General features: G+C 37.1%; 2 protein-coding genes and 1 long non-coding RNA gene across 5 annotated transcripts; 2 read left to right on the top strand and 1 right to left on the bottom strand.

The window, feature by feature from the left end:
- Positions 1-1879: 1879 nt before the first annotated feature.
- On the top strand, positions 1880-16382 carry LOC123946792 (killer cell lectin-like receptor 2). 2 transcript variants are annotated; one of them, XM_046012543.1, is made up of 8 exons: positions 1880-1978; positions 3326-3442; positions 5294-5383; positions 6662-6874; positions 8521-8663; positions 10259-10365; positions 13303-13461; positions 16120-16382. In XM_046012543.1, the coding sequence occupies exons 1-8, from the start codon at positions 1882-1884 to the stop codon at positions 16238-16240; spliced, it is 1047 nt and encodes a 348-aa protein (XP_045868499.1). In that variant the 5' UTR covers positions 1880-1881; the 3' UTR covers positions 16241-16382. The 2 variants fall into 2 exon arrangements, with proteins under 2 accessions (XP_045868499.1, XP_045868500.1); XM_046012544.1 differs by lacking the exon at positions 16120-16382 and adding an exon at positions 15946-15983 and having other exon boundaries at positions 1882-1978.
- A 5746-nt stretch (positions 16383-22128) lies between these two features.
- Positions 22129-47819, bottom strand: LOC123947354. Its single transcript, XR_006819744.1, has 3 exons — positions 47695-47819; positions 44542-44635; positions 22129-22268 (listed from the first exon to the last, which is right to left on the bottom strand). It is a non-coding gene; the product is annotated as an uncharacterized LOC123947354 (long non-coding RNA).
- A 12019-nt stretch (positions 47820-59838) lies between these two features.
- Positions 59839-75210, top strand: LOC123947021 (C-type lectin domain family 9 member A-like). 2 transcript variants are annotated; one of them, XM_046012960.1, is made up of 7 exons: positions 59839-59961; positions 62171-62294; positions 62585-62668; positions 66644-66751; positions 68283-68434; positions 72369-72475; positions 75065-75210. In XM_046012960.1, the coding sequence occupies exons 2-7, from the start codon at positions 62204-62206 to the stop codon at positions 75189-75191; spliced, it is 669 nt and encodes a 222-aa protein (XP_045868916.1). In that variant the 5' UTR covers positions 59839-59961; positions 62171-62203; the 3' UTR covers positions 75192-75210. The 2 variants fall into 2 exon arrangements, with proteins under 2 accessions (XP_045868916.1, XP_045868917.1); XM_046012961.1 differs by lacking the exon at positions 66644-66751.
- The last annotated feature ends 46686 nt before the right edge of the window (positions 75211-121896 follow it).

Here is a 121896-nt window from a genome sequence, read left to right as displayed (position 1 = left end):
CTTAAAAAAAAAAGTTGCTTTGGGGAACGAAGGGCATCAACTGAGGGCCAAACCACAGTAGGGTAAACTAGCCTGTTCCTAGTGGTCAGAACACTCAGTAGGTGTGTTTGTAAAGTGGTTTGTAAGAGAGGGGGGATGCATGAGCAAACTGAAGAATGGGAAATCCATCCAAAGTATGATGGTTTAGTTGCGGCTGGAGGATGGTAAGGAAAGAAAAGAAAGTGAGCTTGGTCAGAGTCTGGTGAAGTAAGGGTGAGCTGTCTCTGCATGACCAATTTCTGTTTCTCGTCCTGCCTCTTTCCTCTTATGCTGTAGTCCATATTAACCATAATCATCTCCTTCGAAGAGCAGCTTTAGTTGATTTCATAGAGCTGTATGTCAGAAGACTGACAAGCCGTATTAAATGAAAATGAACTCAGGTTGCTCATAGAAACAGAGTTACAGAAGCGCATTTCTTTTAGCTGGAAGTTTGTAGGTCTTCATGAAGTAAGATTCATGTACAAAACTCAAGGAATAATTCAGCAGCATCTCTTTTGAAAAAAATCAAATGTGAGCATTTTCACATACCACTGATGGTATATAAATGGGAGCAGCTTCTCTGGAAGGCGCTGGGCAGTGTGAGTCAAAGTGCTTTCATGTATTGATCCCCTAATTTCATATATAAACATTTTTCCTCAGCATTATTTGTGAGTGATATTCCTGTAATGTAAGGACAAATATTTTTTATACTAGGAATAAATTGGAAAACAACCCAAATGTTCAATAGTAGAGGATGGCTTAAATAAATTGTGGCACAATCTATATGGGTAATGACTATATATGGGTTTTTCAATCACATTTTTGATATTTTTTAAGTGAGGAAACATTTATTAAAAATAATAAAAAAGATTATGTATGGAATAACGCCAATTTTCATAGTAATCATAGTGTGTGGATAAAAAAACAGGAAGAATATACACCAAAATGTTTATAGTGGAATTATGGATGTTGTAAACTAATTTCTTTCTTTAAAAAAAAAGATTTTATTTATTTGTTTGACAGAGAGAGAGATCACAAGTAGGTAGAGAAGCAGGCAAAGAGAGAGAGGGGGAAGCAGGCTCCCTGCTGAGCAGAGAGCCAATCCCAGGACCCTGAGATCATGATCTGAGCTGGAGGCAGAGGCGTAACCCACTGAGCCACCCAGGCACCCCTGTAAAATTATTTCTAAAATAAATTTATTTGTAGTTCACATAAATGGGGAAAAAAAAACCCCCTTTTTTTTTCAAATAACAGCATGTAAGAGAAAGTTTCTTTTTTTTAAGACTTTTATTTATTCATTTGACAGACAGAGATCACAAGTAGGCAGAGCAGCAGGCAGAGAGAGAGGAGGAAGCAGGCTCCCTGCAGAGCAGAGAACCGATGCGGGGCTTGATCCCAGGGGTTTGATCCCAGGACACTGAGACCATGACCTGAGCTGAAGGCAGAGGCTTAACTCACTGAGCCACCTAGGCGCCCCAAGAGAAAGTTTCTAACAGACTCTTTAAGAGTTCAAGAATTTAGTTATGCTATTTCTTAGGTATATGGATACTTATACATATTCATTTTAATATTTTGTTTTGCTAGTAGTTTCTTTTAAATATGTGAGTTTTTTGGACGATATTAGTTCTTATTTTTTCCAAAGCTGTGTTTGTTTATATTTTCAGTCCTCAAATATGATTTTGAACGTTATTTTGCAAAGCGTATGAAGTGGTTGGTTAGCTGAAATGGAGGAAGATGCACCTCAACAGCAGCCTTTGCATACAGTTTCCTTTCAGCACTTTGGTCAAGAGGAGGGGCAGTAAATTTCTGAGTAGGAGTACCCTTCAGAGATGATCATTTCTGCCTTCTGTCTTACAGCCCCTCATGCGTGCAAGGGATCCAGGGTCGGAGAGGCCAACTTTTTCCATGTCTTTTCTGGATCAGCTTTCTCCGCCTCCATCCCTGCATGGCATAGACACAGGTAATGTCTGCTCTTCCCCCCGATCTTTGTTATCTGAGTGTCCTACTAGTGCCACTGATAAAGAAGAGATACTGTGGAAAGAAAGATTCTAGGAAGGTAACATTTTATTATAAATGGCTTGGCGTGAATATGGGACTGATTGCATTAGACCTGCATTAACACTTAAGCATGTGAAAACTGTAGTGCAACATTCATGGGAGGTTATTTTCTTTTTCTCGATACACTGTGACTTTTGCTTTGTGTCTGAATGTTGTACATATTATCCTCCCTAAAGACTGTGTAATAGAAAAGGCTCTTTTCCTTACAAAATTAGGGAAAATGTGATTAAGTTTAGGACATTTTGTAAATTAACAAATTTAAAGAGAATATAGTTACATGTGCAATTTGTTTTCCGTATTTTCTGTCTCTTTTCACACCGACTCATAAAAGAACCAAGGTAAATTTTAAAGGTTTACTATTTAATAATTTCTTTTTATATTGATATCCATTTAAGAGATTGAATCCTTTATGGATATTAAGCAATGACTGCCTGCTGACAATTTTATTTTCACAGAGGCTTCTCTTGCAACATCTTACACTAGAAAATTATGTCTAAAGTTCAAATACAGACGGAATCTTTTGAGATTAAAAATACGGGCAACTGGGCTTCAACTGAGAGATTTTTCTCAGCACATCTTGCACAGGGCACTGGAGTCTGGATTGTTGACCAATCTGTGATGTTAACCTTTAATAATTATTTTGCAGATGGTGTATGGATTGTACGTTGAGAAACGCTCTGGTAGACTCATGTCATAATTGAAAAGAATGCAAGAACTTTTAAATATTTATATGTAGATGTGAACATGTGTATTAAGGCCTTCTTAAGGCAAGATATTTACATTTTTTCAGAATTCCAAAAACAGAATTTTCATTTTTTGAATTGATAGTTTTAAAGTGTCTCAGTAATTTATACTGGTGGCAATTTTGCCCAACATTTTTATATGTATGTTAAACATTTTGAGCTAAATTGGCTGGGTGAATAGGACCCAACCTATTCAATCTATTGGGAGATTAAAAAAAGAAAATTCTTTCTGCATATTCTAATAATTTTGGCAGTAATCACTAGGAGTATAAATGATTTTAACAGAAATATTAAGAGGTTTTCCATTTCTTATATAATTCAGGCTCAGTCCACGTGCTTTATGCACTTGAAGGAGTTAAACACACATTCACACATACACATACACACACAGACCTCTAGGTATGTCTCCGGTATATTTCTGCAGCCCGACATTTTAATTGTTCTTTTGACAGAAATCATCCTTTTGTGAGGTTTTAATGCAAAACATAGTTCCCTTCTTATTGTAGATATGAGCAATCAGCAAGTGATTTATTCCACCCTGAAATTTCTTCAGTCTCCTTCAGAGTCACCAAATAGATTGAGGCCAGGTGGGAATCAAAAGTCTGGGAACACTGATGGCAAAGGTATGTCTTAAGCATCTCTTACAGATTGTCAAACTTTGACATTTGAAAAAAAGTTTCTGTCTGTCCTTCAGGTTGTCAAATGGTAATAAGAAACCATAATGGTGTAGAGCAGCAGAACAAGTCTTTTTTTTTTTTTTTAAGTTTGTGAGAATGGAGAAATTAACAAATTGTTCCAAATTTGCAAAGCTAATTAAGTTTTTTTTTCATTTAATTTATTTTTTCAGTGTAACAGTATTCATTCTTTTTGCACAAAACCCAGTGCTCCATGCAAAACGTGCCCTCCCCATTACCCACCACCTGTTCCCCCAACCTCCCACCCCTGACCCTTCAAAACCCTCAGGTTGCCCCAACCTCCCACCCCTGACCCTTCAAAACCCTCAGGTTGTTTTTCAGAGTACATAGTCTCTTATGGTTCGCCAAGGAACTCGTGAGGGCTTTAAAACGTAAAGGACAAATTAGAGTCTCAAGAGAACACTGCATTTCCTAGAGAAATAAAACTCTTAGAGAATGTTTGAGAAATTAAAATATTTGTTAGAAACAATGTTTTTATTCAGACAAAAATTTTTAGGTGTCTTAAATATTTACCAATCTTATTTTTTTCTTTTTATTTTAAAGTTTTTTTTTTTTTTTTCAGATTTTATTTATATATTTGTCAGGGAAAGAGTGAGGGAGAGAGAAAAAAAGAAGAGAGAGAGAGCGCGCGCAGAAGCAGGGGAGCGGCAGGGAGAGGAAGAAGCAAGCTCACCAGTGAGCAAGAGGCCTGATGCAGAACTCAGTCCCAGGACCCTGGGATCATGATCTGAGCTGAAAGCAGATGCTTAACTGACTGATCTACCCAGGTGTCCCAATATTTACCAATCCTTAATTAGCAATGGAGAAACAGAAAATTATTCCAAAGGAGCATTTACTTTTTGCTGTTGTCTTTATTATTTATTTATTTATTTATTTGACACAGAGAGCACACAAGCAGGGGAGCTGCAGGCAGAGGGAGAGGGAGAAGCAGGCTCCCCGCTGAGCAGAGAGCCCGATGTGGGGCTCCTTCCTGGGACCCTGGGATCATGAACTGAGCTGAAGGCAGACTCTTAACTAACAGAGCAAACCAGGCACCTTTTCTGTTCTTTTTTCTGTTCTTACCTTCTACCTTCAAATATTGTCACAGACTCTAAATTGAGAATAATTTTTACTGTCTTAATTTAGTGACAGAGATAGAATTCTCAGACACAGGGCCTCAAAAGTAGGAAGATAAAGGTAATATTGTCTAGGGAAAAATAGAATTGATGAAAAAGAAAGGACAGTTGATTTCTAGAAACTCTTTTAAGAGTGGACCCTGATCACATTTCCAGCCTCATAATATACTCTGTTGGCTACCAATTCCTCAAGAAAAATGACTGCTTTTTCCTTCTTTTTCATCATTCGTTGTGGTCATAGGAAGGAGTATACATGTCAGTATGGATTCTTACAAATTTTTATTATATTTGTTGCCCTCTACTTTTTTCTTAAATTTTTTTTGTAATTTTTTAATTGAGTTATAGTTGACATACAATGTTTGTGAGTTTCGGGTGTACAGCATAGTGATTGGACAACTCTGTATGTTATGCCATTTATAGGGGAAGTGCTTTTAAGATCCTAGAGGACTGTTCTTGTGTGTAGGATTTATACAATGGGTGTATATCATCAGAAATCTGAGACCTTAAAAACTGTAGTTCCTAGGTCAAAAATTAAATCAATTTGTATGATACGTTTTTCTAAAATTTTTAGGAAGATTGTCTCTTTGTTTCAGATAGTACCCCACGTTAAGGTTAGCAGTGAGCAAGACGCTTCCTGATAATTATCTTTCTTCTTTATTTAAAGGGTTTTCAGTGCCCTGGTATCTCATTGCAGTAATTCTTGGGATCCTGTGTTTACTACTATTGGCAACAGTTGCTGTGTTGGGGACAAAGAGTGAGTAATTAAAATACATGCTTCGAGTTTGAGTAATAGTGACCACTATTTGCACAAATATTAAGTGTGCTTCATTAATTGTTCCCTGGCTATCATCAGAGAATGTCCCACATATGTCACAGTGTCATTTTCATTGTGCTTAGCTATTCCAGTGGCTGTGTAGGTTAATGAGCTGTATGATATATCACATTCCTTCAGATACAGGACTTCATCATATCATGCCTTCTGAGTTTAACCATTGTGAATCTTAGACACACATTCCCATAAAACAACTGTTGCAAATAAAGTATGACTTTCTCTTCGTTTTTTCCCATTATGTAATGAGGATATAGTTTAGTAAAAATACTGATTTTTTATGTGGATATTAGATGATCTTGAGTTCAAATATTATCTTTTATTTGGATTTCTTGACATCTTTAGAGAAAATCACTAACATGTGACACTCAGATAAATGTACATATTTACGTCTTTCTCTCTTTTCTCCTGTGGATATTCGATCTACTCCAGTAATAATGGTGCTGTTACTTTACGTTTCTTAGTGCAGATTTTCATGCTCAGGTAATGTGTTGCTAAGTGTTGTCTGACTGGATTTTACTCTGGTACCTATTTAAAATTAAAATAAATAAAATCTTTTTATTTTTTATTTTTATTTATTTTTTTTATTTTATTTATTTTTTCAGCGTAACAGTATTCATTCTTTTTGCACAACACCCAGTGCTCCATGCAAAACGTGCCCTCCCCATTACCCACCACCTGTTCCCCCAACCTCCCACCCCTGACCCTTCAAAACCCTCAGGTTGTTTTTCAGAGTCCATAGTCTCTTATGGTTCGCCTCCCCTCCCCAATGTCCATAGCCCGCTCCCCCTCTCCCAATCCCACCTCCCCCCAGCAACCCCCAGTTTGTTTTGTGAGATTAAGAGTCATTTATGGTTTGTCTCCCTCCCAATCCCATCTTGTTTCATTTATTCTTTAAAAAAATAAAATAAAATTATGTGCTGACTGTTAAAAAGAAACTGAACTGAATGGTGAGGTGTTACCATCATGATTTTATTCAGATATCTTATTTTATTTATTCTATGCGGAAGTTACTAATAACAGGAAGTTTGATGTTTCCATTTGTATGGTCAGTTTATTGAGGTGTTACTTTCTAAATATCACATTAACCATTTAAAGTAATGAAATGGGTGGTTGTCAAAGTGAGATCTTTTCTTTTGTTTTAAATTTTAATATTCAGGCGTTATGAGTACTTCTGTATTATATCTATGCTATTAATTTTAGTTTTTCAGTATACTCAAGAAAACCGTCGGCAGAGGGAAATGATAGAAAACCTGACTCGAGAGCACCAAATTTTGCAAAATGACAGCTACTTAAAGGAGAAACTTTTGACATATAAGACTTTAGAATATAACATTCTCAAAAATGAATTGCTTCAGCAAAAAAAGAAACAGGATTTACTCTTTACAAATAGGACATATCAGAGAGAAAATAAAGGTATGAAGGGCATCTTGAATGAAAGATTGCATGATTTGCCATTATTTCTTCCCCTTCCAGAAGCTTTGAGGCCTAATAGGCAGGCTTACTGGATGCCTTTTCATTTGTACCTCAAGCTGTAATATGACTGTTTGGATTTGCCTGTGTAACATGTGAGACTGAGGACCCAGGAGTTGTGTTGGGATTAATAGAGTTCTGTATCTCCCCAAACTCAGTGGAAGTTCCTACATTCCTATTGGATTTCACCTGGAAGGTGAAATAACATGTCAGCTTCCATGAAAATGTGGATCATTTTGGACCTGGGGGCAAATTAGACACTCCACTTTGTGGTTGACATAAAAAATGGAGGCTATTACTAAAAATATACTTAGGTTAAAATGGGCGCAAGGCCTTTTATTTGGATGCTCTCATAAAGGTAATTGTGTGTGTGTTTCCATTCTGCTTTGACCTCACATGTTTGGTACACTCTCTGTAGTACTTCAAGTTTTGCCAAGGTGTTGGTGTTTGTATAACTGTGTGATAACACCCTTAAAAACATCCAACAGATAAGAATATTAAATCTCATATAATACAATCTGTTATGTAAATGATGGAACAAATTGACCTGGTTAATCAATAAGTATTAAATATTTGTTTAGGATTTGGAGTTTGCAAAACAATTTTGCTTACTTAATATCTTTTAGACATGGTAGCAGGAATTTATATTATCTGTTATTAAAGAAATAATAGTATTTTAAAAATTTGGTACATTATAAAATATGTGAGGAAAAGAAAAAATTCCAAAGAATTGTGTTTCTTTTATTTACAAGGCATCCCAGAGTCTTTTTAAAAATTTACTTTTATTATTTAAAAAACAGTTCTATTTAGGTATTATGTATGTGTGAAAAATTGCTCATATCTAGTGTATATAATTTGACAAGTTTGGACATATGCGTGTATCTATAAAAGCATCCACAATTAGGGTAGTAGACATGTCCAATACCTCCAAAAGTTTTCCCATCTCACTTTTTCTTGGGGAGTGGTTAAGAGCACTTAACATGGGATCTACCCTTTTAACAAGTTTTTAAGTTACAATTAGTATTGTTAACCATAGGCACTATATTGTACACCAGACTTTAGAACTTACTCATTTTGCATAACTGAAGCTATATACCCATTGAACAAAAGCTCCTTATTTCCACCTCCCCTAGCCACTGGCAACCACCTTTCACTCTCTGTTTTTCTGAATTTGACAATTTTTTGTGTCTCATATAAGTGGAGTCTCCCAGTATTTGTCCTTCTGTGATTGGCTTATTTCACTTATTTCACTAATTTCACAGGATATTATAATATCCTCAAGGTTAATCCATGCTGTTACACATGACAAGATTTCCTTCTTTATAAGGATGAATAGTATTTGTATGTATATACCACATTTTCTTTATCCACTCATCCATCAATGGATTCTTGGGTTGTTTCCATATCTTAGCTGTTGTGAATGATGCTGCAATGAGTATAAAAGATATCACTTGGCATTCTAGAATCTTGGTGAACCTGATATTATCATTATTGATAGCTATTAAGATTTTATTTAATTATGGAGGGCTGATAAGTATATTACATTATTTAACAGAATACCAAATAATGTTTCACCTTATATGTTGTAGGCAAATTCTCTGGAAACTGCTGGTCCTGCTATGGAATAAAGTGTTATTATTTTATTCCTGAAAGTAAAAACTGGAACAGATGTAAACAGATTTGCCAAAGTTATAATTCATCACTTTTGAAGATAAATGATAAAGACGAACTGGTATCATGGACTGTTACATCCACTTTTATTTTCCTAACTGTGTCTCCCATGCTTGGGTCCAAGATACTGAGGATGGGGGAAGTCCAGAAAGAGGGACCTTCAGTTAGTCTCTGTGTTGTGTCTGTTGAGTGAGCAAAAATTATGTAGGTGGGAAAGGTAAGGGTTCTAGAAAACCCTTCCTACTGATAAGCATAGATAATCTTGCTACTTTCTAAGCATTCAGTATATATTATTTATCATGATGACCATTATTTTTTCTAAAATGGAAACTCCCTTGAAGATTCATTTTGGGTCTTTGCATTCATTTCCTTTTGTAAGGTGTGTGCAGGACAACAACTCACTGAAAAGTATGCCTCTCCTTCCGATGGAGCCCTTAACCCTTTAGTATTTATAGCCTGGAGGCAGTTGTTACTTACCCTAGCAGGGTGGCAACTAAGAACCTGGAGGAACCTAATCCACTAGGTGCTGTTAGGAATCAGGAGCCAGATTGCCTGGGATCCTGCAAATCCGGTTCTGCCACCTATTACCTGGGTGACCTTGGGTGAATTACTTAACCTCTGGATCTCAGTTTTTCCATCTGCAAAAAGGAGATAATAATGAGGAATATAAAAGTGATAACAGTTTTACAAATTAGCCTCATGGTGATTTTCATGGCATTTACAGGTAACATTTTCTATAATATTTTCAATATTCTAATATATTGTATAGTGATGTATATCTTTCAAAAGGAATTGTAAAAGAAAATAGACAACAGTATCAAAATTATCTTTTAAATTTACTACTACTAAAAACTATCCACACACACAAAATGATTTTTACGAGAAATATTTTCAAAGATCAGCCTATACCTCTAATAATCTCTTAGGAAAACAGCACATTTATATGCAAATCTAATAGATGTTTTATCATCATAACATAAAAAATTTATAGTATCAAGTCATAAAATAATGTTTATTGCAGTAAAATTCACTTATTTTAAACCTATATTTTAAAATATATTCAGTCATTTAATCAGACATTATGTAAAATGTTACTTTGCCATATTACATTTTTTGACATAGGAAATATTTCCAAATACTGTCCCTTTTCCTTTCACCCCTTCCAACTACTAAACTATAGCAAGCCTTTCTCCTATGAGGCTGAGGGTTTTGGTGCACAACTTCCCACATATAGTTATTATTTTAATAAATTTGTTGTGAAGATTACTATTTTCATTAATAATAAGTAATCATCACTTTCCATACCATTAAATATTTTTCTAGAGCATGATTTTGGGTAGTTTTATAGTGACAGACATTATTTAACAAATCTAATGTTAGATATTTAGATTTAAAATTTTTTCATGTTTTAAATAATCCATGAGAGTGCAGGCATTTTTAGCATTAAGTAAATAATCTTTGAGGAAAAACTTGCTTCGGAAAATAAAGGCACGAGGATGGTGGAGGGGAGGGAGGGTTTTCTAGGAAGTAGAGATGAAGGGCGGTGTGGTGTGTAGCAGAGTACTGTCCCAAGAAACAGCTGGGACCTTCACCTTCCTCCTTTTCATTCATCTAACAGATGGGGCTAGTCACATGATATGTTTTGTTTCCTTATAGGCCTATATTCAATCCCAAATATATAGGAATAACTACTGGATTGGATTATCATATGATGATAGAGAACAACAATGGAAATGGATTAACACTGGCCCACCTTTTGGGATGTAAGTCTCTGGAATGCATTCAAGCTCCAAACGTTGGTGCTGGGGTTGGGAGGACTGTATCTAAAAAGAATCTCTTCTATCACATGGTTTTCACACAGAGGTCATTGGTAAGAATAAGTAGAATGATGAAGAAAATGTTTTAGGAAGTATAATGAAAAAGAGAGAGAAATGTACAAATTATGAACAAAATTTTGATGCTAAACATGCTCAGAAGTATGCATTATGAGGTACACAAACCAAACCCAAATCATAAAGTGATATGACGGTACTGGACCATCCTGGCTCAGCTATAGTGATCCCTCCCACAGTCACAAATTAAGAACTTAGGATCCCTAAAGTTCATTTGAAACTTCTTTATAGATGGTCCCTGACTAACAATGGCTTGACTTACAATTTTTCTAATTTACAATGGTGAAGTCAGTATGCATTCAGTAGAAACTGTACTTTGAATCTTTAATTTGATCGTTCCCTGGGCTGGTGATGTGCGGTATGATCTTCTGTTGTGATGCTGGGTGGTGGCAGCTGGAGCTCACCGTGAGCCACATGATCATGAGGATCAGCAGCCCAGTACACTTAAAACCATCCTATACCCATTCAGCCATTCTGGTTTTCACTTTCAGTGTAGTATTCAATAAACCACATGAGATGCTCTGTACATTATTATAAAATGGGCTTTGTGTGAGATGATTTTGCCTAACTATAGGCTAACACAAGTGTTCTGATCATATTTAAGGTACACTAGGCTAAGCTAGTAGGGTGGGTTTATTACATGCGTTTTTGACTTATGGTATTTTTAATTTGTTTGGGGTTTATCAGGGCATAACACCATCGTACAATCTGTATACTACTAGTTTATATTATTTATAAATATAAATATAAGTGTATATATACACACACACACATACATATGCCTTCACTATAGTTTTTTTTTGTTTGTTTTGTGGTTTGTTTCTTTGTTTGTTTAACTAATCACAACACCCAGTGTGGGGCTCAAAGTTATGACCTAGAGATCAAGAGTCACCTGCTGTCCAACTGAGCCATCCAGGCATCCCCATAGTTTTATTCGGAAGTGCAGCATTTTGTAAACTCTTGGGTTTCGATTTAGTTATAATATTCTGTTAGAGTGTTCAATGATTTTTTTTTTTAAGATTTTATTCATTTATTTGACAGACAAAGATCACAAGCAGGCAGAGAAGCAGGCAGAGAGAGAGGGGGAAGCAGGCTCCCCGCCAAGCAGAGAGCCCAATGCGGGGCTCGATCTCAGGACCCTGAGATCATGACCTGAGCTGAAGGCAGAGGCTTTAACCACTGAGCCACCCAGGCGCCCCGATTTTTAAAAAATCATAACATATTTTTTATTTCTAGGGATTCTGGTTTAAGTTTTTAAATCTTGCTAGTTACATTTTCAAGGTGTCTTTTATTTCTTGAAAGATATCAAACATACTTATTTTAAATTTAGTATCTAATAATTCTAATCTTTGAAGTTTTGTGGGTCTGCTCTATGGTTTCTGCTGGCTTTTGTTCCTGGTGTCATTTTATTTGTAGTGTTTAGGGATTTTTTTCTTTTTGAGCTGCTGTAGGAATTATTTGAGGACTGAGATGAAGGTAGCAGCAAACTTACAAGAGATGTCATGCAGGAAGTTATCTTGATGCAGTCCTGGCCTGTGAGTCACTCTAGGCAAACAGCTCAGAGGCCCAGAACAGAAACGCCAGGCCAAATTAAGACGCTCAAATTATATAGTTAATTAAATCAACTTAGAACAAGTAGCCTGATGCAAGAGGAAAGAAATGGGATAGCTTATCAGAATGGGTTGGGATAGCATCAATCATCACACTCAGGATAAGGAGCAAATGGGTGAAAAGATCACCTGAATTCTAGGTACATAATCTTCGGATGGCCTGACTCTTCTGCATCCCCCTTTCCTGATAGTGGTGTGGTTTCTAGGCTATCACTTGAGTTTTGAGTAATGGGGTTCAACAATCAGAAGGTTCTGTGACTAGCATGCATATTTGCTCTAGTAGGGAGATGGCAGGAGAGTGTAAGGGTGGGGACAGCTGCAGCTTTTCAGTGATCCTGATGAGCAAGCTAAGGGTTTTATTCGAGTTTGTTAGGCAGAGGGCCAGTATGAGCGTCCCCAGTAGGAGGTGAAGTAAGACCTCTTGGATGTTTCTATGTGCATAATGTGTATTTTGAGTGAGACATGTAGTGCTACTTGGTTCTTTCTTCTTTTCCTGTGTTCAGCAGGCACATGCTCTCCTTACAGTATCTATACGTGACACGTCTCACTTCCTCATCTGTACATATTGAACACATCTCCTGCCTATGCCTCCCAAGATACTTAGTTTCATTTATCTTATCTATCTATCTATCTATCTCTCTATCATCTATCTATCTATTTATTTCTGTAGGAGATTTGGATATTCAAATAATATAGCAAATACAAATTGCATGTGGGATCGTTGGTAATTTTGGATTCTTAGGTGGGATTATTCATTTTCTCTTCGTTTAAGTCCAAGGTTCGAGACTTTTCAAGGGTAGTGTATGTTGAAGATACATTTTTCAGGGTCTCAACTCTTTGTAGGTTGTCTTCCATATGGAAACCTGAGTGGAATTCATATTTAATCTAGTGTATAAATGAAGGGAAAAAATGACTTCAGTCCTTCACTTACACTTTTGGGTTCCCATCTTTACTTAACCTCAGCCTGAGCATTAATTTGCTTCTTGCCAGCTCATAAATTTATTCAAGAAGGTTTTAGTTTTTTTAGAGATTTTATTTGGAGATAGAGCAAGAGTGAGTGAGAGAGGGAGAAAGAGAGAGAAGCAGGCTATCCACTGAGCAGGGAACCTATCACACCTGAGCCGAGGGCACATGCTTAACTGACTGAGCCACCCAGACATCCCTAAACAGCTGACCATGTGTGTTTTCTATTCTACAGTAACTATGCCTTCATGAGTTCTTCTGGAAGAGGACAATGTGCATTTTTAAGCTCAACAAGAACAGCAACTATTGAGTGCTCTAAGACCTACAATTGTATCTGTGAGGAGAGAATTGATGATGTTTTCTCTGCCTACTTCAATAGGTACAAGGAGAAAAGGTGCAGTGGAACCTGTCATTTGTTTGTTTGTCTGTTTGTTCCTGTGATAATTTGTGAATACTTACAAACTAATGTTTTTGCTAGTAAGACTTAGTTTACTGGGGAAACAGAGATGAATAGGAAAAGAAGGAAATGTTCTTTTGGACTATGATTTAAGAGATTCGATGCCATCTGTCTTCTTGAGGGAGAGTGCATGCTTTTATCTTTGGAGAGGTTTCCCCTCTCTTTAATGACCCTGAGAAATTCCCTTTCTTTTTCCCTAAACCACCCATAGAACCACTTAGACAACTCTGGTAGCCTGTTCTTTTTCTTATTAATAGCCTGGGTCTTTTCCTTATTAATAGGATAAATTGGATAAATAATTTCAGTAGCCTCCAGGTTGAGAGATAGCACAATTAATAATTAAAAAATAGTTATTTTTGCCTCCCTTCCCCCATCTAGATAATCATCTTGCATTAAAATGTTTTTACTTTGCTATAATTTCATTCCTCCTTAATAGTTGAAACAATAGTATAAAAACTCTCATATAACCTTTGTACATAGTTACCATTTGTTAATATTTTGTTCTTTCTTTGCTTTACAGTTCTCTCTCCCCTACTCCCTTGCTGTTCCATTTGATAATTAATTGTGAATTTTATGTTCCTTTGTCTAAATATTTTATAAGAACAAATACTTTGTCTTGTATAACCATGGTGGAATTATCAAAATCAGGATATTGGGCGCCTGGGTGGCTCAGTGGGTTAAGCCTCTGTTTTCGGCTCAGGTCATGATCTCAGGGTCCTGGGATCAAGTCCGCATCAGGCTCTCTGCTCGGCAGGGAGCCTGCTTCCTCCTCTCTCTCTCTGCCTGCCTCTCTCCTACTTGTGATCTCTCTCTGTCAAATAAATAAATAAAAAAATCTTTAAAAAAATCAGGATATTTAGCATTGATAGAGTACTGTGATTTTTTTAAAAGATTTTATTTATTTATTTGACAGAGACAGAGATCACAATAGCATTGATAGAGTACTGTGATTAATTTTTAAAAAGATTTTATTTATTTGACAGAGACAGAGATCACAAGCTGGCAGAGAGGCAGGCAGAGAGAGAGAGGGAGAAGATGTGGGGCTCGATCCCAGGACCCTGAGATCATGACCTGAGCCAAAGGCAGAGGCTTAACCCACTGAGCCACCCAGGCGCCCCAAGTACTGTGATTTTGTCTATAACCCGTATTCAGATTTTGTCAACTGTCCTGATAATGTGCACGATCATGGGATACATTTAGTTGTGATGTCACTTCCGTCTATTTTAATCTCGGAGAATTCCTCAGGTTTCTTTGTCTTCTTGACCTTGACATTTTGTTTCATTTTACTTTATAAGTATTTATTTATTTATTTATTTAGAGAACGAAAGTGTGAGAGGTGGGAGGGGCAGAGGTTGAGGAGAGAGAATCTCAACCAGACTCCATGCTGAGTGCAGAACCCTACCCAGGGCTCCATCTCAGGATACTGAGCCAAAACCAAGAGTTGGTCACTTAATGGGCTGAGCCACCCAGGTGCCTCCTAACCTTGACATTTTAAAAATCAACTTTATTTAGTAATTCTTTTATGCAATAAAACACATTTTAAGTCATGAGGTCCGTGGGTTTTTAGCAAATGTATACATTTCTGAAACACCATCAGGTCAAGATATAGAACATTTCTATTGCCTATAAAAGCTCCTTTCTTCCCCCTCACTATCCACCTGGCCCCAGACAACCAGTGTTACACTTTCTGTCACTATGTATTAGTTTTGCCTCTTCTGGAATTTCGTAATCATGGACTTTTTTGTATCTGACTTCTTTTGCTCAGCATGTTTTTGAAATTAATCTGTATTCTTTCATGTGCCAGTAGTTTGTTCCTTATGTTGCTGAGTTGTATCCCATTGTACTGATATACCACAATTTGTTCATCCACCTATGGACATTTCATGTCTTTCCTATTTTTGGCTATTGTGAAAAAACCTGTCATCAGTACTTACGTGTAGGTTTCTATGTGGACATGTGTTTTCATTTATTTTTGTTTATTAAATTCCTAGGAATTTGATAGTTGAGTCCTAAAGTAAGTGCGTATTTAATTTGATAAGAAACTTTTAGTTTGGGGCGCCTGGGTGGCTCAGTGGGTTAAACCTTCTGCCTTCGGCTCAGGTCATGATCTCAGGGTCCTGGGATCAAGCCCCGCATAGGGCTCTCTGCTCAGCGGGGAGCCTGCTTCCTCCTCTCTCTCTGCCTGCCTCTCTGCCTACTTGTGATTTCTCTCTCTGCCAAATAAATAAATAAAATCTTTAAAAAAAAAAAAAAAGAAAGAAGCTTCTAGTTTGTTTTCTAGAGCGGTTGCAACATTTTGATTCCCCGTAGCAACATATGAGAGTTTTAGTTGCTCTATATCATTGCCAGTACTTGATATTGTCTGTTTATTAAAACTTAGCCATTATGGTGCATGTGTAATGGTATCTCATTGTTTTTCAGGTTTGCATTTTCCTGAAAAGTAATAACATTGAGCACCTTCGCATGTGTTTATTGGCCATTTGTGTATCTTCTTTTGAGAAGTGTTTGTTTAGTTTTTTTGCCCATTGAAGTGTCCATTCAGTGTTTTTTACTTGTTATTTTATTTTTTTAAAGAAGATTTTATATATTTGACAGAGATAGAAAGAGCAAGAGAGCACAAGCGGGGGAGCAGCAGAAGCAGGCTCCCCACCGAGCAGGGAGTCTGACACAGGCTCGAATCCAGGACTCCAGGACCCGGGATCTTGACCTGAGCTGAAGGAAGATGCTTAACCAGCTGAGCCACCCAGGCACCCCTGTTCAATCTTTTCTAAACTTGGTTTGTCTGTCTTCTTATGGAGTTGTAAGTGGTCCCAAATAGATAAATAAATAAATAAATGAAATCTTAAAAAGAAAAGATATAGAAAGATTTACTTCCTTTCCTTCATTTTTTCCTCTTGCTTTATTGTACTGCTTAGGGCCTCTGGTACAATGTTGAAGAGAGTGATAGGAGTCATCCTTGCCTTGTTTCCCATGTTACAAAAAAAGGGTATTTAGTTTTTCACTCATAGGTGAGGTCTGCTGCAGGTTTTTGGAGATCTATCATGTTGAGGAAATTCCCTTCTATTCCTATTGATTGAGACTTTTACCATGAGTGAAAATTAAATTTTGTTATATAAATTTTCTGTATCTCTTGAGACATTTATATAGATATTCTCTTATATTCATTAATATGATAGATGGCGTTATGATATTTCATTGTTAAACAAAACATGTACTCCTTTGGTAATTCCCATGTGATCATGTTGTATTTATTATCATTTTTTATAAGTTGATAGATTTGCTTCTGTAATATTTTGTTAAAATTGTGTAGTAATGTTCATGGTGGATATTTTATTTATTTGTTTTTTAAAAATTATTTATTTATGAGAGAGAGCACATGTGAGTTGGGGGAGGGGCAGAGGGAGAGGATAATGGACAGAGACAGAGTTCCTGCTGAGCCAGCCGCCCAAGGCAGGGCCCCATCTCATGATTCAGAGATCATGTCCTGAGCTGAAATCATAAGTTGGATGCTTAGCTGAGCCACCCAGGTGCCCCTAATTTGTTTAAGTATCTTTTTCTGTTTATGTTATTGGAGAAATACTGGCTTTATGTATTCATTTGGGATCTTTCTGAATATCTGTCTATTTTGTGGGGTAGCATTTGAATTTTCACTCCTGAAATATTTCCTCAAATGTACTAGAGAAAGAATTTGTGTCTGAAGTTATCTTTGGGAGAGTCTGTTTCATTAGGGTTACCATTTCTTTAATAGAGGCTCTTTAGACATTCTGTTTCTTGTCATTTTTGATTATCTTTCGAGGAATTTGTTGATTTTGCCTAAATTGTCAAAGGCATAGTGTTAGTGTTTTTCACAGTTGTATTAATTTCCTAGGGTTGCCATAACAAAGTACCACAAATTCACCAGCTTAAAGCCATCACAATTTATTCTCTCACTGTTTCTGAAGACAGAAGTCCAAACCAAGGTGTCAGTATGCTTCCTCAGACTTGGTGGAATCTTTCTTTGCTTCTCCCTGACTTTTCACTTTGGCCATTGCTTCATGGCATTACTTGACTTGCAGTTGCTTATCTAACTTTTTGCCTCTGTTATCACCCGGCATCCTTTGTGTGTGTATCATATAGTTTCCTCTTCATATAAGGATGCCAGCCATATTGGATTAGAGCTCACCTCTAATGGCCTCATTTCAACTTGACTGCATCTACGGAGACCTTATTTCTAAAAGGGTCATATTCATAGGTGCAGGGGTTAGGACTTAGCATATCTTTTTAGAGGGTATAATTGAACCCATAATAATATTCTCCTATTATCTGTTTACTGTTTATAGGATCTTTAACTCTGTAATTTTTTTCCGTGATATTGTTTGTGTTTCTGATGTTGTTGTATTTGTGTTCTTCTGTTTTGATGAGTCTAGTTAGAGATTATCAATTTTATTTATCTTTTTTTTAATCAATTTTATTTATCTTGTCAAGAACCGGGTTTTTGCTTCATTGATTTGTTTATGTTTGTCCATTTTTCATCTTACTTATTTCATCTTTTATCTTTTTTATTGTGTTATGTTTGTCTTTACCTCTTCTCTTTATTATTTTCTCTCTTCTACTTATTTTGAGCATGACTGCTTTTATTTTCTTGCCTTCTTCAGTGAAAGTGATTTTATTTATTTACTTATTTGAGAGAAAGAAAGAGAGCACGAATGGGGGCGGGGCAGAGGGAGAGAGAGAAGCAGATTCTCTGCTTAGAGCAGATCTTGACATAGGACTCCACCCCAGGACCCTGCATTCATGACCTGAGCCAAAGTCAGAGAATTAACTGATTGAGCCATCCAGGTACCCCTTAAGTGAAAGCTTTTAATCCTGTTGTCACGCATAGATATTTACCTATATGAAACCTAAAAAGTTTGTGAAGGCCAAGTTAAGATGCTTTGTCACTGATCATTGTCTGAAGCTAAGGGGCTAAGTCTCACAAATGACCTCCTAAACATTACCTAGTACAAAGGTCATAAGATGGAGGAATTATACAGAGATGGGACAGCTGTAATGGGGATGTCTCTCAGTGCAGCTGAGTGCTAACTCCTTAGTGCACCTCACATACAGCCTCAGCTGTAGGTGATCATTGCAGGGACAGCGGTGCAAGACCAGGGGTTAACACCCCAAGAGATGTGTGAAGCTGAGGCTGAGATTCTGAGAAGGTACATAACATGTACCTTTTTTGCAAAACCAGGCTCTGGGATTTAATGTGGGTATTGTCTATAGGAGACAGGGATAGAAAGCTGGAGGATGGGAGAGAGGGAGAAGGCAGGGTACTTTTAAGCCCCGTGGACTTGAGGTTGCACCTCTAGCAACAGCTACCTTACTTCTATATTCCTGCCTCCTATGGGACGCCTCTTCTGTGCTTCTAGATTCTGCAAAGGTGGCTCAGGGAAACCACCTCCTTTCCTCCCTAGCATAGGATAGGGGCTTCCCAGTGTTAAACTCTGAGTGTCTGTCCTTATTGATTCCTGGTTGGTTTCTGAGCATTTTCTCACCTCATCGAATTCCTTAGATTTAATTCCCTTTGTTTTAAATACTCCGAGACATCTCTATTTTCCTTGTGGACACTTATTAATACACATGTATCTTCTCACTTTACCACTATAACCATCCCGTGAGATAATACATCATCCTCATTTTATAGATGAGGAAACTGAAGCTTAGTAAGATCAGTCAATTAATTAACCATGGTTTTGGGGTTTGAGCCCTGGCTGCTTGCCTCTCCTCTGACAATGATATAGCTCTGATCTTCAGCTTTAGCTCGGATATCTCTGCATCATCTTAATAGGTCAAGAATAATGATTGATGGGGCGCCTGGGTGGCTCAGTGGATTAAGCTGCTGCCTTCGGCTCGGGTCATGATCTCAGGGTCCTGGGATCGAGCCCCGCATCGGGCTCTCTGCCTGCTTCCTCCTCTCTCTCTGTCTGCCTCTCTGCCTACTTGTGATCTCTCTCTCTGTCAAATAAATAAATAAAATCTTTAAAAAAAAGAATAATGATTGATAATAATAATTATTGATAATAATGGATATGTTCCTGGGTACCAAGGCAGATGTATATGTTCTCATAGGCATTTAAAAACGGTAGGTGCAATACTTCCATGCAAATTATATGCTAATTACTGACAATAGGCCTTTCATCTATTACAGGAGCAGTAAGACCAGGTGTAGATACAAATTGAATGTGATAAAAGAAACAAAACAAAACATGAGAAAACAAAACCAGCAGTTGAACCTGATACAAAGTTCCCTGGGCAGAGATGTCTACTCATGATGTAAAAAGAGGATACAGCAGATCAACTGTGGCAGAGAGCTGTTTTCAGTTTTCTCCTTTTGACTTTATCGGCCATGTCCGTGTTCACATCTCCAAGTAGAATCTAGGTTTTTAAAATTTTTTAAAATTAACATAAAATATATTACTAGCCCCAGGGATACAGGTCTGTGAATCATCAGGCTTACACACTTCCCAGCACTCACCATAGCACATACCTTCCCCAATGTCCATAACCCAACCACTGTCTCCCTTCCCCCCTCTCCCCAACAACCCTCAGTTTGTTTTATGAGATTAAGAGTCTCTTATGGTTTGTCTCCCTCCCGATTCCATCTTGTTTCATTTTTTCCTTCCCTACCCCCCAAACTCCTCACTTTGTCTCTCAAATTCCTCATATCAGGGAGATCATATGAAATTGTCTTTCTCTGATTGAGTTATTTTGCTCAGTGTAATACCCTCTAGTTCCATCTACATCATTGCAAATGGCAAGATTTCATTTCTTTTGGTGACTGCATATCATTCCATTGTGTATATATACCACATCTTCTTTATCCATTCATCTGTTGATGGACATCTAGGTTCTTTCCATAGTTTGGCTATTGTGGACATTGCTGCTATAAACATTCAGATGCATGTGCCCCTTTGGATCACTACGTTTGTATCTTTAGGGTAAATATCCTTAAAAACCCTAAAGTTTGTATCTTTAGGGTAAATACCCAGTAGTGTGATTGCTGGGTCATAGGGTAGCTCTATTTTCAACTTTTTGAGGAACCTCCATATTGTTTTCCAGAATGTCTGCACCAGCTTGCATTCCCACCAAAAATGTAGGAGGGTCCCCCTTTCTCCTCATCCTCGCTAGCCATCATTTCCTGACAAATCTAGGTATTTTACACCAAAATCCCTAATGTAATTCATTCTCTATGCTACATGCTGGTCGTTTCACCCTTACGTGCTCTAGCATGAATTTCCTTTGGCCGACTGTGCTTTTTCCTTTTTAGCTTCTCTGGGTCGTCAGCTCACATGGGACCTTTGTCCCGTTGCTGAGACTCCAGCCCCGTCAGCATTAACTGTCACTTTTCCGCTCTGTGAAACTCCTTTGTCTCTTCTTCTGTCACTTCGGATCACATTAAGTAAATGTTTGTTCATACAAATTGCATTGGGAAGTATTTTTAAACCTTCTTTTGTAATTTATGTTAATTTAAAACAGGTTTTCCTGTTTATTTCCTTACTTAGTAGCAGTTTGCTTTTGTTATTGAAGTAATACAAAAACAGAACATCAGTGGCTTTTATAGCGATATCTTAAAAGAGCAGTGAGCATTTAAAAAAAGAAGAAATTTCTTTGGTTGACTATGAAGAAAATTATTTTCCAGTGGTGAAAATTATAAGCAGAAGATTGGTAGCTCTAAGTTCCTTTGAAAAATTCTTTCAGAATATTTATTATGATAAAACAGTCGGAGGACATAGGGCTCTAGAGAGTGTGTACTTGGTGTCAGGTATCCAAAATGTACTTCAAAGGTTAAAAAAAGACATTTTTAGGGTTTGTTTTTATTCAAGAAATATTAATCAAACTACTGTGTATAGGAAACTATGGTAAGTATAAGCTATTTAAAGTTAATATGCACATACATCACTGCCTAATCTAGACTGAATGGCAAAGTGATTATTAATTAACAAACAAATATCCACAATAGGAAATAACTTATTAATGAGAAATGAATATTATAACTAGGGAGAGGTACAGAATGTAAATAACATCAAATACAGGGCTGCTAAAGCTTATATTTTCTTTTACTTTTTACACACTAACCCACTTGATTACTAAATGTGGTAAAGATGCAGATTTATACACTGAAAATCAGAGACAAAAATAATGAGAAGCAACTCTTCACAGAAACATGTTTAGGGACCGGTGTAAATGTTACATTAATGTAGGATTTATTCCTATTTTGCATAATGTATAGCTAATGAGGAACAACACAGTGGCCATATCATGTAATGTCATGTTTTGAAATGAAAGCAGCAAACCCTTATTCTTTAACTTTGTTTATGTTTCCAGATGTGGTGGCAATGCTGTACATATAATATAAAACATATCTTATAATGTAAATATTGGACCATTATTCTTTTATTCTTTCATTGAAGGAAAAGAAAGTTTTGCTGTTTTCTATCCAATAATTGAACAAAGTTAAAATATAAGAACAGTTACCAAATGACAATATTTCATGATTTATAATCTTTCCTCTGGCTAATTAAGAAATAATTTTTCTACCTCTCCATATTCCCACAGTTTGAATTTGTAATATTCTCTGAGCAGAGAATTCTCTTGTGCATTTTCTTCTGTAACTCTGTCTGCCCTGATGTGGGAGGTGCTGTCAGACAGAATACTCTTGTATCCTCTTAGTTCTTCTTGGATTCCTCTGCCATCATGCAAACAATCAGGGAAAGATGAGAGCTCTGTATGGAAACTACATGCAAACTGATTACAGAGATTCCTAGCTAAGTAGACACAATTTTGACCAGATTATTTTCCATTTCCCTGTCTTTTCTTTTTTTCCTCTTTCCTTTCTTTCTTTCCTTCCTTGCTTTCATTGTCTCGTCATCTACATTATTATTTTTTTCCTCCAGTTTTGAGTCAAAAATATTTATTCGTAGATACTTGTTTTTGACTCTATGCCCTGGGTAAAGAGAGGAGCAAGAGTCTTTTAAGAAAAATATAAACATGGGGCACCTGGGTCGCTCAGTTGATTAAGTGTCTGTCTTTGGCTCAGGTCATGATCTTTGAGTCCCAGGATCAAACCCCATGTTGGGCTTCCTGCTTAGCAGGGAGTCTGCTTCTCCCTCTGCCTCTGCCCCTCCCCTCACTCCTGCTCTGTCTGGCTCTCTCTCTCTCTCAAATAAATAAATAAATCTTAAAAAAAAAAGAAAAATGTAAACATATGTAAAAATTAGGAACTTTCAGAGTGTTTCTGAAAGGTCAAGATCCCCTGTCCTACTCCTGGGAATATTCAGTTGTTCTGCACATCAGATCTTTTCTTTCTTTTCAGCCTGTATTAGGGAAAGTGAACCCAATCACCTCTATTTCTGACGAAACTGTGTGTGGCCCTTTCTGATAAGGTCAAAGATGTGATCAGCTACTGTTTCTAGAGATTTTATTAACATCCTTAATTCTGTCTGATGGGAATTGATATTTGAAATTCAAGAAGAGGAGAAGAAACTCAGAACAATAGAACTTTAGAGAAGAGGAGTAAACCTCCTAGATGACAATATTTTTAAGTAGAATCCTATTAAATTAAGAGGATATCATTAAGTAGAAGAATTTGTATTCTGGTGATGGAATAATGCTGGGTCCTCTAGAGTTTCTTTCCTTTGGAAGTGCATTTCAAAGACCAAGAAGAGCGAAGATGCACGTTTACCTTTGTCCTTTAGAAGTAGTATTTTCATGAATGCTTTGTATCATCCTTTCTAGTTGGCCTTTATTCTTAATTATAAAGTATCATGCAGACAGGGAATGTTTTATTCTCTAGAGGCATACAGATAAACAATTCTGTGAGATTTCTTTTTTCCTTATAAGTTGAAAAATTGCTGAAGATGAGTACTTTGTATATTAGCTGAGACAAACCCATTTAAGGGAATCAAGTTGTTCTTTTTTAGATACTTTAAAAACTAATGGCTCCTTCTTTTTAGTTTATAATCATCTTCCTCAAAAAGAACATTCATTTGTTCCTTTATTCACTTATTCAAGAGTTGTTTAACACTATGTGTAAGGCATGATACTTAGTACGAAATGATACTGCAATTAAATCCCAGAGCTCAAACCTTGGCACTATGTGAAAGCATATGTGATTGGGTCATAATGAAGGTGACCTGAGAACCCATAGGAAGGTTGGAATTAACTCTGCTCAGGCACAGGGAGGACTTTTTCAAAGAAATGTGGTGGGTATTAAGGAGGGCACGTATTGCATGGAGCACTGGGTGTTATACGTAAACAACGAATCTTGGAACACTATATCAAAAACCAATGATGTACAGTTATGGTGACTAACATAGCATAAAAAAAAGAAATCCACTCAGTTGTATTTACAGGATGAGTATGTGTTTTGCCAGTTGGACAAGACAGAAGAATGAATTTCACTCAGAGCAATTATAGGCCAAGCGTGTAACTCTCCACAGACCGTTGCGCTGCTGGAAGGTGGGATATGGGACATTGCTGGAGGAGCTGTGACTAGGGACAAACCAGCATGGTGTTCAGTCAGAGCAGACAAATACAGAGTAGTTATATAAAGAACAGATGTGAGAATGGATAATGTAGAAAGATCAAAATGTATCTGAAGATTTCTACGGAGGCCCAAACTGTTTCTTTTTTCTTCTTTGACTCAGGTCCAGTAACTTATCCCTCTTTCCTTTTCTATTAAAGGTTTTCCTTCCTGTGCTATTCTCTAGCATCACCACTCCCCTGGACACAAACCTCAGGTGGGATCCTTCTAACTGCATTGTGTTTATATCCTCAAAGGCTATGATTTAGATTCTTTTGCTTTTAAGGTTTGTCTTTTATTCATTCATTTATTTTTATTTTTACTGATGATTGCTATAGATAAACTAGCAGAGGATAATGATACCAAATAAGTAACAAAGTAGAAGGTTTTTTTTACTCTCTGTATTCTCTGGTATATAGTTTCTAGTTTCTTTTCTGTAAAGTAAAAAATACCCTGTGGACCAATTACTTCTACATTATTTTGGGAGATAAGTAATAAGGAAATAAAAATGTGTTGATGCCTGGTTAAATCTTGTGTTAGCCTTAGTCTAGCGTGGCAGACTATTGGCCAATCCATGAGACGTTTCTTTCAAAAAATTTTTTTTACTGAATATTTTATTTATGTATTTGACAGAGAGAGAGAGACAGTGAGAGAGGAATCACAAGCAGCGGGAGTGGGAGAAAGAGAAGCAGGCTTCCCACTGAGTAGGGAGCCCGGGGCTCTATTTCAGGACCCTGAGATCATGACCTGAGCCGAAGACAGATGCTTAACAACTGAGCCACCCAGGTGTCCCTATGAGCCTTTCCAATCACCTTTTCTCCTGCCATTCCCACAAGTTATTCCCTTTCCTGGCTTCCCTTGCAGTGAGAGTGGCCACCCAGCCTACCTTTGGCCATTGAAATGTAAGACAAATTTTGCTACAAGATTTCTAGAATGGCTTTCATTGCCTTTATTCTTTATTCTCTTTTTGTTTTCCTGAATACTGACAGTAACCTGGAGCTGTAGCAGCTGTTTTATGGCAGTGAGGTTGTCAACATGCCCAAGGACAGATTAGGAAGATTTTTGAGAGTTAATGGCATTGATGATGTTTTGAGCTGTTGGACCAGTGCTTAGTCTCTGAGTTTCTTTGATATCTATGTTCAGATATATGTCCAAGATCTACCTCCTGTGGTTGTCCATTTCAGCTGGTTCCTTTTCTCACAGAAGAGGGAGCACACAGTAAATTAAAAACATAAACTAGGTAATTTGACAAGTGGGAAAAACAGGATGGAGAAATCAGAAGAATTTTGTATTTACTATTATTAGAGCTATAAACTGTGTTCTTATAATCTGATACAGAGGATGTGCTATGCTATAAAACAAGATAGTTTAAGATTAAAAACAAACCAGGGCAACACAAATGGAATACCTTGTGATTTGTGGCTTAGGAATAAAAGGGCTTTCAAGCTCTCAGGCAGCCAAAGCCACAGATTCTCCCCCTGCTTATATTCTCTGACAGCTCTGCTCTTATGTATTTTAGTTCCTGGCCTGTTAATTTTTTTTTTCTTCTGCTTCTGATTATAGATCACACTTTGTCTTAACACCTAATGGTTTCACTCTCCTTGGAATTAAACTATTTCTCCATCTATGACTGACACAGCAGTATCCCTTGGATTTATAGACGATCACAAATGGGAAATCCCAATGTAAGCTTTACTTAGAAAGACCCTTCAAGGGAACTTTCATGCAAAAGGAAGAAAATCTACTCTTATATTATTTTTTATTGACTGCTAAACCCATATGTCATTTGGGATGTAGGAATTGTTTGTAATGATTTTTTTTTTTCTGGAGCCATTATGGAGGAAGTTCTTTCCCCATATTTTATCTCAATATGTTTCTCTACTCTCCAGAAATGACTGAGAAGGATATTTACACCAGGAGAAATCTCATAACAAAAGTAAGAAAATACAATCCAGATCTTCTTTTTTTTAAATTTTAATTTATTTTTAAAATTTCTTTTCAGTGTTCCAGCATTCATTGTTTATGCACCACACCCAGTGCTCCATGCAATACTTACCCTACACAATACCCACCACCAGTCTCACTCAACATTCCACCCCCCTCCCCTCCAAAACCCTCAGTTAGTTCCTCAGAGTCCACAGTCTCCCATGGTTTGTCTTCCCCTCCAGTTTCCCCCAATTCCCTTCTCTTCTCCATCTCCGCATGTCCTCCGTATTATTCCTTATGCTCCACAAATAAGCAAAACCATATGATAATTGACTCTCTCTGCTTGACTTATTTCACTCAGCAAAATCTCTTCCAGTCCTGTCCATGTTGATACAAAAGTTGGGTATTCATCCTTTCTGATGGAGGCATAATACTCCATTGTATATATGTACCACATCTTCCTTATCCATTCATAGGTTGAAGGGCATCTTGGTTCTTTCCACAGTTTGGCGACCGTAGCCATTGCTGCTATGAACACTGGGGTACAGATGGCCCTTCTTTTCACTACATCTGTATCTTTGGGGTAAATGCCCAGTAGTGTAATTACAGGGTCATAGGGAAGCTCTATTTCTAATTTCTTAAGGAATCTCCACACTGTTTTCCAAAGTGACTGCACCCACTTGCATTCCCACCAACAGTGTAAGAGGGTTCTCCTTTCTCCACATCCTCTCCAACACTTGTTATTTACTGTCTTGTTAATTTTGGCCATTCTAACTGGTGTAAGGTGGTATCTCAATGTAGTTTTAATTTGAATCTCCCAGATGTCTAGTGATGATGAACATTTTTTCATGTGTCTGACAGCCATTTGTATGTCTTCATTGGAGAAGTATCTGTTCATGTCTTCTGTCCATTTTTTTTTCTTGTACATATTTTTTTATTGATTTTTTTTCCATTTTATTTATTTTTTCAGCGTAACAGTATTCATTGTTTTTGCACAACACCCAGTGCTCCATGCAATACGTGCCCTCCCTATTACCCACCACCTGTTCCCCCAACCTCCCACCCCTGACCCTTCAAAACCCTCAGGTTGTTTTTCAGAGTCCATAGTCTCTTATGGTTCACCTCCCCTTCCAAATTTTTTTTTTTAAATAAACATATAATGTATTTTTATCCCCAGGGGTACAGGTCTGTGAATCGCCAGGTTTACACACTTCACAGCACTCACGATAGCACATACCCTCCCCAATGTCCATAGCCCGCTCCCCCTCTCCCAATCCCACCTCCCCCCAGCAACCCCCAGTTTGTTTTGTGAGATTAAGAGTCATTTATGGTTTGTCCTCCTCTTTGGTTTCATCTTGTTTCATTTTTTCCTCTCTTCCCCTATGATCCTCTGTCTTATTTCTCAATTTCCTTGTATCATTGAGATCATATGATAATTGTCTTTCTCTGATTAATTTTTTTTACTTAGCCTAATACACTCTAGTGCCATCCATGTCATTGCAAATGGCAGGAGGTTTTTTTTTGTTTTGTTTTTATTTGTCAGAGAGAGAGCACGAGAGAGCACAAGCAGGCAGAGTGGCAGGCAGAGCAGAGGGAGAAACAGCCTCCCTCCCGAGAAAGGAGCCTGATGTGGGACTCAATCCCAGGACCCTGGGATCATGACCTGAGCCAAAGGCAGCCGCTTAACCGACTGAGCCACCCAGGCATCCCAGGAGTTCGTTTTTTTTTTTTTTTTGATGGTTGCATAATATTCCATTGTGTATATATACCACATCATTCTAATCCATTCATCTGTTGATAAACATCTAGTCTCTTTCCATAGTTTGGCTATTGTGGACATTGCTGCTATAAACATTTGGGTGCACATGCCCCTTCAGATCACTACATTAGTATCTTTGGGGTAAATAGAGTAGTGCAATTTCTGGGTCATAGAGTAGCTCTATTTTCAACTTTCTGAGGAACCTCCATACTGTTTTCGAGTGGCTGCACCAGCTTGCATTCCCACCAACAGTGAAGGAGAGTTCCCCTTTCTCTGCATCCTCACCAGCATCTGTCATTTCCTGGCTTGTTAATTTTAGCCAATCTGACTGGTGTGAGGTGGTATCTCACTGTGGTTTTGATTTGTATTTCCCTGATGCTGAGTGATGCTGAACACTTTTTCATATGTCTCTTGGCCATTTGGATGTCTTCTTTGCAGAAATGTCTGTTTGTGTCTTCTATCCATTTCTTGATTGGATTATTTATTATTTGGGTGTCGAGTTTCATAAATTCTTTATAGATTTTGGATACTAGGCCTTTATCTCTTATGTCACTTGCAAATATGTTCTCCCATTCTGTTGATTGTCTTTTGGTTTTGTTGACTGTTTCCTTTGCTGTGCAAAGGCTTTTAATCTTGATGAAGTCCCAATAGTTCATTTTGCCCTTGCTTCCCTTACCTTTGGTGATGTTTCTAGGAAGAAGTTGCTGTGGCTGAGGTTGAAGAGGTTGATGCCTGTGTTCTCCTCAAGGATTTTGATGGATTCCTGTTTCACACTGAGGTCTTTCATCCATTTTGAGTCTATTTTTGTGTGTGGTGTCAGGAAATGGCCCAGTTTCATTCTTCTGCCTATAGCTGTCCAATTTTCCCGACACCATTTGTTGAAGAGACTGTCTTTTTTCCATTGGAGATTCATTGCTGCTTTGTCGAAGATTAGTTGACTGTAGAGTTGAGGGGCCTTTTTTGGGCTCTCTATTCTGTTCCATTGATCTATGTGTCTGTTTTTGTGCTAGTACCATGCTGTCTTGATGATGACAGCTTTTTAATAAAGCTTAAAGTCTGGAATTGTGGTGCCACGAACTTTGGTTTTCTTTTTCAACATTCCTCTGGCTATTCGGGGTCTTTTCTTGTTCCATATAAATTTTAGGATTATTCTTTGAATAATCTCTTTGAAGATTTCTTTGAAATCTTCTTTGAAAGACATTTCTTTGAAAATTTCTTTGAAAAACATTGCTGGTATTTTGATAGGGACTGCATTAAATGTGTAGATTGCTGTAGGTACCATAGACATTTTCACAATATTTGTTCTTCCAATCCATGAGCATGGGACATTTTTCCATTTCATTGTGTCTTCCTCAACTTCTTTCATGAGTATTCTATAGTTTTCTGAGTACAGATTCTTTGCCTCTTTGTTTAAATTTATTCCTAGGTGTCTTATTGTTTTGGGTGCAATTGTAAATGGGATCAACTCCTTAATTTCTCTTTCTTTTGTCTTGTTGTTGGTGTATAGAAATGCGACTAATTACTGTGCATTGATTTTATACCCTAAAACTTAATTCCTGTATGAGTTCTAGCGGTTTTGGGATGGAGTCTTTTGGGTTTTTCCGATAAAGAATCATATCATCTGCAAAGAGTGAGAGTCTGACTTCTTCTTTGCTGATTCAGATGCCTTTTATTTCTTTTTGTTGTCTGATTGCCGAGAATAGGGATTCTAGTACTGTGTTGAATAGCAGTGGTGATAGTGGACAGCCCTGTCATGTTCTTGACCTTAGGGGCAAAGTTCTCAGTTTCTCCCCATTGAGAACTGTTGGGCTTTTCATAGATGGCTTTTAGGATATTGATGTGTGTACCCTCTATCCCTACGCTGTGAATAGTTTTGATCAAGAAAGGATGCTGTACTTTGTCAAATGCTTTTTCTGCATCTATTGAGAGTATCATATGGTTCTTGTTCTTGTTAATGTATTGTATCACATTGATTGATTTGTGGATATTAAACAAAACTTGCAGCCTAGGAATAATTTCCACTTGGTTGTGATTAGCAATCCTTTTAATGTACTGTTGGATCCTATTGGCTAGTATTTTGGTGAGAATTTTTGCACCCATATTCATCAGGGATATTAGTTTGTAATTCTCCTGTTTGATGAGTTCTTTGTCTCATTTTGTGATCAAGATAATTCTGACCCCATAGAATGACTTTGGAAGTTTTACTCTCATTTCTATTTTTTTTGGAACAGTTTCAGGAGAATAGGTATTAGTTCTTCTTTAAATGTTTGGTAGAATTCTCCTGGGAAGCCATCTGGCCCTGGGCTCTTGTTTGTTGGGAGATTTTTGGTTACTTCTTCAATTTCCTTGCTGTTTATGGGTCTGTTCAGGTTTTCTATTTCTTCCTGGCTCAGTTTTGATAGTTTATATGACTCTAGGAATGCATCCATTTCTTCCAGATTGTCTCATTTGCTGGCATATAGTTGATCATAATATGTTCTTATAATTGTATTTCTTTGGTGTTGATTGTGATCTTTTGTTCACAATTTTATTAATTTGGGTCCTTTCACTTTTCTTTTTGGTAAGTCTGGCTGGGGGTTTATCAATCTTATTAATTCTTTCAAAGAACCAGCTCCTAGTTTCATTGATCTGTTCTACTGTTCTTTTGGTTTCTATTTCATTGATTTCTCCTCTGATCTTTATTATCTCTCCCCCTGCTGGGTTTAGGCTTTCTTTGCTGTTCTTTCTCCAGCTCTTTTAGGTGTAGGGTTAGGTTGTGTATTTGAGAACTTTCTTTTTTCTTGAGAAAGGCTTGTATTGCTCTATACTTTCCTCTCAGGACTGCCTTTGGTGTGTCCCAAAGATTTTGAACAGTTTTGTTTTCATTTTCATTTGTTTCCGTGAATTTTTTTCAATTCTTATTGACTCTCCTGGTTGACCCATTCACTCTTTAGTAGTATACTCTTTAGCCTCCATGTATTTGAGTTCTTTCCAGCTTTCCTCTTGTGATTGAGTTCTAGCTTCAGAGAATTGTGGTCGGAAAATATGTAGGGAATGATCCCAATCTTTTGGTACTGGGACCTGATTTGTGACCCAGGATGTGATCTAGTCTGGGGAATGTTCCCTGTGCACTAGAGAAGAATGTGTATTGTGTTGCTTTGGGATAGGATATTCTGAACATATCTGTGAAGTCCCTTTGGTCCGGTGTGTCATTTAAAGACTTTATTTCCTTGTTCTTTTGCTTAGATGATGTGCCCATTTCAGTGAGGGGGTGTTAAAGTCCCCTACTATTATTGTATTATTGTTGATATTTTTCCTTGATTTTGTTATTAATTGATTTATATAATTGACTTCTCCCATGTTAGGGGCATAGATATTTAAAATTGTTAGATCTTCCTGTTGAATAGGACCTTTAAGTATGATAAAGTGTCCTTCCTCCTCTCTTATTATAGTCTTTGGTTTAAAATCTAATTTATCTGATATAAGGATTGCTACCCCAGCTTTCTTTTGATGTCCATTAGCATGGTAAATTGTTTTCCACCCCCTCACTTTAAATCTGGAGGTGTCTTTAGGTCTAAAATGAGTCTCCTGTAGACAGCATATTGATGGGTCTTGTTTTTTTTTTTTTTTTTTAAATCCATTCTGATACCCTGTGTCTTTTGATTGGGGGTTATAGCATATATACGTTGAGGGTAGCTATTGAAAGATATGAATTTAGTGCCGTTGTGTTGCCTGTAAGGTTACTATTACTCTGTTCCTTTCTGGTGTATGTCACTTCTAGGCTCTCTCTTTGCTTAGAGGACCCCTTTCAATATTTCCTGTAGGGCTGGTTTGGTATTTACAAATTCTTTAAGTTTTTGTTTGTCCTGGAATTTTTTTTTTTTTTTTTTTAATCTCTACTTCTATTTTCAATGACAGCCTAGCTGGATATAGTATTCTTGGCTGCATATTTTTCTTATTTAGTGCTCTGAATATATCATGCTCTTGCTTTCTGGTCTTCTAGGTCTCTGTGGATACGTCTACTGCCAGTCTAATATTTCTTCCTTTGTAGGTTATAGACCTCTTGTCCTGGGCTGTTTTCAGGATTTTCTCTTTGTCTCTGAGACTTGAAGCTTTTACTATTAGATAGTGGGGTGTTGGCCTGTTTTTATTGATTTTGAGAGGGGTTCTCTGTGCCTCGTGGATTTTGAGGCTTGTTCCCTTTGCCAAATTAGGGAAATTCTCTGCCATAATTTGCTCCAATATACCTTCTGCCCCTCTGTCTTTCTTCTTCTTCTGGGATCCCAATTATTCTAATATTGTTTCATCTTATGGTGTCAGTTATCTCTCGAATTCTCCCCTTGCAGTACAGTAGTTGTTTCTCTCTGTTTTTCTCAGTTTCTGTATTCTCCATCTTTTGGCATTCTGTATCACTAATTCTCTCTTCTACCTCATTTATGCTAACAGTAAGAATTTCCATTTTTTATTGCACCTCATTAATAGCCTTTTTAAACTTCATTTGGTTAGATTTTACTTCTTTTATTTCTCCAGAAAGGATTCTCTAGTATCTTCTATGTTTTTTCAAGCCCAGCTAGAATCTTTATAGTTGTCATTCGGAACTCTAGTTTTGACATCTTACTAATGTATATATTGATTAGGTCTCTGGCAGTTGGTACTGCCTCTTGTTCTTTTTTTTGAAGCGAGTTTCCATTTTGTCATTTTGTCCAGAGAAGAATAGATTAAAGAGAGGACAAAATGCTAAAATGTTAGCAAAACCACAGAAAAAATATACACTAACCAAATTGGAAGAGACCTGAAACTGAATGGAAAAGAAAGGGAGGAGGAAAAAAGAGAGAAGAAAGAAAAAAGAAAGAGAGGAAAAAGAATATGGTCAGGCTGGTGAATAGAACAGTACCACACCCTAGATTTGGGATCTATTTTGGTCAGTTAGATGAAACTGCCTCCCAAAATTTTAAAGAAAGAAAAACTTTATACACACACGTGCACACACACACACACACACACACACACACAAATAAGTGTAAATATGATGAAGGGATGGAAGATGACTATAAAGATGAAATTTAAAAAAGTCTAAAAAAGGACTTGGTAAGAAGTTTGTTGAAAAAAAGAGAGGAATAAAATTTAAAAAAAAAGAGAGAGAGAATGTGATCAGGCAGAAGACTAGAACAATGCCATACACTAGATTTTGGTTATATTTTAGTCTGTTAGAAGGAACTGTATCACAAAATTTTAAAGAAAGAGAAACATATATATATATATATATATATAATAAGGTTAAATAAAATGAAGGGATAGAATATGATGTTAAAATGAAAATTAAAAAAGATTTTAAAAAAGGAATTGATAAGGTGTCGATTGAAAAAGGAAAGGAAAAAAATTAAAAAATAATAAAAAAGAAAGAAAATTAGAAAAAAATTAATTTCAAAAGTCTAAAGAAGCATGGGAAAGAAGCCATGAATTCTATATGCTGTATTCCTGTAGCTCTGAAGTTTTGCAATTCTCATTGATCAGAGAGCTTTGTCTTGGCTGGATGTTTTGCTGATCTTCTAGGGAAAGGGCCTGTTGCAGTGATTCTCAAGGCAGAATTGCACTGCCCTTTCCAGGGGCCAGGCTAAGTAACCTGCTTGGGCGCTTTTGTTCCCTGAAGCTTTCCATACCGCTTTGGAGGACAGGAATCAAAATGGTGGGCTCCCAATTTCTGGCCCTGTGGGAGCTGAGAGCTCATGGCCTCACTCCTCAGTGTGCCCTCAGAGAAAAGCAGTCAATCCCTCCTGTCTCCCTGTCCCCAGCCGTGCTCTGTGCTCACCCGGCCTGTGACCGAGCATTTCTATCTCTGGTGCATGGACCCATTTGGAGTCTCCAAACCCAGCAGATTCCTGTTAGATTCAGTTAGATTCCTGTGATTCAGTTAGATCACAGTGGGAAAAGCAAGCAGGTCCCAAACTCTGACTAAACATCAGTTGTTTGACAAAACAGTTCCTGAAATATTTTGCCTTTTGGTGTAAGGATATCACTGTAAGCCCAGGAAGGTACAAAGGATGTAGTAAGACAACAATAGGAATGTACAATTATAGCCTTAGAGAAGTATAAAAAAATTATAGGGCTAACAAGCAAAATGAAGGTTAAAAACTACTCTTATGTTTTAAGTTGAGTTTAAGTATAGAATAGCAATAAATTTTGAAGTAATCTTATTTCCTATGTTTGCTGCTTTAAGCATTTGGGGTGTTCAAAAGACATTCTCTGATCACATTTTAAATTTTGTATAGGACTTGAGCAATTTAGTTGAAATTAATGTTGAAATGTTTAAGCAGGCTTCAGATTCCCTTTATTAGTGAATTAGCTATTTCTTTGTAATGAATTACCCTACAGCTGATCTCACAGTTTTTGTGCCTCAGCAGCTAGGCATGGCTCCCCTGGGTTGCTCTGATTCATGATTTCTCACAAAGCTGCCTTCAGGGCATGGGCCACAGTTGGGGGCCTCAACTCCAAGCTTCAGGAGGAAGGATCTGCTTCAGAGCTTATTCACTGTGGCTGTTGGCTGGCCCCAGGACCTCACTGGCTATTGCCCCAGACTTCAATTTCTTGCTCCATAGGGCTTCACATCATAGCTGTTTGTTTCTTATGGGGGTGGAGGAAGATGGTAGAGAGATATAGAAACCAGTTCACACTTCCAAGAAAAGGTTTAAGCAATGGCACGAACACCAGGAGGTATGGGAGATAATTGGAGGCCATTTTCAACAATTCAAATTACAAATATTCGCAAATACTATTTTCCATTTGCAAAAGTCCGTGGTCAAGTTTGTGATGGTCAGTTTGTTTCCTGATTTGTAAATTGATTAAACTATCAACTCCTCAAGGTCGTGCACTGTGACTCACCTCTTCTTCAGCGCTTGATATAGTAGCCACCATGTGAGAAGTGCTCCAGAAATTCAGGCTGGATTTTATTTAAGTTATTTGGTTACTGATCATCTAAATTAAATTATAACTTAATGATTACAATAACAATAATTAAAAAATCTGAATAACAAGAGTGCTTTCTGAAAACTTATAAGACCTGTGATATCTGCTGCCACTTTATAAATTTAATTCAGCTTACTACACACTACTCAAAGGATATTTTTCATTTCTGATGTTGTAATTTTGCATAATGACCACTAGATGGCACCACCACACAGACAAAGCTCTAAAATCAAGGCACCTAAATTTAGAAAAGTCTTGCATCTACGATTAAAGTAACATCTGTTCTCATAAACTGCCATTGGGAATGTTAGTAGACCATTACTGCAAATAAACTTAACAAAATATATTTTATTTTATTTTTTATTTTATTTAATTTCAAAGATTTTATTTATTTATTTGACAGAGACACCGGGAGAGAGAAGGAACGCAAGCAGGGGGAGTGGGAGAGGGTGGAGGAGGCTCCCTGCTGAGTAGAGCGCCCAGTATGGGACTTGATCCCACCTGAGCCAAAGGCAGATGCTTAACGACTGAGCCACCCAGGTGTCCCAGCAAAATACAGTTTAGTATTAAAACATGGTACTACTTTTTGAGCTGATGATTCTACTTCTAGAAATCTGTCTTCAGAAAATAATATATGCGAACCAAATGCTACACACTTAGATTTTTACCCCAGCATTATTTGAATTGCCAAATACCAGGGAAAAATCTCATGTCCAGCAATAGGGGAAGGGTTGATGTATATGATACAACCTTCCAATTGAAAAATACGAAAACCTTAAAATTATTTTTATGAAGTATTCAATGATATGGCAAATGCTTTGGACATAATAGTAATTGAAAAAATTGGATTGCAAAATACTGTGTGATCCCTATCATGTATAAGATATACATAGAAAATATGGAAAGGAAATGTATCAAAATATACATTATCTGGGGCACCTAGGTGGCTCAGTGGATTTAGCCTCTGCCTTTGGCTCAGGTCATGATCTCAGCGTCCTGGGATCATGCCCCGCATTGGGCTCCCTACTAAGCAGAGAGCCTGCTTCTCTCTCTCCCTCTGCCTGTCGCTCTGCCTACTTGTGATCTGTGTCAAATAAAAAAAATATATATGTATATATATATTATCAGACAATTTTAAGGTTTTTTCCTTCATATTTTCCTTATTGCCCCAATTTTTAACAATGACTAGCTTGAAATAATATTACATATTATCAAGAAGAAGAAGTCAAGTGTGAGGACAACAAAACAATGGAATGGAAGTTTTTTTCACTTATCATAACTTAAAATTCTTTGTCCTCTACTATGTTAAGACATAAAAATATTTACTTGTTCAGTAATTATCTGGTGTTTTTATATGCCAGATATTGTACCGTGTGCTGGTTATACAGAAGTGAGTAAATCACAATTTCTGCCTTTAGTGAACATATGGTCAACGCAGAGAGAGAGAGAGAAGCAGATATTTTGTAAGGTGACAGATGCAAAAAAACTAATAATGATGTATTTTTCATAGTTTCAATTCTCCCAAATTGAACTGTCAAATGTTCTATTTATGAATGTGACATAGTGAACTTTGTACTAAAGTTCGACTAAAGATTTCCAAGAGCAGACATGAGTGAATAATACTTGCAAGTATTTATCTGCTGGAAAAGATATTAACTACCTGTGAGAAAGAGATTATTGGCACTGTTATTCAGGTAGATTACAGTACAGAACACCGTTACTAAAAATTCTTGGTTTGAGTTTACCAGCATTTGGATTGTGGGACTGTACTCAGTTTCTTTAATGCAGATTTCCACAAGATTGAAAGGAGACCAAAAATACAACAAGGTAAAAACAAGTTCTGGGCGCAAACACTACATTTTAAAGCATCAGACACTTTAATACAATAATCAGATTCTTATATGGATGTTTGTTACTGACCATACTGGAAGAATCCATACCCAAGAAATCAAATTTTAAAGTTAGCAAAGGATTTAAAGGTAAATCTTGAATCGATGTTATTTTAAAAATCTACCTTTTGCCTTGTTTTTGGACCTTGCATGAAAATGAGGAAAGAGAGGAGGTCCTTGTCAGGGTCACCACACACTGAAACCTTTTTGTACCGGGCCCTGTGGTACACAGTGAACATCTTGAGTTTGAGACTTCCTGTGTGGTTTTAGCTCAAATAACTGAGGTAGCCCCAGCTGCTGGGCTAGATATGTTGATAATCTCTCAGGAAGTATCTGAGTCTATTTTTATGTTTTATTTTCATAGAGTATTGTATAGTGCCTTTTATAATGGGCTTTCATCTGTCCTTACAATGGTGGAGGGCTGAGTTGGCAGAGACAAGTAGCAGGTGATCGAAAACTCACTTATGGGTTAATTATATTTTATATTTTACTATTGGGTTGAATACACTTTGACAAAGCAATATCAAATGATGATATTTCTGAGCCTTAACACTTTGGTAATTAGTGAAGTAGGCCAAGAAGAGCGAGGTGCTGGTAGGAAACCAGGTGAGCATGAAAAAATGCAAATGTCAATCCACTCAGTGGATAAGTCTTTGGGATGTGATACTGAGTGGTGAGTTCAGAGCTGCTTCTCTTTAGGCTGTGAACTGAACGCCTCCTGGCACAGTGCTTGCTCTTGGTGTATTACCACTAAGTGAGGGAGGATTCTCTGTTAGCTTGGACCTGGAGGTGACCTTTTTTGGTTGTCAAAATTTGGGCATGGAGGCAGAAGCATAATTGAGACTGGTTGTTAATTTATAAAAATACAATGAGATGCCACATAGATCATTCAACATATTCCCATTTTGTACTAAGTTAAGAATGAATTTTATGTTCAGGGACATCTTTACTTTCAGACTACAGTCAACCTCTTTGACTTTTTAGTTTCTCTTTGTTATTTATCCCACTCATGGGTTTAAGGTTAGGGACTTTTCACAGCTATGATTCACTTGCTTCTGATGTCAGTACCAGTAGATTTCAAACTTTAGTTTGCCTCAGAATCATCTGGAGAGCTTGTTAAAATACAGATCATTGGGCCCCCCTCAGTTCCTGGTTCATTGATTCAGAAGTGGGGCTCAAGAATGCATTTAAATAGTGGAGCAGGGAGCCTGATGCGGGGCTCGATCCCAGAACCCTGGGATCATGACCTGAGCTGAAGGCAGATGCTTAACCAACTGAGCCACTCAGGCATCCCTGCTCTTATTTTTTTTTTTAAATTATTTTAAACTGCTGTTCATTTCTTCAGAAAAATGTCTCAATTACCTTTCCATTTCAGAGCCATATTTTCTGATTAAATGCTATTTCCCCAGCTACAGAAGGAAGGAGTGAACTTTAGTAAGGTTTAAAAAAAAAATGTAAACCTTCATTCTGAGAGCAGATTCTATTGGGGAAATAGTATTTAATCAGAAAATATGGCTCTGAAATGGAAAGGCAAATTGAGACTTTTTTTTTGAAGCAATGAATAGCAGTTTCTCTTGTAGAGGAAGCAATTCCAAGGAAGGAATTCAGAGACTAACCATAGGGTATTGGTAAATATAATTAAGGCTTAAACCTCATTAAAGTTCACTCCTTCCTTCTGTAGCTGCCTTGTTCTCAAGAGAATCCCATTTGTGAACAAGTTCAGTGCCATCTCGTTCAAGGGTCAAAATTACCCCTCTGTGGTTCCAGCCCACTTATGTGATGTCCAAGTTCCCTACCTTCTCTGGAGGAGAACTTAGAAGTGTCTAGAACTGTTGAGATATGAAATCACCCAAAGACAACAGTTAGGTGGTAGAAAATGCATGCCCCAGGCCAGCTGGGTTATTTCCTGCTTTCTTTTCCTTTATGTTCAAAAGTTCTCTTGTTGGAATTCATCTCCACATCATCTTGTACTCTGCTTTCCCATCTCCAGTGCCTGGGGGAAAACATCAGGTTCAACAAGCACACTTCTACTTTAGTCTCTTAGAGTACTTTCCTCATATATTAGTTTCATTTTTGTCCTGGGCTGGGTGAGAAAGTGTGTCTTTCAGGGTACGAGTGAGAGGGAGAGAAGAACTCAGAGAACAAGAAAAACAGCTAGGGAAATCTTGTAACTCTGTCTCTCTGTATTTATGTATTCACTTATACATTAGTTCATTTATATATTTTTTTCATTTAGCAAATGGGTCCTGTGTGCCTTCAGTTAATATTACCCACTACTTATGGTTTGTCTCCCTCCCAATCCCATCCTGTTTCATTTATTCTTCTCCTATCTCCTACCCCCCCATGTTGCTTCTCCATGTCCTCATATCAGGGAGATCATATGATAGTTGTCTTTCTCCGATTGACTTATTTCACTAAGCATGATACGCTCTAGTTCCATCCACGTCGTCGCAAATGGCAAGATTTCATTTCTTTTGATGGCTGCATAGTATTCCATTGTGTATATATACCACATCTTCTTTATCCATTCATCTGTTGATGGACATCTAGGTTCTTTCCATAGTCTGGCTATTGTAGACATTGCTGCTATAAACATTCGGGTACACGTGCCCCTTCGGATCACTATGTTTGTATCTTTAGGGTAAATACCCAGTAGTACAATTGCTGGGTCATAGGGTAGTTCTATTTTCAACATTTTGAGGAACCTCCATGCTGTTTTCCAGAGTGGTTGCACCAGCTTGCATTCCCACCAACAGTGGAGGAGGGTTCCCCTTTCTCCACATCCTCTCCAGCATCTGTCATTTCCTGACTTGTTCATTTTAGCCATTCTGACTGGTGTGAGGTGATATCTCATTGTGGTTTTGATTTGTATTTCCCTGATGCCGAGTGACGTGGAGCACTTTTTCATGTGTCTGTTGGCCATCTGGATGTCTTCTTTGCAGAAATGTCTGTTCATGTCCTCTGCCCATTTCTTGATTGGATTGTTTGTTCTTTGGGTGTTGAGTTTGCTAAGTTCCTTATAGATTTTGGATACTAGCCCTTTATCTGATATGTCGTTTGCAAATATCTTCTCCCATTCTGTCAGTTGTCTTTTGGTTTTGTGAACTGTTTCCTTTGCTGTGCAAAAGCTTTTGATCTTGATGAAATCCCAACAGTTCATTTTTGCCCTTGCTTCCCTTGCCTTTGCCGTTGTTCCTAGGAAGATGTTGCTACGGCTGAGGTCGAAGAGGTTGCTGCCTGCATTCTCCTCAAGGATTTTGATGGATTCCTTTCTCACATTGAGGTCCTTCATCCATTTGGAGTCTATTTTTGTGTGTGGTGTAAGGAAGTGGTCCAATTTCATTTTTCTGCATGTGGCTGTCCAATTTTCCCAGCACCATTTATTGAAGAGGCTGTCTTTTTTCCATTGGACATTCTTTCCTGCTTTGTCGAAGATTAGTTGACCATAGAGTTGAGGGTCGATTTCTGGGCTCTCTATTCTGTTCCACTGGTCTATGTGTCTGTTTTTGTGCCAGTACCATGCTGTCTTGATGATGACAGCTTTGTAATAGAGCTTGAAGTCCGGAATTGTGATGCCACCAACTTTGGCTTTGTTCTTCAATATTCCTTTGGCTATTCGAGGTCTTTTCTGGTTCCATATAAATTTTAGGATTATTTGTTCCATTTCTTTGAAAAAAATGGATGGTATTTTGATAGGGATTGCATTAAATGTGTAGATTGCTTTAGGTAGCATAGACATTTTCACAATATTTATTCTTCCAATCCAGGAGCATGGAACATTTTTCCATTTTTTTGTGTCTTCCTCAATTTCTTTCATGAGTACTTTATAATTTTCTGTGTATAGATTCTTAGTCTCTTTGGTTAGGTTTATTCCTAGGTATCTTATAGTTTTGGGTACAATTGTAAATGGGATTGACTCCTTAATTTCTCTTTCTTCAGTCTTGTTGTTGGTGTACAGAAATGCAACTGATTTCTGTGCATTGATTTTATATCCTGACACTTTACTGAATTCCTGCACAAGTTCTAGCAGTTTTGGAGTGGAGTCTTTTGGGTTTTCCACATATAGTATCATATCATCTGCGAAGAGTGATAGTTTGACTTCTTCTTTACCAATTTGGATGCCTTTAATTTCTTTTTGTTGTCTGATTGCTGAGGCTAGGACTTCTAGTACTATGTTGAATAGCAGTGGTGATAATGGACATCCCTGCCGTGTTCCTGACCTTAACGGAAAAGCTTTCAGTTTTTCTCCATTGAGAATGATATTTGCGGTGGGTTTTTCATAGATGGCTTTGATAATATTGAGGTATGTGCCCTCTATCCCCACACTTTGAAGAGTTTTGATCAGGAAGGGATGCTGTACTTTGTCAAATGCTTTTTCAGCATCTATTGAGAGTATCATATGGTTCTTGTTCTTTCTTTTATTAATGTGTTCTATCACATTGATTGATTTGCGGATGTTGAACCAACCCTGCAGCCCTGGAATAAATCCCACTTGATCGTGGTGAATAATCCTTTTAATGTACTGTTGAATCCTATTGGCTAGTATTTTGGCGAGAATTTTTGCGTCTGTGTTCATCAAGGATATTGGTCTGTAGTTCTCTTTTTTGGTGGGATCCTTGTCTGGTTTTGGGATCAAGGTGATGCTGGCCTCATAAAATGAGTTTGGAAGTTTTCCTTCCATTTCTATTTTTTGGAACAGTTTCAGGAGAATAGGAATGAGTTCTTCTTTAAATGTTTGGTAGAATTCCCCTGGGAAGCCGTCTGGCCCTGGGCTTTTGTTTGTTTGGAGATTTTTGATGACTGTTTCAATCTCCTTACTGGTTATGGGCCTGTTCAGGTTTTCTATTTCTTCCTGGTTCAGTTGTGGTAGTTTATATGTCTCTAGGAATGCATCCATTTCTTCCAGATTGTCCAATTTGTTGGCGTAAAGTTGCTCATAGTATGTTCTTATAATTGTCTGTATTTCTTTGGTGTTAGTTGTGATCTCTCCTCTTTCATTCATGATTTTATTGATTTGGGTCCTTTCTCTTTTCTTTTTGATGAGTCTGGCCAGGGGTTTATCAAACAAACTGGGGGTTGCTGCGGGGAGGTGGGATTGGGGGAGGGGGAGCGGGCTATGGACATTGGGGAGGGGAAGCGAACCATAAGAGACTATGGACTCTGAAAAACAACCTGAGGGTTTTGAAGGGTCAGGGGTGGGAGGTTGGGGCAACCTGAGGGTTTTGAAGGGTCAGGGGTGGGAGGTTGGGGGAACAGGTGGTGGGTAATGGGGAGGGCACGTTTTGCATGGAGCACTGGGTGTTGTGCAAAAAGAATGAATACTGTTACGCTGAAAAAATAAATAAAATGAGAAAATGAAAAAAAAAAAAAAGCAAAGAAAAAAAAATATTACCCACTACTTTTAAAAAAAATTAACATAAAATGTATTATTTATCCCAGGGCTAAATAATCATCTGTGATTATTATCTGCGAATCATCAGGCTTACACATTTCACAGCACTCACCACTTTTCACACTTTTTAAGAGACTACTTTCCTTCCCCATATATCATTTTCTAACTAAATTAAAATGGTATATAATTAAAAATATGTTAAATGTGTATATGCAATTTTTTCAAGATTTTCTTTATTTATTTGAGAGAGAGAATGAGAGATAGCATAAGAGGGGAGAAGGTCAGAGGGAGAAGCAGACTCCCCATGGAGCTGAGAGCCCGATGCGGGACTTGATCCCAGGACTCTGGGATCATGACCCCAGCTGAAGGCAGTCGCCTAACCAACTGAGCCACCCAAGTGCCCGTGTATATGCAATTGAAATATACATTTAAATGTATAATTTTTAACATATGTCTATCAAGTGTGTTAACGCATATGTGTCACGGTCTTTATTTTTAAGCTCTAATTAAAGGTACAGAATTGATGATCTATGGTACAAATGTACATTTCTTTATCTCCTAACCACCAAGAGTCAAAATATATTTTTTCTGCTTTAAAGTGCTATATTTATTTATTTAATTAAAAAATTTTTTTCTCACCATAGCACATACCCTCTCCATTGTCCATCACCCAACCACTCCATCCCTCCCACCATCCTCCCTTCCAACAACTCTCAGTTTGTTTCCTGAGATTAAGAAACTTTTATGGTTTGTCTCCCTCTTTGGTTTCATCTTGTTTCATTTTTCTCTCCCTTCCCTTATGATTCTCTTTCTCATTTCTCAAATTCCTCATATCAGTGAGATCATATAATAATTGTCCTTCTCTGATTGACTTCTTTCGCTTAGCATAATACCCTCTAGTTCCATCCATGACATTGCAAAAGGCAAGATTTCATCCTTTTGCTGGCTGGGTATATTCCATTATACACACACACACACACACACACACACACACCCCACATCTTTATCTGTTCATCTGTTGATGAACATCTAGGCTTTTTCCATAGTTTGGCTATTGTGGACATTGCTGCTATGAACAATTGGGTGCATGTGCCCCTTCAGATCACTACGTTTGTATCTTTGGGTTAAAAACCCAGTAGTGAAATTGCTGGGTTGTAGGGTAGCTCTATTTTCAACTTTTTGAGGAACCTCCATACTGTTTTCCAGAGTGGCTCCACCAGCTTGCATTCCCACAAACAGTGTAGGAGGGTTCCCCTTTCCCTTCATCCTCACCAACATCTGTCATTTCCTGACTGGTTAATTTTAGCCAGTCTGACTGGTGTGAGGTGGTATCTCACTGTAGTTTTGATTTCTGTTTCCTTGATGTCGAGTGATGTTGAGCACTTTTTCATATGTCTGTTGGCCATTTGGATGTCTTCTTTGCAGAAACGTCTGTTCATGCCCATTTCTTGATTGGATTATTTATTCTTTGGGTGTTGAGTTTAATAAGTTCTTTGTAGATTTTGGATATTAGCCTTTTATCTGGTATTTTATTTGCAAATATCTTCCCTCAATCTCTCAGTTGTCTTTTGGTTTTGTTGACTGTTTGTCGACACTTCTAAAATGTATCTATTCAGTGCTCGCTTTGGCAGCACGTATAATAAAATGTATCTGTTCAAATCACTTTTACTGACCCACAATCAGAAGATATTTATTAGTTGATAACAACATGTGTGCACATGCACAATTTTCTCACTGGAGCTTCACTAAAGTCCCCACATTAGGAATAGCCACAGCTATTACACAGAAGGAAATATAATCACAAACATCTATTGAAGAATGCTAATCAAGTGTTATTTCTTGAAATGTCCTCAAATGAATCAGTAGTGAAATCAGGAGATTCACAATTGTTTCCAAACAAATTGAGAAGAAATCATTTTCACACTCGACTCAGTTATGAACGAATGATGATAGGACTCAAACTAATTTTCTGTAATATATAACTAAGGATATTTGTTTTTCAACACTGCTTTATCATGTAGATGATAAGACATGGAATAAGCAACTTAATGAACCTGGGAAAGCTGACTCTTATTTGGAACAGTGACTTCTATTTTAAGTTGCTGGAATCATTTACACAGAGGTTAAGTAATTGGAGGAAAGTATGCTAGGTGTTCTACATCAACATTATTTTTTTCTATAGATGATAGAATTTTTGTTGTCTTTGTCTGATTGGTGTTTGAAGTATGTGTTTTCACATCTGAGTAAACTGGATGATCTTTTATCTCTGAAGATTAAAGGAGAGATGGGTTAGTGTTTCTTTTTCATACTATTTCTGAGAAAGCATGTAAGTTATTCATGTGCATGAAGAGAGTTGGCAGGATAGGATTTTCCCAAATATCAGAGATCCATGGAATTGTTTTCTGCTTGGTAAAGTCCAAGTAAATCTCTCAAATGACAGAATCTTGAAAATAAGTTAGACATAATAGGTCCTGTGCTAAATTATAATGAAATTCTTTAGAAAAAATATTTAACAAGGAACAGAAAATAACATCAGGATTCAGTGAGAATTGGGGAAAATACTCACTTTCTTTTTGCATCTGCTTCTTGGAAGGAAGATGTTTGACCTCTGTATGTGTTCTATGTTTTCAATCATCTTGAAGAAATTTTAATATACAATTCTAGAAGTCAGAGAAAGTGACAGTTTTTATTTTTAAAACTAAGTTTTGAGTTTCAGTCCTTCCTGGGTTTTCTGTATACAACTGAAACTAGTATTTCATGCCATTAAACTACCAAAATATGATTTTACCCTTGCAATTTATTTCCAACAAAGATTTTGCCTCAGATTATTTTCTCTTATCAGTGATCAGCATATCTCTTTACTTGCTGAGGTATTGTCATTCACTTACCTCTGGAGTTTTCCAGATGTGGTCTTAAATTGATTTCAAAAGAGCAGCAGTCTTATGATCTATGAAATATTTAAACTACACTTAAAAATTATTCCTATCCAGAACGATGTCAAACAATTTGTATGTCATTTGTATTGTAAAGATAAATATGTCACCTAACAGATTATTCTAAAATTTTCCCCTCATGACTTTTCCTGATACATTGTTTTTCATTTTCTTTTCTGTTTCTTTCTCATGACTTAATGACAGTTTTTTCCCCCATAATCTCCTAAAGGATCATTGTCACCTCTTCCAACATGATGTGCTGTGAAGTGTGTAAACCTGGCAATTCACAGACCTGTATCCCTGGGGATAAAAATACATTATATGTTTATTAAAAAAAAAAATTGGAGGGGGAGGCGAACCATAAGAGACTATGGACTCTGAAAAACAACCTGAGGGTTTTGAAGGGTCGGGGGTGGGAGGTGGGGGGAACAGGTGGTGGGTAATAGGGAGGGCACGTATTGCATGGAGCACTGGGTGTTGTGCAAAAACAATGAATACTGTTATGCTGAAAAAATAAATAAATTTAAATACTGAAACATTCAAAAAAAAATTTAAAAAAAATGAATCCCTAGGGGCTCCTGGGCGGCTTAGTCATTAAGCATCTACCTTAGGCCTCAGGTGGTGATCCCAGGGTCCTATGATTGAGCCCCACATAGGGCTCCCTGCTTGGCAAGAAGTCTGCTTCTTCCTCTCCCATCCCTCCCCCCTGCTCGTGCTCCTTCTCTCACTGTCTCTGTCAAATAAATAAATAAAATCTTGAAAAAAAAGTGAATGCCCTATGATTAGGACCAATTTCATTTAGCTGTGCTTCTGGGGGATGTGTTGTATTATTCCTATAATATTTTTTTCCAGTGTTAGTTTTCTTTTTTTTTTACACGTTTTTCCTTTTTTCCCCCCATAACATTTGAAGGCATAGCCTAAAAACAACCAGTTCTCCCTACAAATTTTTGAGGAGTTAATTTGTTTCAAGTATTTTAAATATTTTAAAATCAAACTGTGGAGGCCGAGAAAATTAAGGCCATCCCACCTCAGGTTTAGCTTTAGCATAAATACAGCCATCTTGGCAAAGCAAAAGCTGGCACCTTGCACCCCCTCTCCACTCACTCCCCTCCCCTCGGTAGTATGTGTGACATTCCTCAGCCGCCCCTGGCTGCCCTGGAAGAAAAGCAAATAGTTAACCGGCAAAGATCACAGTCCTGCAAGCAGGAGTCTCCCTTGGTTTACAAATGTCCTAGAGACTTACAACAAAGAAGCTATCTTAACAATAGCACAATTTCCAGAGGCGAATAACTCAGTTCCTCAAGCCCTAAATAAAGTTAAATTTCTCCTAACCTAAATCTCACTAACAAGGACACTTGATAGAAGAAATGTGAAACTTTATCTCTAAACCTCCAAGATAGTGTCAGCGATCATTCCCAAGCATATGGTCATATACATGTATACATTGTATACATCATATAGATGATATACATCTAAAGGGTCTCACGAGAAGATTTTTATTATTGGTAATGAATAACCTTTTCCCCAGACAACAGCTAGCCCCTCAAGGTCCTGGAGACCTGCTTCCAAAATTCCTTAGAGACTTAAGATCATCCATAACCCCCTTTATCCTCACCCACCGCCGAGTCCACCCCTACTCTGCCTTTAAAAACTCTGACTATAATCTGGTTCGGGGTCCAAGTCCCTACTCCGCTGCATCGGGTATACTTGGACCCAAGCTTAAGCATGTCACCTCGGGGTCCAAGTCCCTACTCTGCTATGTCGGGTATACTTGGGCCCAAGCTTAAGCTTGTCAAATAAACCCTCGTGTGATTGCATCGGTGCTTGGCTCCTTGGTGGTCTCTCAGACGCGAAAACTCGGGCACAACAAAACAAGGAAATTTATTTTTTATTTTTGTACTAAAGATTTTATTTATTTGGTGGAGAGTCCAAGCAGGCAAGGGAGAGGGAGAAGCAGGCTCCCTACTGAGCAGAGAGCCAGATGTGGGGATTGAACCCAGGTTCCTGAGGTCATGACCTGAGCCAAAAGCAGACACTTAAGGAACTGAGTCACCCAGGTGCCCCAAACAAAGAAATTTATATGAAATAGAATTCTTATTCTACAAAAAATTGAAAAATCTTATGCTCACTAGTTTGCCAGTGTACCATCAAATTAAACATTTTATATATTTTAATATTTTCAGGGGTTATGCTCTCTTGTTAGCTTTTATAATATAATTAGAACTATATAAGCCTCTATGTGCATAATATTTATTTATGATATTTAATAATTTCCCACAAAGTAATTTCTCTTAAGAAAACTTGATGGTCCATAAAAAATTCATAATGCCTTTAAAAGTTGTTTGCCAAGTCTGTAATATATCACAACGTGGAAGCTATGTCATATAAACAAGCAAAGTATTGATGTGGATGTGAAATAGAAAAACAGTTTATTATATAGACAAGAAAAAATAATCATCGATTAAATAATTAATTACTCATATTCTTCCTTCATTTATGTGACCATTTGCTCTGTTAACTCATGTAGTTAATCCAGGGGATCCAAGAAATATTTGCTAACAGAACCATCAGTTATATTCAGTGGTAAACCATGAAAAATTACAGGAAGTAATTCACCTTGTAAGTAATTGTTAAATCAGAATTCATTAGCCTGTCTGCCTGCAAGGCTAATTTGACTGGATTGTATTTAAAAATCTCTATTCTTTGTGTTCTGTATACACAATCAAGCAGCACTAGTACCAGTGAGATGGGCTGAGAGCAAGAGTTGCAGATAGAGTTGGTGATACCTGGTCCGTGGGCTGCAGCTTCTGCGGGCTCTGTCTGATCCAAACAGAAGAGGGGAGCCCCAGCATGTGGATGGAATAGACGTGGGAACTGGGACCCAGGATGACTCTTCTGGGCTTTATATGCCATCTGCTCTTGTAACCCAAGAGGCTTTCGTATTTTTAGGCTACATGTAAAAATGTGAGAAAGCAGCTCATACTGCGTTTCTGGTTTCTTATCTGCATCTTTTCTTACAGAAGTGGGCAGGGTTTTTTGTTTTTTGCTTTTTTTTTTTTTTTTTTTTTTTTAACAGAGAAGATGAAAGGGCACAATAACTTCAAGGGCCATGTCCATTTTGCACAGAATCCAACACAGCTTATTAAAAAAACAAAAAAAAGGACCATTAACATCACTATGACCTTCACCACCAAATACAAAGATTTGAGATATAATTATTATAAGAGACACTCATGTTTGGGGTTCTAAATGGAAACTTTAATGAGATATTTAAATCCATCTTCTAAACTAGTATAGTATCAGTTAACTGAAACTCCATGAACCCTATTTGTTTTTCCTTAGAATTATCTGAAAGAGATTTTGAATAATAAATTCTTCAATCTTAAGGTTTATTATATTGAGAGCCATACAGTCTCTAGTTCCTTTAAAATACATCTGAATTCAGTTGCTTTATCTTTTGAAACATTTTACCCCCATAACATAATCTCTTTGCAGTCTGCTTTTCAGCTCATTCTAGCATAAATATAGAGTATTACTGAAACTGTATTTCAAGTCTTGATGATTTTTGGTGTCTTTCCCCTGCAGTCTGTAATTATAAAGGACAGAAATATGTTAGGTTCCTTCTCTGTAGTCTGAGGAAGCAGTGCCTGTGGGATCATACGTAGATGGTCACAATGCAGGTGGAATATATGCATTCCAGCTCACTAGAAGAAGATTAAAATAGCTTTATCTCTTTTCACATTTAATAATCATTGAAAAACACAGTAAAGGGTTATATTTCAATTGTGGATTTCATGCACACAGACAAACATTTGGGAGTGGCACATTTGCAGACATCTTCCGTCTAGTTCTAGTCTGGAGAAATGATGTAATGGGAAATCCGTTTTCATATTAGAAACAAGGGTTTACAGATACGTTCAAACAGGAAGAGTGCAACCAAAGGATAACCATAGGCAGCCTGTGAAACAGTAATCCTATTTCTGTTCTGGCTTTACTTCTTGGTTTTCTATCAGCCATTTCTCATTTGTGCCCCGCTCTCTCCAACTGCTAAAGACTTCACCACAACAACCGTCTGGCAAGCTCAGCATTCAACACTGATGTGATGGGAATAATAGACCCTGAAATTATTTGCTTAGGCCTCAGCGTCTTACATTTGTTAAGTCCGTCAAGTTGTTCTGTTGCAGAACCTGGACTGGATCCTGGAGGTAGAACCAAGTGGCACTCAGAGACTTTGGAGGATCAGAGATTTATTTAACATTGGTCGGTTCAGACGAGGTTGTTCTCCGAAGGTCTGAGCCCCAAGCACAAGCAGGGAGGGGGATTTATACACGTTTACTTCCGCATACTGGGTACTTTGGGCTTGCATGGGGAAGGGGGTAGGAAAGAAGAACCCCAAAGGGCTTTGAGACAGGGACTGGAATTCCCTTGCTGGCTTGGTCAGTCATCTTAGAGTATGGTTTTTCCCTATTTCCATTCTTCTTAATTATTACTTTCCTCTACTTAATCAAAAGCCAATTCTCTGCCGCACTTCTTGACCGTTTCCTTTTCACCATTACACCTTTTTATAGCACTTCATCTTTTTAAACAAATGATAGGCTATAATATTTTAATCATACAACACATGTGCCCCATTATTTCTAAATATTTCACTAATTCTTTAATCTTTCCTATTCAACACGGTTCTATCAGTTCACTCTGATTATGTTTCACCTTACAGTGTCCTCAAATTTTTAGATACGAATTCACCAAGTTTACTGAACCCTTTATAAGAAGTCAGAACAGTACTAAGCACTTTGCAGGTGTTATTTCACTTAGACCTGAAATAATTTCAAATTTCTAAAAAATAAATATCAAATTTTTTATTAGTAGGTGATAATACAACTGTGAGGCATTGTTAGCCCTTTGTTGGTTTTTCTTTCTGTCTGCAAGCATAAGCACATGTTGATAAACACAATACCATCCCAAACTCACAGTCCTCTTAAGAACCTGCTGTCATGAAAGCCTCAAGTAGCTTTTGTTTGGCATCAAGATCCCAAATAAAAAGTTTAAATAACTCAACATTTGAAATATGGAAAATAGGAGAGTGTTCAGGAAATGTTAACATGGGAACACAATGTTTATCATTTATGAAGTATACTTACCCAGTTGGTGCTACATTTTACAAACTATTCTTTGTGCTTAATTTCTCTGATTACAAAAATTAGGAATCAGAAATAATCAGTTTTGTATTTCTGACTGCACTTATACACTAAATATAGTACAGGTTTATTTTAATTTCTCTCTCATTTGGTATTTGAATATGAGCTAAATGGTTACAACCATTAGCAACAAATATTTTGCTTTTAGAAGAAAGAAATACTTTTACTATGTAAGTAGGATGAAAACAAAATTTTAGCAAGACAATAACCACTCAATAAAACATTTAAATATTGGGCAACAGAAAGATCTTTGTCATGATTTTTTGCACAATTAGTGACAGATTTTATATCTTCTGTTTTCTTCCAATGAATAATAGGGCTAAGTGTTACATGTTGTTTCACAGGAACATTTTTTAAATGTAATTAAAAAAAAAATAAATTATTTATTTTAGAACAAATTTAGCTTTACAGAAAAGTGGCAGATGTAATACAGAGTTTACTTATAGTGCTTATCTCATTTCCTTTAATGTAATTCTCTTGTTTCCACAATCAGAACTACAGAGCATTGATACATTACATTGTGATAAAGAATCTCCAGATTGTATTAAATTTCATCACTTCTCCATTCCTCTTTTCTGCCTTCCCTTCCACTCCCTTTCCTTCCATTTTCTTTATTAAGTTTCAGTTCGGATGCAATGACATTAATCATTGCCTTTCCTTTGTTCTGTGACACTTGCTGGCTTTTCTCGTGGTCCATTTTTATGTAAAATGCCTCCCAATTTTCATTCCTTTCACATTTTTCTCAGGCTTGGACTGGAGTTACAGGTTTCTAGAAAAGCTGCTACAAAGGTGAATTACCCTAATCATCAAACCTCATCAGGGATACATGTTCTCCACATGACATTACTGGGATATTAACTTTATCACTTGGTTAATTTAGTGTTTTCCAGCCATGCTCACTATAAAGTTACCATTTTCTGCTTTCCATTCTGTGCTCTTTGTACAAAGTCATCAAATCCTGACCACTCTACGTGGCATTAAACCTCCTGGAAAGGGAGTAGTTGTAATTTTTCTGTAAAGAGTTGTCTTTCCCTCTCCCATTTATTTCCCTCCAGTTATTAAATCATTTATAATATAATAGGCTCCTGGATATTAATTTTATACTTCAGTTATGATCAAATACTGCTTTGTTTATTTTCTTGTAAATTGTTCCAGTTTTGGCCATTGGGAGGTTTTTCAGGTTAGCTGCTGGGTGCCTTTGACGTGCCCCAATCTTATATTTTTTGAGCTCTTTTTTAACTATGTAGCCTCATAAGATGGTCTGAGCTTACTTACTCTGTATTTTCTCTGCCTTCATCCTTAGCATCAGGGTTCCTCCTGGAGCTCTAGTTCTTTCTCCAAGGAGCTCCAGTTCCTCTCACTGGTGAACAATATTTAGAAGCCACTATCTGGAACTGGGTCTGTGCCCCACTTGTGGGGTTTCATTGCTTCTATGTTGTTTAAGTGAACAGAGCTACATGATATACTAACCCATGCATACACACACATATGCATATTTGTTTATGTGTCAATTGTTTTTACGTATACTAAGCAAAACACGAGTACATACTGATGGCTCTGATTCTGAGCTAGTGGCCAGGATTCACTCTCACCTTCCTTTGTTGCTTACCAGTAACTTGCTTCTGAAAAGGGGGAGCTTGTTTTCTACCAGCCACCACTTTAATATTTTTTTTCTATGCTTGAGTGGGTCAGCAGTTTGTTTTTTGCTTATTTGTTATTCCAACTTTTTATCTACATTTGAGTGAGTTAACATAGTGTAGTATTAGTTTCAGGAATACAATTTAGTGTTTCATCACTTACATATAACACCCAGTGCTCAATACAAGTCCTCTCCTTAATATCCATCACCTATCTGACCCATCCCCCTGACACCTTCCCCTTGGTAAACATCAGTTTTTTCTCTATTATTGAGAGTCTGTTCTTGATTTGCTTCTCTTTTTGCTCCCATGATGTTCATTTGTTTTGTTTCATAAATTCCACTGTGAGTGAAAACATACGGTGTTTCACTTTCTCTGACTTATATCTTAGTCTGATACTCTCTAGCTCCACTGCATATGGCAAGATTTCAAACTATTTTATGGCTGAGTTATGTTCTAGTGTTTGTGATGTGTGTGTGTATGTGTGTGTGTGTGTTACATGTTTATTTATTCATCAGTCAATGGTCAATCTGGGCTTTTACCACAATTTGGCCATTGTTTATACAGCTGCTATAAACACTGGGTTACATATATCCCTTCAAATTAGTATTTTTATATTCTTTAAGTAAACACCTAGTAGTGCGATTGCTGGATCATAAGGTTGTTCTATTTTTAACCTTTTGAGAAATCTCCATACTGTTTTCCAGAGTGGCTGCACCAGTTTGCTTTCCCACCAAGAGTATAAGAGGGTATCCCTTTCTCTCGCAATATCTGTGCTCCCTGTGTTGCTCATTTTAGCCATTGCGACTGGTGTGAGGGAATATCTCATTGTAGTTTTGATTTGTGTTTCCCCGAATGAGTGATGTTGAACATCTTTTCATGTGTCTGTTGGCCATCTTTATATCTTCTGTGGAAAAAATGTCTATTCATGGCTTCTGTTCATTTTTAAGTGGATTAATTTTTTTTTTTTTTGGTGTTGAGTTTTAGGAGTTCTTTATATATTTTGGATACTAACCCTTTATCAGATATGTCATTTTAAAAATATCTTCTCATATTCTGTAGGTTGCCTGTTAGTTTTGTTGACTGTTTCCTTTGCTATGCAGAAGGTTTTATTTTGATAAAATTCCAAGAGTTTATTTTTCTTTGGTCCATTGCCTCAGGAGACATATCTAGTAAAAAGTTGCTATGGCCCATGTCAAGGAGGTCGCTGCCTGTGTTCTTCTCTAGGATTTTGATGGTTTCCTGTGTCACAATAAGTTCTTTCATCTGTTTTGGATACAATTTTGGTGTATGATGTAAGAAAGTGATCCAGTATTATTCTTTTTCATGTTGTTGTCTAGTTTTCCCAGCAATATTATTGAAGAAACTGTCTTTTTTCCATTGGATATTCTTTCGTGCTATGTCAATGATTAATTGACTGTATAGTTGTGTATTCATTTCTGGGTTTTCACTTTTAATTCATTGATCTATTAGTCTATTGTGTGCCAGTACCATATTGTATTCATGACTACAACATGTAATATAACTTGAAGTCTGGAATTGTGATGCCTCCAGCTTTGTTTTTCTTTTTCATGGTTGCTTTGGCCATTTAGGTCTTTTGTGGTCCCATAAAAATTTAGGATTTCTTGTTCTAGTTCTGTGAAAAATGTCATTGGTATTATAGTAGGATTGCATTAAATGTGTAGATTGCTTTGGGAAATATAGATATTTTAACAACATTTGTTCTTTTAATCATTGAGCATGAAATGTCTTTCCATTTCTTTGTGTCATTTTCAATGTCTTTCATCAGTGTTTTATTGTTTTCAGAGTACAGATCTTGTACCTCTTTGGTTAAGTTTATTTCTAGGTGTCTTTTGGATTTTGGTACAATTGTAAATGAGATTGATTCCTTGATTTCTCTTTTTGTTTCTTCATTATTTGTGTACTGCAATACAAAGTATTTCTGTGTGTTGATTTTGTATTCTGCAATTTTACTGAATTTATTTATCAATTTGAGCTCCTGTCAAAATCTAGGAATTTTTTAGTGGAGTCTTTCAGGTTTTCTGTATAGAGTACCATGTCATCTGCAAAGAGTGAAAGTTTGAATTCTTTCTTGCCAATTTGGATATCTTTTCTTTTTTGTTGTCCAGTGGCTGTGGCTAGGATTTCCAGCGCTATGTTAGGTAACAGTGGTGAGAGTGGACATCCCTGTCTTTTTCATGACCATAGAGGAAAATCTCTCAGTTTCACTCTTTGAAGATGATATTAGCTGTGGGTCTTTCATATGTGGCCTTCATGATGTTGAGTTATGTTCCCTCTATCCTCATTTTGTTCGGAGTTTTTATCATGAATAGATATTATATTTTGTCAAATGCTCTTTCTGCATCTGTTGAAAGGATCATATGGTTCTTACCCTTTCTTTTATTAATATGAATCATCCTTGCAGCCCAGGAATAAATTCCACGTGATTGTGGTGAGTCATTCTTATAATGTACTGTTGGATTCAATTTGCCATGTATTTTATTGAGAATTTTGCATCCCTGTTCATCAGGGATATTGTTGTGGAGTTCTATATTTTAGTGGAGCCTTTGTCTGGTTTGTAATCAGGGTAATGCTGGCTTTATTGAATGAATTTGGACATTTTCCTTCCACTTGTAGTTTTCAGAATAGTTGGAAGAATGAGGATTAAGTCATTTTTTTAAATGTTTGGTAGAATTCACCTGGGAAGACATTTGGCCCTGGACGTTATTTTGTTGGGAGATTTTTGATTACTGAATCAGCTTCTTTGCTGAGTATCCATCTGCTCATGTTTTCTACTTCATCCTGTTTTGTCCAGTTTGTTGGCATGTTGTTTTCTGTAACATTCTCTTATAATTGTTTTTTTGTGGCGTTGATGTTCTCCTCTCTTACTTGTTGACTATTTTTTGGTTCTTTCTCTTTTCTTTTTCATAAGTCTGGCTACAGGTTTACCAATTTTATTAGTTTTTTCAAAGAGCCAATTCCTGGTTTCAGTATTCTGTTCTATTATTTTAGTCTTCATATCATTTATTTCTGCTCTAATCTTTATTATTTTACTTCCTTATTTTAATTCTTTCATCACTGCAGTAAGGGCCTTCCTACAGTCTTCTAGTCTTTTCTCAAACCCAGCAAGTATCCTCACGATTATTTAAATTCTCCATTAGGCATGCTACTTATATCTATTTCACTTAGATATCTGGCCTGACCTTATTGTGCCATTTCATTTGGGATGAATTCCTTCATCTTGGAATTAATTTTTTTCTAAGTCTCTCTCTTCTGTGTTTAGGAAAGCCTGTTATGTTTCCTGCTCCTGAGAGGAAAGAATAGGCTCTTCTTGGTTGTGGACAGTGTTTGGTCCTTGGCCACAGTCTGGGGAGTTGTAAGTAGGTGTGTTCTTTTGAGTTTGTTAAATGAGACCGGGTGATACTTCCACTAGAACTGAAGCTATGCAGAACTCTCTGGTTGGGAGATATGGTTTGGACACTGATTTGGGACTGGGGCAAACTAGGCCAATAAGGACTTTAATGCAGGAGTGTGGGATATGTGTAAGCTGGCTGGGCAGTGTTGGAGCTGTGCTGCTTACTGTAGGTATTTTTGTGCTTATGCCGAAGGGCAGATGTTGGCAATGATGCCAGTTAGCTCCTTTGTCCCTGGAGAAGGGTCTCCATGCTTGCTGCACTCAGGGAAGCACTCTGAGCAGAATGAATAAATTCCTCCTGTGTGCCTCAGGCATTTTTCAGATCATAGTTTTGAAACTGTTTTTCTCCTGATTCTTTGCCTGTCTTCTCTCTGGGAGGAACGCAGTGCCCTCTGGGCTCTATCCCAGCAAAGGCTGCTGAGGTTTAAAACTGTAGGATTTTGTGGTCTGATGTGTGAAGTGGCCTGTGCTGGTCTTCTGGGAGTGAGTCTTCCAGTGCTGGGACTGAGGGAGGTTTGACTGAGAAGGACAGTTGTACCTGAGCACAGTGGAGAAGGACTTGGAAAAAACAGGATAGGCAGTCAGGGTAGGGGTGAGCCACCCTAAGCAGCTGTCCTTGTGCCTATGGTGAGGGGGCAGGGAGGGATGTAACATCTATTGGTTCCTTTTCAGTGGAGAGGTGAGTCTGCAAACATCACCTCTCACAGATACACACCAAGAGGGAACAGTCTCTTCCCATGCACCTTAAGCAAGCCTCAGATTGTGCCATCTGCCCCAGGTTGTTTGCCCGCCTTCTCCCCAGGAGTTGGGCAGTACACTCAGGGCTCTAACTCAGCCAAGCCCACTGACCTCTAAAACCCCAGGCTTTAAGTCCCACGAGTAGTAAAAACTCATGAAATCCACCCCCTCTTGTTTTCCCTGTCAATGGCTTTGAGGAAGTGTTCTCCTTGTGAGTTCCCCTGTGTGGGTCTGTCTCTCACATGTCTCTGTGATCATGACTCCCAGCCCTCCACACCACCCTGAACCATTTCTCTCCTAAACTAGGTCCCATCCCTTCCTACCTTCCTTGCTGTGGCTTCCTGTCTCCCTCTAGTTGTGGAGTTTGTTCTGTCAGTCCTCAGGCCAATTTCTTGGGTTTCAGAATGATTGGATAGTTATCTAGTTGTGTTTGAGAGAGGAGAGGAGCCTGGGGTCCTCCTACTAATGCCACTGTCTTAGCTTCCCCAGCCCTGGCCAGACCATGTTACTTCTGATTTAAGTCTCAATTGATAATGAACTCAGTCCCTTTCACATTTTTAGATAAATCGAATATTTAGAAAGGTCTGTTTTGCCTTACTGCCTCTACCAAAATGGCATTAAAATAGGTGACTGGAAAACAAGAGTCTATTTTGACATTTCCTGTAAAAACAACTATTATACGTAATTCTTCTAGATGAGACATATGACAGGGGCACAGCAAAAAATGGAAAGTATGAGAGGAAACAACCATTTTTAAAAAATGATAGTGCTGTATCTGCTGGCAGCTTTACTAAACTAAAGAATCTTCTTGAAACTAAGTTAACAAAAATGTCAAGAGAAGCAGCACCTGGAGAAGGCAAATCAAGGCCTGAGTCTTTAACTACTAAAGGCAAGAGTGTAACCTGAATCCTCCAAAATAATTTGAGATTTATTGTACCAATGTGTGTTATTGAGCCAAAATTACACATGGAAATATTAAAGATGACAAGTAAAGCAAATTGTTTCCCTTCATCGTTTTCATTTCTGTTTACACAAACTCCTCCTACTTATGGTCAAATTATATCATTATTCCCTTTTCCTTGCCTTGTAATATAACCATGAATTTTGAACTCACGATTTCTTCACACTCAACTTTTACCAATTTTATGATAAAAAAGCACATAAATGAAAGTACTATATAAGAAGAACATGATATGAAAAATAAAAATGAAAACCTGTTTTCTCATGTACCTTTGTTTTTGGAATATTATTTCAGTATTTCACGCACTCTACTTGCTTTATTATAAATTTCATACAAGTTTATTAGATCCTGCTATCATTCTGGTTTGTTCTGTTTATGGATATTAGCATGAACATCTCTCTCCTTCCCTCTTATTTACAGTTATTTCATTTTGGAGTTAGATCTTGGTTTCTTCACCTTACAGCCTTTTCCCTCAATGTCATTATAGTTTTTACTTTTCTTTGGCAAAGACCAAGTTTGGTGAATGCAAAAATAGTGAACACAGCTGATATTTTAGTGAAACCTTACAGGATAAATGAAAGTTGAGGTAGAAGAGAGGTATAGCAAATATTTTAAGATGGACTAAAAATACATCGATATCAATTACAAAAGTGTGTGAGTGTTTTAAGGACAGAAGTCCTTTGGGGATAATGTCCTTAAAATGGATTGGTTAATAACAGCCTCATTCTTCAAATTATTTAGAAAATCAAAAGTAAATTTTAAAAAACATAGTCATACACCCGTACTCTGATAATGGTACTTTATATTTTTACTTCTTGTAAATATTGTTGATAAAATATTTAAAGTTATATAATTTGATAGGTTTTAGAACTTATTTTATTTCTTTTTTAAGATTTTATTTATTTAGTTGACAGAGATCACAAGTAGGCAGAGAGGCAGGCAGAGAGTGGTGGAAGCAGACTTCATGCTAAGCAGAGAGCCTGATGTGAGGCTCCATCGCAGGACCCTGGGATCATGACCTGAGCTGAAGGCAGATGCTTTAACCCCTGAGCCACTCAGGTGCCCCGGTTTTAGAGCTTATTATATCTATTTTAGTTATAACACACCTAGCATCTTATTTAAAAAGCCCTAACAACTAAAATTGCTAGTAAATCCTTTTCATTGGTGGTTTGTCCCAAATTTTTAGGGATACATACGTACCAGCTGATCTATTAATATTAAACAATGATAAACGTAATCTATACAACTTTCAAAAAGATCAGAGACAATGCATTCCTGTGAATGCATGCAAACTTTTAGTCAATTTTCTACTTGGTCCCTAACATATAAAAATGTTATTCAATACCACCTAATGGGTTCTGATCCTAAGGCTCAGTCTCCCAGCACACTCATTTGCATGGGAGGTATTGTGGATGCTGCTGAAGAGGCTGGGACTTCCAAAGTCAGTCACTTCACTCAGCTGCTGCTTCAGAAGCAGACAAGTGTAAACTGCAGTCAGGTCTTCATGCCCCACACCCCAGAAGTCAGCACTGCACTGAGAGTTTAGAAGTCACACTGTTCACCCTCGAAAACACACATTCACAGTCAGTTTGATGGTTTAATCATCCTTTACTGGTAAGGTATATAGCATTTAGTAGCATAAAAAGAGTAATCAAATATATTTCTGCTAAATGACATATTTTAGAACTGGGGATTTGACACAAGGCATAGACAGAGATGTGCAGCTGCCATGCAGAGTAACTACACCAGGACCGGGAAGATCTCAGTTCACAGGCATGCCTAAAGACCATGTTTGCCTTTAAGAGAAAGCCCTGTTGCATGGAGAATTTGCAGACTGCTTTCTTTCTTTATGTCAGAAACCTACTTCCTGAAAACTATTAGTTAGATCTTAGCAAAGAAACTGTATGCGAAAAAGGCAAACTGACAAGAAAAATTGCTGGGGACTCTCACAAGTGCTACTATCATTATTTGGAGGAGGATAAGACATGTGTGTTTGAGAATGATGGAAAAGGAAGCTCAAACCGTGGGGAGAGTGCTTTTGAATAGACTTGACCAGGTGTAGCTGACATAGAGGTGGATTTCCATTGTTATTACTACACAGCTCTAAGGATTTTGAAACATCAGAGCATTGGGACCCTTGTGGTGCACAGATCAATGTGGTTCATATGAAAAAATAAAACAAAACGGCTTTTGTTCCTGCCTAACTCTGACTTCTAGGGTTAAATAGGGCATAGAGCTGGTCACTGAATTAAATAATCTCTTTTAAAAAATGCTCTGATAGTTTTTGCTCCAACTACTGGGACAGATGAATTTTAGTTTGATGCATTAAAAGGACTGCATGTAAACTTATTCAATATTTTAAATATTTCCCTATATTTGTGTCTTCATTTTATTATTTGAAGAGTTGGCTTTTTCAGGAAGCTTAAAGAGATCACAGGAAATGAGAAGAAATGTGATATTCTTAAAATCACTCATATCTCAGTTTTTAGGTATTTAGATATACTGTACTATATTAAGCAATCTGGCTTCCTTAGGATGTTTGTTAAAAATAGGATCTAAAATTTGAACACATTTTGACGGTCTCTGTTTTTACTATATGTATGTAACAAGTGGGAACTTACTTTCATTCCATAAAAAGAATGCATATGAGTCATGTCAGGTAGAATACAGACATTTCATTTTTTATTTTCATAACTTTTGAATTTTATTGTTAAGCATTTCCTAATCTCATGAGATTTTGAAAAGGCCATTTCCCCCAATCTTCAAAGTACCTACTAAATCCCAGGTTTAAACTGATTCAGAGAATATGTATAAGATTTAGCATTTGAGTTTTCTATGAGTTTTGTCTGCCACAGAGTAGAGTACAGGAGTTAATGAGATGCTGACACCAGTGGAAACTTGGGCGGGGGTGGGGGGATATCTAATGTCACATGATCATTGGCTATCTTTCCTCTGACAAGGTCCCTCTGAGAGTCAGTGAATCATATCAGCAGGTACCTCCTACATCAAAGCAGAGGTGAAAGGCCTGCAGAGCCAGGACATCGCAGCTGTGTTCCTGACCAAGGTATTTGTCCGGCTGGTGAGATCCCAAGTCCAGGAAACAGGTATTGCAGTCAGAGAGCTTATGTGCCCCATGCCTGTGCTGTCCCATTGTGGAGCAAAGAGGGATAAAGTAGAATCTGCTACAGGAAAGCTATGTGTGAAGTTGGGAGGGGTTTTGGGATGTTGCAGAAAACAACTGACTTTGGAATCCTTGTTAATTCATATGTAATGTTAACTTTATTCTACAAGTGAAGACAGGAATGGATCAGAATGAGAGCGGGTCAAAATATTTCCTAGGCAGAATATGATATTTTAAAATTCTTCGATGCTTTAAGAATGATTTAATTCTTTTTTAGACAATATAAAATGTGTTCTCCCTCTCATCTCTCTAGATATTACTTAACTGATTAGCAATAAATTATCCAATGGTTAAATCCCCTCATCTGTCAGTTAAATGTAATTAAAAATGTTTGATGCTTTGATAACATGATTATTTTATCAAAATAAATCCAGGTTTATATTTGCACATTTATTTTCCTATTATTTTGTTATACAGACATTCAATTAAATTACAACTAAAGGAATCCAATTAGGGAAGAAAATATGATCTTAACACAAAATTTAGCTTATAATTTGGCAATTTGGTAGAGAGAGTATTTATTGAAAACCAAATGGCAGTGTGTTTATAAATTTTATCAATATTTGGTAATTGTTCAAATAATATTTCCTGACATTCTAAAGTAACTGAATGATAAAATATCAAGATATTTTAAAAACCTGAGTTGGGGCACCTGGGTGGCTCCGTGGGTTAAAGCCTCTGCCTTCGGCTCAGGTCATGATCCCAGGGTCCTAGGATTGAGCCCCGCATCACCCTGCTTCCTCCTCTTTCTCTCTCTGCCTGCTTCTCTGCCTAGTTGTGATCTCTGTCTCTCAAATAAATAAATAAAGTCTTAAAAAAAAAACAACAAAAAAACCCCTGAGTTTCAAATCTGTTTAAGAACAGTTATTTAGTTCTTTCTACACTTACCAAAAATATTCTTTTGGGAAAAATATTTTCTGCACTTTAATCACTTTATATATGTATTTTTTTAATTCTACAGGAGAGAATTTATTAGGTATTCTTTGGAAGGTATTGTTCATATGAGTTACGTGTAGGTGAGGGATCATATACTTGGATAAATATAAATTAGCTATATATAATAAACACACTTGAACTAAATACATATTTATATAAATTATATTTAAGTATAATATTTTAATAATTTATTCATTTATCTGAACCAGACTATATTTAATATATTTTATACCTATTTATTTACTATATTTATAAGACTTATATTTATTTTATTTTATTTTTTATTTAAAGATTTTTATTTATTTATTTGACAGACAGAGATCACAAGTAGGCAGAGAGGCAGGCAGAGACAGGAAGGGAAGCAGCCTCCCTGCTGAGCAGAGAGCCCTATGCAATGTGGGGCTTGATCCCAGGACCCTGAGATCATGACCTGAGCCAAAGGCAGAGACTTAACCCTCTGAGCCGCCCAGGCGCCCCAGAGTTATATTTATTTTAATTAAAGACTATCATTTACTTGCTGTCTGACCTTGGGAGTGCTGTTTATGTTTGGAGCCTCAGTGTTCCTTATCTACAAATAGAAAGGGCCACTGTGCAGCACTGTTGTTAGAGTTACAAGTTATGCCTCCTTCGTGTTACTTCTGTAACTCCCTTTCCTTGGACCCCATGATTTCTGCATTTTCCTTACACTCTGAAAACAGAGTCATGACCCAGTGACTATAAAGTTCAAGGGATAATGTAGATGAATGAGTGAGGTCTGACATAGCCATGTGGCAGATGTGGAGTTTGTCAAACTGGGATGTGTGTGTCTTTACTAAGAGTCTTTACTGGGATGTGTGTGTCTTTACTGTATTTGGTGTCATTAAAGTTGCCACTTGGACATAAGACAGACATTAAGTGGTCAGACATAATTTTTCAATAAGTCAGATTTTTAGGTGAGTATGAAATACATACATGTTTAAATTTGGCAAATATAAAAAAAGTGACACATAACATACCCATAAACAGTAGTGGGCCATTATTTAATAGTGTAGAATCTCTGTTTAAGTCATTACAAAGAGAAATGTAAAAAAAAAATCCCTAACAGTCCCAGATAAATGTCTACTTTAACTTGTTTATTTCAGATGCTCATGCTTTTCATTTGTTTAGCTGTTGCTGTTACATCATGATAAATAATGTTATTTTCATGCCTTATGAAGCATTGCATAGGACTTCAGTTGCAGCCCTCAAAAATGAGTGAGGAGAGAGTGACATACGCAGAGCTGAATTTACCCAATTCAAGGAAACAGAAGGGCAAAAGACGTCGAGGGAATAAAAAGAGAGGTAAAGGTTTTTCAGTTTTTTTGTTCTGAAAACATTTTTGTTTTCAGAAAACGTTATGATGTCAAATAAGAAAAAGTGCAATCATAATAATCCTGTCTATGCTTATTTGATACTTTATGTCTGTTTTTTTATATATCAATAGGCATATTTAAATGTCATATTCAATGAGTTTTATCACAGTGAACAGTGACATTAATTTTAGTTCCAGAATGAATTTTCATTTCCTTCTAATTCTGGGGGTTTTGTTATGCTCAATGCTTACTATATATTTTGCTTTCTGATTTGTACAGGATTTCCATGTCATATTGTTGTATTATCCCTGGGAGTTATGTGTGTGATCCTCCTGCTGGCAATCACAGGCATAAGATCTATATGTGAGTATCGGACATACACAGTTCTTATGAGAGCAATGAGCCAGAGTGATAAATGAAATGTTATAACTACTGGATTTCTGCGGAGCCCGTGTAAATCATAAAGTCCTATACAGATGTTAATAATAGTGTTGATGATAATATTGATGATGATGATTTTATTATTTGGCTGTCAGTTTTTATGCAACACAAAAGAGGGTACATAATAGTTGTAATAGCACAGAATTTGGCTGAAATGTATAGTGAAGATTACATATATTCATCCTTATATTTTGAGTAAAAGGAGGTTTTCTATATAATCAAAGAATTGGAAAAAATCTTTACTTGAATATTACATTCCTTATACTGTGATACTGCTTACATCACAGAGAAATATAAGATTGATCTATTTTCTATTTCACTTATATATTTCATATCAGTTCCTTTTTTAAAAAAAATTTGTTTATTTAACACAGAGAGAGACAGAGTACAAGTAGGGTGAGCAGCAGGCAGAGGGAGAGGAAGAAGCAAGCTTCCCACTGAGCCTGGAGCCCCTGTTACAGGGCTTGATCCCAGGATCCTGGAATCATGACCTGAACTGAAGGGAGAAGTTTAACCTACTGAGCCACCCAGGAGCCCCTACTGCATGTCAATTTGTACAATATCTATACAACACCTGCTTTTTTTTTTAAAGTTGAATTTTTAATTAGTGTTTAAACATTTTACTCAATGAAGCTATACCTAATTTAAATATTCACATTTCATCATAATATTTTCCCACATTCTTTTTTTTTTTAAATTTATTTATTTATTTATTTTCAGCATAACAGTATTCATTGTTTTTGCACCACACTCAGTGCTCCATGCAACACGTGCCCTCCCTATTACCCACTTCCTGGTTCCCCAACCTCCAACCTCCCACCCCTTCAAAACCCTCAGGTTGTTTTTCAGAGTCCATAATCTCTCATGGTTCATCTCCCCTTCCAAATTCCCTCAACTCCTTTCTCCTCTCCATCTCCCCATGTCCTCCATGTTCTTTGTTATGCTCCACAAATAAGTGAGACCATATGATACTTGACTCTCTCTGCTTGACTTATTTCACTCAGCATAATCTCTTCCAATCCCGTCCATGTTGCTACAAAAGTTGGGTATTCATCCTTTCTGATGGAGGTATAATACTCCATCGTGTATATGTACCACATCTTCCTTATCCATTCATCGGTTGAAGGGCATCTTTGTTCTTTCCACAGTTTGGCGACCGTGGCCATTGTTGCTATAAACATTGGGGTACAGATGACTCTTCTTTTCACTACATCTCTATCTTTGGGGTAAATACCCAGCAGTACAACACTTGCTTTTAATATCTTTTCCCTGACGTTTATTAAATCTTTGGTTCATTCATTCAACACAATTTTGGCTCAGGAACTATGTATACTAAAGACACAGGAATTTTAAAAGTCAGTTCACAATGAGCTTAGTTTAAAGGGGAAGATTTTTTTTAAATGAAACAGTTTTTAAAATAAATATTATCAGTGCTGGGGTGATGGCATGAAGATATCAGATGGATGGGATAGTCCCTGAGGTCAAGAAAGTTTTCGTCCAGGGATAATAATTGATATGATAAGAAGATTAGGTAGGACTTAATCAGGAAGGTCAGGGAAGAGAAAACTCATCTAGGCAGAGAACAGCATGAACAAAAGAATGCACTGATGTGTGAGAAGATTTAAGTTTCTGGGTAAATAAAAGAAGTAGCTAGAAAGAGGGTGGCTAGGTATGTAATTTATGATAACTTTAATATCATGTTAAGCAATTTTAGATTTGTTCTAAAACCAAAAAGGAACCTTGGGAAGATATTACAGAGGGAAAACAGGATTCATGTCTCATGAACATATAGAGATTTGGGAAAAGTCAATTTGAAAAGACTGGAAAGTGGGTGGGGGGACAAGACAGGAGGTATTTCAGGAATTAGGGTTAGTTAGAATGACTGAATTAGTGTCTTAAAAGAAGTGATGAGGCATTGGGACCGTTTATGAGAAATATTTACTATGTAGAATTGTTAGGGTATGTCCTTTTTTTTTTAAGATTTTATTTATTTTTTGACAGAGAGAGAGAGATCACAAGTAGGCAGAGAGGCAGGCAGAGAGGAGGGGGAAGCAGGCTCCCTGCTGAGCAGAGAGTCCGATGTGGGACTCTATCCCAGGACCCTGAGATCATCACCTGAGCCCAAGGCAGCGGCTTAACCCACTGAGCCACTTAGGCACCCTAGGGTATGTCTTTTATTGATTGTGTGAAGGAGACAAATTAGTGATACCATTTGATGTCAGGCTATATACTTTGGCAAATATATTCCACTAAATGTTACAGAAAACATTAGGCTATGAAGTGTGTGTGTGTGTGTGTGTGTGTGTGTGTGTGTGTGTGTGTGTGTGTGTATGTGAATAATGGTGAGGTATGAGGAGTTGTGACATATCAGTGGAGATGACCAGAAAGAATTAGATTGGTTTGAGTGTCTTAGAGTGAGCATTTGATAGTAGATGCAGACCATCAGCATGCATATGGTAGGATTAAAAGTCTGGAGATAAAATAATTGAACAGTCATGGGTTCTGAATGGTATCAGAAGATCAAGTAAAATAACCGCCAACAGTATGCTTACTAAATTTGGCAAGAGAGAGGTCACTAAAGACATTTGCTAGAGTAGATTCAGTTAAATGGTGGGTATCGTCAAAGTCTGATTGCAGTGGCTAAAACTTCAAACATTAGGAAGCAGAGACAATGAATACAGAAAATTATTTTTTTAATTATGGCAAAGCAAAAACTTTACCAAGTTTTGAAAGTATGTGGATCTACATGATCTCATACATTGTAAAGGGACTATACACTGATACAACTGTTTGGTATTAGCTTCTAAAACTGAACATGAGCCACCTGGGTGGCTCAGTTGTTAATGTGTCTGTCTTAGACTCAGGTCATGATCCCAGCATCCTAGGATTGAGCCCCATGTTGGGCTCCCTGCTCTGCGGGAAGCCTGCTTCTCCCCCTCCTACTCCCCCTGCTTGTGTTCCCTTTCTCATTGTCTCTCTCTCTCTCTCTGTCAAATAAATAAAATCTTAAAAAAAAAAAAGCTTAACATGATGAGTCAGTTATTCTCCCTGATGATTGGTAGTAGCAGAATTGGAAATTAATATTCTCAGTGGTGTAACAATCTTTAAAGGATTTTTCCTTTAATATTCACACACTTACAAAGAAGTATATATTATGCTTTTATATTTTTTTATTTGTGAGTTTTGGGAAGATATTGTTATTTCTCTCAGAGTTGTTTAACTTTCTTTTTGCATATTAGAAGTAACTAAGTTCTTGGTTTAGGTAAATTCAGTGAATCAGTTATAAGCTTATCCTAGTAGAGAGTCAGTTGCTAAATAAATACTAAATCTCACCAACATTGAAATCTTTATTTGAAGAGTAGATGACATAGAAACTGGTTAATGTTTTATTTCAAGTTTATATTTTCCAATTTATATGTTTGTATTTTTATACCTTCTGTTTTATAAGTTTTATATACTTAAAAATGGATAGCAAGTTAAATTTTTATTTAAAAAATCTGTTTTGAGGCGCCTGGTTGGCTCAGTGGGTTAAAGCCTCTGCCTTCGGCTCAGGTCATGGTCCCAGGGTCCTGGAATTGAGCCCTGCATCTTTTTTTTGCACAACACCCAGTGCTCCATGCAAAATGTGCCCTCCCTATTACCCACCACCTGTTCCCCCAACCTCCCACCCCTGACCCTTCAAAACCCTCAGGTTGTTTTTCAGAGTCCGTAGTCTCTTATGGAAAATCTGTTTTATTTTTGATACTTCAAACTATTTTAAGCTACCATTTTCTCTGATTGTACTTTTATTTAGTCAACAACATTCACTATGCCATTTAGAATTAGAGTAAGGAGCAGGTATAATAATGTGATCTATGAAAGGCATTCACGACTGTAATTTTATAATATGGATTGAAGTTTTTCAGAAATGTCCTTCACACACAATACAGAATAAGAATGACACAAAAGAAAAAAATGCTTCCTTAGGAGAGGTTGAAGATGACTCAATTTTTCCACCTTTTATAGGTATGTACTGAATACTTAAAATTTACAATTTTTTAAAATTTTATTTTATTTTTTATTTATTTTTTCAGCATAACAGTATTCATTGTTTTTGCACAACACCCAGTGCTCCATGCAAAACGTGCCCTCCCTATCACCCACCACCTGTTCCCCCAACCTCCCACCCCCGACCCTTCAAAACCCTCAGGTTGTTTTTCAGAGTCCATAGTCTCTTATGGTTCGCCTCCCCTTCCAATTTTTTTTTTTATAAACATATAATGTATTTTTATCCCCAGGTGTACAGGTCTGTGAATCGCCAGGTTTACACACTTCACAGCACTCATGATAGCACATACCCTCCCCAATGTCCATAACCCCCTCCCCCTCTCCCAACCCCACCTCCCCCCAGCAACCCCCAGTTTGTTTTGTGAGATTAAGAGTCATTTATGGTTTGTCTCCCTCCCAATCCCATCTTGTTTCATTGATTCTTCTCCTATCCCCCTAACCCCCCATGTTGCTTCTCCATGTCCTCATATCAGGGAGATCATATGATAGTTGTCTTTCTCCGATTGACTTATTTCACTAAGCATAATACCCTCTAGTTCCATCCATGTCGTCGCAAATGGCAAGATTTCATTTCTTTTGATGGCTGCATAGTATTCCATTGTGTATATATACCACATCTTCTTTATCCAGTCATCTGTTGATGGACATCTAGGTTCTTTTCATAGTTTGGCTATTGTAGACATTGCTGCTATAAACATTTGGGTACACGTGCCCCTTCGGATCACTATGTTTGTATCTTTAGGGTAAATACCCAGTAGCGCAATTGCTGGGTCATAGGATAGTTCTATTTTCAACATTTTGAGGAACCTCCATGCTGTTTTCCAGAGTGGTTGCACCAGCTTGCATTCCCACCAACAGTGTAGGAGGGTTCCCCTTTCTCCACATCCTCGCCAGCATCTGTCATTTCCTGACTTGTTAATTTTAGCCATTCTGACTGGTGTGAGCTATTGGACCATGAGGGGAGACAATTTACAATTTTTTTAATGGCATTATCCACTCTGTCCCATTTCAATACAGAATTTAAAAACTTTAAGTTATGCTTCGTCAGATCCTTTAATTTGCTCACCATTTTATTTTTTCTTTCCTTTGTTTTTTGAAACAAATCCATTTTCTTTATTATAGCTAATATAACTCTTGACTTTCACAAAGTCATGTGATTTGATGATTTGAGTATTTCACGCTTATGGATGATTTTTTGCCAGTACAGATCTCTTGGAATTAAGGATATCTGCTCCACATGGCTGCAGTTTATTTGTCCCTGTGAAGGCAAAATTTTTCAGTGCAATTCTAACGATGGTCTGAGGTCTGTCAGAGACAGTCCCAGAACCCACGGTTTGGCCAAAAATCTATTACCAGCATTAAACTTTTGGGAAATGGGAAAACCACCTAATTTTTGGTCGTTCAGCCTGAAGTAAGCCAGAAATATGTATAAAGTGCAGGTCTCTAAGAGGTCTTGTGGTTGAAGATCATGGTGGCTTTTGTTTTCTAGACAAAGACTCTGACTCATTTCAAGGAAAATGGCACTGCTGTGGAAAAAGCTGTTACTATTTTTCAAAAGAAGAGAAAACTTGGGAGGAGAGTAAGAAGTCATGTGAAGACCTGAGTTCTAGTCTCATTAAGATTGATAATAAAGCGGAACAGGTATGTCTGCTTTATTAAACTTGATTAAATGCTTTATGAGAAGTCCTATGTCTTGGGTTAAGATCATTGTTTCGACTTTCCTCCCATATTATTTGGCCACTTTGTTTTGAAGCGCTTGTTAATCAGAGTAGATTTCTCTAACGAGGAGATGAAGGTGTAACATAGACCTAGAAGAACCACTGTTTTATGTACTTATTTTTTAAAGCAGGCTCTAGTCCAGCCTAGAGCCCACACGAGGCTTAACTCATGACCCTGAGATCAAGACCTGAGATGAGATCAAGAGTCAGGTACTTAACCAACCAAGTCACCTAAGCACCCCAAGATCCATTGCTTTAAAAAATGAACAAGAGAGCCATTTCATTGTTAGTCCTTTTATTGTATGTGTTGCATCTTTACATTTTAATATACATTAGAGGGTTAGCTTTTAGCGTCTCCGGGCTGATACAGGGCAAAAGAAAAACTACCTTCAATGGTGTGAGCAATGTAAAGTCGTAATTCTCATTATCTGAGTTCTGTTGTTCCTTCTTGTTCAGTATTTGGAAGGAGTCACATTTGTAAGGGTTTAGGTAATGGAAGGTGAGTCTCTCGCTTTCATGAGTGGCCATGGGAAAAAGGATAAAAAATAGAGATTGAATATACTAGAATGATTCCTGAAAAATGAACTTTTATTTTGTTTTATTTCTTTTCAGTGTTCCAGAATTCATTGTTTATGCACCACCCCCAGTACTCCATGCAATACGTGTCCTCCATAATAACCACCACCAGGCTCACCCAACCCCCCACCCCCGCCAAAAAAAGCCCTCAGTTTGTTTCTCAGAGTCCACAGTCTCTCATGGTTTGTCTCCCCCTCAGATTTCCCCCAACTCACTTCTCCTCTCCACCTCTCAATGTCCTCCGTGTTATTCCCTATGCTCCACAAGTAATTGAAACCATGTGAAAATTGACTCTCTCTGCTTGACTTATTTTGCTTTTAATCCAGAATGGCAGAGGAAACATCTCTTTTCTAGTAGAGACAATCTAGATCAAATTTGCCATTCCTTATAATGCTTAGGCCTATAAAGTCAATTGAATGGATTCTGTAGATTTCCTTCTAATAATTCCATTTAGGCACCAAATTCCAGTTACACTGTTTAGTCTTAGCAATGTTACTTCTAATAGTTTCTTGTGAAGGATGAGTGAAAAGCCCTACATTTGAAAAACAGCAACATCACTCAGGGATGCCTGGCTAGCTCAGTCCAGTGGGGCATGTGACTCTCGATCTCAAGAGTTGTGAGTTCAAGTTTCATGTTGGGTGTAGAGCTTACCTAAAATAATAATAACAATAACAATAATAATAATGATGATGATGATGATGATAGTAATAGTAAAATGATTAAATAAATAAAACAAAAGCCCTATACTTTCTTGTTTATAAAATTCTTTTTTTTTTTTTTTTTGGACAGAGAGAAATCACAACTAGGCAGAGAGGCAGGCAGAGAGAGAGGAGGAAGCAGGCTCCCCGCAGAGCAGAGAGCCTAATTGTGGGGCTCGATCCCAGGACCTTGGGATCATGACCTGAGCCGAAGGCAGAGGCTTTAACCCACTGAGCCACCCAGGCGCCCCTCTTGTTTATAAAATTCTTATTAAAATAAAAATATAAATAAATCACTTTTTACTATAAGAAACAGATGAACTAAGAAATGACATTAAGGAGTCAAATTTTAAAAATCCAGCTACATCTTATTAATACCTTGATTCATTTAAACCTCAATGGTTATCAGTCTGTTCTAAAATAATTTGTTTTCTTTTCTCAGAAATTTACTTTATTTGTAAACTGTACTCTCCCTGTATCTGTAATTTCCAATTCAGTGTTCTTCAGTTTTAGTCCTACCATTGAAGTTCCTAGGCTTCAAAGTTTCAGTGAAACTTCTTATACTTGTTATCCCTGTATCTCCGTGAACTAATCTAGAGCCTTTGAAATTCCTTGTGACTTTTGTCGTGGGTTAGAGCAAAGCTGGGTTGCATAGTCTATAATCTGATAGCCTTGTTGTCAGGATCTATGCTGGAATACTGATGCACTATACAAACCAGAGACAGACTTTGCTGCAGAGCAGCATTACTCTTATAATAATGGTTTAGGATTTTAGTCTTTTGCTATTTTCCAAAGACTAGAATTATAATGAAAGCAGTGCCTTAAATCCATTGATGCAGGAAAATGAGAGGGGCTTTTATACAAGTAGGTATACCTGTAAATCTAACAAAAATATGTGAGTGCAAGAATCAATGAACATTTAATTTTAGTGTTTCTTCAGAGATGATAAAGTATATTATATTTTATATAATACTCATCCATCTTCCCTACTCTAAAAGATACACTATTGAGATTTTTTTCTGATACAATTTAATTATAGTGAAAAGAATATTGAAGTCTGTGTGTGTGAGAGAGAGAGAGAGAGGAGAGAAAGAAAGAGTGGGAGAGAGACAGGGAGAGGATTTGAGGGAGAGAGAGAGAAAGACGGAGAGGTAATAAATACATTGCTTTCAGTAAAGAACATTAATTTGTTGCTTTACATTTGCATCCACAAGGGAACTTTTTTTCCTTTTTTAAATAATTTTTAAAAATTTTTTTATTTACATGTAATGTATTATTAGCCCCAGGGGTACAGGTCTGTGAATCGTCAGATTTACACACTTCACAGCATTCACCATAGTACGTATCTTTCCCAATGTCTACAACCCAACCACCTCCCTACTCCCCTCCCCATGGCAACCATCAGTTTGTTTTGTGAAATTAAGTCTCTTGTAGTTTGTCTCCCTCCTGATCCCTTCTTGTTTCATTTATTCCATAAGGGAACATTTGAAGTGAATAGAATATGCCAATTGGAATAATGATTACAAATAACTTAACAATTTTTAATGTTAAAGATATTTTTGACACTGCATTCATTATTCAGGGCAGAAAATTTTCAAAACTGAGAGTATGATTCCCCCTTCAGTTATAGAAAATACTCAAGGAAGGTTTTTTGTTTTTTGTGTTTTTTTTTGCTACAGTGCACATAGCAAATGAATGGCATAAACTGTTTCAACCCTTGTAGGTATTGTTTCTTCATTTTCACTGCTGTATAAGATTCCACAGGGTGCATATGCTTCATCCGTTCTCTAGATGATGGGAATTTGGGTTGTTTCCAGCTCTTGTTGTTATGATAGTCCCTCATGAAACATTCTTAGACATGTCTCCCATGTGTCTTCTCTCTTTTTTTTTTTTATGATAAATCATCCTATGAGTGGAATTGTGGGTCAGTAGGATTTGTACAAGTTCAGTTGTATATGAGAATTCCAGATCATTTTTCAATATGATTTTAACATCAGTTTAAAAGATATCTTTGATCTCTACTATCCCACAAACGTGGTGTTGTTATTTTTACTTTCTGCCAATTGAATAGTTGTAAAATATCTCCTGATCTGTAGTGAGCTTGGCTCTTTCCTATTTATTGTCTATATGCTATATTTATTTGAAATGTGTTCTTATGTTTTGTCTATTTTTTATTATTGATAATTTTATTTTGATATTGCTTGATAGAAATATGTGTTTGTTCTTTAAGTTACTGCATATGTCTCCAGATTTGAAGCTTGTATTTTCACATTCTTTAAGGTAGAGAGAAGTTCTAGGTTTAGTGCAATCCTATTTACCTGTCTACTTTATCGTATGTGAAGTTTTATTTAAGTCCATCATGTCCCTTTCTGGGTATCTCTCATTCAGTCATAAAGAGTTGAGTGATTTGTTCATTAAATCCTTTCCATATCCATTTCTTCTCTGCACATGGAGAAATTAGTCTGCCTTCTCCATTTATCAGAGTGGCATTGGAAGATAAACGTGTCCAGTATTTTATGAGTCCTATGCGGGGAGGTATTTTCAGTGATGTTATGAGTAATACCTAATTCTCCTTTCCCACAGAACTTCATTCAATCAAAAATAAGTTACAATTACTGGACTGGATTACATAAAATAGGAGCTAATCATCCCTGGAAGTGGTTGGATGGCACACCCCTATCTCAGATGGTGTAAGTTTTCATGTCACTGTTTTCCATTCCCTCTCCTGCTCAGGAACGGCCTGGTAGATTATAGGTCAAGAAGAGGAGCGGATCCTTGGGGACTTAGGGAATATCTTGAATTCCATGTGATCTCACTTCTCAGCTAGGCAACCAAATACAAATCTCAGGCCTCCAATAGACCCAAAAAGCATTATTTATTCCCATTCTCCTCAAGGAGGGCCCTTCTAAACATGGTAAAGAGACATTTTGCTTTTGCCTCTCTCTTTGTATGTTCTGTGATACTAACATGTTCACTAGTTTGGGTGCAGGAATTGGTAAAAGTATAATGGAGAGAAAGATTGTATCTGAACCGAGCTCTCTCTGTCAGTGCAACTTGTACCTATTTAGTTGGTGTCATTCAAGAACTAAAAAGAAAAGAGCTTTTTCCACTAAGTGATTTGGTAATCTTGCATCTCTAATGTGGTCCCTTAGTGTCTTTCATGCTATTATTTCACAGAAGTCCACATAATTTCTGGTAGTCCTGTCTCATTGGTAAATCCCATACATTTGTTGATGTCCAGGAAACTAGTTTAGAAAATGAAGCAAATGATCTAACTAAGTCTAAGGAACATGGGGCACAGTGTGAGAGACATTGGGTTATTTAACATGTTTGTTGGTGGCCTGTAATATGCCAGGCACTGCTCTAGGCATTGAAACTACAGTGATGAATAAAACAGGCTACAGTATCCTCCCCTTATGGATATTACATTCTAATTCAGCATGATAGTGCTGGTGGGGATGAATGAGGACAGAACAAATAAGCTAAGTAAATGATATGGCACATTAGAAGAAGATAAGTGCTATGGAGTGCTGTGAAGTCTCTTATTTTTTTTTGCTATATGACAGTGTCTTTTGTGCATGAAGGAAAGAGAAAGAGATTTCACTGTTTTAAATGGGATGGTCAGAAACAATCTCCTGTAGAAATGTTTGTACAGTACCTTGAATGAACCAGCCATTTGGATTACCTGATGGGACGGTTCCCTAATAGTAGACAGCTGGTGTAAAGACCCTGAGGTAGGAGTGTATTTAACATGCTTGAGGAAAAAACAAAAGGGCCTGCAATGCTAGAGCTAGGTGAACAAGGGGATGGGGGAAATGTAGGTTAGAGACTTAATGATAGTGGGAGTGTGAAGGACATCAGAAAAGTATAAGAACTTGGATTTTTTCATGAAGGCATGAGAAGCTATTAGAGGGTTTTGAGCAGAGGAGGGACAAAAATAGGCTTCTTGTTTTAGAGTGCCTCTGGACACTCTCTTAAGATTACTTGGTGTGTGTTCTTTTGGGGGAGGGAGCAGGGAGTCTAAATGAGGACGCAGGAGGCTGCTGAAGAGTCTGTTGCAGTCATTCAGGTGAGATGTCGTGACTTGATGATGTTTGGTAGGGTTGATACTGGTGTAAAGTGGCCAGATTCCACACTTCTTTCAAAGATGTGTGAAAGAGAGACAAATCAGGGATGGCTCCAGGGTTTTTGGTCCAGAAGTTGTAAGACTGATGCTGCTATTAATGTTAATAGAGCATAATTAGAATTCAGTGTTGGATACAATTTGAATGACTCTCTATTCAACATTTAGCTATGTATACAGGTGTCATTCGGGGCATTTTGGTACATGATCATGAAGCTCACATGAGAGGTCTGTGCAGGGAATGCAGATGTTGTACACAGCAGTGCACAGTGAAATAAGTTAGAGGGTGGAAGTGAATCTCAGGAAATCTAAGGCCCTTGGACACCTGAGTGTATAAGATAATGTAAGATAGTGGGGAGATGAGGATAACCAGAAAATATCATTGAGAAAAGTGCTTCGAGATACAAAAGTAAAACCATGAAGGGACAGGTAGGGTAATGGATCCTTGTAAAGAAGTACTACTGAAGTAATAGTGGACTTTAAAATGTTGGTGAGTCCTCACTGATAAATTTTACTACTTGAAATTGTTACTTCTCATCAGTTACATTCATGAACATTTGAAGGGAAATTAAAACTAAGTAACTTTTTTTTTTTTTCTGTATGCTGTAGCCTAGCCCCCAAATTTAAAATCCAGGTACTTTATTCTCAAAGCCCAGTTTCAGAACATTTGAACATTTTGTTTGGTGTGGAAAATAGTAAGCTGAGTCAGGAAACGTGCACTCTTTTTTAAATGCATATAAGCACCCTCTATGATTAAAGTGAGGCTAGCATTTTAAATGTATACTCTGTGCACATTAATCCAAAGCATAGGAAACTGGAATATTTTTATATGTAGTTACAGATGTCACATAATGAATTTATTATATTTGGTCACTTTCCCGAAGTTTCAGGAGTTTTAGAAGAAGAATTTTTCGAGTGTATATGTCTAACTTACGTATACATCCCAGTCTGTACTAGTCTTTCTACTTCTTCCGTATCTCCAGCTGTCCAGTGACATTTCCATTAGTTTTAGATACAATTGCACTTCATAGTCTTACAGCTATATGTCTGTCACACGATTTGTAAGCCTACTGAAATCACTGCAGATATATTTTAAATTTGTGATACATTTTGCTTGACAAATGAATTTCTAAGATAAATATATTCTCTGATGCAGGAATTTCCAGCAGAGTTTACGGGATGCAAAATGTGGACACCTCAAGCCATCAACTCTTTCTACTATTGATTGTCAAAAACCCTTTCATTACATTTGTGAAAAGATGTTCACTGGACCTTGTTATTAAAAGAATTACTGTCATCATACTTTAATATTTTCTTTCTTTAACAGCTATTAGGGAAAAAACTTAGGGTATTCACTCAAATTGGTTTACTCTGCATGATTTATTAAGGGTAATGATCTTTCAAACATTCCTCAGCAAGGTTAAGACATCAAGATTTATAAATAGGAAAATTATACATCTAAAAAATAAGTTTATTGTTTAGAAATTTCAAGAATGAATCCACCAGAGAATGTGAAACAGATTCATTTTGATTGAGTGTAAGATTTTACATTTAAAAATAATTAAATGATCCTGATACAAGTAGGTAATTAATACATTCACATTGTTCAAAATATGAGGTACATAATGATGAACAAATTCTCTTAACCTATCTTGTTCCTTATCCACCTACTTCCCTTCTTATAGGCAAACATGTAATAGATAGTATTCTGAAAATATTCTAGGGAAGTACAGCCATATGCATGCTATCTGCTAAAGTAAATGTTACTAACTACAAACAATAGTATTGCTTCTTTACATTTTTGTTTAAAAATATATCGTGCAGTTTGTTCCATTTCAGTACATAGGAGCTACATCAGTGTTTGTAAGCAGCTGCAAATGTTACACTAAACAGATGTACCAAAAATTTATCTACAAGTTTTATTTCCAGTGGATATTTAGGTGTGTCCCAGAGTTTTACAGTTGTAGAAAAATGCTTGAATGAATAGTACTTAACACAGTATCATTTGCCATATATATATATATATACATATATATACATATACATATATATATGTATATATACATATATATATATGCCATATATATATATGGCAATATATATAGAAATATATTTAACATATATTTATGCATATGTTAAATCTCTAGCTGTGAAATGTCTGTATCATAAGATGTGTACATTAAATTTTAATAGGCATGTAACATTTCAGTAGAGGTTGTACACCTATCATCTCCACACAGCAGTATTCAAGGGTTCCTGCTTCCTCACTTCTTTATCACCATGTGTCATCAATCTGTTTGATTTTGCCAATAAAATCTTCACCAGTATAATAGGGGTTTTCTTGTATCATTTTAAATGTACAATTTCCTATTACATGTGAGGCCAGCATCTCTTTCTGGTATTTCTTTTATTTAAACTATCTGTCCGTGTCTTTGTAGATCGATATCCCAAATACAATTTTGAGCAAAGAAACTAGACACAAAATAGTTTATCCTATAAAATTCCCTTATTTCTGAGGTTCAACACCAGGTAAATCTAATCTCTGTGATTAGAAAGTAGGACAAAAATTCCTGCTGTGTGGATTTATTCCTAAAAGGAACAATAATAGAGAATGAATACTATTTGCTATGGTGCAGAGTTATTCTTGGAAAGAAACACTGTCCAAGGGGCAATTCTCAGGTGCTGATAATAATGGGTGCAATAATCTGGGTGCTGGTTATGTGGGCGATATATTTATTCCTTTTGGTGCCATGACTAGCAATTTAAAGTGAAGTTGTTAGGACCAAGTTCCATTTGAGACTTTTACTTGTTTGATATTTATTTTTTTACTTATTATGTTAGTCACCATACAGTGCTCCCTTAGTCTTTGATGTAGTGTTCCATGATTCATTATTTACGTATAATGCCCAGTGCTCATTGCAATATGTGCCCTCCTCCTTCCTTGTCTCTTACCAGTTTCTGTCAGTTGTGGGCAATTCTTTTGTTTCCTTGTTCATCTCTGTATCACTCCAATCTTTGCTTCTGTTATCACATGGCATTCTTCTTCTGTGTCCCTGTTAAAATATCAATCTCTTTGTAAGGAGACTCTTAGGCTTCTTCCTAAGGACCTCATTTTAACTTGATTACCTCTATGAAGATCTTATTTCCAAATAAGGTCATATTCACAGGTAATAGGAATTATAACTTCAGCATATTTATTTATAACTTTGTTTCTTGTGGTTTGGTGTCATTTCTAAATGATACTTCTAAAAAAACCCATAACGTTCGCAAGTCAGAGTTTTAATGGTTTTAGGTTTTATGTTTATGTCTTTAATACATTTTGAGCTAATTTTTGTGACTAGGTTAAGATAGGGTCTAATTTCACTAGGCTGCACGTGGTTATCCAGTTTTCCCCACACCATTTGTTGAAGAGACTATCATTTTTCCAATGACTTTTCTTGGCTTCTTTGTCAATATTATTTGTTCATATATACATAGGTTTATTTCTGGGGTCTTGGTTCTGTTCCATTTGTCTATTAGTATGCCAGTACTATGCTTTTTTGATTACTATAGATTTGTAGTATAGTTTAAAATCAGGAATTGGGATGCCTTTAATTTTGTTCTCATTCTTGATTGCTTTGTGTATTTTAAGGTTGTGTGGTTTCATGTAAATTTTAGAATTGCCTTCTTTATTTCTGTGAATAATGCTATTGGAATTTTGATAGACATTGCCTTGACCTGTAGATGGATTTTGTTTTTGTCGTATGTTCCTTTGTAACACAAAAAGAACCACTATTGGGCTATTGGTGGATTTTTCAGCAAAACTTTTACAGGCCAGAAAAGAATGAGAAGATATATTCAGCATGATGACAGAGAAAATGCCAAACAAGAACAATCTATCTGGCTAATGTATTCTTCAGAAATGAGAGAGGGACATACTTTCCTATGCAAACAAAAGCTAAGGGAGTTTATCATCATTAGACCTGACTTACAGAGAAATCAGACAGAAGGTCAGTAAAAAAGTAGAGATCCTGAACAGCACTTTAGACCAATTATACCTCACAGATATATAGAACTCTCTCCAAGATAACAAATAGAATCTCAAAGGAATATCTGTAGTCAAAACAATCTTCAAAAAGAAGAACACAGTTGAAGGCCTTACACTTCCTTATTTGAAAACCTCTAACAACGTTGCAGTTCTCAAAATACAGTCCTTCCTGAATTTATGATGGTTATGCCCAATAAACTCATGGGAAGTTGAAAATATTGCAAGCTGAAAATGTATTCAATACATCTAACTGACTGAAATCAACACTTAGTGTATCCTACCTCACACATGCTTAGAACACTTACAGTAGCCTACAGTTAGACAAAATCATCTAAGACAAAGCCTCTATTATAATAAAGTATGACATAACTTATTAAATATTGTATTGAAAGTGAAAAGTAAGAATAGAGTGGTTGTATGGGTACTGAATAGTTGTAAGTGCATTGGTTGTTTACCTTCGTGATCACATGACTTTCTGGGAGGTGTGCCTCCCTGCCACGGCCCAGCATTATGAGAGTGCAGCACCATATACTGTTAGCCTGGCAAAAGGTCAAAATTCAAATCTCAGAGTATGGTTTCTAGTGAAATCATATCATTTTTTCACCACTGTAAAGTAAAAAATCGTAGGTTGACCCATTATAGGTCCATTGATTTTAAGTTTGGTTCTGTCTGTAGCAGGGTACTGACATAAAGACAGACATACAGGCCAATGGAATAGAATAGAGGGCCCAGAAATAAACCTTTGCAAATATGATCAAGTAATTTTTAAAAAGAGTGCCAAGACCATTTGATTGAGAAAAGGACAGTTTCATCATCAAGTGGTGCTATAAAACCGGGTTATTCACATACAAAAAAAAAAAAAGAAAGAAAGAAAAGAGAAAAAAAGATATTTGACCCTTACCTTCTACCACATACAAAATGAACTTAAAATAGATCAGAGCACTAAATGTAAGTCATGCCATTATAAAAATCTTAGGAAAAAATATAAGAAATTTTCATGACATTGGATTGGGCAATGATTTCTTGTACATGACACCAAAACATACACAAGAAGAGTTAAAACAAATTAATTGGATTACACTGAAACTGAAGAATTCTTGCATCAAAAGATACCATCAACAGAATGAAAAAAACTTACAAAATGAAGAAGTTGGCAGGTTATATATCTGGTAAGGATTTGTATCCAGAATACATGGAGATTTCCAACATTCAACAATCACATAGAAAAAATAACTTGATTTAAAAAATGGACAGAGAATTTGGACAAACATTTCTAAAAGAAACATATCCAAATCCTCAACAGGGATATGAAAAGATACTCAACATCACAAATCACTGGAGAAATGAAACTCAAATACAGGAAGATATCACCTCATACTGATTAGGATGGCTTCAGCGAAACAAAGGAACAAACAAAACCAAAACAAAACAAAACCCCCCACAAGAGATGAGGTAGAGCACAGGCAATTTCCAAGAAGGTCATCAAAAGGTACAAACTTTCATTTATAAGACAAATAAGTCCTAGAAACATGAGGTACAACATGACGGTTATAGTTAACTCTGCTGTATGGTATATTTGAAAGCTCTTAAGAGAGTAGAATTGAACAATTACCATCATAATGAAAAAAAAAACATATTCAAGCATCTGAGAGATGTAGTCATTAAACATCTGACTCTTGGTTTTGACTCAGGTCACCATCTTAGGGTCATGAACTTGAACCCCTCATCAGACTCTCTACTCACCACATAGTCTGCTTGGGTTTCTGTCTCTTCCTCTCCCTCTGCCCATACCTCCCTGGGCATACCCACTCTCTCTCTCTCAAATAAGTAAATCTAAAAAAATCCATATTTTAATTTTTTCTTTTTTTTGGATATCTATATGAGATGATGGATGTTATCAAAACTTATTGTGGTAGTCATTTCACAATATGTGTAATGAAATTATTTTGTACATCTTAAACTTATAAACTTAAACTCAATTATATCTTAATAAAACCAGAAACTCAAATAAAATGGTGAAATATGAATAAGTTATGTTTCTGCTATCAATGTCAATTTCCTGATTTTATATCATATATATTTTTATGTGAGTTGTTATGCAAACACCTGAAAAGTTATACAAGATGCTATTTTTGTGGAAACTTGGTGTAGTACCAGAGATCTCTGTATATTTTTGTAAGTTCTTGTCAGTCTGTAATTATTTCCATACAAAATGGGAAAAAATTGAGGGAGACATTTGTAGTGCTTATAACAAAAACAGCAATAAGAAGATGGCATTAAGAATATTTTTATAAAAAAACTTGTTCATTGGAATAAGGAGTAAAGGTAGCCTAAATGTCAGAAAATTCTGATTGTATGAATAGTCACTTTCACTCATTGTCATAGAGATATTCACTGCATTATTGATAGCGAAAAATGAGAAATACTTGAGATGTCTGAGAATGAAGAAATAGATGAGTGAGGTGTAATATATTTCATGCAATGGAATTCTAGACTGAAGTTAAAATGAAGTTCCAGACCCACTTGTGTCACTATTGGGAAAGATGGAGGACCCAGTGCAGAATAAAATAGCATTGTAGATCACACACTGCAAAAGCTCCATTTAGGTATACTATCCTTCTGTATAGTATATAAATCAATATATAGTAGTAAGTATGTAATCATACAGAATAAAAAAGTTGCCAATGTATAGTCAAATACAAAATTACAGAGAATAATACATAAATTCAAGTTTGGGTTGTGCCCTATAAAGGGAAGGGGATAGGCTTGGCAAGGCATAGAAAGTCCTTCTCACTACCTCTGGATCTAAAGCACATAGAATACTAGACTTCTTTTGAAAAAAAAAAAAAAAGGAAAGAAAGAAAGAAAAAGAAAAAATTGTCAAAACACTTTTGAGAAAGGACAAAGTAGGGGAATTCACATTACCTTGCTTGAAGATGTATATAAAGACACAGTAATCAAGATATTGGTGAAAGAAAATAGATATTCAGATAAATGGAACAAGATAGAGAATTTAGAAAGATTCACACATCAATGGTCAATTGATTTTTGACAAAAGCACCCTATATTTCCATAGAAGAAAAGTGCTTTCAAAGAGTGATGTTCAACCTCTTTGACCTGAGCCACAACAACTTCTTTCTAGAAACATTGCCAAAGGCAAGACAAGCAAGGGCAAAAGTGAACTATTGGGACTTCATCAAGATCAAAACTTTTGCACAGCAAAAGAAACAGTCAACAAAACCAAAAGACAACTGACAGAATGGGAGAAGATATTTGCAAATGACATATCAGATAAAGGGCTAGTATCCAAAATCTTCAAAGAACTTATCAAACTCAACACCCAAAGAATAAATAATCCAATCAAGAAATGGGCAGAAGACATAAACAGACATTTCTGCAAAGAAGACATCCAAATGGCCAACAGACACATGAAAAAGTGCTCAGCTTCACTCAGCATCAGGGAAATACAAATCAAAACCACAATGAGATACCACCTCACACCAGTCGGAATGGCAAAATTAACAAGTCAGGAAAGGACAGATGTTGGCAAGGATGCGGAGAAAGGGGTACCCTCTTACACTGTTGGTAGAAATGTAAGCTGGTGCAGCCACTCTGGAAAATAGTATGGAGGTTCCTCACAAGTTGAAAATAGAGCTACCCTACAATGCAGTAATTTCAGTACTGGGTATTTACCCTAAAGATACAAATGTAGTGATCCAAAGTGATACGTGCACCCAAATGTTTATAAGAGCAATGTCCACAGTAGCCAAACTATGCAAAGAACCTAGGTATCCATCAACAGATGAATTGATACAGAAGAGGTGGTATATATATGCAATGGAATACTACGTAGCCACCAAAAACCTCTGAAATCTTGCCATTTGCAATGACATGGATGGAACTAGAGGGTGCTATGCTAAGTGAAATATGTCAATCAGGGAAAGAAAATTGTCATATGATCTCTCTAATATGAGGAATTTGAGAGGAAGGATGGTGGTTTGAGAGGAAGGAGGGAAAAACGAAACAAGATGGGACCAGGGAAGGAGATAAGCCATAAGAGACTCTTAATCTCAGGAAACAAATTGAGGGCTGCTGGAGAGTGGGAGGGATAGGGTAGCTATGTGATGGACACTGAAGAGGGTATGTGCTATGGTGAATGCTATGAATTGTGTAAGACTGATGATTCACAGACCTGTACCCCTGAAACAAATAATACATTATATGTTAATAAAAAAAAGGGTGATGCTGGAATAATTAGACATTTATATGCAAAACTTTTAAAAAAGGAACTCAATGCATACTTTGCACCACATAGAAAAATTGACTTGAAATGGAGTCTAGAGAGAGGGTTAAGATGGTAGAAGAAAAGGGCAACCTTAAGTTTGCCTCTCCAAATCATTCTGGATAACCCCCCCCAAAACTGATCAGAGGTCGTAGAGGACAAAGTTGCATGTCTACAAGCAAAAACCATAATACATAGAGGTTGGAGCTGAGGAGAACTGATTTGGTGGGAGAAAGAGCCACAGTGCTGCAGAGTGGCGGGAGCCCTGATCACAGAAAGAGGAGTGAGAATGAATGAGAGAGAGAGAGAGAGAGAGAGAGAGAGAATGGGAAAAAAGTGAAAAAATGTGCAAGGGACTACATAAGAAAACTGTTCCCCCAAATTATTAACTGGAAAAACAAAAGGCTTAAATACTGCCAGTTTTTTATAAACAGCAGAGTGCAGAGTCTGAAGATTCAGAGGTCAGCATCGTTGTCAGGGTTCTGCCTGGTGGTGCTCCTGTGCTGAAGGAGGGCGACACCTGTGAGCAGGCAGCACAGTCTGAGGATCCCCTGGGTGGCATGGGGTGAGACAGTTCCTCTGCTTGGAGTGCTTTTGGTAGAGGTGATATGGCTTCTCTGCAGGCAAAATACCTTTGGCGCCATTGGGCTGCCCCATTTGCCCACAAAGGAACAAATCCGTTGAGGACAGCAAACACTGGTGTCAGTTGCAGGTTGCAAATTTACCATAAACTCTGAACCGCTGCACCATCATGTGACTGTTTCCTAGGACAGGCCACACCAGCTACAATGCAGCCAGACCCTCCTCCAGAGGATCAGCACAGTCTGTGCTTTGCCAGGGTCTCTGAAGTGTTGGGCTTTGAAACCCAGCCATGCCTGAGATAAAACACAGGAGTGCCACGTGGCCTGGAAGGCAGATAGCTTGGACAAAGACAGGGTGAACATGGGGATCTGACAGAAGCTGGGGACACAGAGCGGCTATTGTTTTCTCCTCTGAGAGAGCTTCCTGAAGAGTGGTGGGTAGGAACTTCCTATTCCAGAAAGGAGAGCAAGGAAAGGTATTTTCTCCCCTTGCCCACAAATAGCAATGCCTCAGTAAGAGAAAAACTGCTCCACCAAGTGAAGACTGGAGGTATTTACATGATGCCCTGCCTGCAGGCGGGTATCCCTAGGGCAAGTGGGCCTGAAAATCAAAGCAGCAGGCTCCTCCTTCAGAAGAACAGCAGGAACCCTCCACAAGCACCAAATCAGTCATAAAGGGCTGCAAAAATTCAGCTCTAGCATAAAGAGGATAGGCTTTCTTTGGGGTTTTGATTTTTTTTTCTTTTGCATATAGAAAAGGCAATTTTTAAATTTTATTTATTCTATTTTATTTTTTCCAAGTACATTTATTTTTTTTCTTTTTTCCATCAAGCTTCTCTTAAAGCAGACCAAAACACATCTAGGATCTGTTTCCATCCTTTATTTTTTTTTTTAAATTTTAATTTGATTTAATTTATTTCAATCTTACTTCTTTTTTAACATCCAAAGTGACCAGACAGAGGAATTCACCCCAAAAGAAAAAACAGGAAGAAATGACAGCCAAGGATCTAGTCAATACAGATATAACAAGAATTTGAAACAACAATTATAAGGATAATAGCTGGGTTGAAAACAAAAAGCATAGAAGTCACTAGAGAATCCCTTAAGGCAGAGAAAAAAAAAAAAGAATTAAAATCTAGTCAGGCTGAAATTAAAACTGCTATAGCCAAGATGCAAACCCAAGTGGATGCCAAACAGCAAGGATGGATGAAACAAAGCAATCAGCGACACAGATGGTAAAATTATGGAAAATAATGAAACTGGAAAGAAAAGGAAAACAAAGGTAATGGACCCTGAAGGTAGACTTGTGACTCATTAAGAACTCCGTGACTTATCAAAATGTAATGACACTAATATTGGAAGAGTCCCAGAAAATGAAGAGAGAGAAAATGAGCAGAAGGTTTACTTGAGCTAACTATCATTGAAAGCTTCTCTAATCTAGAGAAGGACATAGACATCAAAATCCAAGTGCAGAGTATTCCCATTAAATTCAACAAAAGCCAGCCGTTGCTAAGGCATATCAGTCAAATTTAGCAGATACAGAGACAAGGAAGGAATCTTAGCAACAAAGGAAAAAAAAAGAAGTCCTTAACCTACAAGTGAAGACAGTTCAGGTTTGCAGCACATCTGTCCTCAAAACGGAAGAAAAAAAAGACAATCCACCTATATGCTCCCTACAAAAGACTCATTTTATTTAATTTTTAAACATTTTAAAATTATTATTATTATTATTTTTTTTTAATTTGTGTATTTTCAGCGTAACAGTGTCCATTGTCTTTGCACCACACCCAGTGCTCCATGCAGTATGTGCCCTCCCTATTACCCACCACCTTGTTCCTCAACCTCCCACCCCCCCGCCCCTTCAAAACCCTCAGGTTGTTTTTCAGAGTCTATAGTCTCTCATGGTTCATCTCCCCTTCCAGTTTCCCTCAACTCCCTTCTCTTCTCCATCTCCCCATGTCCTCCATGTTCTTTGTTATTCTCCACAAATAAGTGAGACCATATGATACTTGACTCTCTCTGCTTGACTTATTTCACTCAGCATAATCTCTTCCAGTCCTGTCCATGTTGCTACAAAAGTTGGGTATTCATCTTTTCTGATGGAGGCATAATACTCCATTGTGTATATGTACCACATCTTCCTTATCCATTCATCCGTTGAAGAGCATCTTGGTTCTTTCCACAGTTTGGTGACTGTGGCCATTGCTGCACTAACATTGGGGTACAGATGGCTCTTTTTTTCACTACATATGTATCTTTGGGGTAAATACCCAGCAGTGCAATTTCAGGGTCATAGGGAAGCTCTATTCTTAATTTCTTGAGGAATCTCCACACTGTTCTCCAAAGTGGCTGCACTAACTTGCATTCCCACCAACAGTGTAAGAGGGTTCCCCTTTCTCCACATCCTCTCCAACACACGTTGTTTCCTGTCTTGCTAATTTTGGCCATTCTAACTGGTGTCAGGTGGTATCTCAATGTAGTTTTAATTTGAATCTCCCTGATGGCTAGTGATGATGAACAATGGAAAAGAGACAGTCTCTTCAATAAATGGTGCTGGGAAAACTGGACAGCTATATGTAGAAGAATGAAACTCGACCATTCTCTTACACCGTACACAAAGATAAACTCAAAATGGATAAAAGACCTCAACGTGAGACAGGAATCCATCAGAATCCTAGAGGAGAACATAGGCAGTAACCTCTTCGATATCAGCCACAGCAACTTCTTTCAAGATACGTCTCCAAAGGCAAAGAAAACAAAAGCGAAAATGAACTTTTGGGACTTCATCAAGATCAAAAGCTTCTGCACAGCAAAGGAAACAGTCAACAAAACAAAAAGGCAACCCACGGAATGGGAGAAGATATTTGCCAATGACAGTACAGACAAAAGGTTGATATCCAGGATCGATAAAGAACTCCTCAAACTCAACACACACAAAACAGATAATCATATCAAAGAATGGGCAGAAGATATAAATATTTTTAAATTTTATAAAAGATTTATTTATTTCAGGGTTAAAGAATGCACAAGAGTTGTGGGAGGGGCAGGGGGAGAGGAAGACAAGCAGCCTTCCTGCTGAGTGGGGAGCCTCACCCGGGGCTTGATCCCATGACCCTGTAATCATGACCTGAGCCAAAACCAAGAGTTGGACACTTAACTGACTAAGCCACCTAAGCGCCCCACAAGAGATTAATTTTAGAACTAAACACACCTGCAGATTGAAAATGAGAGTTTGGAGAACCATCTATCATGCTAATGGATGTCAAAAGAAAACCAATGTACATATATCAAAAAATAGGTTTTAAAAACAGACTGTAATGAGAGGTGAAGGACATTCTATCATAATTAAGGGGTCTATCCTTTAAGAAGATCCAACGATTGTAAATATTTATGTCCCCAACTTAGGAGCACAAAAAGATAAAAATAAATTAACAACAAAATCAAAGAAACGGATTGATAATAATATAATAATAGTAGGGGACTTTAATACCCCACTTACATCAATGGACAGGTTATCTAAGCAGAAAATCAACAAGGAAACAATGGCTTTGAATGACACACATTGGACCAGATGGACTTAACACATATATTGAGAACATTTTATCCTAAAGTAGCAGAATACACATTCTTTTTGAGTGCACATGGAACCTTCTCCAGAATAGATCACATACTGTGTCATAAATTAGACCTCAACAGGTACAAAAGGTACAAAAAGATTGATATCATACCACGCATATTTTAGATGACACGCTATGAAACTTGAAGTCAATGACAAGAAAAAAATTTGGAAAAACCACAAATACATGGAGTTTAAAGAACATCCTACTAAAAAACAAGTGGGTCAAACAAAGTCAGAGATGAAATAAAGAATACATGGAAACAAGTGAAAAGGAAAACATCCCCAAACCTTTAGGATGCAGGGAAGGCAGTCCTAAGAGGGAAGTATACTGCAATACAGAAGCCTACCTCAAGAAGCAAGAAAAGCCTCAAATGCCAGCCTAAAGGAGCTAGAAAAAGAACAAGGAATAAAGCCTAAGCCTGTAGAAGAAAGGAAATAATAAATATTAGCGCAAAAATAAATGATACAGAAACATAAAAATCATAGAACAGATGAACAAAAGTAACAGATGGTTCTTTGAAAGAATTAATAAAATTGATAAACCCCTAGCCAGACTTAACAAAAAGAAAAGAGAAAAAGACCCAAATAAACAAAATCATGAATGAAAGGGGAAAGATCTCAACCAATAACACAGAAGTACAAACAATTATGAGAGAATATTTTGAGCAACAAATTAGGCTATCTGAAAGAAATGGGTAAAGTACTACAAACATACAAACTACCAAAACTGAAACAGGAAGATATACAAAATTAGAACAGACTCATAACTAGCGAAGAAATTGAGTTGGTAATCAATAATCTCCGAAACAAACAATAGTTCAAGGCTACATGTCTTTCTAGGGAAATTCTACTGGACATTTAGAGAAGAGTTAATACCTATTCTTCTGAAATTGTTCCAAAAATTAGAAATGGAAGGAAACTTCCAAACTCATACTATGAGGCCAGCATTACCTTGACCAAACCAAACAAAGACCCCAATAAAAACTATAATTAGAGATCAATATCCCTGATAGACATGGATGGAAAAATTCTCAACACGATACTAGCTAATTGAATTCAACACTTCATTAAAAGAATTATTAACCACAATTAAGTAGGATTTACTTTTGGACTGCAGGGCTGGTTCAGTTTTCACAACGCAATCAATTTGATGCACCACATTAATAAAAGAAAGGATAAGAACCATATAACCCTCTAATTAGATGCAGAAAAAGCATTTGACAAAATACAGCATCCATGCTTGACAAGAACCCTCAACAAAGTAGTGATAGATGCAACATACCTCAATATCATAAAGGTCATATATGAGAGACCCACAGCTAATATCATCTTCAATGGGGAAAAACTGAGAGCCCTTCCCCTATGGTCAGGAACAAGACAGAATGTCCACTCTCACCATTACTGTTTAACAGTACTGGAAGTCCTAGCCTCAGCAATCAGACAGCAAAAAGAAAGAAAAGACATCCAAATCAGCAAAGAAGTCAAACATTCACTTTTTGCAGACAACATGATACTCTATATGGAAAACCCAAAAGCCTGCACCAAAAAGTTCCTAGAACTGATACATGAGTTCCACAAAGTGGCAGGATATAAAATCAACATACAGAAATCTAGTGTAATTCTATACACTGACAACAAAGCAGCAGGAAAAAAAATTGATGAATTGATTCCATTTACAATTGCACCCAAAAACACAAGATACCTAGGAATAAACTTAACCAAAGGTACAAAAGATCTGTACTCTGAAAAGTACAAAATACTTATGAAAGAAATTGAAGAGGACACAAGGAAATGGAAAAGCATTCCATACTCGTGGATTATAAGAACTAACAGTATTAAAATGTCTATACTACTCAAAGCAATCTACATATTTGATGAAATCCCTATCAAAACACCACCAGCCTTTTTCACAGAGTTAAAACAATCCTAAATTTGTATGGAGCCAGAAAAGACCATGAATAGCCAAATCAATTTTGAAACAGAAAAACGAAACAAAACTGGAGACAACACAAGTCTGGACTTCAAGCTATATTACAAAGCTCTAGTCATCAAGACCACATCAAGTATGACACTGGCACAAAAACAGATATAGAGATCCATGCAACAGAATACAAAACCATGAAATGAACCCACAACTATGTGGTCAATTAATCTTTGACAAAGCGGAAAGAGTATCCAATGGAAAAAAGACCATCTCTTCAACAAATGGTGTTGGGGAAACTGGACGGCAAATATGCAGAAGAATGAAACTTGACTACTTTCTCATACCATACACAAAAGGAAATTCAAAGGGGATGAAAGACCTCAATGTGAGATAGGAAACCATTAAAATTTTAGAGGAGAACATGGGCAGCAACCTCTTTGACTTTAGCCACGGCAACATCTTACTGGACATATCACCAGAGGCAAGGGAAACAAAAGCAAAAACATATGATTGGGACTTCATTAAGAGAAGAAGCTTCCACACAGCAAAGGAAACAATCAACAAAACTAAAAGGCAGTCTATGGAAGAGGAGAAGATATTTGCAAGTGCCATAGCTGATAAAGGGTTAGTATCCAAAATCTACAAAGAACACAACTCTGAGAAACAAACTGAGGGTTTGGAGGGGAGGGTGGTGGGAGGTTGGGTGAACCTGGTGGTGGTTATTATGGAGGGCACATATTGCATGGAACACTGGGTGTAGTGCATAAACAATGAATTATGGAACATAGAAAAGAAATAAAATAAATAATTTTTTTTTAAAAAAAGAACTTATTAAATTCCACACCAAAAAAAAAAAAAAAAAATCCAGGCAAAAAATGGGCAGAAGGCATGAATAGACATTATTCCACAGAAGACATCCCAATGGCCGACACATGTAAAGATGCTCAACATCACTCATTATCAAGGAAATACAAGTCATAGGCATGGTGAGATACCACTTCACACCTGTCAGGATGGCTAAAATTAACGATAAAAGAAAAAAACAACAGGTGTTGCAAGAATGTGGGGAAGAGGATCCCTCTTGCGCTGTTGGTTGGAATGCAAACTGGTGCAGTCACTCTGCAAAACATTATGGAGGTTTCCTCAAAAAGTTAAAAGTAAAACTACCATACAACCTAGCAATTGCACTACTTTTAAACAAAGAACACAAAAATATGGGTTTGAAAGGATCCATGCACCCCAATATTTACAGCAGCCTTACAACAATAGTGAAATTATGGAAGGAGCCCAAATGTCCATTGACTCATGAATGGCTAAAGAAAATGTGGTATACAGATACAAGGGAATATTACACAGCTATCAAAAGAATGAAATCTTGCCATTTGCAATGATGTGGTTGGAGCGAGAGTGTATTATGTTAAGCAAAATAAGCCAGTCAGAGAAAGACAACACCATATGATTTCACTGATATGTTAAATTTAAGAAACAAAACAGGCAAGCATATGGGAAGGGAGAAAACAAACCAAATAAAAAGAGACAGAGACCAAGAGAGGCTCTAATTATAGAGACCGAAGTGAGGGTGGATGGAGGGAGATGGGTAAGGGATGGGTTATATCAGTGTTGGGTATTGAAAAGGGCACTTGTTGTGATGGGTGCTAATTGTTGTATGTACGTGATGAATCACTGAATTGCACTCTTGAAATCAGTATTGCACTGCACATTAACTAGCTAGAAGTTTTTAAAAAATTAAAATAAATGGAATCTAGAATTTAATGTAAACTTACAGCTTCTAGAAGACCGCATTGGAGAGAAATTTTCAACCTCAAGTTAATTAAACGTTTCTTAGGGAAAAAAACCCTTCAGAAATCATGAATTTAAAAAATTATTACACCTTGTCCAATTGAAAAGTTCTGCTCTTCTAAACTTCCAAAATCTTCTAAAGATAATGATGTATGTATGTATATGCCTATATACATATGTGTGCATGTTTTTCCTCTATACTTTCAGGAGTACAAATCCCTGTGTGTGATTATAGAAATTACAAGTTAGTATCTATTTTAGAACCTTACATTTTGAGGAAAGGTGGTGAGTTATCTTCCCATGTCCAGGTACTTTTGATTCCTTTACGGGACAGTCCAATCCAAGTGAAATAGGACACCTGATTTTGAATGAAGTTCTGTAAAACAAGGAACATATTTTGTGAGAAAAAAAATCTTTTTAAGTTTCTGAAATTAAGTAATAATCTTGTTAGTATTATTTTGTGATTGTGAATAACAAGAAGCATACAATTAATTTTATCCTAATTCTATTTAAATTACAAAATAATGGTTTTCAATTATTGATATTTTATTAAACACAGAGGCATGATTGAGACATAAAATAAGAGTCTCTTAGTTTAACTATGTTTATTTCTTAATTTCCTTTCAGAACTCATTCCTGCAGCTCAAAGATGAGCTCTTAGCAAAGTCTGGTTTTAGGCATGCCTAAAGACCATGTTTGCCTTTAAGAGAAAGCCCTATTGGAGAATTTGCAGATTTTATGCAGTTTCTTTATGTCAGAAACCTACTTCCTGAAAAGTATTAGTTAGATCTTAGAAAAGAAACTGTATGTGAAAAAGGCAAGCTGACAAGAAAAAGAGCTAGAGACTCTCACAAGTGCTACTATCATTATTTGGAGGAGGAGAAGGCATTTGTGTTTGAGAGTGATGGAAAAGGAAGCTCAAACCGTGGGAGAGTGCTTTTGAATCGACTTCACCTGGTGTAGCTGGCGTAGAGGTGGATTTCAACTGTTATTACTACACAATTCTAAGGATTTTGAAACATCAGAGCATTGGGACCCTTGTGCTGCACAGATCATTGTGGTTCATATGAAAAAATAAAACAAAACGGCTTTTGTTCCTGCCTAACTCTGACTTCCAGGGTTAAATAAGGCATAGAGCTGGTCACTGGATTAAATAATCTCTTTTAAAAAATGCTCGATAGTTTTGGCTTCATCTAGTGGGACAGATGAATTTGAGTTTGATGCATTAAAAGGACTGCATGTAAACTTATTCAATATTTTAAATATTTCCCTATATTTGTGTCTTCATTTCATTATTTGAAGAGTTGGCTTTTTCAGGCAACTTAAAGAGATCACAGGAAATGAGAAGAAATGTGATATTCTTAAAATCACTCATATCTCAGTTTTTAGGTATTTATATTTACTGTAATATATTAAGCAATCTGGCTATCCTTAGGATGTTTTGTTAAATATAGGATCTAAAATTTGAACACATTTTGACAGTCTCTGTTTTTACTATAGATATGTAACAAGTGGGAACTTACTTTCATTCCACACAAAGAAAACATATGGATCATGTCAGGTAGAATACAGACATTTCATTTTTTATTTTCATAATTTTAAAATTTTATTGTTAAGTATTTCCTAATCTCATGAGATTTTGAGAATGCCATTCTCCGCCCCACCCCAATCTTCAAGGTACCTACTAAATCCCAGGTTTAAACTGATTCAGAGAATATGTATAAGATTTAGCATTTGAGTTTTCTATGAGTTTTGTCTGCCACAGAGTAGAGTACAGGAGTTAATGAGATACTGACACCAGTGGAAACTGTGTGTGTGGGGGGATATCTAATGTCACATGATCATTGGCTATCTTTCCTCTGACATGGTCTCTCTGAGAGTCAGTGAATCATACCAGTAGATACCTCCTACATCAAAGCAGAAGTGAAAGGCCCGCAGAGCCAGGACATCGCAGCTGTGTTCCTGACCAAGCTATTTGTCCGGCTGGTGAGATCCCAAGTCCAGGAAACAGGTATTGCAGTCAGAGAGCTTGTGTGCCCCATGCCTGTGCTGTCCCATTGGGGAGATAAGAGGGATGAAGTAGAATCTGCTACAGGAAAGCTATGTGTGAAGTCGGGAGGGTTTTGGAATGTTGCAGAAATCAATTGACTTTGGGATCCACGTTAATTCATATGTAATGTTAACTTTATTCCACAAGTGAAGACAGGAATGGATCAGAATGAGAGCGGGTCAAAATATTTCCTAGGCAGAATATGATATTTTAAAATTCTTAGATGCTTTAAGAATGATTTAATTCTTTTTTAGACAATATAAAATGTGTTCTCCCCCTCTTATCTCTCTAGATATTACTTAACTGATTAGCAATAAATTATCCAATGATTAAATCCCCTCATATTTCAGTTAAGTGTAATTAAAAATGTTTGTTGCTTTGATAACATGATTTTTTAAAATAAAAATAAATCGAGGTTTATATTTGCACATTTATTTTCTTATTATTTTGTTATACAGACATTCAATTAAATTACAACTAAAGAAATCCAATTAGGGAAGAACATATGATCTTAACACAAAATTTAGCTTATAATTTGGCACTTTGATAGAGTATTTATTGAAAATCAAATGGCAGTGTGTTTATAAATTTTATCATTATTTGGTAATTGTTCAACTCATGTTTCCTGACATTCTAAAGTAACTGAATGGTGAAATATTTTTTTTTAAAGATTTTGTTTGTTTATTTGATAGACAAAGGTCACAAGTAGGCAGAGAGGCAGGCAGAGAGAGAGGAGGAAGCAGGCTCCCTGCCGAGCAGAAAGCCTGATGCATGGCTTGATCCCAGGACCCCAAGATCATGACCTAAACTGAAGGCAGAGGCTTTAACCCACTGAGCCACCCAGGTGCTCCTGAATGGTGAGATATTAAGATACTTTAAAAACCTGAGTTTCAAATCTGATTAAGAACAGTTATTTAGTTCTTTCTACACTTACCAAAAATATTCTTTTGGGAAAAATATTTTCTGCACTTTAATCACTATGTATATGTATTTTTTTAATTCTATAGGAGAGAGAATTTATTAGGTAATCTTTGGAAGGTATTATTCATATGAGTTATGTGTAGGTGAAGGATCATATACTTGGATAAATATAAATTAGACATATATATAAAATATACACACTTGAACTAAATCTATATTTATATAAATTATATTTAAATATAATATTTTAATAATTTATTTATTTATCTGAACCAGACTATATTTAATATATTTTATACCTATTTATTTACTATATTTATAAGATTTATATTTATTTTAATTAAAGACTATCATTTACTTGCTGTCTGACCTTGGGAGTGCTGTTTATGTTCTTGGAGCCTCAGTGTTCCTCATCTACAAATAGAAAGGGCCACTGTGCAGCACTGTTGTTAGAGTTACAAGTTATGCCTCCTTCATGTTACTTCTGTAACTCCCTTTCCTTGGACCCCATGATTTCTGCATTTTCCTTACACTCTGAAAACAGAGTCATGACCCAGTGACTATAAAGTTGAAGGGATAATGTAGATGAATGAATGAGGTCTGACATAAGCCATGTGGCAGATGTGGAGTTTGTCAAACTGGGATGTGTGTGTCTTTACTAAAGAGGGAGTTACTGAATTTGGTGTCCAGAAAGTTGCCACTTGGGCATAAAACAGGCATTAAGTGATCAGACATAATTTTTCAATAAGTCTTCTGACTTCAATAAGTCAAATTTTTAGGTGAGTATGGAATACATAACATTTTTAAATTTGGCAAATTAAAAAAAAAGTGAAACATAACATGTCCATAAACAGTAGTGGACCATTATTTAATAGTGTAGAATCTCTGTTTAAGTCATTACAAAGAGAAATGTAAAAAAAAAGAAATTCCCTAACAGTCCCAGATAAATATTTACTTTAACTTGTTTATTTCAGATGCTCATGCTTTTCATTTGTTTAGCTGTCACTGTTACTTCATGATAAATAATGTTATTTTCATACCTTATGAAACATTGCATAGGACTCGAGCTGTGTCCTTGAGGCAGCCCTCAAAAATGAGTGAGGAGAGAGTGATATATGCAGAGCTGAAATTACCCTGTGCAAGGAGACAGAAGGGTGAAAGACATGCAATGAATAAAAGGAGAGGTAAAGGTTTTTCAGTTTGTTTTCTTGTTTTCTGAAAACGTTATGATGCCAAGTAAGAAAAAGTGAAATCATGATAATTGTGTCTATACATTTTGATATTACATATCCAGTTCTTTATGTATGAAGAGGTCTTTTTAAATGTAATATTCAATGAGACTTGTGACAAGAGCAAATACTGATATTCACTTTTAAGTTCCAGAATGAATTTTCATTTTGTTTTCAGTTTGAGGGCCTTCCTAAGCTCAGTGCTTACTGTACATTTTGCTTTCTGATTTTGTACAGAATTTCCACGGCATATTGTTGCACTATACCTGGGAGTTATATGTGTTATCCTCCTGCTGACAATCACAGGCTTAATATATATGCGTGAGTATCAGGTACACAGTCTTTTTTTTTCTTTTTAAAGATTTTATTTATTTATTTGACAGCGATCACAAGTAGGCACAGAGGCAGGCAGAGAGAGGAGGATGCAGGCTTCCCGCTGAGCAGAGAGCCAGATGCGGGGGCTCGATCCCAGGACTCTGGGATCATGACCTGAGCCGAAGGCAGCGGCTTTAACCCACTGAGCCACCCAGGCGCCCCAGGTACACAGTTCTTATGAGAACAGTGAGCCAGAGGGGGAAATGAGATGTTATATCTACTGAACTTCTACTGAACCCTTGTAAATCATAAAATCCTATAGAAATGCTGGGGTGCCTCAGTGGCTCAGTGGGTTAAGCCTCTGCCTTTGGCTCGGGACAAGGTTTCAGGGTCCTGGAATCAAGCCCCATGTTGGGCTCTCTGCTCAGTGGGGAGCCTGCTTCCCCCTTTTTCTCTGTCTGCTCTTCTGCCTACTTGTGATCTCTCTCTCTGTCAAATAAACAAATAAAAATCTATTAAAAATGTTAGTAATTATTGATAATAATACTGAGGATGATGACTTTATTATTTGCTATCACTTGGGATTTATGTCACACAAAATAGTGTAAGCGGGGCGCCTGGGTGGCTCAGTGGTTTAAGTCTCTGCCTTCGGCTCAGGTCATGATCTCAGGGTCCTGGGATCGAGCCCCACATCGGGCTCTCTGCTCAGTGGGGAGCCTGTTTCTCCCTCTCTCTCTGCCTGCCTCTCTGCCTACTTGTGACCTCTCTCTCTGTCAAATAAATAAATAAAATATTTAAAAAAAATAGTGTAAGCACTCGCTGTAGTGGCAGGAAATTTGGCTGAAATGTACAATGAGTCTTATATGTATATTCATTCTTATATTTTGTGTAGAAGGAGGTATTACATATGATCAGAGATGGGAAAACTCTTTGCTTGAATATTATATTCCTTATCATACTGTAATAGTGCTTAAATCACAGAGGAATATAGAATTGATCTATTTTCTGTATCATTTTTTGTAGATATCACATCAATTTTTAAAAAATTTGCACAGAATACTTGTTTTTAATATCTTTGTCTTGATGTTTATTATTCTTTGTTTCATTCATTCAACAACAATTTTTAGTATCTTTTCTGTGTCAGGAGCTATGTATGGAATTAAGATACAGGAATTTTTACAAAATTAGCTCTCAATGAACTCAGTTTAAGGGGAATTATTTTAGTGAAACAGTTTTTAATAAAATATTATTAGCGCTAGGATAATGGCATGAAGATATCAGATGGATGGGATAGTCCATGCTGAGGTCCAGAAAGCTTTCCTTCAAAAGATCGAGATTGACACGATATGAAAGATGGGTAGGATGTAATCAGAAAACTCTTCTAAAAGCAAAGCAAAGAAAAACTACTGGAAGATATTACCTGAGGACAAAACAGGACTCATGCTTGGAAAGGTCAATCTGAATAGACTGAAAATGAGTGAGCAGAGAAGATAGGAGGATATTTCGGGAACCAGGGTTAGTTAGAATGACTGGATTACTGTCTTAAAAGAAGTAATGAAGGGTAGGGACCACATATAGGAAATATTTAATATGTAGAATTGTTAGCATATGCCTTTTATTGATTGTGTGAGGGAGACAAGTTAATCAGTGATACCATTTGACATCGAGCTCTACACCTTGGTGAATATATTACACAAACGTGATACAAAACACAAGAGGAATTTTAGGCTATGACTAAGTGTGTGTGTGTGTGTGTGTGTGTGTGTGTTAATAATGGTGAAGAGTGAGGAGGAGCTGGTGGCATATCATTGAAGATGACCAGAAAGGATTAGATGAGTCTAAGTCTTCTAGAATGACTTTTGGCAGTAGACAGAGACCATCTGCACATATAGGATAGGATTTAAAGTCTGGAGATCAAGAAAGATGCTTAGATTAGAGATATGAATTGTGGATTCAACAACTAATGTAGCAAGTATTCAAAAACATAGTAAAGTAGAAGCTAGACTACGTGTCACCTTGTAAAACTGGGGAGAGTTGATTACGCTAGAAGAACACGGGTGAGGAAGATGATTCTTAGGATAATTCGACATTTAGAAGTAAGTGTAAGAGGAGCAAAGAGTGAAAAACAGTGATGGTTTGGTTAAACAAGAAGGGGGTCCAAAACATTATGACATCCTGTGGAAAGGAGGCTAAAGATAGTTACAGATTCCAAGCAGCACAGAAAGATGAAGTATTATAATAGTGAAATGTATGCTTATTATACTTGGCAGGAGAGAGGCCACTAATGACGTTTTCTAGAGTAGATTCAGTAAATTGTGGGTTGGGTCAAATCTTGATTACAATGACTGAAATTTATTCAAACATTAGGAAACTGAGACACTGAGTACAGAAAATTAATTTTTGAATTATGGCTAAGCAAAAAATTCACCAAGTGTTGAAAATACATGGATGTATAGGCTCTCATACAGTATAAAGGGGCTATAACCTGACATGAGCACTTTGTTAGTTCGGTCTTACGTCCTAAAGCTGAGCACGAGCCAGTCATTCTCAGCCTAAGTATATGTCCAACAGATACGCTTGCACGTGTACAGACATGCACATCTACAGGCTGTTCAGTGCCATTCATGGTATCAAACACCTCAGAACTACACAAATGACCATTAATGGGAGAGTAAATGAAAGCTCTGCAATTTATTTCTCAATGCAGTTTATGTAGCAGTTGAAACAAACTGCTGTGGTATACAAGAATACGGATGAAATTCAAGAAGGTAATATGAAATGAGACAGAAGCAAGAGCACAAAAGTTCTTGTATATCCTTATATTTTCTTATAAGATTAAGTCATTAAAAGCAAATAAAATAAATACAGTGACCATAAAAGTATATGTAAAATGTATCAAGGCTGTGTTTGTAATGGACTTTAATTGCACTGCTTGAGGTAGGTAGGTAGATTGGATGAAATAAAATACAGAATTAGATAGATGTAATGGTTTAGGTGCTAGCTACCATTTGAGGTGCTAACAAATGAAGTAAATACATAAAAAAATAAAAGTTCTGAGAACAATGTTGAGTGTCTCATGAATGAAGTTTATGAACAACCTTATTCTATCCCCAATCCAAGAGTTAGGAAAACAATTCTGTTACAAAAAAGATGAAAAACAAAGGACAGGAAATTTTGTGGGAGGGGTGACTTGAGATGAGCATATGCAGAAGAAGAGAACCATGAGAAGGGAAATGTTGAGGGTTCAAGAGAGAAATATAATAGTAGGAGATCAGGGTCACCAAAGAGTCAATAGGGGATGAAATCCACACATGGGGTGAGAATTTCTGTCTTTCCCAAAGAATAGGAATTTTTTTTTTCCTGGACAGAGTGAGGGATACCTGTGTATTTACTGGAGGATAAGCAGGAAGTTGAGAAGAACATATACTTGTTGGTTACTGTTTCCATGTGAAGTAGCAAGTTGAGGCCATCTTCTGAGAGGAGAGTCAAGGAGGTGCACTTGATAATTTAGGAAAAGTATAAATACTTGAAATAGCTGTTGAACTGAGAAAAGAGTGTGACTCAATAACTATATTATGTAATGTTGAGGTGAAATAGTGATAAAAGCATTAAGTGTTGGTCAGCATTAAACTATATGTGTACAATTTTTAGTTTTCTGACTCTGATTTTCAGAAGCCTATGCAGCGATGAGATGGTGAATGACAGGAGTGTCCAGGTTGTGTATGTTTGTATATTTTTGATTTCTTAATTTTCTTTTTTTATTATATTCAATTAGCCAGCCCACAGTACATCATAAGTTTTGTTCTAGAGCTCTATGATTCATTAGTTGCATGTAACACTGACTGTTCATCCCAACACATAATATCCATCACCCAGTTCTCCTGTGTCCCTAGCTGCTCCCTTCTGTACCCTCAGTTTGTTTCCCAGAGTCCAGAGTCTCTCACGTTTTGTCTCTCTCTCTGATTTCTTCCCATTTAGTTTTCCCTCCCTTGGCCTATGTTCCTCCACACCATGGAATATTACTCAGCCATCAGAAAAGATGAATACCCATTTACATGGATGGAACTGGAGGGGATTATGCTAAGGGAAATAAGCCAAGCAGAGAAAGACAATTATCATATGGTTTCACTCATATGTGGAACATAAGGATTTTTCTTTGCTTACTAAGTAGCCTCACAGCTAACGTGGGGCTTTAACTGAAGACACTGAGATCAAGAGTCTCTTGCTCTCCCCCCTGAGCCAGCCTTGTGTCCCAATGAAGTTTGCTATTTTTAGACATGCATAAAGTCTATGTTGTAAGCTTCTTGGAGGTCCTGTCAAAATAGTTTTGTACCGTGTGTCCTTGGATAGCCAGCAAGGAAGGGACAAGGGAAGTGATTAGTCACAAGATCTTCTAGTATTTAGGTACCAGAGGTCTTTTTTTTTTTTTTTAGATTTTTTATTTATTTATTTGACAGAGAGAGATCACAAGTAGATAGAGAGGCAGGCAGAGAGAGAGAGAGAGAGAGAGAGGGAAGCAGGCTCCCTGCCGAGCAGAGAGTCCGATGTGGGACTCGATCCCAGGACCCTGAGATCATGACCTGAGCCGAAGGCAGAGGCTTAACCCACTGAGCCACCCAGGCGCCCCTAGGTACCAGAGGTCTTAACGTGTCTTGTTTTTTAAAAATGTATTTACCTTTTTAGAGTGAGAGATGTGAGAGAGCAGGAGGAGGGCCAGAGGGAGATACTGTCAAGCAAACCCCATTCTTTGGGGGAGCTTGAACCCAGGACCTTAAGATCATGACCAGAGTGAAACCAAGAATTGGAAGCTTAAACAAGTGAACCACTCAGGCACCCCTTAATGTGCTTTTTAAAATTCAGATCCAGTATATGAACATTGGAATGGATGGGTGAATTGAAGCAATAGTTATATTTATTGCAACTGACTACACTTAAGAGACTGTGCAATGGATGTTCTTGGAATTTTACAAGTAGACCTTGAATTTCTTTGAATGATGGTGGGTCATAGAAGATTTAGAAATGAACATTCTCAGTTGTATAACAAATTCTTACAGGATTTTTCTTTCAATGCTCACAGACTGAAAGAGCCATATACTTTGTGTTTTTTCACTTGTTTTTTGTGAGTCTTGGGAAGGTATTGCTATTTCTCTCAGAGATTTTTAACTTTCTTTTTGGATATTAGAAGGAGTCATCTGAGCTCTTACTCCATGTACATTCAATGAATCAATTATAAGTTTATTCTAGAGGGGAGCCAAATCCCTATATTAGCTTTACATGCAAATACTAAATGAGAAATTATATACTGAACACTCAATTTCAACAACTTTGAGATCTTTATTTGAAGTGTAGATGGAGAAATGTCTGTTCAGATCTTCTGCCCATTTTTTGATATGATTATCTGTTTTGTGTGTGTTGAGTTTGAGGAGTTCTTTATCGATCCTGGATATCAACCTTTTGTCTGTACTGTCATTGGCAAATATCTTCTCCCATTCCGTGGGTTGCCTTTTTGTTTTGTTGACTGTTTCCTTTGCTGTGCAGAAGCTTTTGATCTTGATGAAGTCCCAAAAGTTCATTTTCGCTTTTGTTTTCTTTGCCTTTGGAGACGTATCTTGAAAGAAGTTGCTGTGGCTGATATCGAAGAGGTTACTGCCTATGTTCTCCTCTAGGATTCTGATGGATTCCTGTCTCACGTTGAGGTCTTTTATCCATTTTGAGTTTATCTTTGTGTACGGTGTAAGAGAATGGTCGAGTTTCATTCTTCTACATATAGCTGTCCAGTTTTCCCAGCACCATTTATTGAAGAGACTGTCTCTTTTCCACTGTATATTTTTTCCTGTTTTGTCTAAGATTATTTGACCATAGAGTTGAGGGTCCATATCTGGGCTCTCTTCTCTGTTCCACTGGTCTATGTGTCTGTTTTTATGCCAGTACCATGCTGTCTTGGTGATCACAGCTTTATGGTAAAGCTTGAAATCAGGTAATGTGATGCCGCCAGTTTTCTTTTTGTTTTTCAACATTTCCTTAGCAATTCGGGGTCTCTTCTGCTTCCATACAAATTTTAGAATTATTTGCAAACTGGGGGTTGCTGGGGGGAGGTGGGATTGGGAGAGGGGGAGGGGGCTATGGACATTGGGGAGGGGAGGCGAACCATAAGAGACTATGGACTCTGAAAAACAACCTGAGGGTTTTGAAGGGTCAGGGGTGGGAGGTTGGGGGAACAGGTGGTGGGTAATAGGGAGGGCACGTTTTGCACGGAGCACTGGGTGTTGTGCAAAAACAATGAATACTGTTACACTGAAAAAAATAAATAAAATGGAAAAAAAAAGTTAATGTTAAAAAACAGCAACAACATTTAGAGGTGTATGGCTGGCTCATTTGGTCAGTAATGGGTGTGATTCTTGATGTTGGAGGTGTGAGTCAAGCCCCACGTTAGGTGTAGAGCTTTCTTTAAAAAGGGGGGGTTTTGGCTGGGTGGCTCCGTCAGTTAAAGTGTCTTGCCTTTGGCTCAGGTCATGATCCTGGGGTCCAGGGATCAAGCCCCACATCAGGCTTCCTGCTCAGCGGGAGTCTTCTTCTCCCTCTCCCTCTCCCCTCCGCTCATGCACTTGCTCACTCTCTCTCTCAAATGAATAAATTAAAAAAAAAAAAAACAACAGCATTACTCTTACACTAATAGTTAAAGATTCTAGTCTTTTTCTGCTTTACCATGCCCAAGTGTGTAATGAAAGCAGTGCCTTAAATCCATTGATACTGAAAACTGAGATTGGCTTTTATATATTTTGTATACCCCTAAATCTAACAAAATTATGTGCATGAAAAAAATCAGTGAACATTTAATTTCAGTGTTTCCTTGGATATCTTGAAATAATAGACTATAGTTTTGTGATGCTTAAATAATACCCACCCATTTTTCCTACTCTGAAAGATGCACTATTAAGATTTTTTTCTTATGCAATTTAATTACAGTGAAAAATATTGGAGTGTGTGTGTGTGTTGAGAGAGAGAGGGAGGGAGAGAGGGAGATTCGATTACATTGCCTTTAGGAAAGAACATTAATTTGTTGCTTAACATTTGGGTCCATAAGAAATATTTAAAGTGAATAAAATATGTGAATTGACATAACAACGATTACAAATAATGTACAACTTTCTGTTAAAGACATTTTTGAGTCTGCATGCTTATTCAGTGCACAAAAATCTTTAAAACAGACAGTATGGTTCCCTCTGTGGGGCAAAGAAAATGTTCAAAGTAGTTTTATTTTCTTCAGTGTACATAGCGAATAATTGGCATAAGCGATTTTAACATCTGTAGGTATTGTTTCTTCATTTTTCACTGCTGGATAATATTCCACAGCTTGGGTCTGCTTCATCCATTCTCTAGATGATGGGAATTTGCATTGTTTCCAGCTTTCGTTGTTACGAATGGTCCTTCATTTTACATTCTTAGGCATGTCTCTGTGCAAAATTGTTCCATGTGTCCTCTCTTCTTTTTATCACAAATCTCCCAAGGAATGGAATTGTTGGGTGATAGGATTTGTACAAGTTCAATTTTATATAAGAATGTCCAATGGAAAAAAGACAGCCTCTTCAATAAATGGTGCTGGGAAAATTGGACAGCCACATGCAGAAAAATGAAATTGGACCACTTCCTTACACCACACACGAAAATAGACTCCAAATGGATGAAGGACCTCAATGTGAGAAAGGAATCCATCAAAATCCTTGAGGAGAATGCAGGCAGCAACCTCTTCGACCTCAGCCATAGCAACATCTTCCTAGGAACAACGGCAAAGGCAAGGGAAGCAAGGGCAAAAATGAACTATTGGGATTTCATCAAGATCAAAAGCTTTTGCACATCAAAGGAAACAGTTAACAAAACCAAAAGACAACTGACAGAATGGGAGAAGATATTTGCAAACGACATATCAGATAAAGGGCTAGTATCCAAAATCTATAAGGAACTTAGCAAACTCAACACCCAAAGAACAAACAATCCAATCAAGAAATGGGCAGAGGACATGAACAGACATTTCTGCAAAGAAGGCATCCAGATGGCCAACAGACACATGAAAAAGTGCTCCACGTCACTCGGCATCAGGGAAATACAAATCAAAACCACAATGAGATATCACCTCACACCAGTCAGAATGGCTAAATTAACAAGTCAGGAAATGACAGATGCTGGCGAGGATGCGGAGAAAGGGGAACCCTCATCCACTGTTGGTGGGAATGCAAGCTGGTGCAACCACTCTGGAAAACAGCATGGAGGTTCCTCAAAATGTTGAAAATAGAACTACCCTATGACCCAGCAATTGCACTACTGGGTATTTACCCTAAAGATACAAACATAGTGATCCGAAGGGGCACGTGTACCCGAATGTTTATAGCAGCAATGTCTACAATAGCCAAACTATGGAAAGAACCTAGATGTCCATCAACAGATGAATGGATAAAGAAGAAGTGGTATATATACACAATGGAATACTATGCAGCCATCAAAAGAAATGAAATCTTGCCATTTGCGACGACGTGGATGGAACTAGAGCGTATCATGCTTAGTGAAATAAGTCAATCGGAGAAAGACAACTATCATATGATCTCCCTGATATGAGGACATGGAGAAGCAACATGGGGGGTTAGGGGGATAGGAGAAGAATAAATGAAACAAGATGGGATTGGGAGGGAGACAAACCATAAATGACTCTTAATCTCACAAAACAAACTGGGGGTTGCTGGGGGGAGGTGGGATTGGGAGAGGGGGAGGGGGCTATGGACATTGGGGAGGGGAGGCGAACCATAAGAGACTATGGACTCTGAAAAACAACCTGAGGGTTTTGAAGGGTCAGGAGTGGGAGGTTGGGGGAACAGGTGGTGGGTAATAGGGAGGGCACGTTTTGCATGGAGCACTGGGTGTTGTGCAAAAACAATGAATACTGTTACACTGAAAAAAATAAATAAAATGGGAAAAAAAAGAATTCCAAATTATTTTTCAACATGATTTTAGCAACAGTTTTAAAGATATCGTTGATCTTTACCATCCCACAAACTTGGTGTTGTTATTTTAACTTTCTGCCAATTGAACGGTTGTAAAATATATACTTGTGACTCTGATTTGCATTTTTCTGATCTGTAATGAGCTTAATGCTTTTCATATTTATTGGCTATAAGCTTTATTTATTTGAAATACATTCTTGTGTTTTGTCTATTTTTTATTGGATCATTTTGTTTTCTTGTTGATTTATAGCAATATTATTCTTTAAAGTACTGCAGATGTCTCCAGATTTGAAACTTGTTTTTCCACATTCTTTAAGATATCTTATGATGAAGAGAAGTTCTAGGTTTAGTGCAGTCATATTTACCCATCCATTTTTTTATAGGTGGATATTTAAAAAAAATTCATCATGTCCTTTGTTGGTCTCTTTCATCTAGTCACAAGGACTTGGATGATTCACTCATTGAGACTTTCCATTTCAACTTCTCCACACCATGGAGAAATTAGCCTGCCTCTTCCACTTATCAGTGTGGTATTTGAAGATAAAAGTGTCCAGTATTTCATGAGTCCTTTGTGGGTAAGGTGTTTTCAGTGATGTTATGAATAATACCTAATTCTACTTTCCCACAGAATTTCATTCAATCAAAAATAAAATACAGTTACTGGATTGGATTACATAAAGTAGGAGCTAAGCATCCCTGGATATGGCTGGATGGCACACTCCTATCTCCGATGGTGTAAGTTTTCATGTCACTGTTTTCCATTCTCTCTCCTGCTCAGGAACTGCCTGGTAGATTATAGGTCAAGAAGAGGAGAGGATCCTTGGGGACTTAGGGAGTATCTTGAATTCCATGTGCTCTCACTTCTTAGCTAGGCAACCAAATGCAAATCTCAGGCCTCCAATAGACTCAAAGAGCATTATTTATCCCCATGTTCCTCAATGGAGGGTCCTTCCAAACATGGTAAAGAGACATTTTGCTTTTGTATCTTTCTCTTGTATGTTCTGTGATACTACCATGTTCAGTGGTATGGCTGTAGGAAGTGATAAAAATATAATGAAAGAAAAGTATCTAAAGTATCTAAACCCAGCTCTCTCTTTCAGTGCAAGTTTTACCTGTGTGGTTGGTATCATTCAAGAACTAAAAAGAAAAGAGCTTTTTCCACTAAGTGACTTGGTAATCTTGTAAGTCTAATGTGATCATTTAGTATTTATCATGCTATTATTTTACACAAATCCACAAAATTTCTGGTAGTCCTCTCTGATTGGTAAGTCCCATAGATTTGTGGTTTGATATCCAGGAAACTAGTTTAGAAACTGAAGAAAAATGATTTGTCCTACCTAATCTAAGTAACATGGGGGACAGCATGAGAGACATGGTCTACTTAACATGCTGTTTACTGATTGCCTGTAATATGCCAGGCCCTACTGCAGCCCCTGAAGCGACAGTGATGAATACAACAGGCAGCGGTATTCTCCCCTTATGGATATTACATTCGAATGGGGGCATGATAGTGCTGGTGCGGATGAGTGAGGACAAAACAAATAGGCCAAGTAAATGATATGGCACATTAGAAGAAGATAAATAGAGTGTTGTAAAGTCTTTAATGTTTGCTCTATCAGAGTCTCTTGTGTATGAAGGTAAGAGGAAGAGATTTCATTGTTTTAAATGGGCGTGCTCAGACAGTATCCTTGAGAAATGACGTTTGTATCATATCTTGAATGAGCAAGCCGTGTGGATTCCCTGATGGGACAGCATCCTAGCAGTAGAAACAGCTGGTGTGAAGACATCAGAGAGGGCGACATAGCATGAGACTCTGAGACTCTTGACTCCTGGAACAAACTGAGGGTTGTGGAAAGGAGCAGGGTGGAGGGATGGGGAAAGGGTGATGAGCATTAAGGTGGGCATGCGATCTGCTGAGCACCGGGTGTTATATGTAACTGATGAATTACTGAAAAGTACATTAAAAACCAATGATGTACTACATGTTGGCTAATTGAATTTAAGTAAAAAAAAAGTCAGATAAGCAAACAAACAAACAAAAAAAAAGAAAGAGCTGGTGTAAAGGCTCTGAAGTAGGAGTGTATTTAACATGCTTGAGGAAATAGCAAGAGGGTCTGCAATGCTAGAGCAAAGTGAACAAGAGGGAGAGTATTAGGTCAGAGAGGTAATGAGGTAATGATGGTGAACCCACGTCTGACATGAGAAAAGTATAAGAGCGTGGTTTATTTCATGTGGGCAATGAGAAGCTGTTAGAAGGTTTTGAACAGAGGAGTGACAAAAGCAGGTTTCCTGTTTCAGAGACTCCCTCTGGACGCTGTCAAGATTAGGTGGTGTGTGTTCCTTGGTGTGTGAGTAGGGGGGACTAAAAGTTGGGATGTGGGAGACGAGGCAAGAGTCTGTTGGATTCATCCAGGTGATATGTGGTGTGTTGATGAAGATGGTGGGTTTGGTGCTGGTGCAATGTGATCAGATTCTACACTTCTTCCAAAGATGTGTGAGAGGCAAAAAAAAAAAAAAATGTGTGAGAAAGATTGACAATTCAGGGATGTTTCTAGGTTTTGGCTCAGTAATTGTAAGAATGATGTAGCCATTAATGTTAATAGAACCTACTTGGAATTCAGGTTTAGATCCAAGTTTAATAAATCTCTTAACCTTTTAGCTATGTATGCGGGTGGTCCTTGGGAACTGTAACACATGATTAAGAAGTTCAAGTGAGAGATCGGTGCTAGGAAGGCATATGTTGCACGTCCTTTGCAATAATTGCACCTAGGTTTTATTTTATTTCTTATTTTTTTAAAAAGATTTTATTTATTTATTTGACAGACAAGTAGGCAGAAAGGCAGGCAGAGAGAGAAGGAAGCAGGCTCCCTGCTGAACAGAGAGCCCGATACGGGGCTCGATCCCAGGACCCTGAGATCATGACCTGAGCTGAAAGCAGAGGCTTTAACCCACTGAGCCACCCAGGTGCCCCTGCACCTAGGTTTTAAATTCGTGATAAATATTACCTGAGAAATGACTTTCTAAAATATATATATTCTCTGCTGCAGGCATTTCCAACAAGGTTTACCGGATATAAAATGTGGATACCTTAAGTCATCAAGTATTTTTAGTGCTGATTATAGTAGACACTTTCATTACATTTGTGAAAAGGAGTTCACTGGCCCTGATAATTAAAAGCATTATTGTCATTGAAGTTTTAATATTTTCATTCTTTAGTAGGTATTAGGAAAAAACTCAGGGTATTCTGTCAAATTAGTCAACTATGCTTGATTTATGAAGGATTCTGATTTTTCAAACAAGCAGGGATGAACTAACAAGTTTTGTCAGTAGTAAAATTATACATCCAAAAACTTAATGTATTGTTTTGGAAGTCCAGGAACAAATCTATCAACAAAAACAAGTTAATTTTGATGAAGTATAATATTTTACTTTAAAAATAATTAAATGATCTTGATATAAATATGTAATTAATACATTCACATTGTTCAAAATGTAAGAGATATGAAATAATGAACAATTTTGCTTATCTATTTTATCCCCTATTCACCTAGTTCCCTTCTCAGAGACAAACATGTAATAGAGAGTAGGTGAGACATATTCTAGGAAAATGCAACCATATACATGCTGTCCTCTAAAGAAAATACTACATAACTACAGAAAGCAGCATTGCTTCTTTAGGTTTTTGTTTAAAACTATAACAGTTTGTTCTATATCAGTATATAAGGAGCTTCATCAGTGTTCATAAACAGCTGAAAATGCTACATTAAATGGATATACCAAAAATTTGTTTATTAGTTTTATTTCCAATGGGTATTTAGGTTTGTCCCAGAATTTGACACATGTCGAAAATGCTGGAATGAATAGTATTTCATGCAGTATCATTTACCATAAAATACAGGGTAAATCTCTAGCAGGAAAATTAATTAATTTCTTTCTTTTCTTTCTTTCTTTCTTTCTTTCTTTCTTTCTTTCTTTCTTTCTTTCTTCTTCTTTCTTCTTTCTTTCTCTCTCTTTTCTGTACTGGCACCAGCCATTTATTTTACAACTGTTAGCATCTACCTGTAAGTCCCTACCTCTAAGATAGGAAGGACAGCCCATACATTGGTCTGTTCTATTTTCTAGCAGTAAAATTTCTATGTCAAAAAGTGTGTACATTAAGTTTTAATTGGCATGTATGTATATCAGTAGAGGTTGTATGCCTGTCATCTTCACATAACAACATTCAAAAATTCCTGGTTCCTCACTTCTTTTCACCACAGTGTGTTATCGATCTGTTTGATTTTGCCAATAAAATCTTCACCAATAAAAGGGTTTTCTTGTGTCCTTTATTTTTTTTTTCATTTTTATTTTTTTATTTTTAGGATGATAGTTTTTTGTTTGTTTTCCTTTTTTTATTAACATGTAATGTATTAATTGCTCAGGAATACAGGTTTCAGAATCATCAGTCTTACACAATTAACAGCACTCACCATAGCACATACCCTCCCCAATGTCCATAACCCAATCATCCTCTCCCTCCCTCCCCCCCATCCCTCAGCAGCCCTTACTTTGTTTCCCAAGATTAAGAGTCTCTTATGGTTTGTCTCCCTCCTGGGTCCCATCTTGTTTCATTTTTTCTCTCCCTACCCCCTGCCTCTCAAATTCCTCATATAAGAGAGATCATATGATAATTGTCTTTCTTTAATTGACTTATTTCATTTAGCATAATACCCTCTAGTTTCATCCATGTCATTGAAAATGGCAAGAATTCATTTATTGATGGTTGCATAGTATTCCATTGTATATATACATCATCTTTATCCATTCATCTGTTGATGGACATGTAGGTTCTTTCCATATTTTGGCCATTGTGGACATTGCTGCTATAAACATTGGAGTGCACATGGCACTTCAGATCACTACATTTGTATCTTTAGGGTATATACCCAGTAGTACAATCGCTGGGCTGTAAGGTAGCTTTATTTTAAACTTTTTGCGGAACCTCCATGCTGTTTTCCAGAGTGGCTGCACCAGCTTGCATTCCAACCAATGGTGTAGGAGGGTTACTCTTTCTCTGCATCCTCACCAACACCTGTTGTTTCTTGACTGGTGAATTTTAACCATTCTGACTGGTGTGAGGTGGTATCTCACTGTGGTTTTGATTTATATTTCCTTGATGCCAAGTGATGTTGAGTACTTTTTCATGTGTCTGTTGGCCATTTGGATGTCTTCTTTGCAGAAATGTCTGTTCATGTCTTCTGCCCATTTCTTGATTGGATTATTTATTCTTTGAGTGTTGAGTTTGATAAGTTCTTTGAAGATTTTGGATACTAGCCCTTTATCTGATATGTCATTTGCAAATATCTTCTCCCATTCTGTCAGTTGTCTTTTGGTTTTGTTGACTGTTTCCTTTGCTGTGCAAAAGCTTTTGATCTCGATGAAGTCCCAATAGTTCATTTTGCCCTTGCTTCCCTTACCTTTGGTGATGTTTCTAGGAAGAAGTTGCTGTGGCTGAGGTCGAAGAGATTGCTGCCTGTGTTCTCCTCAAGGATTTTGATGGATTCCTGTCTCACATTGTGGTCTTTCAACCATTTTGAGTCTATTTTCATGTGTGGTGTAAGGAAATGGCCCAGTTTCATTCTTCTGCATGTGGCTGTCCAATTTTCCCAACACTATTTGTTGAAGAGACTGTGTTTTTTCCACTGGACATTCATTCCTGCTTTGTCGAAGATTAGTTGACTGTAGAGTTGAGGGTCCATTGCTGGGCTCTCTATTCTGTTCCATTGATGTATGTGTCTGCTTTTGTGCCAGTACGATACTGTCTTGATGAGATTTGTAATAAAGCTTAAAGTCTGGAATTGTGATGTTGCCAACTTTGGTTTTCTTCTTCAACATTCCTCTGGCTATTTGAGGTCTTTTCTGGTTCCATATAAATTTTAGGATTATTTCTGCCATTTCTTTGAAAAATATTGGTGGTATTTTGATAAGGATTCCATTAAATGTGTAGATTGCTATAGGTAGTATAGACATTTTCACAATATTTGTTCTTCCAATCCATGAGCATGCAACGTTTTTCCATTTCGTGTGTCTTCCTCAATTTCTTTCATGAGTATTCTATAGTTTTCTGAGTACAGATTCTTTACCTTCTCGGTTAGATTTATTCTTAGGTTTCATACTCTTTGGGGTGCAGTTGTAAGTGGGACCAACTCTTTAAAATTTTTCTTCTGTCTTGCTGTTGGTGTATAGAAATGTAACTGATTTCTGAGCACTAGTTTCTGAGCACTGACACTTTTCTGAATTCCTGTATGAGATCTAGCACACAGATCTAGTGGAGTCTTTTGGGTTTTCCACATAAAGTATCCTATCATCTGCAAAGAGTGAGAGTTTGACTTCTTTGCCAATTCGGATACCTTTCATTTCTTTTGGCTGTGTGATTGCTGAGGCTAGGACTTCTAGTACTATGTTGAATTGCAGTGGTGATAGTGGATAGCCCTGCCATGTTCCTGACCTTAGGGGGAAAATTCTCAGTTTTTCCCCATTGAGGATGATATTCGCTGTGGGTTTTTCATAGATGGCTTTGATGATATTGAAGGATGTACCCTCTACACTGTGATAAGTTTTGATCAAGAAAGGATGCTGTACTTTTTCAAATGGCTTTTGAACAGCTATTGAGAGTATCATATGGTTCTTGTTCTTTCTTTTATTATTGTATTGTATCACATTGATCGATTTGCGGATGTTGAACCAAACTTACAGCCCAGGATTAAATCCCACTTGGTCGTGGTGAGTAATCCTTTTAATGTATCATGGATCCTATTGGCTAGTATTTTGGTGAGAATTTTTGCATCCGTGTTCATCAAGGATATTGGTTTGTAATTCTCCTTTTTGGTGGGGTCTTTGTCTGGTTTTGGGATCAAGGTAATTCTGGCCTCATAAAATGAGTTTGGAAGTTTTCCTTCCATTTCTATTTTTTGAAACAGCTTCAGGAAAATAGGTATTAAATCTTCCTTAAATGTTTGGTAGAATTCCCCTGGCAAGCCATCTGGCCCTGGCCTCTTGTTTGTTAGGGGATTTTTGATGACTGCTTCAATCTCTTTACTGGTTATGGGTCTGTTCAGGCTTTCTATTTCTTTCTGTTTCAGTTTGGTAGTTGATACGTCTCTAGAAATGGATCCATTTCTTCCAGATTGTCAAATTTGCTGGTGTATAGTTACTCATAATATGTTCTTATAATTGTTTGTATTTCTTTGGTACTGGTTGTGATCTCTCCTTTTTCGTTCCTGATTTTATTAATTTGGGTCCTTTCCCTTTTCTTTTTGATGAGTCTGGCCAGGTGTTTATCAATCTTATTAATTCTTTCAAAAAACAATCTCCTGTTTCATTGATCTGTTCTACCATTCTTTTGGTTTCTATTTCATTGATCTCTGCTCTGATCTTTATTATTTTCTTCCTTTTGCTGTGTTTTAGACTTCAATTGTTCTTTTACTAGCTTCTTTAGGTAAAAGACTAGTTTTTTTTTTTTTTGTTTGTTTGTTTTATTTATTTGACAGAGATCACAAGTAGACAGAGAGGCAGGCAGAGAGGGAGGAGGATACAGGTTCCCTGCTGAGCAGAGAGCCCAATGTGTAGCTCAATCCCAGGACCCTGGGACCATGCATGACATGAGCCGAAGGCAGAGGCTTAACCCTCTGAGCCAACCAGGTGCCCCAAGTTTTTTTTTTTTTTTGTAGGTTTTTTTTCTCTTTTTTTCTTTTTTTGCTTCTTGAGGAAAGCCTGTATTACTGTATAATTTCCTCTTAGGAGTTTTATTTGCTGCAGGCCAAAGGTTTTGGACAGTTGTCTCTTCATTTTCTTCTGTTCCCACGTATTTTTTATATTTCTTCTTTGATTTTCTGGTTGACCCATTTATTCTTTAGTAACATGCTGTTTAACCTGCATGTGTTTGTGTTCTTTCCAAAATTTTTTTGTGGTTGACTTCAAGTTTCATAGCATTGTGGTCAGGAAGTATGCATGGCATTTTCTCTAACTTTTTGTACTTGTTGAGACCTGATTGTGACTTAGTATGTGATCTCTTCTGAGAAATGTTCCATGTGCACCTGAAAAGAATGTGTATTCTGCTGTTTTAGGAGAGAAAGTTCTGCATATGTTTGTTAAGTCTATATGGTCCAATGTGTAATTCAGAGCCATTATTTCCTTGTTGATTTTCTGCTGAGATGATTGGTCCAAGGATGTACATTGGGTATTAAAGTTCCCTATCATTATTGTATTATTTTCAGTGAGTTCTTTTATGTTTGTCATTAATTGTTTTATATATTTGAGTGCTCCCATATTGGGGACATAAATATTTACAATTGTTAAATTTTTAAAAATACATTTTATTTATTTGAGGTAGAGAGAGTGTACATGAATAGAAGAGGGGCAGAGAGAGAGGGACTAGCTGACTTCCCACTAAGTGGGAAGTCCATTACATTGCTCAGTCCCAGGACCGCAAGATCTTGAACTGAGCTGAAGTCAAATGGTTAACTGACTGAACCATGCATGTGACCCTGAACTTTTTGTTGTATAGTCCCTTTTAGTATGATATAATACTCTTCTTCATCTCTTGTTGCAGTCTTTGGATTAAAATCTAGTTTGTTTGATATGGGTACAACTACTCTGCCTTTAGTTGGACATCTGTTTGCATTACAGATGTTTCTCCATCATCTCACTTTCAATAGGCAGGTGTCCTTATGTCTAAAATGAGTCTCTTGTAAATAGCATATAGATGGATTTTGTTTTTTTATCCAGTCTAACACCCTATGGCTTCTGATTTGAGCATTTATTCCATTTACATTCAGAGAATTATTGATAGATACGTATTTAGTGGCTTTTTATTGCATGTTTTGTCATGATTTCTTGAGATTTTCCCTGTTCTTTTCTTGCCTTTGCTGCTTTTGGTCTTTCTTTTCCACTGAGAGTCCTCTTTAATATTTTTGCAGGACTGATTTTGTGGTCATGAACTCCTTTAGTCTTTATCTAAAGCCTGGTGCTTCAGAAATTGTCTTGGTATGTGCTAGCATGCACTCTACTATTGTGTTCTGGCTGGTCTATCCTTTGGGCCAGGCATCCACAGAGGCTCATCTTGCTGGCTCTGGGCAATGAGTTTTAAATGGTGTGCTCTGATATGGTTGCTAAATGAGACCTAATGTTACTTCCACTAGAACTGAAGCTGTGCGGAACTCTCTTGCGGAGGCAAGGTGTGGGCAGGTGTTTCTGTTGGTCTCCTGGAGAAGAGGCCCAGTGCACTGGGATTGAGGCAAACATGGCTGAGAAGGGCATATTGCCAAAGTGCAGAGGTGTGTGACTTAGTGTAAACAGGTTAGGTAACCAGTGCCAGTGCTCTGCTATTTATTGCAGGTGGTTCTGTGCTTATGCTGAGGAGAGGGGTAGGAAATGGACACTGACTCCTTTGTCCCCAGAGAAGGGTCTCCATGTTTGCTGCTCTCAGGGAGGTACTCTAAGCAAGACAAATAATGTTCCCCTGTGGATTTCAGGCATTTTTCAGATCATAGTTTTCATGTTGTCTACCTCCAGATTGTTTTCCTGTCTTCTCTCCAGGAGCAGTGAGATGCCCTCTAGACTTTTAAAACTTTTGGCTTTACGTATCTGGTGTGGGCAGGGCCCATGCTGGTCTTCTTGGGAAAGTGTCAAAATGCTGGGACTGAGGGAGGTTTGACTGAGAAGGGCAGTTGCACCACAATGCAATGTGGTGGGACTTGGAGGATGCTGGCTAGGCAGCCATTGTCTGGGCTTGCCATCCTCTGTAGATGACTCTGTGACAATGTTGAGGGATAAGATAGGAAAATGACACCCATCAGCTCTATTGCCTCAAGAGAGGTGACTCCTCTCAGATGTGCTCCAAGAAGAGTGAATAGTCTCTTCCTGTACACCTTAGGAGATCCTCAGAACAAGCCATCTGCCTCCAGGTTGCTTTCCTGCCTTCTTTCCGGGGGTAGGGCAGCGCGCTCAGTGCTGTATCACAGAGAAGCCATTGTCTGCCAAAACTCCAGTTTTCAGGTCCTGCTTTTTGCAAATACTCATGAAAATCAGCCCCTCACCCCTCATTTTCCCTGTCAATGGCACTGGGGAAGTATTCTCATGTTTTGGCTAAATGTTCTCCATGTACTTTCCCCTCTGAGTTTCTCCCTTTCATATTTCTCCATGACTAGGGCTCTCCCCTCTACAGCTCCATTTCTTCTATTTCCTCCCCACACCATGTTTCTGCATTTATCTTCCACAATCTAGGTCCTTCTCTCCCTCTAGTTGTAGAGTCTTCTCTGTCAGTCAGGTCAATTTACTGGGTATGCAGAATGATTTGATCGTTATCCAGTTGTTTTTGAGGGATGAAATGATCCTAGGGTCTTCCTATTATGTCACTGTATATGCATCCCCCAGCCATCTTACTTCTGATTAAAATTGCAAGTGATAACCAATTCGTTATCTTTCACTTTTTAGATAATTCAAATTTTTAGAAAGGTCTGTTTTGCATTGCTGCCTCTTCCAAAATGACATTAAAGATAAATGACTAAAAAACAGGTGAGTCTGCTTTGACATTTCATGTAAAAACATAACTATTGTTCATAATTGTTCAAGATAGAGTGTAAGATGGAGAAACAGCAAAAATCGGAAGTATGAGAGGAAACAGACCTTTTTTAAAAAAAATGATAGGGGGGCGCCTGGGTGGCTCAGTGGATTAAGCCGCTGCCTTCGGCTCAGGTCATGATCTCAGGGTCTTGGGATCGAGCCCCGCATCGGGCTCTCTGCTCGGCAGGGAGCCTGTTTCCTCCTCTCTCTCTGTCTACTTGTGCTCTCTCTCTCTCTGTCAAATAAATAAATAAAATCTTAAAAAAAAGAATTAAAAAAAATGATAGGTCTGTTTCTGCTGACAACTTTACTGAACTAAAGATTCTTCTTGAAACTAAGGTAAGTAAAATGCCAATAGACACAGTGATTGGAGAAGGCAAATCAGGGCCTAAGTCTTTAGCTACTAAAGGCAAAAGTGTAACAGAAATCCTCCCAAATAATTTGAAATTTAATCTACCAATGTATGTTATTAATCAAAAATTACACATAGAAATATTCTAAGGATCAAAAATAAAGCAAACTGCTTCCTTTCATTGTTTTCATTTCTGTTCAGATGATCTTCTATTTGTTTTCAAAGTAAATCACTTGTCTCTATTCCTTGTCTTAATGTAACCAAGAATTTTGATTATGATTACTTGTAATTTATTCACACTCACATAACTTCTGTCAATTTTATTATAAAAACAAATAAATAAAAATAATATATAAGAAAAGCACAATATAAAAAATTAAGCCTTTGTTTTTGGAATATTCTTTCAAAATTCTACGTGCTCTAACTGCTTTATTATAAATTTCAGGTGAGGGTGCCTGGGTGGCTCAGTGGATTAAAGGCTCTGCCTTCTTTTGGCTCAGGTCATGATCCCAGGGTCCTGGGATCAAGTCCTGCATCAGACTCTCTGCTCCACGGGGCTTCTGCTTCCTCCTCTCTCTCTCTCTCTCTGCCTTCCTCTCTGCCTACCTGTGATCTTTGTCTGTCAAATAAATAAATAAAATCTTAAAAAAATATTTTTACACTGGTTAATCAGATTCTGCTGTCATTCTGCTCTGTTTTATTTACCTATGCTATGATGAACACATCTGTCTCTTTCCCTCTCAGTTTATTTACTTATTATTTCATCTTCAGGTTAAATTGCAGCTTCTAGTATCTTAATTCTTCTCACTCAATGTTATTATAGTTTTTACTTTTCTTTTTCAGGGGCTAGGCTTGCTAAATGTCAAAATAGTGAATACAAGTGATATCTTAGTGAAATCTTACATGATAAAGAAAAGTTGAGGGGCACCTAGGTGGCTCAGTGGGTTAAGCCTCTGCCTTCGACTCAGGTCATGATCTCAGGGTCCTGGGATCGAGCCCCGCATCAGGCTCTCTGCTCTGGGGAGAGCCTGCTTCCTCCTCTCTCTCTGCCTGCCTCCCTGCCTACTTGTGATCTCTCTCTCTGTCAAATAAATAAACAAAATCTTAAAAAAAAATAAAGAAAAGTTGAAGTAGAAAAGAGGTATAGGAAATAGTTTAAGAAGCACTAAAAATACATTGACATTGGTTACAAAAGTGCGTGGGTGTTTTAAAGACAGAAAGATCTTTGTGTATAGTGTCTTTATAGTTAACTAATTAATAATAACCTCATCCCTCATAGTAGTTAAGAAATTCAAAGTCAATCTTTAAAAAAGTTATTTGTCCATAGTCTGACGATAATACTTTATAATTTGCTTGCTAAAAATACTGTTGATAAAATAATTAAAGGTATATAGTTTGATAGGTTTACTAAAACCTATTACATCTATTTTAGTTATGATAAACCTGCCATCTTATTTAAAAAGCTCTAACAACTAAAATTGCTAATAAGTGCTTTTCATTGGTGGTTTGCTCCAAATTTTTAGGGATATATATGCATTGGTTGACCTGTTAATATTAAACAATGATAAATATAATCTATTTAACTTTCAAAAAGGTAAGAGGCAATGCGTTCTTGTGAATGCATGCAAACTTTTAGAGTCAATTTTCCTTTTGGTTCTTAACATGTATTTATTCAATACCACCTAATGGGTTCTGATCCTAAGGCTCAGTCTCCCAGCACACTCATTTGCATGGGAGGTATTGTGGATGCTGCTGAAGAGGCTGGGACTTCCAAAGTCAGTCACTTCACTCAGCTGCTGCTTCAGAAGCAGAGAAGTGTAAACTACAGTCAGGTCTTCATGCCCCACACCCCAGAAGTCAGCACTGCACTGAGAGTTTAGAAGTCACACTGTTCACCCTCAAAAACACACATTCACAGTCAGTTTGATGGTTTAATCATCCTTTACCAGTAAGGTATATAGCATTTAGTAGCATAAAAAGGGTAATCAAATATATTTCTGCTAAATGACATATTTTAGAACTGGGGATTTGACACAAGGCATAGACAGAGATGTGCAGCTGCCATGCAGAGTAATTACACCAGGACCGGGAAGATCTCAGTTCACAGGCATGCCTAAAGACCGTGTTTGCCTTTAAGAGAAAGCCCTGTTGCATGGAGAATTTGCAGACTGCTTTCTTTCTTTATGTCAGAAACCTACTTCCTGAAAACTATTAGTTAGATCTTAGCAAAGAAACTGTATGTGAAAAAGGCAAACTTTCCAGAAAAAGCTGGAGACTCTCACAAGTGCTACTATCATTATTTAGAAGAGGGTAAGACATTTGTGTTTGGAAGTGATGGAAAAGGAAGCTCAAACCATGGGAGAGTGTTTTGAAATGAAAATACTTCACTTGGTGTAACTGGCATAGAAGTGGATTCCAGTTCTTATTGCTACTTATTTCTAAGAAGAATTTTAAAGCAGCAGAGCGTTGGGAAACTTGAGGTACACAGGTTAATATGGTTGATATGAAAAACAAAACAAAACTGCTTTTATTCCTGCCTAACACTGAGTTCTAGGATTACATAGGGCTTCGAGCTGCTCAATGAGTTAAACTCATAATATATTTTTAAATATGCTCTGATAGAAGTAATAGAACAAATGAATTTGATGTTGATGCTTTAAAAGGGCTACCATGAAACCTATTCAATATTTTGTGTCTCTGTTTCTGTCTTAATTTTTATTAAAGAGGTTGTTTCTTCTAGCAATTTGAAGAGAACACCAGAATTAGAAATATGATGTTTTTCAAATTGTTTATATTTCAATTTTTAGATATTTAGATTTACTGTAATATATTAAGCAATCTGACTACCCTTTGGATGTTTGGTAAAAAATAGGGGGTAAAATGTGTACACATTTTGGCATTCTTTATTTTTACTATATATATGTGACAATCGGGAACTCACTTTCATTCCATGAAAGAAAATATATGAATCATGTCAGGTTGAATATGGATATTTCTTTTTTATTTTTATAATTTTTAAATTTTATTGTTAAGCATTTCCTAATCTTATGAGATTTTTGAGAAGGTCTTTCTTTTTTTTTTTTTTTTTCAATCTTAATGTTACCTGCTAAATCCCAGGTTTAAAGTGATCCCAAAAATGTGTGTAAGATTTAGCATTTGAGTCTTCTTTGACTCTTGTCTGACACAGGATTGAGTGCAGGAGTTAATGCTGAGACCAGTGGAAGCTTGGGTGGGGGGGGGGTGGATATCTAATGTCACATGATCATTGGCTATCTTTCCTCTGACAAGGTCTCTCTGAGAGTCGGTGAGACATATCAGCAGGTACCTCCTAGATCAAAGCAGAGGTTAAAGGCCCGCAGAGCCAGGACATCGAAGCTGTGTTCCTGACCAAGCTATTCGCCCGGCTGGTGAAATCCCAAGGCCCAGAAGCAGGTATTGCAGCCAGAGAGCTTGTGTGCCCCATGGCTGTGCTGTCCCATTGTGGAGCAAAGAGGGATAAAGTAGAATCTGCTACAGGAAAGCTATGTGTGAAGTTGGGGGGCGGTTTGGAATGTTGCATACAATAATTGACTTTGGGATCTGCATTAATTCATAACTAATGTTAACTTTATTCTACAAGTGAAGACATGAATGGATCAGAATGAGAGTGGGTCAGAATATTTCCTCCGCAGAATATGAGTTTTTAGCCCTTACCTATTTCAAGGAATACTTAATTCTTTTATAGACAATATAAATCGGTGTTTTTTCCCCTCTTATCTCTATGGGTGCTACTTAACTAGTTAGCAATGCATTATCCAAAGTTTAAATTCTCTCACCTTTCAGTTAAGTGTAATAAAAAAAGGCTGTTTTGAGAATATTATTATTTTTCTATTATAACATATCCAGTTTTATATTCATGCATTTATTTTCTTGTTATTTTTTAAATACAGATATTCAATTAAAATACTATTAAACAGAAACCACTTAGCTAAGAAAACATGACATTGAGACAAGATTTACTTTATGATTTGGCACTTTGGTAGAGAGAATATTCATTGAAAAACAAATGGCGGGGCGCCTGGGTGGCTCAGTGGGTTAAAGCCTCTGCCTTCGGCTCAGGTCATGATCCCGGGGTTCTGGGATCGAGCCCCGCATCGGGCTCTCTGCTCTGCGGACAGCCTGCTTCCTCCTGTCTCTCTCTGCCTGCCTCTCTGCCTACTTGTGATCTCTGTCTGTCAAATAAATAAATTAAATCTTAAAAAAAAAAAAAAGAAAAACAAAGGGCAATGTGTTTATACATTATATCAGTACTGATGATTGTTAAATAAAGTTTCCTGATATTATAAAGTAATTAAATGGTAAAATATTAACCCAAGAATCAAATTTTGAAAACCCAAGAATCAAATCTATTTCGGAAAAACAGGTAACTGCTTCTTTCTGCATTTACCAAAAATATTCTCTTGGGAAAATGTTTTCTCCTCTTTAATCACTATGTATTTATTTATATTTTAAGGGAGAGAGTTTATTAAGTACTTTTTGAAAGTTATTGTTTATACAAGTTAAGTTGGATGAAGGATCATTTATTTGGATAAACATACACAAGCTCTCTCTATGTAATATACATGCTTGAACTAAATATGTATTTGTATATACTACATGTCTCAGAGACTCAGTTTTCTCCATTTCCAAACAGAAATGAAAGCACGCCTGTGCAGCATAGTTGTTAGAATGACATGTTATGCCTCCCTCATTTAATATCACTTGCTAAACTCCCTTTCCTTGAATCCCATGATTTCCACATTTTCCTCACACTTGGAAATGGAGTCATGACCCAGTGAGTATGAAGTTCATGTGAATGAATGAGTGGGGTCTGACATAAGTAAGGTGGCAGGTACAGAGTCTGTCAAATTGGGGCATGGGTGTCCTTACTAAAGAGAGAGTTACTCTTTTTGGTGTCAATATAGTACCCACTGGAGCATAAAACAGGCACTAAGTGATCAAACATAATTTTTCCAAAGATGTTATAAATCTAGATTTTTAGGTGAGTGTGGAATATAATGTACATTTTTAAATTTTCGCAGTTAATTCAATATTTTTAAAAACAGTGAAATCTTAGCATAACATGTCCATAAACATAATGGACCTTTATTTAATTGTGTAGGATCACTGTTGTAAGGCATTACAAAGAGCAATTATAAAAATAATTTTCTTTCTTATGTTCCCAGATAAATATTTACTTTGACTTGTTTATTTCAGATGATCATGCTTATCATTCTTTTAGCTGTCCCTGTTACTTCATGATAGATCATGTTAGTTTCATGCCTCATGAAACATTGCATAGGATTTGAGCTATGTTCTTTTTTTTTTTTTCTTTTTTTAAAGGCTTTATTTATTCATTTGACAGAGAGAGACACAGCAAGAGAGGAAACACAAGCAGTGGGAGTGGGAGAGGGAGAAGCAGGCTCCCCACTGAGCTGGGAGCCCGATGTGGGGCTTGATCCTGGGACTCTGGGATCATGACCTGAGCCGAAGGCAGATGCTTAACAGACTGAGGCACCCAGACACCCCTGATACTGTGATTTTCATCTAGCATTTCCATTGGCTCATTTTATAGTTTCCATCTCACTAGTGAAATTCTCCATCTGTTCATGCATGTTTTTCCATTGGATTCTTTAGCTTCTTTATTATAGGTACTTTAAAGTCTCTATTGGATAATTCCAACACCTGAGCTATCTCTAAGTCTGCTTCTATTGATTCTTTGACTGCGGCCCTCAAAAATGAGCGAGGGGAGAGTGACATATGCAGACCTTAAAGTACCCAATTCAAGGAAACGGAAGGGCAAAAGAGGTCCAGGTGATAAAAAGAAAGGTAAAGGTTTTTCAGTTTATTTTGTTTTCTGAAGACATTATGATGTCAAATAAGAAAAAGTGCAATAATAATAATCATGTCTATACTTATTTGATATTTTATGTCTGGTTTTTATATATCAATGGACATATTTAAATGTCATATTCAATGAGTTTTATTATCACAGTGAATAGGGACATTCATTTTATTTCCAGAATGAATTTCCATTTCCTTCTAATTCTGGGGGTTTTGTTATGCTCAATACTTACTATGTATTTTGCTTTCTGATTTGTACAGAATTTCCATGTCATATTGTTGCATTATCCCTGGGAGTTATGTGTGTGATCCTCCTGCTGGCAATCACGGGCTTAAGATCTATATGTGAGTATCGGACATACACAGTTTTTATGAGAATGATGAGCCAGAGTGATAAATGAAATGTTATAACTACTGGATTTCTGTGGAGCCCGTGTAAATCATAAAGTCCTATACAGATGCTAATAATGGTGTTGGTGATAATATTGATGATGATGATTTTATTATTTGGCTGTCAGTTTTTATGCTACACAAAAGAGGGTACATAATAGTTGTAATACCACAGAATTTGGCTGAAATGTATAGTGAAGCTTACATATATATTCATCCTTATATTTTGTGTAGAAGGAGGTTTTCTATATAATCAAAGAATTGGAAAAAATCTTTACTTGGATATTACATTCCTTATCATAATGTGATACTGCTTAAATCACAGAGGAATATAAGGTTGATTTATTTTCTATATCACTTATATATTTCATATTAGTTCCTTTTTTTAAAAGACTGAGCATGATAAGAAGGTTAGGTAGGACTTAATCAGGAAGGTCAGGGAAGAGAAGACTCATCTAGGCAGAGAACAACTGAACAAAAGAAGCATGATGTGTGAGGAGATTTAAGTTTCTGGGCAAATAAAAGAAGTAGCTAGAAACAGGGTGGCTAGGTATATAATTTATGATAACTTTAATATCATGTTAAACAATTTTAGATTTGTTCTAAAACCAAAAAGGAACTTTGGGAAGATATTACACAGGGAAAACAGGATTCATGTCCCATGAACATATAGAGATTTGGGAAAAGTCAATTTGAAAAGACTGGAAATTGGGTGGGGGGACCAGACAGGAGGATATTTCAGGAATTAGTGTTAGTTAGAATGACTGAATTAGTGTCTTAAAAGAAGTGATGAGGGGTGCCTGGGTGGCTCAGTGGGTTAAAGCCTCTGCCTTCTGCTCAGGTCATGATCCCAGAGTCCTGGGAGTGAGCCCAGCTCCTGGCTCTCTGCTCAGCAGGAAGCCTGCTTCCCTTTCTCTCTCTCTGCCTGCCTCTCTGCCTACTGGTGATCTCTGTCTGTCAAGTAAATAAATAAATATTTTTAAAAAAAGTGATGAGGCATTGGGACCATTTATGAGAAATATTTACTATGTAGAATTGTTA

Source organism: Meles meles, chromosome 7 (assembly GCF_922984935.1).
Source record: "Meles meles chromosome 7, mMelMel3.1 paternal haplotype, whole genome shotgun sequence".
Taxonomy (NCBI): Eukaryota; Metazoa; Chordata; class Mammalia; order Carnivora; family Mustelidae; genus Meles; species Meles meles.
Note: the sequence above shows the minus strand (reverse complement) of the source record. Positions and strands in the feature narration are given on the sequence as shown.

Excerpts from the sequence above, each read along its gene's own strand:
- LOC123947021 (XM_046012960.1), top strand. The coding sequence starts at position 62,204 with ATGAGTGAGGAGAGAGTGACATACGCAGAGCTGAATTTACCCAATTCA. Across the intron at positions 62,295-62,584 it reads TCGAGGGAATAAAAAGAGAG|GATTTCCATGTCATATTGTT; the intron begins GTAAAGGTTTTT and ends TGATTTGTACAG. Across the intron at positions 72,476-75,064 it reads ACACCCCTATCTCAGATGGT|GAATTTCCAGCAGAGTTTAC; the intron begins GTAAGTTTTCAT and ends TCTCTGATGCAG.
- LOC123946792 (XM_046012543.1), top strand. The coding sequence starts at position 1,882 with ATGCGTGCAAGGGATCCAGGGTCGGAGAGGCCAACTTTTTCCATGTCT. Across the intron at positions 6,875-8,520 it reads ATATCAGAGAGAAAATAAAG|GCAAATTCTCTGGAAACTGC; the intron begins GTATGAAGGGCA and ends TATATGTTGTAG. Across the intron at positions 8,664-10,258 it reads TAAATGATAAAGACGAACTG|GCCTATATTCAATCCCAAAT; the intron begins GTATCATGGACT and ends GTTTCCTTATAG.